General features: G+C 39.9%; 1 long non-coding RNA gene and 2 other non-coding genes across 3 annotated transcripts; 2 read left to right on the plus strand and 1 right to left on the minus strand.

Annotated features, from left to right (window-relative positions):
• Positions 1–18,076: 18,076 nt before the first annotated feature.
• Positions 18,077–84,947, minus strand: LOC116155417 (uncharacterized). The gene is made up of 3 exons (XR_004139364.2): positions 84,929–84,947; positions 81,592–81,652; positions 18,077–18,104 (listed from the first exon to the last, which is right to left on the minus strand). It is a non-coding gene; the product is annotated as an uncharacterized LOC116155417 (long non-coding RNA).
• Positions 50,637–50,710, plus strand: TRNAT-AGU (transfer RNA threonine (anticodon AGU)). Its single transcript has one exon. It is a non-coding gene; the product is annotated as a tRNA-Thr (tRNA).
• On the plus strand, positions 63,305–63,377 carry TRNAG-ACC (transfer RNA glycine (anticodon ACC)). Its single transcript has one exon. It is a non-coding gene; the product is annotated as a tRNA-Gly (tRNA).
• Positions 84,948–119,326: the final 34,379 nt, after the last annotated feature.

The raw sequence follows: 119,326 nt of genomic DNA on the forward strand, positions 1-119,326 counted from the left end.
GTATCAGAAACTCTGGAGGTAGGACCCAGTGGTCTGTGTTTTGACAAGCCCCCCAGGTGATTCTGATGCACATGAGGACCACTGCTCTGAGCCACTGTACATGGAGCTCAGCCCTTCTCAATAGCGGCCTTTTGCAAACATGTGGAGAAGCTTTCAGTTGTCACGATGCTTGATGATCGCTACTGGCAATTAGTGGGGCAGGAATGCTCAATGTCCCAAAATACTCACGTCCTAAACCTTCACCTCTCTCTACACCTATTGAAATTCTGCACAATTTCCAAAGATTGGCTCTCTCACGCTTTACCTTTCTGTATCTGTTTCAGCCCAGACCGTGATCTCTCTGAGGACATGACTATAGACATCGTGTATCTTTAACATTCCCTCATGTGTGCTATCCCTGAAGGAGAGATCATTTCTTACTCTTTCTGTAGAGAGGCAGCATTAGTTTAGTGGCCAGGATTAGAGATGAGGGAGCCAGAATGCCTGGATACAAATCCTAGCTCTGTGAGTTAGTATATAACTTTGCATCTTGTTATGTTTCCTTTCTCAGCCTCAGTTTTCCTCATCTGTAAAACAGGGTTACTAATAGTACATACATTAAAGAGTTGTGAGGATTAAGCCTTCAGAACAGCGCTTGGCACAAAGCAAGCTCTATACAAGTGCTGGCTATTATTCTGTCCCTTTGGCATCTATATAATGCCGGAACTTACTACGTGTCTCACACATTTCACTTTGGCCAGTGATTGGCCATAGAAACTCAGACTTTATTCCCAATTCAACTTCTAAACACTCATTAGAAGACTCAAGGGAGCCATGATTACCAATCTTAAATTCATAAAGTCCTGCCACTTAGAAAGAATTGGCTTATTCTTTATTGCTTTGGAACACAGGCCTTGGAAGTGAAGGTTTAGGGTAACAGAGTGCATTTGCTCTGTGTTCCTGCTGCCTCTCTTCCTCCTGCTCCTCAGACAGTAGAAGTCAAGGACTTGGGAATTTTGGATCCTAGCCATGTCTTTCAATTTCGTTCTACTTGAGAGACATAAATGAGGACACAATCATATTTCCAGAGCCTCTGAGATTCTTTCTATTTGATTCATGTTCTTCTTAATGGTTTTGCTCAAAAAGAGCCTTGTTTCCTGCCAATTTCTGATGGCTGTCCTCCATCACCTGCCCTTTTGTTTCCCAGAAGCCCACAGGCCATTAACCTAAGTACGCGTCACTGGCAGGGGCCCCACCTCTGGCAGCACTAAGCACAGCATGGGCTGATGAAATGCTCCTTGGAGCCTGCCCATCCAGACAGAGTGCAACCAAGGCTGGGGGTGATGACATCTTGGCCTGAGGCAGAAGAAGTACACAGGGTTCTGGACAGTTATGTAATAAAGGAAAGAGGAGAAGGTGGTACATGAATGTGGAAAGAGAGCCTCTCAGGGGAGGCTCTGGTTTCGAGAGGAAGCCTGAGAAAAAGGAAGGTGATTGAGGCTCTATTTTGCATGTGATGTCACAGCAGCAAAGGTGACCAAAAACCCCTGTGGAAGGAAAATTCAGCTTTTATCACTGGCATGAAGGAAAAGAATAGGTCTGTGACTTTGTCTGTTTGTCTGTGAGACGCCCTAAAATTAAACCCTTACTTCACTAAATAGTCATCTCAGGCAGCAATTTAATTCATAAAATAATCCAATAAATAGACATCCTGGAAAACATTTAGGGCAGCATCCACCGTGCATAAAATGATGGCATCAAATGAGAGAATGCTGTCTATAGTGGTCTGCCTGTTGATTCTGTAGTTAAAAGAAGGAGGATGAGAAAGAAGAAGAGGAGGAGGAAGGGAGGAAGGACTGCAGTGTGACTTTGGCCAAGACTAACCTTGGCAGGACTGTCAGACTCCCAGACCTATCCTTAGGTTGGCCAGTTGGTGATTTCCATCTGATCAATTTAACCAGAAGAGCTCTGACTGGTGAATGGGCTCACACCAATGAAGCACAGAACAGAGAGATGAGCACAACCAGACTATTTCTTTACTAGTTTAAGCTGAGAGATAAAAATTCTAAAGAGATTGATTATCACAGGAGCTGATGGTACATTTTTTCTACCCAATTGCAAAAAAAAAAAGAAAAGAAAAAAAAGAAAAAGACTTGACTATATTCTTCAGCAAAGGACGATGTGAAAATGGCCAATAACTGTATGAAAACACACTTAATCTTATTAATCATCTGGGAAATGCAAACTAAAACCACAATGCCATGAGACTACATATCTACCAGAATGGCTAAAATTACTTAATCATTGGCAATGATGTATCAAATGGGTTCTCAAGCATTGATGTTGGGAATAAAAATTGGTAGCCTCACCGTGGAAAACTTAGACAGTATCTACTAAAGCTGAACATACACATACCCAAATCCCAGCAAGTTCACTTTGAGGCATATACAGCAAAGAAATGTACCAAATGGTAAGGTTCACAGCAGCATTATTCATAGCAGCCAAAAACTGAAAACAAGTTGAATGTTTTTTTCAAAAGTTTAGAAGGCATAAATACATTGTTGTATGACCACAGTGGAATTACATTAAGCAATAAAAATAAACAAACCATTACAACATGCAGCACAGGGAGGAATCTTACATATCCAGGGAGTCTATAGTATGTGATTACATTTATGTAAGTCTAAAAACAGGCACGTTTAACCTATAGGAAAAGAAGTCTAAATAATGATAATCTATTGGTTGGGAAATAACTGAAAGGGGTTAAAAGGAGAGCTTCTTGGGTCTTAGTGGCATCCTTTTCTTGATCTGGATGGAAGTTACATGAATGTATTCACTTCGTAAAAATTAGTCAAGCTGTACACTTAGGGTCTACGCATATTTCTGTTTATGTGCTATTCATCAGTTGTTCTCAAATAGGGGTGATTTCTGCCTCCCAGGGACATCTGGCCATTTCTGGAGAAACTTTTGGCTGTCACAACTGGGAGGGTGTACTGGCATCTCGCCAGTAGAGACCAGGGATGCTGCTAAACATCCTATAATACAAAGCATGGTCTCCTACAGCAAAGGATTATCTATACACCAATCAAGTAAGTGTTCAAAGTAAAATACCAGCAAAATAGTAATAATAATAATTTGCATGGCTTACACAACACCAGTATTTCTTATTAAAGCTAAGGTGTCTCCTTGAACTGTACGAATCACACCATGACAACATGAGATGAGCCTACACCCAAGACTCAAATTTCTATGTAACTGTGGAGAAGCCACATGCTGAGTGAAGGAACAAAGGGTCAAAAATGGAAGAAAATGGAAAAATAAGTGCATTTACCTTCATGGTATCCCATTGAGTGCCTCTCACTTAGTGTCTGGGAGGGAAGCTACTGGACATTTTGTTTACTTCTGAAACTCCAATATGTTGGATAGTTACTGCATAGAATAAGCACTGTTTATTGAAATTACGAATGAACAGCTCTCCCTGAGGCTCTCCTAACCATGCGGATCATCCTCTAATGCAAAGGGCCCTCCTACCTTTTGTCTCTCCAATGTCTCAGGATCTGAATTTTTCCTTTATTTTCCCTCAACTCAAAATTTGTCTGGTTTACCTGCCCTTCATCCTACCAGGTAGCCATCTAATTTCTCTCATCCATTAATGCATGCCAAGGTTTTAATTGTGTCAGTAGAATGATGTGTCACCACGTTTTATAATTTAACTTTAAAAGAGCTGAAGAGACAGTTCCCTAACCCAAAGAAGTAACTGAAGTAACTGATGCTAGAAGTTCCTTGTGTTTGCGAGGCCTGGAAGGATAAAAATAAAGAAGGGCAAACAGATGTTTCGGTGACACCCAAATCAAACACTGAAAAGGGTTCCCTTTGGTAGGAAGGCACCTTACTGTGGTACATATTATAGTAAGAAGAGATGTCATGAGAGGTGATCACACATGTATGGGGTCTTCATACAACCAAAGACATCAATCCACATTTAGGGTAAAGAGTGTGGAAGCAGGAATACTCATGCTGATATTTTTAGAGACTGTTTTGACTTTCCATGTGTGGTAGACAGAACAGGGCTCCCCCCCATCCCAGAGAGGTGTCCCATCCTAATTTCTGGACCATGTGATTTATTAGGTTACATGACAAAGGGGAATTAAGATTGTAGATGGAGTTAAGGTTGCTAATCAGCTGATTTTTTAAAAGAAAGAAATTATCCTGAATTATTCTATTAGGCCCAATGTAATCACAAGGGTTTTTAAAAGGGGAGGAGGGAGGCACAAGACAACCAGGAAAATAGTGTTAGAAGGATTTAGCCTAACATTGGGGCTTTGAGGTTGGAGGAAGGAGGCTTTGAGACAAAGAATGTGGGCAGCTTCTAGAAGGTGGAAAAGTCAAGGAAACATTCTCCACTAGAGCTTTCAAAAGAAAGGCAGCCCTACTACCACCTTAATTTTAATTCAGCAAAAGCCATTTTGGATATCTAATGTTCAGAACTATCAGATAATAAATTTGTGTTATTTTAAGCGACTAAGTTTGCAGTAATTTGTTACAGCAGCAGTAGGAACTTATACACTATGCTAATGGGCTGAAGAAAAGTCATGGATCCCCAGACAACCAAGAATATAATTTATATTCATTTTTTTGAGTATAATGAAAGGGAACATACATAAACCCAACCCTCCCCTCCCTAACACACACACTTGCAATCATTAGTCATTTACATTTCTGCCCATGATAGTCCCCTTCTAATTTGATCTCAGTATCAGAATTCAAGGAGGAAGCTGGACAGCAAGGGGCTGGTTGCTGTTACCATGGCTTAATTGACAGACACCTCAGTGGCTGCACATGCACTGTCTATATTGCCTGGGAACAAATTGTGTAGATGGAGAGAGAAAACTTGTTTACTCTCTGGCAAAGAGGATATCTGCAAAAGAAAGTGGTCCTTTTGCTGACAAAGTTAGTGATTTGCAGATTTGCAAAACTAGGGCATAAAATACACAGGTGCAAATAGATGTCTATACATATAAAAGTGAAACAAGTAATTTGAGGTTTCTGGGAGAGAGCCAATTCATTGTTAACTCCATATCCAGGAATATTGCAAAGCCAGTCTATGATTCAGGTTGAAGAGCTAAACCCGGCACTGAGGGGGACCAAGGGGTGGCTTAGGGAAGCAAAAATACCCACAATCTTCCCCAGTGCCATCACCCAAATCACTCTAAAAAATATTTAACCCAAGTTAAAAACATGATTACTATGTAAACACAGCTTCAGCTACTGTCAAATAAATGGTTTCTACATGAAAGTAATGTGCATGTCCTCCAAAAGGCACTTCAGAGAAGTCCTCTTCCCCTGATTCCCATGAGATTACAGACCCCTTGACTTTCCTCTGTGGAAATTCTGGAGATGTCATAGCATGTGTCAAGGGTAGTTTTCTTTCCTTCAATGAGCACAGAGTAAAAGAAACAAGTGGTACATTGAAGCAACGGTGAGACGCCAAGAACTTGGAAATAAAATTAACAAGACTAGCTTCTGAGAGAAAAATAAAATCAACACACAGTGGCTCAAAGCTGACTTATACAAGGTTGCCTTAACAACAAAGACTTAGGCCAGCGAGCCCTGGTTAGAAGCAGATTTAGGTTATTAGTACATTTAAAGAAACAATGCATCAATCAGAAAAAAAAAAAGCAACCAAAAATGACAGAAGCAAATGCTGGCTGGGCTCCCTCAGCCACTGTGCAGGAGAGAGGGTCTATGAAGTTTGCATGCCAGGTCTACCTCCTGGGATGGAGATGGCTGCAGAAATCCATCCTACTCTCATCAGACCAGACAGATAATCCAGCTGATTCCCCTTGTTCTGATTATATGTCTATCAAGTAATCTTTTGATCATTGTTTTAGTTCTTTGGGCTACTGTAAGAAAGTATCACAGGCAGGGTGGCTTATAAACAACATTTATTGCTGACAGTTCTGGATGCTAGAAAGTCCAAGATCTGACACCAGGATGCTCCCATTCTGATAAAGGCCTCCCCTCTGGTTCATAGTTGGTGCCTTCTCACTGTGCCCTGGCATGGTGCATGGGAACAAGGGATGTCTGTGGGGTCTCTTTTATAAGAACATTAATCCATTCATGAGTGCTCTACCCTCATGACCTAAGCACCTCCCAGAGGCCCACTTCCTAATACTGTCATTTTTGGCGGTTAGGTATGAATTCAACAAGTGAGTTTGGGAGGGCCACAACCCTTCAGACCACAGTGATCATAATGTGACTATGGGTAGAGAATGCACTAGTCAGCAATCAGGAGCACTTTGCTTAAAATGGTTATGTTTACATCATAAATTCATATGATGTTTTTCTACTTTAATTTGAATTATGCACCATCTTTCAACCTAATTAACACTCACCCCTAAAATCTTTGTCTTAAAGAGAAGAATTTTACCAACTCTCAGTTGGGTGGGAGTGAGACAGGAGGGAAGGGGGCAGAGCACAATCATTAAAAGAATGACACAGCCATTGAGGAGATGACATAAATTGGTTAGAGCCAACTAGACCCAAGATGGTGGAAGATTCGACTCCCGGTAGACCTTGAGCTTTATTATATGCCCACTGTAATACAACAGCTGCTAAATGGCCCTCCAAAGGTGCCAGGACAGTTTCAAGGCTGACCATAACAGGTCAAATAGTGGGTGATGGCCCAAATTCCTGGGAATCCCAGCCGCCTCCCCAAAGTAGTTGGAATAATCTTCCCACTTGTCAGCATGTGAAGTTACCCAACCCATAAAAGCTAACAACCCCACAGCCTGTGGCCTCTCTCACTCTTTGCCACCTTCGGAGACAGCCCACACTGTCTATGGAGTGTGTATCTACTTTTACCTGAAATTAAATACCCTTATGCCTTGTGGCCTCTCTTGCCTTCTGAGACAGCCTGCAGTGTGCATCTCGATGAATAAATCTACCTTCACTCTACTATGGCTCGCTCTTGAATTCTTTCCTGTGCAAAGCCAAGGACCCTTACTTGGTGGGCACATCCCAGGGACTCAACCAAGACGTGGGACATGGCCCTCCTCTTGTGCACCCTTTTCCTGCAACAAGAGCGGTCATAATTCCCAATGCAGCACTAGTCTTGCCCACAGAAAGGCTGGGATGACTTCAAAGTCTTCTCAAGTTGTCTGGGATAGCATTCAACCCCCACTAGGGCTACGTTGATTTGTGCTAGCTACAAGCTAGCTGCCACTAAAGGCTTTTTCTCAGAGGGGACCCCAAACCCCAGTCTTCCAAAACATTCTCCTGTTTGCTGAGTATGCACAAGTAAGTAAACATTAAGGAAAGAGACTTATTCATGAAAGGTAAATTAAAACATTAAAAAAAAAAAACTGGCTAGAAATTGCAGAGGACACCCTAGAGGGTCTTGTCTCAGGAAGAAACACGGAGGCCAAGTCACATGAGCCCTTGATTCTATTCCAGCCTGACCACATGCAACAAACTTTGGGGCCTGGAGGAACCACTGGGGTCAGCTAGCTTGGATCAGATGTGATGTGTGTTTCCTGGCTAATAAAAACACTAGTACCCAGGGCTCTAACTTTTACTTTTAATTAATTATTTTTATGGGAATGCTATTTAATTACATGCAAACAGAAACCTAGGTATAAATTCCTTATGCTCACACAACTATGAATTTATAGAAGCAATATAATTCAAATTAAATCTATTAATTTAATGAGAGAGATGATGTTACTTTGCTGAAATAAAATCTCCCTTTACTCTGTGACTGTGGTGCTGGATGCCAGAGCACAGATTTTTAGGTTTGGCAGTCTGTGTTCCTGTGCGCGATGAGAGAACTTTGTGTTCCCAATACAGTTCTTTATTTAACCTCTGTGACACTTTCATTCAGCCTGCATCTTGATGGCTTTGGCCTCCACTAACAAATTACATTTTTTTTTCTAGTCTTTTCCTTTCTACTGGAGGCCAAAACTGTAAACACAAAAGCCAACTCCAACACAGAAATTTTGTGGTAGTACTCAGGTAGTCATCCGATGGTTCAGAATGAGTTCATGTTTATGTATTTAGATTATTTTCAAATCTAACACAATTAAAAAAAAATTACTATGGAGAGTCAAGCAAACTTGCACACTCTATTTTGAAGAAACTGGTGGAATCTGGTTCCTTGAGTGAGTACCATGTCAATTTCACTCCCGCTGCTTCCGAGGTGCGGGAAATATGTAAGACAGATAATCAGTGTTGCCTTTCTGCTCTCAGCTCACAAAACGGGTGAGGTTGCCTTGTGTCCTTCCCTTTGACTTTGCACTCTGCGTCCCCGAGCTGCTCTATAAGTAAGGTTATGTAAGCTGTCCGAGGGAATATTCACACCGCCAGACCCAGCCTCTTCTCAGGGAAAGGTAAAAGCTTGGGAAAGAGTGAGATGTGAGTCTTGCTTAGTGTTTATTCTTTTTCAGTTTTGTAAAAAAGCAACAGCCTTTCTTTAACAGAGCAGAACGGTGGGCAGGATTGAAAAACTCCCCAAACTGTTTCTTTGTTCTCTGATCACGCCTGCTAGAGCAGAATTAGCCCTGCTTTTGCCTTCTACTCCATATCTGCCTTCTCTTGGGAGGTGAAACCTACTTTTAGAATGGAAGGAAATAAACATTGAAGTTTTACAAATTTGAAACGTCGGTTACAAGAGCTTCTGGCATATCTGTATCAGTTCCGCATCTAATCATGTAATTTGGGAGTAAAGCTGAGGTCCTGACTGTGCTCCCGAAGGCCAGCAAGCCCTTTCCCCCAAATGCCCACTGATTTAAAACTCTGTCTTTGTCGTGCATAAATTTCCATATAAATGCAGGTCAACTGTTGAACTCCAGGCTGCCATGCTGATCTATCAGTCTATTCTCAGGAGCATCAAACTGTTTTAAAAACTATAAACAGATAATGAGCCCCTGCACCTTTGCTTTCTCATTTTTCTTTCATAATTTCATTTTTTTTTCTTTTTTCTCTTTTCTCTGCATTTTCAGCGATTTCATCATCTTCATCTTTTAGATCTATAATTTGGTTGAAAAACTTAGTAAGCATGATTATTATTTATAAGAACTATTTTAAATTTTTTTCTCCTTCATTGCAGCCTGCTCTTATTTTGAGTCTGAAATATTCCCCTAAATGTCATTAACAGTAATAGAGTAGAATGTTCCAAAGTTCTTTTTTGTTTCCTAAGTCAATGGTTCTGGTTTTTACCTCCATTTCTAGATTCTTTTTTTTTTTTTTTTTTTTTGCTGCTACTTTTCCTAAAATATCTACATATTCTTGATGGTCTTCATTAACCTGGTCCCATTTTCTTTCTAGCCTCTAAAAATTCTTCAAAATTCCTATTCTCTATAACAATCTTTTTACAGCCTCATTAAGAATTTACTGATTTTTACATATCTTTTCTCTAATTTCATTGAAAATTTGGGAAGAAAATTTAGTTCACCCTCTTGAATAATTTACTAAATTTTTCAAACAGAATCCAGGGCACTTCTTTAGGGAAAGAACTAAGCTATTTTGTGCTTCATGCAAGGGTACGTCTTCATCCAAATGCCCACTGATCTGAAATGTTATCTTTATCATACACTAAACTTCTTTATAAATATAGGCTTCTTTCTGAATGTCATGCTAGCTCATTGATCTACCGATCTATTCCTATGTCAGTAACACATGGTTTTCACACTGTTTGACATTTCATTTCCTCCTTGCAAACATTCTTGATTAACAGAAAAACAAATGATTGTATGAGATTTATAACATTTCCTCAGCATTTATAACAACTTGTACCTTGTTTCAAAGTGTATACAGTAAGTCCCCTCTTATCTGTGGGGGATACGTTCCAAGACCTCCAGTGGATGCCTTGGAATTGGCAACAGTACCAATCCCTATACAGAGAATGTTTTTTTCCTACTCTAACTACCTAGGTGGGTAAAGAATATATCATGGATACACTAGACAAAGGGATGATTCATGCCCCTCCTGGAGCAAGAAGTGTAAGATTTCATCACACTAGTCAGAACATCACGCAATCTAAAATGTATACATTGTTTATTTCTAGAGTTTTCTATTTAATACTTTGGAACTACGGTTGACCATGGGTTACTGAAACCATGAATAAGGGGGAACTACTGTAAAACATGTAATATCTCCCTGATACTAATTCGTATGGTATCCTCAAAAATAGTAATTAATGTCGCTAGTAATATCGCCACTTTACAGAAGAAGAAACTAAAGCCTGAGAACTTAAGAACTTACTCAAGGGTATGCAACCTGCAAGCAGTAGGACTTGAACTCAGACCTCGCTCCAGATCTCAGACTCTTAACTTCTACATCAGACAGGCCATTTTTCATTCATATGATGGAGGCTCTTTGTTTATTTGTTAGAATGTCCTTTACTACCTAGCTTGTCCTTCTGCTCCAAGTGACTTAGAAAACAAGTCCATTGCTGACTGTCTACTTGTGGAAGGCAGAACTGTGTCTGCCTGACCATGTGTTCAGAGCAAAGTAATTCAAACATTCTGGCACCCAGCATAGGGATGGACACAGCTTCCTGAAGGTCAGGCTTTGTTTCCCACACCAAAAGGTCACAACACCCCTCAAGCTTTAGATTGACAACTTTTGTCTACTCCTTACTACCCCTGCAAGATATGCTCACTTATCTATGCTGCAAAGCTCAAACAGAGATTTTTTAATGCAATTATGCAAAATATGTGTATATCAGAAGACAAAGACAGAAGGAAAATACAGAAATGAAAATGTTTATGTAAATGAAGTAGGCTTACAGACAGATTATTTCTTTTAAAATCTATGGTAGCATTATTGTCTTTACAGTTTTCGAAAGTAATTTTTATTTAAGTTTACTTAATGTAATCCAAAAATATCCTGGATTAAAGAATAATTAAAAGATTCTTCTCCAAAACGTATGTTGATTTGTCTTGAGAGTTTCTCTTCTTCCTTTGTCCTCCCTCTAACTAAGTCTAAGAATGTGTGAAATGGTCCAAAGGAGGAATTGGGATCAAAGAGCCTGGGTCATGACAACCAAAGAAACAGCTGGGGGATTGTAAAAGCAAACGAAAGAAAGGAAGCAGAGAAAGAGAGAAAAGAAAGCAGATCTGTTTAGCTTTCAGCCACTCCAAGAGGAAAGAGTCAGGGGAAAAAAAGGGAGGAAAAACTGCTCAAAATGAATTTTATAAAGACCCAGGAAGGGTAGGAAAGGAGGAGGGAAAGATTATCGAGAGAGATAAAGAATAAAGGGAAATGAAAGGACTTGAAAAAACAAACGGGAAATTCGTTTGAAGAGGACAGGGAGGAAAGGAAAACAGCTGAGGTTTAAGGAAAACGTTAGTCAGATACAAACGTAATTGTTTTACGCTTCCATGCAGTTAGCTGCTGCAAATGTGAAGGATGCCCCGTTTCTAAAGACCCAAGAAAAAAGAGGTTGCACCCCATGTGAAAATGAAAATTAAACTCGTTTCACTTCCAGGCTCCTATTTCTTTTCCCTTCCTTCTTTCTCAACGTCCTCAACACTTTCAAAGTCATTTATGGTGATTCAATTTGGTTACAAAAGCTCAGAGGGTGAGAAATTCTAGCTTGAGCACCAAAGCCCAGGTTCCCAGAAGGCCAAGGTCTTAGACAGGATGATGATTCATTGACCAAACCCAAAGCAAAAATAATTACCTAAAATTTGGAAATAAAGCAAAGAGATCACTGCCAGATCTTCCATGATCATGTCAGAGCATTTTCTGACAAGCCTGCTGTTGGGTCTCCGGATTCTCTAGGACTGTCTTTCAATTTGATTTAACATTATTAAATTGGGCTCAGTCTCTGTGTAAAGTAAGGTGTTAACTTACAGAAGATTGATAAGTTGGGAAGTATCTTTGTCCAGTGGAAATAAAAATAATAAAATTCCCAGTGAAAAAGATAACCTCAGAGTTTACAATCGTACTGGCCTCCTAGGACATTAACAGTTTTGCATGTAACTTAACCTTATTTCATCATGCTTTCTTTCACCAACTATACGTACTTCTTTTTTTTCTTTTTTAAATTTTTTTATTATTTAAAAAAAATGTTTGGGGAGGGAGGAGATAATTATGCTTATTTATTTATTTTTGATGGAGGTACTGGGAACTGAACCCAGGACCTCATGAATGCTGAGCATACACTCTTCCACTGAGCTCTACCCTCCCCCCACCACACTTTTTTTCTAAGTCTCTTTTACAATCCTGCTGCTTCCCTCATTGATGATTTAAACAGATCTTTGACAAGTGCTCATACATATTTCTACATGTTTTTAAATGTTCAAAATGTACTCTGACGATATTAACAACAGTAAGAATACATATTTAGCAATTTGTTATGATGGATGCTAAAAATTACTTATGTATCGGACATTGTGTTAAGTATTTGTGAGCCTTGCCTCATGACCACCCTGTGAGTTTGGGTAAACTGAGGCACAGCAAAGAAAAGTAGTTTTTTAAGGATCATCCACAAGCAGAGGAAGGATTAGAAGTATAGACGGATTCAGTTAGAATACTGCGTTCTTGCTATTGCGTTGTACTTTTCTGTTTAAGTACAATAACAGTGCCCATTGTGGACAAGGTTCTAGCAAGGACAGGAGATTCTAGAAAGACATTAAAGCTGGAAGTTGGGTGTTGGGGTGGGAGGCAGATCGTAGAGCAGGTGAAGCTGTTAGAGAACAAATATATGCTGATCTTGGGAAAATGGGGGGCACCATTATCTCCATTTAATAGATGAGGAAACTGAAATTCAGAAAGAACAGGTTACCTTTCCCAGGTCACCCCATGAATGAGAAGCTGAGCAAGGATGTGACAGCCCATCACCAGATCCCCAAGCCCCGGGTACTTTCTGAAGCTCCCCTTGCTTCGGAACAGATGGTGAGCAAGTCCAGCCTCATTTGTTCCACTTCTTAGTCCCAAACTATGGTTACAGCTGCCATTACTTCCCTTTTGTCCTGTACCTATTTGGCTTTGCGATTTCTATCTTCCTGCTTTTGTCTCTGATATAGTGATCAGGCAACACTTAATTTGGTCTCTGGTTCTCATTTATTTTTCTGGCACTGATCCCAGAGATCAACTCAAAGGAAAAACACAGTCATAAGATACCAGCGGCCTGATTTCTCTCAGGACTGTCTGACACTAGAGTTCATCATTCCTTTCCCAACCACCACCCGCCCACCCCGCAGAACAATATATGGACACAACTTTTGTAGATCTGCTACCCACTTGCCGGCAATACCAGTTTTACACCACAGAATTAGGCACAGTTGATGAGAAGGATTAAACAGATGGGCTGCTCAAAACAGTAAACACACAGCAAGAATTCTATCTGAAATCAAAGCTGGCTTGAACTTTTTTACACAAGGAGTCATGGTTTTTGGGAATGAGGAAAAGGCTAGAGTTGGTCCCAATACCTGCATTTTTGTAGGCCAATTTTGGCTCCATGAGTACCAGCTAACAGGACTCCCCATAAGACTGTATTTAAAAATACCAACTGATAGCAATTAATCCGAGAACCAACAAACCCATCAATTCAGTTACACTGAGCTACTTAACTATGTTCTTCCCAAAAGCACCTCACCAGTTTTCTTTAGGACCCTGGTCAAATCACTTTTCCCCTCTAGACCTCAATGCCTTCACCTACGGGGATTTGGAGTTTACAAGTCTCCTCCAATTCTGATTCTTTGTGATTCTGTGTTACTACTACGTTTATCTAAATTCATGCTTATGACCTAGAGAAGGCAACACTTTTTGCTACATCATCTGTTACTATAGATAGTAACAATGATGCACTCAGGAGTCTTCTAAGGGGGAAAGATAAAACTGAAACAAAGCAGCAGAAGGGGGAGTGGAGTGGCCAAAGAACAAAGAGAGAAGTTAACTTCCCTGGAGCATCTATTATGTTACAAGCATTGTGCTAGAGAATTTTAGATAGGTCGTCTCATTTCGTTGTCTTAACAACTCTAAGAAGTTCTTCACTCAGTGCAAAAACAAACAAAAACAAAAACCTGAGGCAAATAACCTACTCCATGTCACTCATCTAGTAAGTAGTAGTGACACTAAAATTTAAACCCAAATTTGTCTAGTGTCAAAGCTCATGCGCATTTCATTAAAACTTTCAGTGTCTTCACATCTTTTTAACTACTTTAAGTGCTGAGAGAGGTTTCCCTCAGAGCTAACTCACTTGACAAATCTAAAGGAAATTTAAATCTGTGTGGTGGATTTTCATTGGGCACCCACTATAAGCGGTTCTAGGCACCAGATATACGTTATTATTAAAAAGAGTCAATACCCCTCTCCTAGTTAGCGTTCTTGGTCTAGTGGGAAAGACCAGCTCTAAGTAAGAAACAACAAGTTGTATAAAAAGAAAGGAGCTCAAAGAGTACAGAGTAAGGGGATCAAGGTCTAGGTCTAGTGGTAGAAGAAAGCATTTGTTGAGAAAGTGGTATTTGAACTAATATCTGAAGAATAACGTGTTAACTAAACAAATATGTGCAATGTTATTTTAGGCACGGGGAACAGCACATGTAAAGGCTTGGCGGAAAGAGAGCGGTAAGTTCAAGCAACTCTCACGTCAATTGCTAATGCTCTTTGATAGTGGTCATTGAGAGGATATAAGAAAATACACAGACAAGTGTACACGGCTTGGGTGAAATGGATGGGAATAGGGGCATTAAAAATCTTAGAAATTTAATAAAAATTTCCATATTAAGATGAAAGGAAACTTTGCACTCCCAGTCAACACAGAGTAATAGGGACATGATTTACCCTTTCACGTGAAACAACTAAAAATTCTGACAAAATATAAATGTATATATTTTTAAGAAGGCACACAAGTACTTGACATTAGACAAATGTCAGTGATTCCAAAGACACAGCAAACAAATAAAAACCTACAACTGTCCAATCTTACTTCCCGGAGAACACTTCCAAGATGAGGAACAGAGAGGGCAAACCTAGGCACTGCCCAGTGGTCTCCCTTTGTTAAAGGGATGAAACTCAGCGTCTGAGGAAGACAAGGCAGTTACAGTCATCAGAGCAAAGTAAAGTAGAAGAAGAACTTCCCAGAATGGAACTGCAGATAGCTGCAGAGGGCCCCCTCTGTTATTCTGCAGCGTACTCACCAGGACACATGTGTTAGGAATCTAAGACTGAGGAAAGAATCATTAAAAAGGATTAGAGAAACTGCCTGGGAACTGTGCCTGTCCTCACCAGCAAGGCTGGAAAAACTCGTAATCCATGGGCTAGGAGGCAAAGTCCTCAGCAAAGTCTGGCCTTAGTTTGGGGAATAATTAGCTTTAGACTGATCCCGGCTCCTACCCACCTAACAAATCATAAAACAAGATCCAAAATTATCAAGTTCTTTACCACTAACTTAACCATAACTCAGAGTAAAACTCAAGAAGAATTATTAGAATATAAAAATATCCAGAACCCAATAAGGTAAAATTCACAAATTTGGCATCTAATCAAAGATCACCAGCCATACAAAGAGGTAGGAAAATGTGATCCGTGATGAAGAGAAAATTCAATCAATCAAACCAACCTAAAGTGATACAGATATTAGAATTATCAGAGAAGGACATTAAAGGAATTATTATTAACTATATTCCATATATTCAAAATTTAAGTAAACAGATAAAGGTGTTTAAAAGACCCAAAATCAACTTTTTTAAAACCAAAGACTAGTTTTAGGTTTACAGAAAACTTGAAGGGAGGTACAGAGCTTCTTCATGTATCCCCTGGACCCACACATATTTGGCCTCCCCCACTATCAATATCCTCCACCAGAATAGTACATTTGTTACAACTAATGAATCTACATTGACACTCCCTAACCATCCGAAGCCCACAGTTTACATTATGGTTCACTCTTGGTGTTGTATATGCTGTGATTTTGGGAAAATGTATAATAACATGTATCCATCATTATGATATCATACAAAGTATTTTCACAGCCTTAAAAATTATCTGTGTAACAATGTAGTGTAGGGTTTATGACATGTGTATTAGGAAAATGCAGAACAACAGCAGCCTAAAAGTCAAGAGGGAAAATAGAAGTACACTATTTGAAGGTTCCTATACAATATGTGAAGTGGAAATATTACTTGATGGTAAGCTGTGATACTTTGAAGATATATGCTATAAACCTTAAAGCAACAAAACAAAGAGTTACAGTTAATAAGCCAGCCAAAGAGAAAAACTGGAATCATACAAAAAAGATTAATTCAAAAGAAGGCAGAAAAACAGGAAAAGAGGGCCAAAGAACCTATCAGGTAAACAGAAAACAAACAGCAAGATGTTAGACTCACACTAACCATATCAATAATCACAATAAACACAAATGTTCCACACACCCCAAATAAAGAGAAAACATTAGATTAGCTTTTTTTAAGTAAGACCCAACTATATGCCACTTATGAAAAGTGTATCTTATATATAAAGATATAATAACTTAAGAGTAAAAGGATGGGAAAAGATTTATCATGCTAACACTAATCAAAAGATACTAGGAGTGGCTATATTAATATCATAAAAAGTAAACTTCAGAGCAAAGAATATCACTAGTGGTAAAAAAAAATAAAAGATCATTTCATAATGACAGTGATCAACTCATCAAAAGGATATAGCAATCCTAAATATTTTGATTTATGCTAATAAAAAATTTTAACATACATGAAGCAAAAATGATAAAATTAAAAGGGTAAACAGACAATCCACAATTATCAGAGATTTAAATTTTACTCTATCAATAATGGCAGAACAAGTAGACAGAAAATCAGCAAGGATGTGTACACTTGAACATCACTGTTAATCAACTTGACCTAGTTTTTGAAATAGACAAATGACATTGGTTGAAATGTCTTACTTGAAAGACACAAGCTACCAAAGCTTACTCTCAATAGTTGCCTCATATATTAAAGAAAGTTAATTTGGTGGTTAAAAACTCTCTCACAAAGAGAACTCTGGGCCATGATTACTTGATCAGTGAATTCTCCCAAGCACATAAGACAGAAACAATACCAATTCTATACATTTGTGTTTGTAGCAGTTTTATTTGTAATATCCAAAGAGTAGAAACAACCCAAATGTCCATCCACAGATGAGTGAATGAACAAATTGAAGTATTTCCATACCACAGAATACTGCTCAGAAATGAAAAGGCATGAACTATTGATCAATGCAACAATGCGGATGAACTTCTACATAATTATGCTGAATGAACAAAGCTGTGCAAAAAAACAGCACATACTTCATGATTCTACTAATATAAAATGCTAGAAAATGTAAACAAAAGTAACAGAAAGCAGATCAATGGTTGTCTGGTGATGGGAAGAAGGAAGGAGGAGGAAGAGGGATGATCAAAGGGCACAAGGAGTCTTTGGGGAGTAATGGGCATGTTCACTATCTTGATTGTGATCATGTTTTCATGCATTTAACGTGTCAACACGTATCAAGTTATACATTTTAAACATGAGCATTTGGTGCTAATTAATCTCAATAAAGTGGTTTAAAGGGGAAGATTAAAAGAAAACATTACAGTTTAGAGGAGTAGACTAGAGGAAGGTTTCCTATCAATGCTGTCCTGTAGTCTAGCCAGAATGTTTCCCTGCTGGTGACTTTAACATGTTTGCTTTACTGAAACTATTTGTAACTGGAGTGGATGAATTAGTGACCTTGTTTAAAATGGAAACAACTCTAAATGGTTAAAGTGTATTGGTCATTCTTATCTAAGTCAGGACAGCTTTAATAGAATCACTCTTTCTGATTCTTGGGAAATATTAAATGCACAGTAAGGAAAACGCTTCTATTCATGCATGAGCTCCTATTATTATGACAGCATTAATAATAGATAATAGTTACTGAGCATTTAGCACAGGCCAGACACTGCACTGTGCACTTCATGCAGAGCATCATATTTGATTCTCACAATGCTCTAAGTTAGGTAAATTACTAACCCCAAGTGAAATGGGAAGAAAGCAAACCTTAAAAGAAATATTAAGTAACATACCCGAAGTCAAATGGCTGGTAAGTTTCAGAGCAAGCCACTCAATCCACGTCCCATGTCTTTATTCATTCTTTTCAGCACTTTGCCCTAAATCCTGTAATGTAAAGGCCAGTCTTACTCAGAGTAAAAGCCAAAGATCTTACAGTCATGTGAAGGGTCTACAGGACATGCATGCTCCCCACCCCTATCACCTCACCTCACACTTCCTCTTGATCATACTCCCTCTGCTCCAACTCACAGGTCTCCTTGTATTTTTCAGGTGTGCCTTTCAAATTCATCAAGATCTTTATAGTGGCTATTCGCTCTAGCCCTACTGCATATGCTTGTGCAGTCTGGGCTCTGCAGGCTCTAATAGTTGCTCTTCTGAGCCCTCATTCCTGCGATGCTATTCTCTCAGATACGCACATAATTTGCTCCTTCACCTCCTCCAAGTCTTAGCTCCAATGCCTAAGTCTCAGTGAAGTTCACTTCCTCATGTCAGTCCCTCTTTCTTGCTTAACTTTTCTCCATAGCAATTAATGTCATTCTGAGTAAAGAAAAATTAAAAATTTAAATTACTAGCATATTTTTATTGTTCACACATATATTGTGCAAGGTCAGTTTTAAGTACAAAATAAGAGCTCTTAACTTTTATGCAGAATCAACAAAATTAAAGTCATAGCTCATGTTTTTACATATGTATTTCGTTCTTATCAGAATAGTGGGAAGGCTGTACAAAACCAACTCAACCGTTTCTACTTCACCTCTTGATACAGGCACATTCTACCAACGCTCTCTACCTTTAGTTTATTGATAACTGAAGAAGGATGGAAAACAAAAGGAACTATGAGCTGCCTTATCTTTCTCATTTCTTCAATGCCATCATTTTCAGTGTAAGTGGCTGGCTAACATGAAGTAATATGATTAAGAGAGGATATGATAGAGAGTTCTTTGGTATCTCATATTTCTCAGAATACCATTGCCTTCTTTTTGCCTTCAAAGCAAGTTCTGGGTCAAATGGAAAGATTGGTTCAAGCAGAAAGGTTTCTTGTCGGTGCCCCTGCTTATTCAGTCTTAGCTGTAACGTGCTTACCTTGCACTTGCTCCCCCTTTTGCTGAACTCCCACGCATTATGAGCCCACTAGAACTGTGTGCTCACGGGTGCTGCAAATTCTGTACACCAACGGGACAACAAGGAATGATGGGCACACATATTGCATGTATCTCCTTTGATCACGTACATTGCCCATTGTCCCATCAAACCTTCACTTATAAAACTCAAGTTCAAGGGTAACTTATTAAGAATTTCAAGATGGCAACAGCAGAGCTTCTACCCTAGTCCAAGTTACCATCATTCTCTTCCTGGGAAACTGCCAGAGCCTCCTAATTGGTCTTCCCGCTTCCACTTTTCCCAACCCCCAACCTTCATTCTAGTCCTCATGTGACTACTGGATTCTTTGAAAAAATAATAATAAATAGATCAGGCCATTCTTTTGCTCAGAATCCTCTGATATCTCCTCCTTAACTAAGCATCACACTGGCCCTCTTCCACAATGGAAAAAGTTCATTCCCACATCAGAACCTTGGAAATTGTTGTTCTCTCTGCCTTTAGTTTCGTCTGACTGCCTCCTTCTCACCATTTACATGCATTTACTTTACATTATTTACATTCTTGATGTAATCCTCACAACTATTTGATGGGTTGGGTACTATCATCAGCATCATTGTTGTTATTATTTTTTTTTTACAAAGCAACAAAGCAAGATATTCAAGGCTTAGATTATTTAGACAGTTCGCCCAAAGTTGCACAAGATACAAATTGCAGAACTGGAAGTGAACCTCTGCCTGTCCCTAAAATCTACACTGCATCATCTCTCCCCATTCCAACAGAGTGTTCTCGATTTTGGTTAGCACATATTTTCTCAAAAAATTGATACCAAATGGAGAAACCATACCAGATGATTAGGGTTATGAAACCCTAACTGTGGAGTATAGTCCCCAGATTTTGTTGTAGTCAAAAGAATATAGTCAAGCAAGAAAACAATTTCAAAATTATTTAAGATCTAAACTAGAATTTCTTGAATACCATAAATAAGACTTAGATTCTGAAGCTATAATTCTTTAACATTTTTTGGTTCTTGCATTCACTATTCTCATCCCTCTAGGATCACACTTCCCTTCTCCAAGATCGAGGCCCTTATTTCTTCCTCTCTCCCCTCTTCTTCTTGGTTTCCCATGAAAAGCCCAAAAGAACTCACCTTGGAGGGCTGGAGAGAGAAAGTAACCAAAGCCACAAACCTCTGGGTAGCCAGAAGGAGGTACAAGACTGGGAACACTCATTCATTCTATAAACTTTTTTCATCACATAAGATTGCAGTCACTACCATGTGGGAGTTTATGACATCTTGCATTACTAAAAAGCATAATTTTATTCAGAAATGCTGGGCAGCACAGAATACCTTCAGAACACTGTGTGTGGACTGTAAAGGGAAGATCAGTACAAGCTAGTAGACTGACTCCCAGAGAGAAGAGGTAGATCTTGGCAGTTGGGTGGCAGTTAGGATGACCACAGCATGAAACGAGAGCTTCTGAAAGAAGAGCAAAGGTGTCCATGTGGGAATGAGCAGACTTAGCAGATGGGCATGAACACGTGCTGGGTCACCTGCCTCATAGAATTTCTCCAAAAAGAAAAGACAGGTGATGGGGTTCATTCTTTGGCCACAGAGCTGAGGGGCTCCCTAAGTATTACCTTGGAAGAAAGGATAAACATGTATTTTCACATTTAGGTTTCTTCTAAATTTGTTCTCATTTTAGACAACTAAAATGGCTCCAAGCTCATTGATTTTTTTCACCTAGAAAAATAAAAAATGGATACTTACCCAGACTTTGAATTGTAGCTAAATAGCCAAATGAATAATGGATAGAGAAAATATTTAAGAAATAGCTGAAAAAGCTACCTTGGGGACTAATGAGCTTCCTTAAAATGAATGAGTAGTCCCTGGCTTTCTCTAACAGTAATTTTTTGACATAACTTTTTCCTCTTTTTTCCTTTTTTCACAGTAATTTCCAAGTCGACACCAATACAGTGAATAAACCACTCTTTGGGATTGTTTGAGAACTGCAGAAACCAACAGAAATACTCCTGTCTGACACCTGCCTTTGAATAGCCTCCTTTCAAAATATTTTTTTAAACTCACGTAATGCTCACAAGTTATCTCTAAGTATATAAAGTCTTCCTGGGTTGATATATGTATAATTCTTTTCCTAACAAATCCAAAACTGTTTTCACAAACTATAACCCTATCTCCTCTAAGTACAGTGGCCTCAAAGTCATTACTTTCTTTTTCTTTCACTTTCTATTCACTGAGCCAGTAATTCTCCCAACCCATCTTATATTTGAAGCTTCAGTATTTTTGATACTTTTTTAGTATTTATCTGTTTATTTTTCAAGATAGACTCTATTACATTTCTTGGTTGACATAACTTACTTTTTTTCTCATAATTTTTCCTCATTCCCTTATTCAGAAAAAGTTATCCCCAGTTTTCATTTTTGTCATGAATAGGTGGTTTCTTCTCTCACCTTAGATGAAGGCCTCTTCTTTTAGCTATAGACTTGAAATGAGGCCTTCTAGAAGAAACAGAGAAGGATCAGCTTAGAGTCTTAGAGCAAAGGGCTATGACAGGCAATCCTGACTACCAGCACTGCAAGGAAAGACTCACAACTACAGCCTTCCCGGGACGCGCTGACATCAGCGCCACAAGCAGCACTTCCCAAACCTTCCCAAAGGCCTGATTCAGGAGCGCCAGCACTGTTTTAATCCAGGAGGAGACAACTTTATGAAAGCAGACCTCGTTGACCCAAGATCCAACAGAATGTAAAAATAAGTCACATAGAACTGAACAAAATCAATAAGAAAAATCTACATGTGGTTGTTTTAAAATATGGTTGGTAGTTGGGTTTCTTTTAGTTGAAGTTTTAGGGTCAGTTACAATGTGTCAGTTTCTGGTGTACAGCGTAATGTTTCAGTCATGCACACACAGAGTGTTTTTAATATTCTGCTTTGTGATGATCATACAAGAGTTCCCTTTCTCTTCCCTCTTAGTTTATTTCTGATGCTCAGTTTAACAGGCCATACTTGTGAAAACCGAAAGGACACATTCTGAATGGTCTTTATTCCCACTGACCCCTCAGAATTAAGTGAAAATATCCTCTGGGAAATCTTAACATAAACTCATGAATCATCAAGGGAATCTAAGGATGATGATGAGTCTGGTTACTGGAATCCAAAAGACTCCTTTCACGTTCGGTTAAGCAAAAATTACAATTGACTTTTAACAAAAAGAGATAAAACACTACTCAGTTTACCTTTTACAAGTTCTAGTTATAATTCATGAATAAATAAGCAACCTCTACTTAAATGTTATTTCTGGCATAACCTACAAAGAGTCTATAGAAAATATGTAAGACACCAATTGCCTTGTTTACAAAATACTTAGAACAGTGAGCAGCTCTTACTACAACTACCTGAACAGAGACACTTCACCTTTAATGGCATTGATTATTTATGTAGGATTTTTAGGAATCAGTCCTTAAGCCAGGATATAACTGGTCGATCTAGGGTGTAACCAAAGCTATACGCATAATGCCATGTTGGGGAATAAATTCTATTTAATTATGTATGAAGGGCTCACCATTAAGGAGCAAACCTCTATCTGCCTGTCTCAAAAATCTATTCTTTATATGTGGAATCAATAACTAGGAAGCCTTCCTGGGAGGTCTCTGTCTTGCAGCTGGTAGTAAAGATCACTTCCTGGCAGGCTGGGAATCTCCTGAGTTAGGGAACCAGTCAGAAGGAGGAATTCATTCACAATTATGGTTACTACACGTGAAGCCTGAGAGAGATTACTTCCTTAGTTTCAGTTTCTTAGCTTCCATAATAGATAAACTAAGAGTAGTAGGGGAAAAAGAATCCCTGGAATGATAAAGGCTATTGAAAATGCAACCCTAGATTCCTCGCATAACCTCCAGACAGAAATTAATTAGGTGAGATTGTCTCTAGTTTTGCTGACAATACAATAAAAAGGCTTATGATACAATACTTCTTGCTGCACTTACGTAAATGAATCGGGCCAAACAGAACAGAATCTACACAACATGAAGACACAGTTTCTGAGAGTCCATTAATAGCTACCACATTGAGTTGGTATAATAATATAAATTCTTGTACCATTAGTGTATGAGTCACGGCTCTATATGTGTGCTATCTATCAAGCCTGTGTCTAATTTCAACTACCTTTAAAAACTGTAGAAGGCAGTTAACTAAGCAACAAGTTCAATTAATGATGTTAGCACAAAAATGAACGAGATCGTCTTTTATGTGACTGTGAGGACGTGCACGCAGGCATTAAATAGAATAATATTCAGTTTATTTGTGATGGCAGAGGCAGTATTCAGGAGAATGTATTCAGAACCTGAAAACAAGACAATGAGATGATTCTGTGATCCTTCGGTGTCATACTAAGGCCTGTCTGAGACTCATCTGAGTCTGTAGAGAAATGTAACTTTGACCAGCTGATGATTAGGGTCCAGATGTTTTTTATCTGACTTAGCTGTCATAGTTCACCATTCCTATTTCCACTGAGTGTATAAATCCCAGTTTCTCATACCCTCATTGAACTAGCTTTGTCATTCTGATGGTCTTTCCATTAATCATGGAAATGAAACTCTGACACAAGCCAAATATCTTTTTTTTTTCAACTCTGGTAAGAGCATTCAAGACGTAATCTGTCCTCACAAAATTTTAAGTGTACAGTACAATACTGTTAACTGTAGACACAATATTTTACAACAGATCTCTAGAATTTATTCATCTTGAAAAACTGAAACTTTATGCCAGTTGAATAGTCACTTCTCGTTTTTCCCTCCATAGTCACTTCTCATTTTCCCCTCCCTTCATGCCCAGGCACCCAGCACTCTACTCTCTGCTTCCACGAGTTTGACTACTTTGTGACTGGCTTATTTCACTTAACATAACTTTCTCCAGGTTCACTCATGTTGTCACATGTGGCAGGATTTCCTTCTTTTTTAAGGCTGAACAATATTCCATTGTATGTATATACCACATTTTCTTTATCCATTTATCTATTGATAGACATTTAGGCTCTTTCCACAGATTGGCTAATGTGAATAATGCTGTGATGAACATGGGAGTGCAAATATCTCTTCAAGATCCTGATTTCTCACACCAGTTAGAATGGCAATCATTCAAAAGTCCACAAATAAATGCTGGAGAGGGTGAGGAGAAAAACGGAACCCTCCTACAGTGTTGGTGAGAATGTAGTTTGGCACAGCTGTTATGGAAAACAGTATGGAGATTCCTCAAAAAACTAAAAATAGACATACCATGTGATCCAGCAATCCCACTTCTGGGAATATATCTGGAGTCTGAAATTTGAAAAGATGCATGCACCCCAATGTTCACAGTAGCACTATTCACAATAGCCAAGACATGCAAGCAATCTAAATGTCCATTGACAGATGACTGGATAAAGAAGCTGTGGTATATTTATACAATGGAATACTACTCAGCCATAAAAATGTATAAAATAATGCCATCTGCAGCAACATGGATGAACTTGGAGATCGTCATTGTAAGTGAAGCAAGCCAGAAAAAGAAAAAAAAATACCATATGATACCACTCATATGTGGAATCTAAAAAAAAAAAGACAAATGAACTTATTTACAAAACAGAAATAGACTCACAAACATAGAAAACAAACTTACAGTTACTAGGGTAGGGTGGTGGGTGGGAAGAGATAAATTTGGAGTTCAAGATTTGCAGATACTACTATATATAAAACAGATAAACAACAAGTTCATACTGTATAGCACAGGGAACTATATTCAATATCTTGTGGTAATTTATAATGAAAAACAATATATATATATATATATGTATGACTGAAACATTATGCTGTACACCAGAAATTGACATGACACTGTAAACTGACTATACTACAATTAAAAAAAGGAAAAAAAAATCTTGATTTCAGTTCTTTTGCATAAGTATCCAGAAGTGGGACTGCTGGATCATATGTTAATTCTGATTTTTAATTTCTTGACAAACCTCTGTTCTGTTTTCCATGGTGGCTGCACCATTTTACATTCCCAACAACAGTGCACAAGGTTTTCCAATTTCTCCACATCCTTTCCAACCCCTAGGTGTTCATCTAGAAGTTTTACAGCTTCAGGTCTTATGTTCAGGCTTTAATCCATTTTTAGTTGATTTTTGGAATGATAAATGTATGTCATAAGATAAGGGTCCAGTTTTGTGCTTTTACATACAGTTTTCTCAACTGTGCTTGTTGAAGGAATTGTTCTTTCTCCATTGTGTATTCTTTGCACCCTTGTTGAAGATCAGTTTACCATATATGTATGGATTTATTTCTGTTCCATTTCTCTGTAGGCCTGTCTTCATGTCAGTATCATATTGTTTTAATTATTGTTTCTAAGTAATATATTTTGAAATCAGGAATTGTGTGATACCTCCAACTCTGTTCATTTTCAGGATTGTTTTAGCTATTTAGGGCCCTCTGTGGCTCCATATGAATTTTAGAATTGTTTTTTCTATTTCTGTAAAATATACCATTGGGATTTTGATGGAGATTGTACTTATGACTGAATCAGCAGATTGATTTGGGTAGTTCGGTGTTTTTAACATATTAAGTCTTAAAAAGATAAACACAGGATGTCTTTCCACTTATTTGTGTAATCTTTAATTTCATCCATCAATCTTTTATAGTTTTCAATGTACAAGTCTTTAATCTCCTTGGTTAAGTTTTTTCCTAAGTGTTTTTATGCTATTATAAATGAAATTGTTTTATTTAATTTCCTTTTTGATAGTTTGTTGTTAGTGTATAGAAACACAGCTGATTTTTTGTTGATTTTGTATCTTACAACTTTGCTGAATTTATTTATTTGCTCTAACATCATTTTTGTTCAGTCTTTAGGGTTTTCTATATATATAGCATGATCTTCACATCATCTGCAAACAGAGATAACTTTACTTCCTCCTTTCTGATTTGAATGCCTTTTATTTCTTTTTCTTGCCTGATTGCTCTGGCTAGGGCTTCCATACTTTGTTGAATAGAAGTAGTTGGACTGGACATCCTTGCCTTGTTCCTGATATTAGAGGAAAAGCTCTCAGTTTTTCATCATTGAGTAAGATGTTAGCTGTGGGCTTCTTATATATGGCCTTGATTATATGGAGGTAATTTCCTTCTATTCCTAGTTTGGCACAAATTTTTATTATAAAAGGGTGTTCGATTTTGTCAAATGAATCTATTGAGATGATCATGGGATTAAAAAAGATAAAGACTCTCCCAGACAAACAAAAGCTGAGGGAGTCTATCACCACTAGAAATGCCTTGTAAGAAATGCTAAAAGGAATTCTTCAAGTTGAACCTAAAGGATGCTGAACAGAAATATGAAGCATACAAAGGTATAAAACTCACTGGTAAAGGTAAATATATATATATATTTATATACAAATACAAAATACTATAATACTGTAATGGAAGTATGTAAATCACTTTCAATTCTAGTATAAAAATTAAGAAAAAATTATTTAAAGTTAACAATAAGTATAAAAATATGTTAATGGATACACAATATGAAAAGATATCAATTGTGACATTAATAACATAAAGGAAGTAGGGGAATTGAAAGTGTACAGTTGTTTATGTCATTGAAGTTGTTATCAGCTTAAAACAGACTGCTATAGATAAGATGTTTCATGTAAGCTCCATGGTAATCCCAAAGAAAATATCTCTTTTTAAGAGAAGTTTGTATTTAATAATTTGAAAATTATGGTTTTCCATCTTTGATTTCATACACCATTTACTGTCTTATACATGCTTATGTACTTATAACTCGGCATTTAGAATATAGCACCTTTTACTCTTAGATCTCGTGTTTATTTCTTACTGACAGTCCATCTGCTCATTTACACCATAAGCTGCTTAAGAACAGGACAAGACAATGTCTTATATGTCTCTATACATCTTAGTGTCACATGAACTGTCTTAAGCCTTGTAACCACTTGCTTTAGTTAGACCCTTAGGTCAACGTTTTACCCAAAGCAAAGCTTAAGAGAATGAAGTTAACCATAGAAATACGTGTGTGTTGGTGCTGGACAACTGCTGATGTCTCACTACCAAACCTTTTCACACATTTTTTCAATAGTTTAAAGTATCTTTTACTATTGCTCTCTTCTCACCAGAATTACTTCTACTTGCCCAATAGGTCAGCCCTAATAAAACTTCAAATTGCCAGTTTCTCTGAAGTCTTTCTTCATCTGCCTGCAGTACCCAATATATTCTTTATCAGAGTACTTAGGACACCTTTTTTAAAGTAACAATTTGTTCAGTTATTGTCTCCATGAAATCAGAACTGTGTCTGTCTTCCTGTCGAATCCCTGGTGCTCAGCATTATACGACAGGCACTCAACTAACGTTCGCTGAGGTGGTATCGCTCGTGTTTTTACTTCCCTCTGCAACATGAACTATTCCTCTCTAGCTGTCAACTGACTTAGCCTTTTCATTCTTTCTGTGTACTTTTTACTGAACTCATGGAATCTACTACTTTATAACATCTACTTCCCCAGTATCCTCATTCTCATTCTTTTTCTTATAACTTTCACAGTTGCCATTGGCCCTGGTCCTCCTCGTGACTATCCTCTCCCTTTAATTCTCAGTTTTGGATACTAATTTTTATAATCTTCCAGGACAAACCCCAGAGAGAATTTCACTTGTTCACCTCCTCTTTTCATACCCAGCTGTATTATGATTTTTTTACATGCATAATTCTAAGCTGTGGCAGGGCAGTTACACAGCACAATATGGCTATCTAAACCCCTTCTTTATCAGGAAGTATTTTTCTTAGAAAGAAAGCATCATTAATTGTATAATTAATTATGAAAAGCAACTATATTATATTTTTTGTTAGTTGAGTTCTAAAAATGCATAATCTGAGAGATTAAAAAATCAGGTATTTTATTTTCACAATGTACCCTCTACAGGAGGCAAAACAAATACTGCCTTCCTTTCAGTGACTCAGGAAACTGGCACAGAGAATTTGATTGACTAGTTGAAGATCTCACAGTTAGTAAGAAACCCGTTTACCATGACAGTGGTCTTAATCCTTGAACCTGATCAACGGGGTCTCTCCCATATTCTCAGTCAAGTTCTTTTTCACATCTTAGTACCCAGCATAGCTATCCAAGTAAGCCTCAGAAGAGCTCCATTACCTTACCTTTTATGGAGTGGATAAGGAAGAAATTGGAAGAGTGGAGATTACTGATCGAGACTCTTAAAAATTTCTGTGGTTAGCCTCAAGTAATATAAGTCAATCCTTCCCACTCCCTCCTCTCTCAATAATAAATAACCAAGTCTATTAAGATTGAACAGAAATTTCTTTGCATTCATTTTTCTTTTGACCATGAAAAGTCTCATTGGGGTGTTGCCATGGAGACTATGACGTCATGAGCAACACAACGTACTGCACTGAAACCCCAGAGAATCAAAGACAGGATTTGATGGAAGCATTTTCTGGGCAAGTTTATTGCACTTAACAAGAAAATGGAAACTTGAGGGAGGAAAACATTTCTAAACATTGTACACTGCTGGGGGTCAGCTGATGTGGTCATTGAAACTTCACAAAAGAAAGTGTCTTTATAGTTTCAACACACTAAGAAGCCAGAGTAAAGGGAGTGAACAGAGTATGTGACCAAGCTGGCTGTACTTTGGACAGACTGTTCCCAAGCTGAGAGTGGTTAAATTTTTGGTAGCATAGCAAATATCTCTCTATTGGATTTTTCAGTCTTATTGAAAACTCATTGGGGAAGTAAGAAACTCTTAGACTAAATAAATTAGAGTGGGTGTTGCTTAACAGAGCTTTGTATGCACTCAAGACCACATGAGCTATGGTTTTCTTCAATGTCAAGTGTTGGACACTGTTCTGTGGGCTTTCCAAGTCCACTTCCCTTCATTTACACTGAGCCTTCACCACCCAAACCATTTTCTGGTTCATAAGAGGTCTTTTTTTTTTCCCCCTGCTTCAATCTTACAGACCACAAAGTTCCACAGAAGGAGAAAGAAAACCCACAATCCTAAAGGAAAAGAAAGAATGGCATAACAAAAGGAAACTGAGGTCAGACCACTGGGGCTGACAGAATTGAAAAGTCGCAGGTTTGATTATTGAAATAGGTGTTGCAAATGACAGATGTATATCATGAGCAGGCATGTGCATGTCAAAGAATCAGCATGTTCCTGGCCAGTTCTGAGATTCTCTCAGGTATATGGAGTGGTGCCAACTTTCGATTTAAGAGTTTCAACATCTTTTGAGCTCCTGAACTTCTACATGGCAAGGATTTAAAAACATATGGGATTATACTAAAGCAGATTTGCAGTAATAAAGAACTAATTTTGTGAAGACATGTTCATGTCTCATCATTTTTTTCCTTAGGTGCAATTCACATAATATAAAATATATCATTTTTAAATGAACAATTCAGTGGCATTTAGTACATTCACAGTGTTGTGCAAACACCACCTCTGCTTAGTTCCAAAACATTTTTATCATCCCGCAATAAAGCCTTGTACCCATTAAGCTGTTACTTCCCAAAGCTCCCTCTCTCCAGCCTCTGGCAATCACCAATCTGCTTTCTGTTTCTATGTATTTACTTTTTCTAGTTATTTCACATAAATGGAAACATAGAGTATGTGACCTTCGTGTCTGGATTCTTTTGCTTACCATAATGTTTCCAGATTCATCTTCATTGTAGCAGATATTAATACTTTATTCCTTTTGTGGCTGATAATATTCCACTGTATGTATAAGTCACAGTTCGCTTATCCATTCATCCATTGATGAACATTCCAGTTATTGCCACCTTTTGGCTATTGTGAATAATGCTTCTATGAACATTCATGTATAAATAATTGAGTATCTATATTCATTTCTAATGGGTATATGCCTAGGAGTAGATTTGCTGGGTCATATGATAACTCTTTTTAAATTTTTGAGTGATTAAACTACTTCACATTCCCATCAGCAATGTATAAGAATTCCAATTTCTCCACATCCTCACCAACATTTGCTATTTTCCATTTTTTATTGCCATCTAAGTGGGTGTGGAGTGGTAAGACATTGTAGTTTTGATTTGTATACCCCTAATGAATAATGATGTTCAACATATTTGCATATATTTGCTAGCCATTTGTATATCTTATTTGAAGAAATACCTACTCATATTTTTTGCTCATATTTAAATTTTTTTTGGCTTTTTGTCATTGTGTTTTAAGAGACTTTATATACCTTGGGTCCTAGGACCTTATCAGATATGCTATTTGAAAACATTTTCTCCTATTCTGTAGGCTGTCTTTTCACTTTCTTGATAATGTCCTTCAGGAAAGCTCTTTTATTTTGATGTCAAATTTATCTCTTTTTGACATTGATGAAATAAGCTGAAGATGACACAAATAGATGGAAAGATATACTGTGTTCTAGGATTGGAAGAATCAATATTGTTAAGATAACCATATTGCCCAAGGCAATCTACAGATTCAGTGCAATCCCCTGCAAATTACCAAGGGCATTTTTCACAGAACTAGAACAAAAAAATGTTAAATTTGTATGGAAACACAAAAGACCCCCAAAAGCCAAAACAATCTAGAAAAAGAAGAACAGCGCTGGAGGAATCATGCTCCTTGACTTCAGACTATACTACAGAGCTACGGTAATCAAAACAGTAGGGCACCAGCACGAAAACAGACACATAGATAAATGGAACAGGATAGAGAGCCTAGAAATAAACCTATGCACTTATGGTCAACTAATCTACAACAAAGGAGGCAAAAATATACAATGGAGAAAAGATGGTCTCTTCAATAAGTGGTGCTGGGAAAAACTGGACAGCTACATGTTGAAGAATGAAATTAGAACATTCTCTAACACTATATACAAAAGTTAACTCAAAATGAATAAAAGGCCTAAATGTAAGAACAGATACAGGGGTGAATATAGTTCAGTGGTAGAGCATATGCATAGCATTCATGATGTCCTGCTGAGTTCAATCCTCAGTACCACCATAAAAGAAAAAAAAGAAGAAGAACAGATACTATAAAACTCTTAGAGGAGAACATAGGCAGGACTCTGTGGCAGCAATTTTTTTAGATCCATCTCTTAGTGTAATGGAAACAAAAGGAAAAATAAACAAATGGAACCTAATTAAACTTAAAAGCTTTTACACAGCAGAAGAAACCATAAACAAAACGAAAACACAACCTACGGAATGGGAGAAAATATTTGCAAAGGATGTAACCAACAGGAATTAATTTCAAAAATATACAAACAACTCATCCAGCTCAATATCAAAAAAAACAAACAACCCAATCAAAAAATCAGCAGAAGACCTATATAGACATTTCTCCAAAGAAGACAAACAGATGGTCAACAGGCACATGAAAAGATGCTCAACATCACTAACTGTTAGAGAAATGCAAATCAAAACTACAATGAGGTATCACCTCACACCAGTCAGAAGAGCCACCCATTATCAAAAAGTCTACAGTTTTTAAATGCTACAGAGGGTGTGGAGAAAAGGGAACCCTCCTACACTGTTGGTGGGAGTGTAGTTTGGTGTAGCCATTGTGGAAAACAGTATGGAGATTCCTCAAAAAACTAAAAATGATCCAGCAATCCCACTCCTGGGCATATATCCAGAGAAAACTCTAATTTGAAAAGATACATGCACCCCAATGTTTGTACCAGGACTATTTACAATAGCCAAAACATGCAAGTAACCTAAATGTCCATCGACAGATGACTGGATAAAGAAGCTGTGGTATATAAACACAATGGACTATTACTCAGCCATAAGAAAGAATGAAATAATACCATTTGCAGCAACATGGATGGGCCTAGAGATCAGCATACTAAGTGAAGTAAGTCAGACAGGGAAAGACAAATATCATGCGATATCACTTACATGTAGAATTTTTAAAAAATGACACAAATGAAATTATTTACAAAACAGAGATAGACTCACAGACATAGAAAACAAACTTATGTTTACCAAAGGGGAAATGGCAGAGTGGGGGATAAATTAGGAATTTGGAATTAACAGATACACACTACTATATGAAAAACAGATTAACAACAGGGATCTACTGTATAGCACAGGGAACCATATTTAATATCTTGTAATACCTATAATGGAAAAGAACCTGAAAAAGAGTTTATATATAAATTATCTCTTTTTCACAGATTTTTTTAATTCTTATCTTTTATTGAATGTAGTAGATTGAAAAATGTTAGTTTCAGCTATACAGCAAAGCAATTCAGCCATACATATACAGACATCAATTTTTTTTTCAGATTATCTCTTTTTTTAATCTGGATACTTTTGGTGTCATATCTAAGAATCAACTGCCAAGTCCAAGGTCATGAAGACTTACTCAGAGTTTTATAATCCTTTGCTTCTTATTAATCTTCTGTCTAGAAGTATACTTTTATCTATTCATTTGTTCACTTATTATCAACAAGCACTTATTAAGATCTTATTAAGTTCCAGGCATTATTCTGGATGCTGTGGAAAACACAGCTGAACATATACCATAATCTGGAAGAGTTCACAACCTGAAAAATGACAAACATGTATAAGTAAATAATTATAATGCAATGAAATATATATGATAATGGAGATGTGCACAAAACACTTCGGAGAGAACAGCTACATGGGAGGGAGATCTAGGAAAATTAGACAGAGAATTAGACACACGTAACTAAGAGTTTTTCAGATTAAGAAGCAGGGAGTTACATTCCAGGCTGAAGCGCAGTGGTGTGAAAGTGCATCATTGGCGGGGAGGGGCATGAGGAAACAATCTAAAGTGACTTGAAAGCACGTGTAAAGCGATGAATGCTGGAAACCTAGGCTGAAGTCAGATAGTGACAGACCTTATATACCTTGTTGTGACCTTGAATTTCACCTTGTATGGATCAGGAATCAAGGAAGTAGCATGTCTAGATTTATATTCATGAAAACCATTAGTGGCAGTTGGGTGATGAGTCAGATGGGAAGATAAGAAACCCAGATATTAGCAGAAATTCCAATAGAACAGAAAAACTTCCACGCAACATCCACTTATCCTGTTGATGGGTCTAAGACCCAAACCAGACCAACCAGAACCGTCTGTCAGAATTTTTCAAATTATTGCTGGGAGACAGAAGCCTCTTTTGCCTTCTAGAGAGAAGTTTTGGGGACCTATGCTTAAAAAACTCAACAAATGTGAGCCTGAAACTGAGCAATCAAGTACCCGAAAAAATACAGCCAAGAAACAGAAACAAAGACGACATAGAAAAAGCCAGGAGATTCCGAAAGCATGTGAATTCTAGTTTGGAAAACCCAAAGTGAACTTGACCCTGTCTCTCACACAATTTGGTTATATGACCTGTTACACTCCCATTTTCTGCTCTAGACCATTCAAGTTGAGTTACTGCCACTTGCAAATTAAAGTATTTATTAACACAGAGATCCTTATATTGCAAATGTGAAAAGAAAGAGAAGAAAAGGCTAGCCAGCTCTTACAGTGATAAATAACCAGATCAGAATCTGAAGTTAGCATTTTCACACCTACTACTATAAAAAAGACAAATGACAGAAAGGTGGCTGGCTCTTCTGTGGCTAAAAGATATGTGGCTAAGATGGGCTGGATTTCTTTAATTCAATGCTAATATCCACAATTCTTTTGTATCTCTCTCATTAGCATAATCAAGGAGGGTTTTTTTTCAAAGACATATTACAATGATAAAGGTATAGGGGTGTTCTATGCCTACCTTATCCATATTAAAAGAAAGAAAAAAAAAAGAAACAAAAAGAAAAAAAAAAAACTCTATTAGATACCCAAAGTAAAAGATTTTCTTGTCATCTCCCAAAATTGCATGCTCTCCTTTTCCCATATCCCTTTAGCTTTATTCTTTAATAGTTAGATAATTGGTCTCAAACCACGCAAGGAACAGGATATGATCAGTGAAAGAATTCTTGGGCATTCCTGTGAAGAGGAAAGAAGGGAAGAAATGGCTCTACTACCCTCTCCTGCTTTGTGTTTCTGTACAAGTCATTCAAACCCCTTTTGCCCGGGCATCTTTCCTATTGCATGAGGTCCCCTAAACTCAGGTTTCAATTTCTACACCACTGATCTAACAAATCCTCTCATTGGACGGTGAGGTAATGGCAGCCGAAGAATCCAAGGTTACTTGCCCAAAAGTATACAACTGTTATCAGCTAACTAGGACTAGACTCCAGGCCTCCTAATTCCTCTGTGTTTTATTTGACTGCACATCTTCGCTCCACCCAGCGTCAGGAAGGAGCAGAGGGGATCCTTCACTGGGGAGTGTTGGTACAAAGTGAGGAGAACTCTAAACTGGAAATATCTCTCATGTCATTATTCTTCAAGAGTTACTGGCGAGGGGAGGGAGGTGACAGTGAGGATTAAACTGAATTTTTTGCAGTTTCATAAGTTTTCCACTGGAATGCTTTGATGAACACCAGCTGTTTCATCATCTGGGTGTGTTAAGTTTTTTTTTCTATTCAGTGTTTATTGTATTCCTACAACATTCAAGAGGATATTGCATTCTGCTGCCTCTCTGCCTTCCCTGGAGTTAAATGAACGATGTCTAATTATAAATACAGTGCCTGTGGGTGATACTCTCTGCTGGCAGGAACCTATAGCTAAAAACCATGGGCCAGGCCGTAGGGAAGCATTCAGACACGTGTTTTCCCTCTTTCCTGCACTGCAAAAGGCAAGACCACTAACTTGCCAAGGGGGCAAGGCCTCTGGGATTGTTGCCAGAGAGGCCCTTGTCCCCTCAGCTTCCCCTACGAGTAAGGGGTCAGAAAAGCACAGGCTTATGAGTCAGGTAAGCATCTGAATCTCTCTTGTACTGGTGACCAGGCACCTGACCTGCACAAGTCATCAGACTCTTGAGGTTCGCTTTTCCCGCCTGTGAAAGGGGAATAATAACACATATCATACCAACTTTTTGAAAACGAGATACTGTAAGTAAAATGTTTGTCATGAACTCTGCCTAGAACACAGTATTTGCTCATTTTACTCTCACTTCCTTTCATTTCAGCCCCTGCCTTCCTGACCAACCTGCGGGCCAGCACACCTGCACTTGAAGTACGTGATGTGAAGGACACACAAGGCGTAGCCCGGAGGGGTGGGGACACCTCCCACTCTAGACACCTGCCTGGTTTGACCCACTGGAGAGCAGCCCCCTCCCCAGCATGGCCTGAGCCCTGAGACAGCTACTTCCTGTTCTTCCGTGGCCATGACCCACCACCCAGACGACTAAGCCCACTTTTCTCTGCCCAGGCTCCCCTGGTTCAGAATCCAACTGGACTTGAGAACTGCCTTTCATTCCACGGGTGATAGAAAAACTGCTTTGTCCGGGTAAGTGAAAACCTTCCAATAACAAGGTTGGTAGGGTTTCCTTAACTGCATTGCATACTTTAGTATTTAACTCTAGATTTTTGCATGATTTTGTATCTTAACTTGAGAATTTTCATCGCATTGCATTAAATCAGACTGCAAAACCCTTAGAAGGAGGAGATACTTGAAATGTAAATATTTACATTTCAGTATTCTCACATGGTGCCTAGTACAGTGTATTCAAGAATCAGTTTTTTGCTTCACTGAGAGCCAGTTTAGGTAGAGCTCACATTTAACCCAAATTAAAAGAATTCGTCATCTAGTGGCAAAGATTTGGAGGTGAAGTTATAAGGACAGACTTGGCCCAGGCATCTTTGCTAGAATTGGATGGACTTTTACCTTGTGATGGTGGAAACGTCAAGGAGTTCAATGAGAAGAAATAGGAGCCTATTTTTGCCGAAATCTTGGCAACCCACATCTTTCCTCCACAGAACTCTCTAGCACTTCCTGTCTGTAGCTCTGACTTGGCATAAGCTCTGTCACTGGACTAGTTATCATCTTATTCATGTGCACCTCAGCCATAAGCTGTTGAAGACCAAGAACCATATCCTTTTGACCTTTGAACCCTGCATGTCTAGCTCAGCGCTGGCTACATTGTAAGCACTCAGTAAATGTGGTAGTTGATGGTGGTTGGGGTACTGGATCCTTGAAACTGACATGACTTTGAGATACCCACCAGAACTTGGAAATAAGGCTTCCCTCTGAAGGCTGAACTAGCAAATCAGTTCTTAATGGGACAGGATCTGTTATCTCCAGAAAACTCTTTATAAAATAAGATGTTCTATGAGCAAAAGATCAGGGACAAGAAAGCAAAAGACTGCATTCATGGGGAAAAGAAAAAATAAAAATAAAAAACATGATGCCTAATTAATGTTATTATTTTAATTTGTTTTCAGGAGGGAATATCTAGACCCAAACAAGATGGTGCAGATGGAGCCTAGAAAGAGGAGAGCCAGAGAGCTAAGAAATTGTCCATGGTCCGTTGGTCCAACCTTGCTCTGAGTGGAGGAACGGAATGAGCCCCTAGAATGTTCTCTGAAATAGTAGTGTCATGGTTCTCTGACCTGAACACTGAGCTGCCACAGGACCTGGATGAGTGTATCTCAGTTTTCATCACTGAGCTGTCAGCTCCATCAGGAAGAGGCTGTCTAGTTTATCCTGGTGTCCACAGCGTCTACCATGGTGCCTGGCATGTGACCATTACTCAAGTATTTACTGAATTAATAAATACTTCTTGTTTTTTAAACATTAAAACTTCTCTCTCCTTTAGGGTAGTTAGCAATTAAAACTAAATTATGGGACTAAAATCAAATCCAGATAATTAGAAATTGATTATGTGTTTTCAATACCATACACCCTGCCTCTTTCTCCTGGAAAGCTTCACTTGCCCTCCTTCCCAAATATCACTGCAGGTTCTTTTGGTTTGGGAAAAGCTGGTCTGATGGTCTACCTGCTTTCCTCTGAACCTCCGTTCATCGAAAAATCTCAGGATCATTACAGTAGTTTTTAATTTCTAAAAGATGATGTATATATTTCCACATTTTTATGTTTATAACATCTGGAAGCATCTTCAAATGAACACATTTAATATGGTACTGGTTTGTTTCGCCAAAAACAGTCATTAATCCTTGGCATCATCTAATCATCAGTAATATTTTATTTTTTAAAAATTTTTAATTGAAGTATAAGTTGATTTACAATGCTGTGTTAATTTCAGTTGTATAGCAAAGTGAGTCATATATATAATATATATATATGCATACACACACACACACACATATATATTCTTTTTCAGATTCTTTTCCATTATAGGTAACCACAAGATATTGAGTAAAGTTCCCTGTGCTGTACAGTGGGTCCTTGTTGTTTATCTATTTTATATATAGTACTTTGTATCTGCTAATCCCAGATTCCTAATTTATCCTTCCCCCTGCCTTTCCCCTTTGGTTAAACCTAAGTTTGTTTTCGAAATCTGTGAGTCTATTTCTGTTTTGTAAATAAGTTTATTTGTGCCTATTTTGTTTAGATTCCACATATACATGATATCATACGATATTTGTCTTTCTCTGACTTACTTCACTTAGTGTGATTAATTTTCAGTAACATTTTAAATCACAGAAAGAGAGTAGTAACTCAGCTTCTTATGTACTTTAATACCAGGAATAGGGGCATAAATGATAGTTCCAAAAAATTAAGACACTGGAAAGAACAGCTACTTTAGAAATGAATACTTCAAATTGCAATTTACATACCCAGCTCCTGTGTGTTCTACTGTCTTGCTTAAGCCCCCAAGAGCTGGTCCAGTCTGAGGCACTGAGAAAATTGAGTTCCTAGTGACACATACTCCGTTCCCCACACTGACCACTGAGTCCTCTCTGGGCACTCTAGCTTCTGTCTTCCTCCCTGAGTGTCACCCTTCTCTTATTAAAGCACAGTATGAGCCTGGCTCCCTTCCTGTGGAGGCAGCTTGGGTTGGCTGTCTCCCTCAATCAAGGGGGACGACTCCACTCAGGGTGTTTCTCTGCATGGGAGTCTCCCCTTCCAGCTACAGGCTCCTTCTCCTTCTCCTGCCCCTTCAGGCCGAGGATGTCAATGGCTCCACCCTTACCAGCCCTGGGCTTCTGACCAACCCCTTACAGTTTCTGTACATCCTGCCCTGACCAATGCAACTAACCCCCAAAGTGAGCCTTGCTCAGAGTGTCCTTGGATAGCGTGTCATTTTTTCCCCACTGGGACTCTGACTGATGGAGTATCTCTTCTCAGAGGGTTTAGGGTCTAGTGGAAGGGGATAGACAACAAACATATAACTGCAAGTTGTGATAAGATCCACGAAGGAAACACAATGGATGGTCTGAAGGAGAATAACCTGTTGGGATCAAATTTAGATAGAATGGAGATGGCATTTAAGCTAAGTCCTAGAGAACAGAAAGAAGTAAAAAGTGGATTCTAGGCAAAGGAGGAAGGATGTACAGAGGCTCTGAAATGAGAGTGGGTTAGATGTGTTCAAGAAATTTTAAAACGGAAGGAAGGGAAGAAAGGAAGGAAAAACAGTGTTGTTAAGTAACATGAGATAGCATTAAATTCAGCAGTCTGAGAGAGAGATTTAAAACCACTTGTTTCTGGTAAGTTTTTTAAAGGATTTTTCTCCTCACCAAAAATTGTATCCGGACTTTTATCCCTCCTTTCCTAATTTCTCAGCTATTAACATCTCAGTTTAGCTAATACTTAGTGACATTTTAAATTGCCATGTGAAACATGATTCTGGTAAAAATGAACAGGCATCTAAGGGAAAATCTCACTTTAGCCTGGGCCCAAAATACAGCTCACCGCTCTTCCAACTGAAGACACTGTTGTTAATTCAAATACTAATTAGCAAAAAACCCCATAATGGCTCACCTTCCATTGAGATAGGCCTGACTGTGCTGTATTGCCGCTGAGTGCCCAGCCTGAGAAAGTCATTTAAGAGTCCAAGGAATTCAGCATTTTTTGAAGAGCGTTGTAAAATTAGTTGCTTTAGATAATGACTCAGAAGACCTGATTTCTCCCAGTCCTTTCCTTGGACAGGCCCTTGGCTTGGGCCCCAGTCCTCTCACTCTCCATCTGTCTGCTATAGGGGCAGAACTAGTGAATGGTGGATTCTACTCCGGCTCTGAAGGTCTTTAAGGCTGGGTAGTAATCATCAGTCTTCCTGGGGAAGACTCGGCTTCTTTGAAATAAAATATCTTGTTGTAGACTGCTCTGAACCAAGCTTTCAGAATGAGAAGCCTCTCTCTGTTCAATTCACTGTCCACATATGTCTTCACTTCTTCTGGTTCCTTACTTGAAAACCACGTATCTCCATCCCTCAGGAGATACATCACTTGGTCTAGTTTCAAAGAGTCCTGTCATGCATCTATGACTAGCTGAATTGGTTAATTTTCTAAGTCAACATGGCTAGGCCACAGAACCCAAACATTAGGTCAAACATTTGTCTAGATGTTGCTGGGAGGAGTTTTTTAAATAAGATTAAAACATTTAAATCAGTAGACCTTGAGTAAAGCAGATTACTCTCTATAACATGGGTGGGCCTCATCCAATCAGTTGATGACCTCAAGAGAAAATGACAGAAGTCCCCCATGGAAAAGGAAATCTGCCTCCAGACTGCCTTAGGACTTGAGCTGCAACATAAACTCTTACATGAGTGTCCAGCATGCTAGCTTGAGTTTGAGCTTGCTAGCCTCTGCAATAATTTGACATACAACACTGTAAGTTTAAGATGTACAATGTGATAATTTGACTTACATACCCCATGAAATGATTATCACAGTTTAGTGAACATCCATAATCTCATACAGATACAAAATTAAAGTAGAAAAAAATTTATGTTTCCTGTGATGAGATCTCTCTTAGGATTTACTCTCCTAACAGCTTTCCTGTATAACATAAGCGTGTTAATTGTATTTATCATGCTGTACATTATATCTCTAGTACTTAATTTATCTTTTAACTGGAAGTTTGTACCTTTTGGTTCCTTCATTCAAGAGAATGAAGTTCATTCTAACTCCCACTTCATGTCTGGTAACCACAAATCTGACCTCTCTTATACAAGTTTGTTTGTTTTTGAAGTGTAATTGACCTACAACACTATGTTAGTCCCTGGTACACAACATAGTCATTTCATATTTCTATACATTTCAAAATGATCACTATGCTTAGTTATATGTCACCATACAAAGGAGTTACACAATCATTGACTATATTCCCCATGCTGTACATTTCATACCCTTGGCTCATTGATTCTGCAACTAGAAGTTTGTACCTTAACCTCACCTCATCTTTCTTACCTCCCTCCACCCACCTGCCCTTTGGCAACCACCTGTTTGTTCTCTGTTTGTCCATTTGTTTTGCTTTTTAGATTCCACATATAAGTAACATCATACAGTATTTGTCTTTCTGAGACATTTCCCTTAGCATAATACCATCCATGTTGTCGAAAATGCTAAGATTTCATTCTTTTTTTATGGCTGAGTAACATTCCACTGCATATGTATACCACATCTTCTTTTTCTGTTGATGGGCACTTGGGTTGCTTTTTCATCTTCGCTACTGTAAATAATGCTGCAGTAAACATAAGGGTGCATATATCTTTCCTACTTAGTGTTTTTGTTCTCTTTGGATAAATACCCAGGAGTAGAATAGCTTCATCATATGTTAGTTCTATTTTTAGTTTTTTGAGGAATCTCTATACTGTTTTCCATAGTGGCTGCACCAATTTGCACTTCTAGCAACGGTGCCCGAGGATTTCCTTTTCTCCACATCCTCGCCAACACTTGTTATTTGTTGTCTTTTTGATAATAGCCATCTGACAGGTGTGAGGTGATATCTTACTATGGTTTTGATTTGCATTTCCCTGATGATTAGTGATGGTGAGCCTGTTTCATGTGCCTATTCACCATCCCTACGTCTTCTTTGGCAAAATGTCTATTCTGGTCCTCTTCCCATTTCTCAGTCAGGTTGTTTGGTTTTTTTGATGTTGAGTTGTATGAGTCCATTGTATATTTTCTATGTTAATCCCTTACCAAATATTTTGTTTGCAAATATTTTCTCCCATTTAGTAAGTGGCTTTTTCAATGTGTTGATAGTTTCCTTTGCTCTGCAAAAGCCTTTTATTTTGATATAGCCCTATTTACTTTTGCTTTTGTTTCCCTTGCCTGAGGAGACATATCAAAAAAAAAAAAAACATTACTAAGACCAGTGTCAAAGCGAGCGCTACTTGTTTTCTTCTATAAGTTTTATGGTCTCGGGTCTTACATTTAAGTCTTTAATCCACTTCGAATTTATTTTTGTGCATCCAGTTTGATCCTTAAGAACATCAGTTTCTAACTGGTGTAAATGTTTCTCTGGTTAACTGATGAATGTAGAGGATCCTGTACTATGCACTGAGGGAGAAAAGTGAGAATAATAAACACTGATTTTTTTAAAAAATAAATTAGAGCTAGAGTTCACATTAATAAAATGAGATTAATAAACCTGGGTTCTTGGAAAAACAAATTATACAAGTATAACCCCTGTTGGGAATTATTTGGACAAACAATTATAAAGAAAGAAAGACAGAAGATGAAAGAAATCATGGTGGAAAGGAAGAAAGGATTCCCCAAAGACAGACACTAGCACCTACTGATAGACCTTAGATGGAGACAAAAAGAGAGTTTTCTATGGTCAAATAAGTTTGAGAAATAGTGAGTTAACAAAGGTAAACAAATTTCTTTACTACAGGATTTTCTATAAACTTTAAGATGCCAAAGTGCACAGTGAAGCAAAATGCAAGTATGCATTTTCTCAAATTTTCTCCTATTCTTCCCCCACTTTCCCAAAAGTTTTTGACAATAGAATTTCCCTCCACTTCACCATTATCTCATAGGATGAGCAAAACAGCCTGAGAAGCCTGAGTGTACTGAGGAAAGTCCAAGGGGTGCCTGTATCCATCCCTTACCCCAAACCTTCAGTGGCTCCCCATTGCTTACATAATCAAGCCCAAGTACCTTATCATGGCCTGCAAGGCCCTATTGCCGCACCCTCAGCCTCTTACCCACTGATCCTCCCTATGATTTGTGTTTTAGCAACCCCAACTCATTTGTAATTCCACCCCCCCCACACACACACACATTCTGTTGTAGAAGGAGAAAGAGCAGAGAGAGGAGTGCCACTGAAAACAGAAGGAAAGAGAACTTGAGATTGCAGAAGTGCTCAGCAGGGTCAAGAAATGCTTTTTTTTTTTTTTTTTTTTTTAATGCTTTGATTGTTGAGAGGCAACAATGGCCTCAAAGATCTTGAGCAGCCCGAGGAATAATGGCGGCAGAAGCTAGAATATAGGGCATGGGGGGATAAAACAGAAGTGGGGAATAGAGATGGCTCAGCAGACAACTCTATAAAGGAACTTGACCTTTGGAGGAAAAGAAGCAATACAGAGGTACAGAAGAGAAAGCCAAGATAGATGGTGAAAGGTTTTAGGAAGTTACATATTTTAGGGTAGTACTGATAGGTTGATAGGAAAAAAAACAAGAAAGAGAGACACTGACAATATAGGCAAGACATAGGACATCTTTATGACCAAGTTCATCCATGAGAAAGCCTTTGCAACCCTGCCACACACCTTCAAACTAGGTGGGGGGGGGGGGGCGCACTGCTTCTCCCATGGGACACTGTGCACACCCTTATCACAGCATCTGCCACTCTGAACGTCTCCTCATCTCATACACTGTAAGTCCCTTAAATGAGCTCACTGTCGCTGCCATTACAAATGATCATAAACTTAGTGGCTCAAAACAACAAAAATTTATTATCTTACAGATATGGACATCAGAAGCCCAAAACGGGTCTTATGGGCTAAAATTGAGATGTTGCCAAAATTGTGTTTTTTTCTGGAGGCTCTAGAGGAGAAACCCATGTCATTGACTTTTTCAGCTTCTAAAGGCTGCTCATGTTCCTTCACTACTGACCTCGATTTGTGGTCTTCACATCACTTGGACTTCTGCTTCCATCATCATGTTTCCTTCCTTCTGACTCTGATTCTACTGTACCAATCTTTCCATTATCATGACCCTTATGATTACATTAGCTCCACCAGATAATCTGGACAACTTTTCTATCTCAAGATTCTTAACTACATCCGCAAAATCTCTTTTGCCAGGTAAGGTAACGTATTCACAGACTGAGAGAATCAGGATGTGGAATTGGGGCAGGGAGAGCTTTTTCTGCCTACCACACCCTTCAGGGCAGGTCCCTGTCTTAATCATCTCTGTATCCCAAATGCTTGGATGGTATGTAGTACATGCTCAATGAATGTCAACCTTCCTTTCTGTCTACACTTTGTACGGTACTTTCACGTGTTCCCTTTCATTCAGTTTGCACAACTACCCTGTTGAGGGGGAAATATTGTTTTTTAGGGGGTAGTAAACTCAACTAGAAATAAGAAGTTGAGGTTCTTAGTTCCAGGTATCCCCATTTCCAAAGGGACAAACCAAGGTTCAGATAGTTAAGTAAGCTGTATTATACCCAGGTAGTAAAGCTAGGACTTGAAACCCTCTCTCTTTTCATGTTACTACACTAATCCATCAGCCTAGAAATAGAATGTTTTATTATAATAAGACCCTCTCAGCTTCTTACAGGAGTTAAGAGGGGTGGATGAAGGAGGTATTTGTAATAATCTTAAACTTCCTAGAGATTATGTGTATGGCTTTACTGAGTCAGGAACCCTAAAGAGGTTATGCCTTGTTCTTACTGAGTAATTTTCCTTTTACCTCATTTGATTTCCAACTGTTTATTTCCTAAGGAAAGAATAATCTATGAACTTTTGGACCTCACAGTGCCAAACATAGGCCACACTTCCCTGTATTGTCCTGTTTGTGTAATTCTTAACATTGGCACAAGCCTCTGTCCAGACGAGACTGCTTTATGTCCTCTCTGGAAATTTCCTCTGGTGTTCAGGCTGCCTGTGGCTGGCTATGTTGGTTCCCAGACAGGAATCCTGGCTGAGGTCACCACTGCACTTTGCTGCTCTTTAAAGTTCCGAAGGCATATCTGTATACCTTCCCAGATAAAACTCCCACCTCTGCTCCTTCTTTCTTTTCACTAAAAACCCTCTTTGCAGTTTGAGTCTTCTAGCGAATCCACCCAATGCCATTCTAAACCCACAAGGGGATGAAACTTAAACCACGTAACTGAGACCACTTGTTTTTCTATCCATAGACATTACTCTAGTTTCAAATCATTTCCAAACTTTAGTTTATCCTACTTTTAATTGTACATCCTGCTATTAACTACTCTACAATGTCTAAGAACTTCAAATATTTATCTACCGGTATTTTACGCTGTGTGATCATTGTTTTAATTTCACATCATCCTTATAAATTTGCCCTCTTCTCTCCTACATTTTTTGTAATAGTATTCTACTTTCCATCTACTTTCTCCCCAAAGTTGGAAATTTTTAATTACTTTCTTCATTCCTATAGTAAATGTCAGTTGTTTTGTCTGCTAAATATTCCTTTTTCCTTTTCCAGGTAACTATTTCTTTGGGGGGGTAATTGCTGCTACTTCCCTCAAGAAATAATGTGATTCTGGGCAAGGTGCCAATTACAATCCCCCTCTTACACACACACACACACACACACACACACACACCACCTGCCACAGGGCTAGGCAAGTGCTGGGGGCCAGGCTAGGTATAGCAGGTTATAGCCACATGATAAACTCACGATCTAAGTTGAGCCAATCAGAATCTTTCACTGTGATTTAGAGGCAATGAAGCAGTGGGGAGACAGGTCTACCTGTTCCTCCACGGTCACTGAGCTGGGAAGATTTTATCTAAGCCACGGGCCTGGAACAATGAATAAATCATGTGAGCCACCTCGGCCTTGTTGCATGAAAAGAAACCTGTCTGCCACAGGAGAGGGCACCACCAGGCGAAGGGGAGCAGAGACAGCAGAGATGCAGGGAGAGAATCCTGACATCCAGCCGACTCGAAGGCCAGCTCCACCCCGTTCTTTCCAGTTGCATGACCCAATAAATTCCGTTTCAAGTTCATTTTAGTCAGGTTTTTGAGGCTTGCAATCAAAAAGTGCCCAACTAATGCAGACCTTTCCTGCCCTTCCTTATTGTTTTCTCAGATTCTATCCATATTATATCATACACACTTTATTTCTCCTTTACAGCTAATTCCAAACCCAGAATCATTTTTAACCAACTCACAATTCCCCCAAAACTTATAATGAGTAGAATAGACCCACATCTTTCTGGGGCATCAACAACCCAGAGACATACCAAGCCTGAGATGGGCCTTTCTGGGAAATACAGCCTCTGATTTAATTCTGTACGAGTATGCAGCACACAGTGAATGTGGAGGAGCATCATGATAATCTACATACAGAAAAACCCTGGTTGCCTTAACAGAAGTCCTTAGGAGCCATTAGACTAATGAAACAGCCCCAGGTACAAACCTGCCTGAGAAACTTGAACAAAACAAAGCAAACAGCTCTCAGCAGTAGAGAAATATTTTCTGAGCACACCCAACATCCAATGAAGGGGACAAAGAATGCTGGGGAGTTGAATTCCTCCCCTAGTTATGAAATGGAAGAAAAAAACTCTCATTAGCTGGCAATATCTATATGTCTTATTATCGAAGATGCATGAATAAAATGATAGGAAATGTAAGAGGCTAGAAAGACGGAAAGCGGGGGAAAAGGAAGAGAGTGGCAAACAGAGATGGATTTTAGGGGCAGGGCCAGCAGTGGTGAGTGGCAGATTGGCCATGCGGAGAGGACACAGGGGCAGGACATAGGAGAACGTTACACACGCGGGGTGGGCAAAGAGGAGACGCAGGAGCCACCAGCCCTGCCCTGTGCCCCATACTTTGAAATACCCAGGGGCCTCATCAAAGGCATGACACCTGGTACAGAGTGTAGCAGGAAGTGGAAGTGTCACCTGTTCACTGCATCAAGGCAAAACTATATGGTAAAACTAAGCCTCACAAGTAACTTTGCTGGTACCGGATTAGCAACAAAAATTGGGCGTCTCAGTGAAGCCATCCCTTGACTTAAATGTCATTCTTTTGTAATGAAAGGCCAAGTGCACAAATCTAAAATGTATCTGATAATCTTAGAAGAGAAAATCGACTCGATGCTCCCAGTTGCTTTGACTAGTCCTGGACCTGCTCGTCTGGTTGTCTGCACAGCTGTGGGAGGAGGGGGAGGGAGGCACGGGCAAAGGCACTGTTGTGAGAAAGAAAGAACTCCTGAAGGCCTGTTGAGAAAGTTACCCAAGACGGGGCTTCCCCTCTGACAGGGCAAAGCACAGGAGGCGCCAGGAAAGCAAGATCTAGTGAAAAAGCTTAAACTTGCCTTCTCTCTCATCCCTTTGTATTTCCCAAGCCAACAGTCACTTTTGTTAACCATTAACAGCCCAGCCTCACCAGTGTTTTGGGGAATTAAGGAAGGGGCTTGTGTCTACACTGGGGACGAATCAGTGCAATGAAAGCAGTAGCCTTGAGAAGTTGGTTAGAAGCCAGCAAGAGATGCCCAGGGCATTCAGAAGTCATCTGGAACAGAATGACCAGCTGAAGGGACAGGCCACAGCCAGGATAGATTTGTGGAGCATGTGAGCATTCCTGGAGGGGATATGAGAAAACACTGCATTTTCTGTGCACATGGAAAGGATTCTTACATTCTCCCTCCTCCTCCTCCCTCTCTTCCTCCTCTAATTATTATTATCATTATTCAGAGTAAGGGAGCCTTAAAGGCAATAGAACTTGAGGACATGAAGTTCACACTGAAAAGCAAAGGGGAAAATGTGAGTCAATTTGGATAAAATTACTTATCCACTCTCTGTAATATCGATGATCAGGCTTCATCTAAGCCTGTAGAGACAGAGCAACGATGCGTCTTCCATAAAGTGAAGAATTTACGCTACTTTCTTTAGTTTTCAGCCATACAACCTCATAATTAGCCCTATTTCTGGCTCAATGGCAAATCATACTTTTTCATGAATAATTGAAGCTGCCTGAATCATGTACATTTTTATAAGGGCTAATTTTGATGTTTTGAAACCAAAATATGGCATCAGAAGGCTAAATATATTTAGAGAAAGAGAATCATGACATCACACCTCATAAGAAAACCTGCAAGTGGAAGAAAAGCATTTTGAAGGTGTTTTCACCCTCAGTGATGCAGAAATCAGAGGGAAAAAAATTAATTGTACTCACCCAAGAAAACATCTCATTATACCCCATTAAAGTACGTGAAATTTTCCTATCATGTGGATATCATTATTGTATTAAAATAAGACATACGTGACTATGAGGTCTGTAAAAGTGGCTGGTCACACTTGAGGTGCATGATGTCATTCCTCCTGAAAACTATGATGTCACTCCTAAACTTAGTCCCACAGGGAAGAGGTGAGTCTGGAAATACGGAATCCAGAACAACTCTGGAGACTTTTGGAACAAAAGGGTGGTGGAGATTCTGCCTTTTCTATTGAACTATTACAGAACCCACTGATTTTAGCTGGGCTGGTGGGGTCCTGGAATGAAGATGACATCTCCTCGTCACGCTTGCAGCAAGGTGCCACCATACGCCCAAGTTCTGGCCAATGGAATGGAAATGGAAATGATGTGCATGGTTCTGGTAAGTATCCTACGAGGAGGCAGACTGGATTTTTTCCTTTCTTTTATCCTTTCTGGCTGACGTGGCAGACAACTGGGCTTCAACAGGTATCTTGGAAAACACTCAGTGCCCCTGAGAGATGGCAGAGAAGAAAACTGGAGGATGCCAGGTTCCTAACAAACTCATGCCAACCTCGGGTGCCGACCTCTAGAGTTTTCACAGGAGATAATGAAATGCTCTGAGTTGAGCTACCATATTTAGGTTTTCCACCGTTAAGACACTGAACCCAGTTCTAACAAATGCAAGAGGAAAAGTAAGCTATTGTCTTTTCTGCCCTGGCCTTTGGAGCAATATAGATTTCCAAGAAGGTGTTTGTTGAGTGACACATTTAAAAGCTGATAATGAACTCAGGGAGTTATCAGTCTTTAGAAAGTCAGAGACTTGGGTCAGTCATTTCTTTATCTCTAGCCACAATAAGGATTGAGACAGAATCTGCAAGACCCTGCAGGAATTATATCTTACAGGCCTGATTGGCTAGACTTCCCTTTACTTTGAGTCCTTCCGACTCTCCATATTTATTTCCCTGCCTTTCTCCTTTGCCAGGTATCAAAGTTTTGTTTTGTTTTGTTTTGTTTCTTTTTATTCAAGACTTTGTCAGGCTTGGGGGGAACTGACGGAAGTGTCTTTATCCGTGCTTGGGGCAAAACTGAAAGAAGGACCTCCTGACACTTCCACTCCTGGGTGGAGACAGCAGTCAACATAAGTAAGAAACATTTCCATGAGTGTTTCCCAACCCTGCCAAACCAGCAGCATCCTTCTAGGACAACTCTACTGTAGACCTCCCTTTGCTACCCTAAAATAGAATTCAGAGATCATATAACTGATCAGCACATATAAAGAAATCAATGTAAGTCCTCAAACTATAATGTAAAAGAAAAATAAAATGGTAATATTTTTTCCCATGTAAGTGCACAAGTATGATCACACAGGAAGACAAAATGGGCCCCTACATTTTCAAAATGTTCCCCAGGGAACTGTTGCTGCAGAAGGTGATGAAACTCTGGGGCCAGAATGATGTCCCTGCCTTCCTTACAGGAACTTCTCTTCCCAGGGACAACCCTGAAGGTCTTGGGAGCTTTATTTTACTAATAAATGTAGCATTTTCCTAGGCAGTATTCCTTCAAACATGTTCTGTAGCAAGCAAATCTCCTGTTAATGGGTGTTACATTAAAAAAATAATAGTATGAATAGTTTGATAAATACCAGTTTAAACAAATTTGATTTTTTTTTCTTTCTTTCTCTAGGACATTTCAGAGTCCTGAAGAGATCACTGTGCCTGTGAATTTCATTCCCAAATGTCTTTCACCATAGAACCCATTTTCACTGGGACATCTCATGGGTCCAGTTTCTTATGGAAGGCATTAGAAAAGGATACAGGGTGTTTAATATCTTTTAAGAGTATGTTTCACAAGTGGTATTCAAAATACTGATCACTTCTGAAGTTCCCATCCTGGATAAGGACGTTGTGATCATCACTGCTTCATTTTATCCACACAACACATCCATGAGCAATCGTTAAGTTTCATCTTACAGATAAAGAGCCTGCTGACGTCACAGAAATTTTTAGTCACAGAGCTTGGACACAGCCCAAGACTATCCTGCTTTCCTAAAGCCCATGTGTTTTCCATTGCCTCCCTTAATTAAGGGAAAATTTTAGAATGTTTCCCATTTTTTAAAAAAATCAGTTACCATGATTACAAGTTAATCATGAGCTACCAGGAAAAGAGCCGGCCATGAGTGCCCAGGATCACTTGCTCCTTGAGGGTGACCGAGTCCATGATTTAGTGCACATATTTTAATGGATGATCCTACACTGAACTGCTAAAAAGTGATAAGGTCTAAAAGATTGTCATGTTTTTCTTCCTCCCTCTGTGTCACCTGGTTTAAACTTCAAGGTGTGTTCTTTGAAAACCACTTGTTTCCAATGACTCATTTTGAAATCACTGATTTCATCTTCCTGGTTCTTTGCAAAGCCAGGAAGGGAGATCAACACCACATTGTTTTCACCTTCAAACACACTTACCCTGTAACCGGAAGAATTCAGAACTGTTATTGTTAATTCGTTGAATAATATGTTCTTGTTTCATCTTTCACCAGGGCAGAAATCCATTCTGAAAACTGGGTGCCCTGCTTGCCATCTGTTCCATCCACCAGCATTTTCAAAGGATTTTTGTACAGGCTTGTAAAGGATTCACGTATACAATCAACACGAATTTACTGAACCCCCACTTTGTACCAGACATTGTTCTGCATGCTGGGAATGCAGGAATTAGACAGACTAGGTCTTACCTCCTTGGAGTTGGTACTCTAATGATAAATATATAGATAAAAATGACCCTTTTAGATAGTGAAAAGATCTGTGAAGAGGATGCTATACCACAGAATGAGTGAATGGAAGAGTTCTTTAGATTTAGATAGACTTTCTAAGGACATGACATGTGAGCTGAAATCAGAATAACAATAAGGAGATAGTGATACATGATTTGGAGGCCGGGTGGAAAGGAATAGAAAGAAGGCAGGTGGAACTGGAAAGTGGTGAGAGAAGAGAAAATAGTAGATGAGATCAGAAATGTTGAAAGGTCCAGAGCCCATGCTAGAAAACTTAGATTTTACCCCAAGTGCAGTGAACAGACATCGAAGGATTTCAAGGCTGCTGTTAGGAGAATTGATTCTAGGCTGGCAAAAATGGAGCTGAAAGACCTTTTAGAGCCAATTGCAATAGTTCAGACGAGAACCAGTAATAATTGAACTGGGTGGTCCAGTGAAGATGAGAGGATGTAAATGGCTTTCAGGATAGAACTGCCAGAATTTGCTGGTAGATTGCACAAAGGAAATGGGGGAAATGTCTGGAATTTTACCTAAACAACTGGATAGATGCTAAAGACATTTTCCAAGGTGGGGAGGGTATAGCTCAAGTGGTAGAGCACATGCTTAGTATGCATGAGGTCCTGGGTTCAATCCCCAGTACCTCCTCTAAAAATAAATAAATAAACCTAATTATCTCCCTCCACCAAAAAAAAAAAAAAAGACATTTTATGAACTGGAGAAGAATAGGAGAGACATAGATTTGGCGGAGAGGTGGGAAATCCAGAGTGCAGTATTGGACATGTCAACTTTGTGATTCCTTTCAGTTATCTAAGTAGAGAGGTCACATAGGTAGCTGCATATACAAGAGGTCAGAGGAGGAGGTCATAGTTGGAGATATGAAGTGTCTCATAAGGTCCCTGAGGGCTGAACCCTTTGCCAAGTGCAACCCCGGCTTTCCAACACAGTCACTCCCAATTCTCCATGTACAACTGATTTGCTCTGAAAAATAAGTCTCCGTGGAAATGTCTAATTTCAGTCTGATTTCCTACTCACTGAGCCCTTCCTGGGCTCTGTTCCTGTGTCATCAGCGTCTTCTTGAAATACCAGCAAACAGAATTAACACTCACCTAAACCAAACTAAATGGAATTGCAAATCTTCTTCAGTAAGGGTACTTGCATTTCAAAACAATCTAGACGACTTTTGTGGGATTCTTAGGAAGAATGGCTTCTGACCACCAGTCTGACCTTTGGACACTGCAGGACCTAGATTTCAACCCATTGCCAACTGATCAACCCTTGGATGTCTAATGGCTTACGCACCTCCAGGTACATTGCTTTTTACTTGGCAGATTGAAGAAAGAAAAGATCTTGAGGAACAAATAAATGCTCTCAGGTGGTAGGAATTCAGACAGAATTCCTCCAATCTTAGTACACAGATTGTGCCTTTCCTATGGCCTGCTCAGTCCATTGTTTTCTCCTATTTTCCATCTTAAAAATTTCCTTCCCCATGAAATTCTGACACATGCTATAACATGGATGAGCTTTGAGGACATTGTGCTTAAGAGAACTAAATCAGCCACCAAAAGGCAAATATTGTATGATTCCACTAATATGAGGTATCTAGAATAGTCAAATTCATAGAAACAAAAAGTAGAATGGTGGTTCCCATGGCCTGAGGAGAAGGAGAAATGGAGAGTTTCTGTTTAATTGGTTCAGTTTCAGTTTTGCAGGATGAAAAGTTCTGGAAATAGGTTGCAAATATGAATATACTTAACATTACTGAATTGTACACTTAAAAATGCCTACAATGATAAATTTTATATTATGCGTATTTTGCCACAATTACACATTTTTTTAAGTTTAAACTAGCAGAAAAAAAAAAGTCAGAGAGATTTAAAGCATGAAAAGGATTCAACTCACCATGGCTTTGAAGATGGAGGATACCACATAATGAGGAATTCAGGCAGCCTCTATAGGATGGACTCAGACAGAAAATAGGAACCTAAGTCCTATAACCATAAGGAATTGAATTCTGCCAACAACCTGAAAGAACTTGAAAGTGGATTCTTCCCCAGATCTTCCTTATTAGAGTCAGCCTAACTGACACTTTGAGTTGTTTTTGGAGACCCCAGAGAACTCCACTGAGTCATGCCAGACTTCTCATATACAAATCTTGAATACAATGAATGAATGGTTTAAGCCATAAAAAAAAAATCCTTTATTAACTTCAAGCCCTCCTTTCCATATGCTCCCATCCCCCTCTCTTCATTCCTTTACAGCCATACTCTGTGGTACTGTCTACTTCAGCTCTTCCAATGACTCTTCCTTCCCCCCAAATTATCAGTGACTTCCGACATTCCTAAAGTTTTCTCTTATTTGATCTTCGTAGCTTTTGATGCTCCTGACTACTTCATCTTTTATGAAACCATTTCCTCCTGTGGATTCTATAATCCAGTTCTCACTGGTTTCCCCCTCTTACTGCTTTTCTCCAATCTCCTTTGCAGAATCTACTTTCTCTAATTAAATCTTGAATTTGTTGGCCCCTAGGGCTCTGTTATTACCCTAGCCTTTCTACTCTATGTACCCTCCTTGGAGATCATCACCTCTTACTTACGTATGTGTTATTGACTCCAAACGTATTTCTCTGGCTTGTAACTCTTAGTTAAACTTGAGATCTTTGTATCCAACTGCTATGGGGCAGCTACTCTTTGAAATCTCAAAAGTCTTCAAGTTCATTATGTCTAATCATTCTTTCCCTACCAACGCTGTAGCTTTTCTCACAGTTGCCATCTAGATTAATACCAATCTAACTCAGTCATGCAAAGTAGAAGAAAACTGGTGTTGTCTCTACTCTCTTTCATCCCTCACCAGCCCTGCCAGAATTCAAATACTTAACCAACCCTAACAGACTCTACCTCCTAAATATCTCTTATCTGCCTCCAATACACAACTTTCTCTATACGTACTGTTATTCCTTAGTGTGTGTTCTAATCACTTCACACTTGATTACAGCAGTAACTTCCTAATTGTTTTCCTATTTCCTAGCTGGGCACCCTATTTTCAGTTTGTCCCAGTACAATTCATTATCCACCCCAGAGTGATTGTAAAAAGCAAAGCTGATAATATTGCTTCCCTTGATTAAACTCTTTTAACAGCCCGTCATTTTTTCATGATAAAGCCCAAGTTCCTTTTCTTAGCATGTAGCACCCTACAAGATCTGCACTTGCCTATCTCAATGCCCCAACTCATCTTCTCTCTAAGTACCTTTCACTTTGGAACATTCTAAATTACTGTAAATTCAGTAATGCAGCAAGCTGTTTCAAATCTCCATTCCTTTTGTACATTTGTACATGCTGTTCCTTCTGTCCACAATTCACCGACTCATTCTTCAAATCTTAGCTCACATACAACCCTCTTGAAAAACTGTTCTAATGCCACACTTGCATTTAGGTGTCTTCCTTTTACCCATTAACATCACACCCTGTGTAAACTGGTAGTACTACATTTCCACAGCTCCCACTGACAGTGGTCATTGGTCTTCTCTGGCTCCACCATTAGCACATACACTCCTTGAGGACAGAGGACAGGACCTTGTACACTTAGTGTCTAATGCAACGTCAGGCACACAGCAGTACAACAAGTATATTTAAAACATCCACGTAAATGTGAATGAATTGCCCCTTATTCACTGCTTATTAAGAGCTGACCCCATTTGATAAACGATAACAGCACAAAAATACTATTTTTGCCAGCCTGGTAGTAATAATAATAGCTAACACTTATTACATGCAGGGCACTATGCCAGTTTACCTTTGTGATTTCATTTGCTCTTAGAACATCTTTAAGAGATGTAAATAGTATAGTTAGCCCATATTTTAGGCGAGGAAAGTGAGACATAAGGAAGTCAGGCAATTAGCTTAAAATATATGAAATCAGAATTTAAAACCAGATCTTTCTGACCTTACCACACTAAACTGCCAACCATATAATGAGCTGTATGGAGGGCCTAGATTTTGAAATACTCTTTCCCGTTGTCAGATAATGTACCAAACCCAGATTTTACTTCAGAAAACTCAAGTCACTATATCTGTATATGGTGAATATATGAAAATGAAGTCATAATAAAAGATGAAGTCAATATTTTTTCTTTCTTTTTTTTCCCACAAAAATTGACGTGCATACCTAGTCAAGCAGGCAAAGCAAGTATTCTAACACGTGTGTGGGGGTTCAAATAACTTACCATAAAGCAAGTTTCAGACTGACTATATGTATTTTGAAAAGTAGCCCTTTCTTTTAATCACATTTGGATTTACACAATCTTGTAGCAGAATGTATCAAAGTTCCTGGTACATAGAAGGGGCACAATGAATTTGTCAGGTGCTTGACCAGAGCTCCATGTATTCCTCTGGAATGCCAACACAGGTGAAGAGGGGTGGGGAGGGACGCTGAAGATTGATGATCTCGTTGGAAGCTTTGTAGCTTCACTTTGATTTTTCTTACTTATTGGACTCCCTTGTAAGACTTTATTTGGAAAAAAAAGTTTCACTTTAAATAAAGTTTGAAAGACATTTAGACGCTGAAAGCAAATTTTCTGTGACTCTGGGCTGGTGGATTTTCCCAGGAAATGTTCCTTTGGGGGGGGATTTCCTTTTGGATACTTTTGACACATCAGCCACCCGAAACAAGTCTTCCTCTTTTTGGTCAACAGATTCTCCTCTAAATTTGCTGAAGTCTATAAGCCTGACATATAGGCTCATTCAGTCTGATTGTACTACAGCAGTTTGAATTTAGGCACAAATGTTAATATTTGAAATGTATGAATACGAGTCTCAGGTGTAATTCTCAGTTACACTCCCTGGGTTCACATTCTTAGTTCTGCTACTTTCTAGTTATATGCCCTCAGACAAATCACCTCACGTCCCTGCACATCCATTTCCTTATCTGTAAAATGAAATTAATAATGGAAGCCACTTTATTTTCCTATGATAAGGAATGAATGAATCAACATATGTACGGCTCCTCAAAGAGCCTGGTATATAGCGCGAGCTATTCAGATTACCTGTGCACTTGTACCCCAGCCCTCAAGTGCTCCATCGTTCTCCATGAGGGCCAGCACTAAGCTGGGCCAGCTCCACAATAACAAGGACACTACCATCTTCTGTTTCAGGGAGCCAAAAACAACACTGCATGTATCTAGTTTTTCCCCTATGAAGACCCATGGACAAGATTGCAAATTCTTGTCTAACCAATCAACATAGGACCCACCCCAGAAGCCCTCAGAATGACACTTGTCCATCTTCTCTACCATATGTGTGCCACTCCCTGCTTGTGGGTGTGAAATCTTAATACTTTATTTTCCTTTGAGATCCTTCCCTGTCTTCCCCACTGGACCAGGGATGGCTGGGAGGTGGCCCTAAACCTTGCTTTTGTTTTATTGATATTAAGAGGCAAAGGTGAATAAGACACAGCTCCCATGCAAGACTTTTAGTAGAGAAGGAAAGACAGGCCAGTGAACCTGTGATTACAATGTAATACAGGCATTTGTGTAGCAGCAGATAATATTTTATAATATATTAATGGCTTCCTTTTTCACTCTTCCTTGCATGAGCCTGTCCTCTACTAAGCCAGATGCATTGTTACCTCTGGGAAGATTCTGTTGCTATAACCAGAATGCAAAGAAAGAGCCACTGTTCAGCTTTTGATCTGTAAGAGAGGATTTTGAAGCCCACGGCAAAACTGTGGTAATGTAAGCCAGAGTTTGCTGAAAAATAAAGGTATTTCTAAAGTTCAGGAGCAAAAATTGGAAGTGCCCAACATATAATTTTATTATAAGCTCTAGACAGAAATTTGGGGCTCTAACAAAGGAAGTTACATCCACCTAAAGATTAGGAAGGGAATGGAAAAAAAATTCTGACTTGAGGGACAGTGTTCGGTCAGGGAGACTTACAGGAGTCAGAGGATGGAGAGGATGAGCATGAGTCCCTGAGTACTTCCCCAGAACTGGGGCCACATATGTGTGGAGACAGGAGGATTTTGCGGCAAGAGAGCTTGCCACAAAAATCCCCAGATGCATGGAGGGAGAAATTAAGAGCATCCACACTAGTGCTCGGCTTTCTCAGGTTACCTAAGCTGGCCTTGGAGCAGCAAAACAACAAAGAGTGGAGGAGGTGTCTGCAGGGACAGGCCTGGTAGGATGCACCTGGCTCTCCCTTGGTGCTTACATGATATAGAAGGAATCCAAAAGCTCCTGGCTGCCTTATGGAATGTGGACCAGGCCTGCTGGCTGTAAACTTGCTAGAGGCAAAGACAGGCCAAGGAGGAGATGACATGGAGTTACTGGGAATCTGAAGCACCAGCAAGAACTGATGTGGTGCTGATCGGCAGGAGGTGATGGTTGAGCTCTTTGGGAGCAATTACCATGCATCTCCCATTGTGAAGGAACAGCCCCTGAGCTGAAACAGTCAGCTGCTCAGTAGCAGCTTTAACGTGCATGCAGGCTGCCTCCTGAACCACAGGTGAGATGAGATTAACCAGAGGACCAGAAGGAGGCAAAGGAGGACAACAGAGAAAACATTCACCTCTTCCGGGACACATTAGTCCATGCAAACATTCCCCTGCTCAGACCCACCTCCCTTGAGAGTGGGGGTTAGAACATTTGCAGTGTCTGTTTATCCAAAAGAGACAGAATTACTTCGCAATAAGCAAGTTTAAGGTTCTCCAACTTTCCAGAAATGAGAACTCCAGGGTAAGAAAAAGTCAGTTACCACAAAATTCCAAAGTGTATACTTTGGTCCATCAGAGTTGTGGGTTATCATATCCGACCCCTCTGTGCTATAACTGAGTATGCATAGTGCTGTGGGAACCTAAAAGATCAGTTTTTTTCAGGCTGTGGAATTAGAAAGAGCTTTCCAGAAGAGTAACATTTAAGGTGAACTTTGAAGGGCAAGCAGGAATTACCCAGCTATGAGGAAGTAAAAGTGCATTTCAGGAAATGCAAAAACTAAGAGTCAGGGTACTCTGGTAAAATCAAGCACAGCATATTCAAGGAAAGCAAAGTTGTCTGAGCTTCGGAGCAAAGGGAAATTAGGTTGAACAGGTAGACTGCCGGGCTCTGCCAATGATTGTGGAAGTTAAGATCTGCAAAGACCTTGAAGTGGTTGGGAGTTAAAAAACCACCTGTGCCCTGCTCTCCAAGGGCACTGTGTACCCTACAGCAGAGGGCGTGCCCCCTGAGGATGCGACCACCCTTTACAGGGTGTTCACACAAAGGCTTGCTTCTCTCTGTAAGCCTGCATCACCAGGCTTTCTCTGCCTCCAGGAGGTGCCTTCTCGGTTTTCCATGAAGGCATCACGTCAGTGAGCAGGGATCCTTTCAATATGGTCAGATTCTGGAAGTCCATGCAAGCTACTTTAAAGAATTTGGGCTTTAAAGAAGAGCAGGGAGGAGCCTGTGAAGGTTTCTGGACAGCGGTGTGATATGACAAAAGAAATTATTCCACAGCAGCTGCAGGCAGGGTAGATTGGAGCCAAGAGACTCAGGAAGTTACTGCAGTTGTCCAGGCATGAAGCGAAAAGGGAGATTCGATGGTATCCATAGTAACAGAAAGGGAAAGTTATGGAAATTATTTTGAAGGCAGAAACAACAGGACTTGATTACTGATTGGATACGGCGGCAATAATAAATGACTCAGGGGTTTTGAGCTTGGGAAGCTAAGAGAATAAATCTGAAATCGGGATGCTAATCAGGAGGGCTGCTTTGAGAGGCAAGATGGAGAGTTTGGTTTAAGGCACGGCTGCCTTTCACATAATGATGGACTGCGGAAGTGGAAATGTTCTCCATACATTTAAAAGGGCAAGACTAAGGCATACTTCTTTTTTTTTTTAAGTTCTTTTTTTTTTTTTTTTTTTAATTTTAACTATTTTCTTTACTCTCCATGATTCTGAGGCTTTCTGAAGGCTTCCGGAAATAACTTTACCACTTTTCTGACTTTCAGTAAACTGTGAAGAAGTTTGTCATCAGTATCATCACCAACGCTGTCTTCAAGTTAACACAAAGTGTTAATTCAACACCTGTTTGTGTTTGTCACTTTTGTAGACACAGTTCCCAATAACGGATTCCATGCCCTTGAGAGACTTCCACTCTATGACAGCCAATGTGTAAAGGATCAAGACATAGAGAACACACAGAGCAGAGTAATAATCATCGAACGATACCTATATAAGATGAAAAATACTATTTACACTCTATAGGACAAGCTAAGGGAAGAGAGAGGGAACTGTGCTAAATAAGACCAGTAGTGGGAACCTGGTAGGGAGGTAAAAAAGAACCTGGTAGGGAGGCTAGAATTTCTTTTCTGGATAAGGTTAAGGTGAGTCATCATCTCCTTAGGAGAGAAAGGTGGATTTAGGATGCTGCTTAGATGATAGTAATTATTATTTTTACTCATCTGGGATTTAACACTTTATAACCATTGTCTCCTCCTCTCCATGGATTCCAGGACTTGAGCAAGAGTATGTAGCTCTTCTACAGGAAGCTGAGCCTCAAACTCAACAAATTCCATCCAGTACAGCAGGTCGAACCACTTTAATGACGATGAGAAAGACTGCAATGTTCCATGAGGAAATTCAGCTACCTTCTAAAAAAAATTAGAACGTAAGAACCCAAACACATTGCTGTTTAGGGCAGCTTCCTTGGCAAGTTCTCCTTCTCTGCCTTTTACAAACTGAAGCCCTTCTGCATGACGGATCTGAAGAGTGGGCCGCTCTGATCTCTGCCCATCGGAACAGCACATCCCTTTACTCATACGTCTGTTTCCCTCTGCGGCTGTCCCTTGCGTGAAGCATTTCCGTCGGTCAGCAGGAAAAGAGCCACCTGCCATATTGTCTCCACTCTCTTAGGGAGGAGGGTCAACTCTGAGCAAAAAGAAAGAGGAAGAAATGGCCCGTTTTCTCCCTTGTGTTTCTACTTTATTAGTTTTCATTCCAATTTAACATTGTGGGTCAAAATCTGGGCTTGGAATCAGGCGACTCAGTTCATGTTTTTGGTCCACTAACGGGGCAAACTGTTTAACTTTTGTACCAGTGTTTCCTCTGCTGTTAAAGAGATTTAGCGAAGCCTTGGGTGGCCGTTGAGAAGATTCAGGCACAGGCACAGGCACCCTTCACAGCCAAAGGCTGCTGGTGCTGGTGGAGTCACATTCCCACCCTGAGAGAACTCTGGATTCGTGTAAGTTTCTCTGTGAACTGCAGCCATCAAACATTCACTTTTTACTTACATAACATGTTTTCTTCAAGTTTCCCTTAAATTGTTCACTCTACTAAATAGGGGGACTTTTTTTAAAAAGTATCTTTATCTTTTGCAGCTAGTTCAATTTATGAAAGCTTGATTTCTTTGCTACCCACACAGTTTCCTCTGGGGCCTTAGCCTTACCAGCATTCTGTGACTCACTGCTTTACTCTTCATAAATAGATGCTAAATACTGTCTCTGATTCTATTGGAAATGACAGATAAAAATACTCAAGGAAAAATCCTAACTAATGCAGTTAGATTTCAACCATGCAATAGATTTTGCCCCCTCTCCTTTTTTTCTCTCCTTCTCTTTCACTTATGTTTTTTGTTTTGTTTTGTTTTTTTGCAGGGAGGTAACTAGGTTTATTTATCTGTGTATTATTTTTAATGGAGGTACTGGGGCTTGAACCCAGGACCTCGTGCATGCTAAGCATGTGCTCTACCACTGAGCTATTCTCCCCTGCACTGTATTCTCTCTTCTATTTATTCTCCCCTCCTCCCCACGTCTCCTTCAAGCAGGTGTCAGCACTGGCCCCAGAAAAAGTTACTCCCTCCTGGCAGAGACCTAGTTGATTTGTCATCTCCCTTGATTGCAAAGATCTCTGGGAATCCTCAACTGTTCAGAGTCAGGGGAAATAAAAATACCCAGCATAATTCCAAGCCTGGTTTGACAGCAGAAACTGAAGACAGTGAGAACCACCACATGCCAAGTAAGATGGTGGCCTAAAGATGGTGGCTTAAAGATAGCAGTGGGAAAGGGATGGAGAACCCACATGGGGCATGGATACCACATTCTTTCAAGGCAGTTTCTCCATGGGACTCTCATGCTTCTGCACATCTCATGAGCAGAGGCACTGACTTTGTTTTGGACTAGCTTTTTCAAGGATGTTTGTACAGAAAGCAGCTTGGAAGATAGAGCATTTCCCTCAGGAGCAAAGGCAGGCATACTCATTGATCACTATAATGTACTTGGGTTCCCCAAGCTCAGGGTTCCTCTCCTATCATGTAACCCACTGCACGTGCAGGTGTCACCTGGAACTCTCTGCATCACCCTGTGGGAACTGGAGCTCAAGGAGCTTCCACAAGAGAATTCTGATACTCTGTCTACTGCCATTTCTCAAAGTAATAAGGTCTTTTGTCTCTGACCCAGGAGTCTTGTGTGTTCTGCCAGTATCTCTGAAACCGTAGCAGGCTAATGTATTAGATTACAAGTAGGGTAAAATCTCAGCCCTTTACAGTTTCTAACAATTTCCAGACATTATAATACTTCAGGCTGTTGGTAAGAATATTAAGCAGATAAAAATTTAGAAGCTAAATTTTTTTCTCCATCAATATCTTGAAATAGTTAAATAGACCTCCCCCTCCTCTACATCTCCCACCACCATCTAGTCTAATGTACCTTCTTAACTTTGATAATGATGGACCATCATGGCCTCCATATAATGATGGGCTCTAATGGACCATTTATTCAGTAGAGTGGATTTCTAAAAGCCATTTCCAGATTACAGTTTGTGTGACAGGATTACATTTGTTCTCATTAATAGAGAAAGGAGTCGAGCAGCAGATTAGAGTGGACTTTGCAATCACTTAGTCACCAAATGCATCCTGAGTACCTTCTTACCACTGTGTTAAGTGCTGCACAAAACAGCCTCAGTTCTCCAAGTATGTTAACTTCCTTCAGTCCAATAAAGAGAAACTTCCCCATAAAAAAAAAATTCAGATGTTTAAGCCACTCATTCAGGCAGTAACCAGGAGAAGCACTTTTCTAAGAGGGTTTTAAAAGTATTCTCCCTTGTCTATCTTGCTCCCAAACAGAAAAGCAATTTGACGACTCAGGCTCAATACCCTTCTGATTTTTAAGAACCTCTGACCTTCAGGGAGCTCAGACTAGACTAAAGAGTCCAGATCTATCAAGCCTACATCTTTCTGGTACTTCTGATTTGTAGTAGTAATAAAATCAAACATTGCTATCTGTCATTTCCAGTTAATTCAATCCGTAATGATGATTATTTGTTGGGGGAAAGAAAGCAGTGAGTCATGGTGAGGCTTTAAGAGCTGGGAGAGGAGCCATGTGAATACACACGCACGCACACTCACTCACAGTTTCCACATTAGCTTAAATAGTGGCATTTTCTAAATGGTGCTCAAATGATCAATGCATTTTACAATTCAACAAAAAATGAAAGTCTGTCACCTGGCCTCCATCCTTCTGCATCTCTGTGATCCCCAGTTTAGCCTAGAATTTAACCTCCAAACCAACACAGTACTGACCACTTAGGTTTCTGCCACTGTCTTGAGAGAGAGAGTGTAAGAACATAGGGTGCAGCCTGGTTACTGAAAGCTCACTGGGTTCCACCAACAGTAACTAGCCATCAAGGTGGTGAAGGGTTTATAATGGACAGGGTAGCCTCAGGACTTGTACTCTTTCTGTGGGAGGGGAGGAGCCCCAGAGCCATTCTCCTTCCTGGGAGCTGCCCCACCACTCACAGCTTGCTGCTTTCAGTAACACTGCTTGTTTCTTCTGTGCGGGTTTCCCATTAGAAGAAGGTGGCAGACATTCAGCAGAGTGTGCGGTAGGCTGCACTGCTTACTGTCTTGGCCTCAAGACAAGGGCAAGGATGAGAACTCAAGTTCAAAACCTTTCTAGGTTTTCACAACTGAATGGCAAAAAATCCTTAAAGAAGTCCACATATACCAAATTGATGAGGGAAGAAGCCTAAAGTTAATGTCCCTTTTCTAACGGTCAAGACTTTTAGATAGTTGTTGGCTTGGAAGTTGCTTTCTTCTCAATTAATAGCCAGTTATTTCTACAGCTACTCACCCTGCCTCCACTGAATGAAGGGGCTGAAAAACAAAAGTGAAGTGAGGTAGTGGAGAGAGTTAAGGCATTTCCAGGTGACTAGCACTGTCTGTTGATGGGAAAAAAGGAAAACTCTCCAGAAGGTCCAGTATTACACAGACCCATGCAGTAGTATGCTGGAAGAGGAGTACTTAGAGCTAAAGAAGCACGGCTGATAGAAACTCATCTCAAAGTGTAGCTTCTGTGCTGGCAGAGAGCCTGAGAATTCTAAAGTATACAAAAGCTCTGATTCAAGAAGTAGCCATTCCAACAGAGACCCAGGAGGGATAAGGAACAGCGTGGCACATGGAAGATAACAAAATCTCATCCTAGAATTAGATGAGAAGGGGGAGGGGAGGTGAAGACCTATGCATGGCCCGGGCATAGACATTTCCCATAGGCAGTCCTGACCAGACCTTTCACCAGTCCTCTAACGAGTCGAGATAGGAAATCTCGCGATTGCTCGGGTGTACGTGAATGGGGCTCTCACGTGTGCGTGTGTGTGTGTGTGTGTGTGTGTGTGTGTGTGTGTGTGTGTGTGTGTCTGCTTGTTGGCTATTCAGTCACTTGCACCTCGTACGTTCTTGGGTATGGATTTAATTATCCTCATTTAATCCTCTTTGTGTTCCTCATAAGACCCAATGTGAAACTCCCCAGCAAATACCACGATGCGTAATTTCCAGGACTGGATGTGCCCAGTGGACAGTTGTAACCAGATTCTGGTGCTCAGAGCAAGCAAACATTAGCCAGAACCTTTCCAGAATGTTGTTCCAGCAGGATCATTCCTACCTGGATATGCCTTCCCACATCCTGGCAGGGCACAGGGCTGCAGAAGAAAGGTCCCAAGAGATTCTGTGTGAGATACATAACTCTCTCACAGAGGGTCTGATTTGACAGAACTTAGTGACCTGCCTACCCCCAAACCATCTCCTTCATCAGCCTGGTGCCTGAAATTCTTCGCTCCCTTTATGAAAGCAGACATGAGGTTAACATGCCTCAGAGGGAACGGGGAGACTGACAATCTTAGTTTCTCCTCAGGCACTGATAAGGCCATTTCTGTAGACTAACTAACAAGGAGTCTTGAATACAGTGAGCATATTTTACAAATCTAAAACTGGGTCAAGTGGGTAGCGGAGGGTATAGCTCAGTGGTAGAGTGTGTGCTTACCATGCACGAGGTCCTGGGTTCAATCCCTGGTACCTCCATTAAATAAGTAAATACCTAATTACACCCCCCCAAAATAAATAAATAAATAAATAAATAAATAAATAAATAAATAAATACCTAATCCCCCCCAATAAATAAATAAATAAATACCTAATTACCCCCAAAAAATAAATAAATAAAATAAAACTGGGTCAAGTGGTCACAAAAGTGAAAATGTAATTCTGAACTTTAAAATTTTTTTAAATCACAATAGTACTAGAAGGACTGAGCTATTAAGTTATCATGGGCATGAAACAGGGTCATTTTAATGGAGGAAGAGAAGAGCAGGGCAATAAATCCAGGTGGAGCGGAAGAGTGTGGGGCCATCAGCACCAGAGAGCATCAGAGGACCACAGGAGAAACGGGAAGATAGGAAAGGAGCAGGAATCAGCTGGTTCCAAGAAACAAAATGTCACCAGGCTGCCCTGGGTAGCCCTAATGGTTCCATTTAGCCATCAAAATTTTTGCTGTAGTCTTTAGGGAATAAATAAGGAAAGGAATGGTGGACAAAGATAAAATATCCCACTTTTCTGAACATAAAATATGGATAGAGTAGGTGCTCAGTTCACTTTTTCTGAGACCCTCCTCTGGGCCAAGCCCTGATCCCAGGGCCCTCCTTCCACTGGGCCAAGGACCACGGTGGAGAGCCCATGTTCCCACAGCAACACGCAGTGAAGGCACGTCCATGCCCCACTTAGACTGAGCCTTCTATTCTAAATATCCCCAAGGTTTATCTCAAACAGAAATAGATGTTTCTTCACACTCCGGAGAAAGGGCTGTAATTATGGATTATTTATTTATTTATTGCCATAAAGCTTAGCAACAGCATACAGAAGCTAAGCACTAGGAAAGAAATAAAATAGACCCTCAGTGAGCACACCAGTTGTTTTAGTTTAAAAGACCATCATCTACCTGACATCTGGACAGAATATCAACGGCTCTTAATGGAACTCTCAATTCCGTCTGCCAAAATGAGTTTTACTAATGCCTTTAAGAAATAAACCTCCCAGCTCCCCACCACCCCTTCAAAATGTCATGAAGGAGCTAAATAGTTAAAATTAAAGTGGAGAGGGACACACTAAGCAAGGCATGGGGGTTCCTTTACTGAGCTGGGAAGCGACTCACAAGGAAGGGCCTGCCTGGCTTGGCTTAGTCAGTGTGGGCTCTTCCTGCCTTGGTGAGAGGGCGCCACCTGCTGTATCTGCCCCACCACTCTTCTCACAAAGTCCCTTGGTCAGCTAGCTCCCAGCATCCCAAATGCCCAAGGCTTCAAAAACCCAAGGACAATTCTAATATTTATAAGCATCAATTAGGCAAATGTGTCTTGGACTATGGAGTAAAGAAAGAAGAAAGAAGGGCCAGCTTTGAAGATTGGAAAGAGGAGTATATTGGAGATTTGGAAGGAGGATTTTGGATTTCTTCTTACCACTCAGACACTTGGTCTGACGCACTCTACCCCGGCCCACTTTCTCAGCCTTGGCTGCCACCGGTCCTTGGTACCAAGTCTGCACCAAACTGGACTCTTCATCATCCCTATATTGTTTTTCGTTGTTTTGTTTATTCCATTCCCATTGCCTCAGCCTCACCACTGAGTCAAAACCTGCGTAGCTGTCAAGTATTAGTTAAGAATGTTTTCTTCTCTCCACGTGAGCTTCCTTTCCAGTCCTTCTAATTCTTCGTAACACACACTGGCAACAGCAATTATTTATCGATTAAGCTGCCTAGTGGCATCTCTTGTAGTCTTCATTATTTAATCTTGCCTGGTTCTCTAAGTAGTCGTGTGCTCTGGGTTAACATCCCGCAGGTTTTTAAGCTCCTGGAAGACAGCAGTGACGTGAGATACTCACTCATATCACAAAACACTCAGAACAGGGCCTTGGACCTGGCAGGCACTTTCTTTTGATCTCATCATTTCTTCTTCCAAACTTCTTTCATTGTGCCCTGTGTAACTCCTCATAGGAGCTTATCTCTGTGAGAGAGCTTGGAATTCAGTTGTTAACCATGTACCCTGTACTCTCGTGTTTTCGTAATACAGCAGACAGGAGGATAGGGTGAGAAAAGGCAAAAGTGGAAAGAAATACCAGCAAAGCTAAGAGTAAACAATTTTCCCTTTGCTTCTAGAGTGCCTCATGACCTGCAAAGCCAGTGAGCTTAGTTTTAATCACCTAGCCATGCAATCGAAATTCTTGAAGTCCTTGTTTCCATCAATGTTTCAAAACAGGTTAATGCATATAGCCAGCTAGAATGCACAGTGACTAAGATCATAAACTTTACAGAAAGAGTAAACGGAGTTCAATTTCCAGCTCTATCAATTGTATCCCATGTAACCTTGGAAGCTTTTCCTGACATCACTGAACTTGCTCCCCCATATGTAGCAGAAGATAATATTCATCCAATGGGATTTTTGTGAGAATTAAATGAGTAATATGTACAAAGCACTTATCACAGTACCTGAAAGTAAGTGGTGGTGGTGGTGATGTTTACTTTCACAAGGCCTAGCAGAAGCCTGGCCCACAGGAAGAACACACACACACACACACACACACACACACACACACATTAAAGTAGAACAGAATAGACCAGAATAGATCCATCCCGTTCCAGACCTGACCACACCCTGGATGGTAAGACTATGTGAAGATTCACTCTCAGTCCCATTGTCGGCGTCCAACACTTGTTCAAACAGTTCACTTACCACAGTCTGCCCTTTCTGCTCTCAGTCTCTCTGACTCAGAACTCCCCTCCCAATTTCTACTTCCGGCCCCTTCTGTGCTGATGACCCACTGGGCCATCCCCCTGCCGTCTGACCCATCCCCCTGCCGTCTGACCCGTGTGCTCTTAGACCCAGCTGTGCAGTCATAGCCTGGGTCCACGTACTCTCCACTCGGTAAAGGTTGTTTCCATTTCCCATCCTGTCCAGGGAATCCCTTCTGATCTCACCAAGGGAGGGAGATGAGCCACAGTTACCCAAATGAGTAACTAAGAAAAGTAAAAATATTAGTCATCTACTTGAGAGATGAATATACTCTCAATGTTGTGATCGTAGTTTGACTGGTTGCAGGAAAATAGTGTGGTACACATTTTAACATTCCACTTAGCCTGTCCACAGTTAGAGACATGCTTACTAAGTGTTAATTTTTCCAAAACCTATAAATATATGTCCTGAAAATGTGACATGCCGAAACCTCTTACAATGGGATGATTATTACACACATATGGGAGGACCAAAAAAGTGTGAACTTGTCAAAATTTGTCCTTGGTTGTTTTAGCACCATTTCTTGGCAAACTGTTTGTGAGAGTCACTGTTTTTCCTATTATTTTGCTTTCAGCTAGTTGTCAAAATGAGTAACCCTCAGGTGTGGATTGACATTGCCTGAAGGTGTTTAAGTGCAAAAAAGTATAAGGCTTAAAAGACAGTACGTTCCAATGGTATTTTACACTTTCATATGAAACTCTTGAAGACAGTCCCAAAAGAAAGACTCTCCCAGGTGAGATTTCAGATATCTCGACAAAGGTTGAAAATTACATCCACTCCTGAAATGACATCATTTGTGGGCAGGCCCAGCCACTTCTTCGTCCACTAGTGTTAGAGCCCGGACAGAGCAGACAGGAAGCAATAAAAACACAGAGGAGAATATGTAAAACACACACTCTCTTCTTTCCTTTGATTTCTGAGGTTAGGAGCAGAGTCATGGTGCTCACAGCTGCTCCAGGAAGGGCTTTAGGACCATCAAGGGCAGCTGTGAGAAATCCTCTCCTGGTGTGGCTCCTGACAGACAACAGCTTCTGAATGGAAAGTCACAGCTCCTTTCCCCCAGGTAAAGCCTGAAATGGCTGTGCTGTCTGTGAAATCCGAACTGGCCAGAGATTTGGAAAGAATATCATTTTGAAACCTGAAACCACCAACACAGCGAGAAAGTAGAAGTGTTCTTTTCAGCAGGCAGTATGAGTCACAAAGCTGGACATAAAGCGATGTAATTCAGTCTGCTCAGCATTATTTCCAGAGGGCTCAGGGCACCTAAACTCAGTGAGCTGCATGACCCTAACCCTCTAATGTTGTGTTGCCTCTAGGCCCAGCTCAACATCACAAAACTCACCACTTCATTTTGCTAATAAATTGGAAAAAAAAAAGTAATATTGGGAGGAAACTGTGAAGGAAGCCCAAAGCAACCAGTAAAATATGCGACAGGTTATTAAGCATGGATGTAACCTGGCCAACGTTCCAGAGTGCCACAGAGGAAGGGAGGGGTGGTGGGCGGTGCTGTGCGGGGCTGCGGTGGGTGAGCCTCAGAGGAGTCTTGAGATGACTGTGGCCATGAAAGGAAGGGCCTGTGCCTAGGGGATAGTGAAAGCAAGTAAGCCCTGCTCCTGGAAGCATGTTGGGGAGCATTTGAGCTGTGTGTGTCAGAGCGAGCTTAGATAGAATGATTCCTATTACAGTAAGCTGTCATAAGCAAGGTCAAATACTCTCACTAGATGAGAAATACTAAGATGTGACATGGGGGAGAGTTCCAGCTTCATACAGTAACCTCTGCAATGATGCTTTATCCTAATTAAACCTTAACATAACTGTGTGGTACGAGTTTTTTTGCCCCATCGACCCCCAGATTTCCTTCTGGGAGAAGGAAATAGGCTAACCCAGAAATATTCCATGAAACTAATTGCCTGGGAAGTTTGTGCAAAAAAAAAATTAATGCGGAGTTATTAAACAGGAAGTCGGGAAGAAGTTCAAACTTAAAGTCAATAGACAAATCAAACCATCCTGGTACAGAGTGTGGGACAGTGCAGGGCATGTCAGTCAGGGTGCACGCTAGCAGAGTAGAGCTGTCTCTGGCATCTTTTCCAGATTACACAGATTCACCCACACAGATTCTGGGGGGACCCCCAGGGAAAACCCCACCTCCCCACCACCACCCTGTAGCAAGCACTGCTCTTGATGGGCAGGAATCACCAGGGTTGTTGGCTGACAAAAAAGTGGAGAGTCATTGGCAAAATGGGAAAAACAACTGACGTACCCACCGTTGGGTGGAACAGGAATTGAATCGGGTTCCCACGCACACTGAATACCTGTTTGGAGTTATTATTTACCTTCTCCCTGCACCCATTTCCTTGTCTTCACAAAAGACAGGTGGGGGACAGTCAGAGGCACCTCACAAGTTTAATGTAAACATTAAGTAAGGTAATATATGTGATTGTGATATTAAAGAAGTGTTGTGGACTCTGAATTATATTGTGCCATTCATAACCGCCTATGCTATTTTATCAAACAAATGTCAGGCTCTACCCTCTGTTTTCATTTTCCCTTATTTCCATTTATATCAATTCTCCCTGGTTTGTACTAAAAGGATTTCCTGGATTGTATCTTTTTAATCAGTTTGTGGGAAACGAAGTTCTCAAAGGAAAGACTCTTTGCTCTATATCTGATGAAATCATTGGCATAATATTTAGAAAGTTAAGAATTTTTGCAGTTTGTGGAAATTTTCTTCAGTGTGGATTTCTCTTTGCTGATATCACTGGCACAAAGTAAAAGTGCCGAATATAAAGCTATGAATCTAGTGTTTGTGGTACAAAGCTATGAAAATCTACCAACTAACCTAAATTGTATTCTCATTGGTGTTATCAATGAACTTGAAGCTGGACAAATCATTCTCCCACATTACAAGCTGGTCTCCCCACAAGTCTAAGTAATGCCATCTACCTATTGAAATAAAAAAATTAATATAGCAGAACTCCCTGGTAGAACAGCACCACAGAGTAGGCTTCTGTAAGTCTGCACACTCAGGGATATCATCTTATTTCCCTCTTTTTATTTATGTATCACTAATCTTCATGTATCATGGATACGTATCTCAGTTAACACTGGTGTATATACTGGGAACTCCCCAAGATTTACAGTTTGGTGGATCAGATGAGAAGATTATGCTAAGACTGACATGCTCTTTTCTCCACCTAGTGGTGTGTTCACCTAACTGAAGGTTACTGTGCTCTTTGGGAATCCACAGGGGCCCTCAGTGAAACTGACAAAACAATTCATTTCCTTAGAATTTTATGATGAAGTCAATATTCCGGCTGGAAACCTCAGCATCCCAGAAAAGAGTCAAGCATAGAAAGAAACTCTAAAGAGGGTTTAAGACCACCCCCCCACACCAAGGAATTTTCCCCTTCCCCCCCAATCACATACCTCCCTCCTCAGTCACCTAAAATTCTGAGAAATCAATAGTTAAATGAATGCATGTGTGAGTTTATCATGGTCTCTCTAAGTAGAACTGTGCCCAGGCTTTACCAGCTGCCTTTCTGCAGCCCGATGCTGTCATCAGCTGCAGTTTGCTTTAGCTGAGGTTGAGAATGTTGGGCAGAGTCAAGGTGAGCATCTAGCAAAGAGCTCTGGAAACACTCCAGGGAGAAAGCTGAAGCCATTAGTCAGTGGAACAACAAACAAAATGGACTTGTTCTAGAGTTTGCTTCTTCGCCTCCTTCCCCCACCTCCACTTTCACTTTGGGAACCAGTATTAAATACTGGGTCTGTGCTGTTTGTGAAATAATACTGAAGGGGACAGAAACTCAACATTTAACTTCCGTGCATTTAAAATCTAATCAAGAAAACATGACAAAGTTTCTAAAACTTCCCCCAAAAGATGTTTTTAAATGTAACTAAATAAAACTTATGAGCATTTTTAAAAATCAGATTATTAATAAAAAAAATCATTCTTAGGCCCAGAAATTGTGCCTAAAAGAACTTCCTTCTCTGGAGTTCTGACAGAGCAGAGGAAATAAATGCCCACCATAAATATTCAACTGCAAAGGGGCCTTTGTAAAACGATCATTTTACACGAATTTAAACAAAGATTCAGGAAGTGCAAATGATTTGCCCCGTCATGGACCTAGTTAACTGGCGAGCAAGTTGTTTCCTATGCTTATTTTTTGTTAATCATTTATACACCGTTCCTGAGTACCTATCATATCCGCAGTGCTGTCTAAGGGCTGTGCTGGATACAAACCCCAACAAGTCATGGTTCTTGCTCTCAAATATAATTAGATACTTGATACGGAGCAAAGTGATAATCACCATTTATCAAATATTCATCGTTTGAGAGTCAGGGACACAGACATTTCCCTCTTGATCTGAATGTTATTTTCCTCAGTTTACAGATAGAAAACCAGGCTACAAAATGGTCATGCAATGGTCTCACAGCACACAATTCAGCTGAAACAGGGGTCATATTGCAACCAAGATCTATCTGAGTCCAAGAACTTGGCTCTTGGGATCCAGAATGGCTGAATGCTTAAGGCCTCAGACTTAAGATCCAGTGAGTTTCTATCCTCTGTGGGTTCAAATCCCACTTCTGGTATTAAGAACTTGGCTCTTAACTACATGGTAGGCTATGCTACAACTGAAACTTAGCACTTGTCCTCAGAGGCAACAGGAGGTACTTGAGCTAAATGTAAAAAGCATTTTTAAAAACAAGCTTTATTGACTCTGGAATAATTTATCAGAGGAACCTACAGAATTTCATCCTCCTTAAGTGACTTAAAAGTGAGAGGATACTGAATTAAAAGTTTCATTTAAAAGCATGAAAGAAAAGAATATGAAAATGAATATATGTGTGTATATATATGACTGAAGCATTATGCTGTACACCAGAAATTGACACAACATTGTAAACTGACTGTACTTCAATTAAAAAGAAAAAAAAAAAAAAAAAAGAGTGGGCCTACGTGACTGCCCAATAGGAAATGAAACCAAATGACATCCCAGGCTTTCTTCCATCCTATGACTCTGAAGAAATACAATGACAACCAGAAAACAAAAACAGTACAATAATAGTGTCTTTCTCTTGTGTTTCCCCTTGCATTCAAGTGAGCTGAAAAGTGATAAATACACTGCAAATGAAACAGCTGGGCAAAGCCCCTGGGGGAAGATGCATGGACTGTGAAGACTTAAGATGGTTTCAAGGAGCTTCTGCAGAGTCTTTCATAGAAAAGCCTGGAACTGAAGTTTGGGCAAAGGTGTGTGTCTGTGTGCAGTGACGAAGCCTGGGGGGGGAGGAGGCAAACATTGCCAATGGCTGAAAAAGATGCTAATGCTGGAAGGCCCATGTGATGGTTGGCATCCTGAAAGAGAGACAGATGTTTCCTCGATAGAAGAATTTTAGTGGGGAGTGGGTATAGCTCAGCGGTAGAGCGCATACTTAGCATGCACAAGGTCCTGTACCTCCATTAAAAAACAAATATAAATAAATAAATAAATTTAATTACCTACCTCCCCCTCCAAAAATTTAAAAGTAAAAAAAAAAATTAAATTAGAAAATATTTTTTAAACAAAAGAAGAATTTTAGAACAAATGGCTTGCTGTCCTATTCAGGCTTGGTTCTTCAGCTGCATACATGTCGGAACAATCGCGACAGCTATGTTCCTCCCCCATGATCCTAAGAAAGAGACAGAGCACCAGGAAGAGCCAGCTTGTGAAGCACAAGGACTTGGATAACAGTACCTTTCGTCTGAAACATGTTTCATGGTTTTCCAGATATTTTCATGTCCTAACACTTGCTTTAGAAACTATGCCTCTGTTCACATGCTGTGGCCCCCTGCAGTGCTTCCAGGACACTCTGTGCCTTCTGTGTTATAAAAAACCAGCCCTCTAGTATTCACTTTTTAATACAATATCTTCTCTGCTAAGCTCTATGCTCATTTTATGGCAGGAGCACGACTGCCCTGTTAAAAGTAAAATCCCAAGGGCCCAACACAAAGCCAGATACATAGTAGGCGCTCAGACACTTTTTCTCAGTACTCCTGTGAATATCTTTAGATGTTCTCAGATATTCCAGACAGGCAGAGCCTAGACTGGCTCTTTCATTAGGCTGCTTGGACAAGGTCATTTGCTTGTTCATTCATTCATTCATTTATTCAACAAATAGTTTTGAGTTCACACTGCGTGTCAGCCACTGCTCTGACTGACTGGGATTCTACAATGAAAAGAAGGAATGAGACAAAGACTTCATCCTCATGGAACCTGCATGTCAGCATAATCATATACGGAAAAGAAATTTAAAATTCCAGCTACTTGACTACAAAATCCTTTAGTTTGCAGGTTATGTAATATGACTAAAGATGTTACAAATTTTCATTCTTGATCAGGTCAGAATACATCTCATAAAACCAGTAGAATTTTAGGGGGTGGGCATGGCTCAGTGGTAGAGCTCATGCTTAGCACGCATGAGGTCCTGGGTTCAATCCCCAGTCCCTCTGCAACAAATACATAAACCTAATCACCCCCCTAAAACAAACAAACAAGCCAAAAAGGATGTAAAAAAATAAGAGTTTTAACTTGAGAAGCATAACTTAAAGGTGTAGGAATCTATTATAATGGGTGTCAAAGCCAGCTGAGTACCACTCCGTGACCACCCTTCCACATGTGACATTAGAAGCACAAACACATGTGTCCTATTCTTTCTTGCCACCTATCAGGGTTCTGAGTAATGGGCACTAGGTTCTGATGGGAATAGAAACTTGCGGAGTGTGGGAATTTTCACCCAGAGAAGGAAGGTGGAACCAACATGTAATGAGCTGTTTGCAAGTGCTAAGTTATGAACGGCATTTTCACACACTACATTATCTCATTTGATCTTGACAATAAACAAACAATAAATTAAATCATATGCCTCCTTTTTATTTCCTATCAAATGAGGAAATAAGGTCAGAAGTAGAGGCGTGCCTTTACATATCAATAGAGAGATTACGGCTTTTGCAGTGGCCAGTGCACCGAAATCACTAATTAACTTCCTAACTAACAGATCTATGGACTTGCTTAAAGAATGAATACATGAGTGGTCTCACCAGATACTAAGAAAGCTTGTTGTTCCTGACCTTGTGCCAAAAAACAAATTGGAAATCATCAGCCCAGAGAGAATGGTCGTGTCCTTTCTATTCAGCCAGGGGAGACTCTGTAGAAAAGACGGAAGCTGGCTAGAGTTGATGCCATTTAAAGGAATCCTGCCTTTTAACATTCTCCACTCCTTTTCTTAATAGTTTTTTTTTTTCCTGTCCTTAAGGTCACAAGCTTTTCTCCAGCCGAAAACACAGCTGTCTCACAGAAACATTGCATAAGAAAATTAATAACAAGAAAACCCAGAGGAATCGGGGAAGTAGTGATAAGGCTGCTTGATGCTTTTCCTTTATTCAACTGCAAACTTCCTTTGGGCCTCACTTGCTGAGTGCTGAGAGGCCAGGGGAGAACGCTGGGCATATGGAGAGAGAAAGGAAGGTGGGAGGAGCCAACAGAAGAGGCAGCAAAGGGAATTTTACAAAGGAGAAAATCTCCAGCTGGGGCTGGTCCAAGGAACAATCAAAGGTCAGCAGAGGGGCTTTAATACAATCCTCTCCATCTCTCTCTCTCTCTCTCTCCTCTGCTGTGTTCTCATCACCTTCAGGTCCCATTCCCTTCCCAGCTGCTCTGCTTCCCAGCCCCTCAACCACCTGAAACAACAAATGCTCCAAATAAGTTTAACTCATATTCTGGCTTTCAAACCTAGACTGGCAACTAATTATTTTTCATCTTCAACCACAAACAAATCTATTAGCATGGAGTAAGGCGATCGTGGCTCAGTAGTAAAAACCAGAATAGAATGCACCCCACGGGCCAGCTTTAGAACGCACACTTATCTCCCATTCTCCTCCAGAGATTTAATAGGTACTTCAAAGGTAGAATGTTGCGAAGGACCAGATATCAGAATATGTGCCTTCTTTTTATTCCATCCTTGGTCTGCATCAATGGTAATCAAACGTCAACATGCATAAGAATGACTGAAGAGCAAACTACCTCCAAGCCACTTAGACTATACTTCATAGATTATTTTAGGGCTTTTCTATTATTTTTTTTTAAATCTTGATTTCTTTCTTTTTTTTTTTCTTCTTTTAATTGAAGTACAGTCAGTTACAGTGTGTCAGTTTCTGGTGTACAGCACAACGTCCCAGTCATGCAGCTACATACATACATTCATTTTCATATTCTTTTTCATTAAAGGTTATTACAAGATATTTAAGGGCTTTTCAAGCAAAATTTTGTCTTTAGTTTTGACTTTCAAACACACACAGCTGCAAAAGTGACTTCCACTGTATGTATTTTTCCCCCCCTGGGGAGAAGGTCTATAGCGTTTGAAATACTACTCTCTAAGGAGTCCATAACCACCCAAGGTAAGAATCACAGCTCTTCCAGTACCAAATCCCACCTGTCTCACATCCTGCTCCCTCTGGAACATCCTATTCCCTTGCAAAACTACTGTGGCTTAGCTGATACATTAATCTGAGTTCAATTGTTCATGGTTCCTGCACCTAAACAGCACCTGTACCTTACAAAAGACTTTTGCGTCCAAACCCAACGGAGTAGATAACTCTGGGAAATTCCAAGAACTTTGGCAGAATCAGGAAGGGAAATGCTTGAGTAAAGGAGTCATAAAGGGCTTTTAATATGAAAACAAATATATGTATGCATATGCATGACTGGGACATGGTGCTGTACACCAGAAATTGACACATTGTAACTGACTGTACTTCAATTTTTAAAAAGGGGAGGGGCATTTTAGAGCCTCTTAGACCACACCTTATAAGTAAGTACTTCCTCCTGCTTCAGGAACTTTCTTCTTGGCGCTCTCTACCAATTCTGTCTCCAGCTCTCACACCACTGCTGGTGTGTGGCAATATCAGTGTGACTCTAAGTTGCCTGGGTCTGAGGATCTTTAAGGGACTAAAAGAGAAAGGTAAACTGAAGAGAAAGGACCTGAGAAGAATGAAACAGAGTGAGGTCTCTGGAGGAGAGCCCTTGAGGTCGCCACGACCCCAAAACTCCCTTTGTTGAAAGAGAGAATAAAATCAGAAAATCTTGTAGCCAAGCTTCTGCAATCTCACATCTTCAGGTCAGAGAAGTACACAGAAATTACAGATCCCAAAGTGATTCTGCAGAGTTGACATACTTTGTCCCTAGGAAGTGTTGTCCTTAGGAGGCAGGCATGCAGGGTCATCCCCACCCCCCAACAATTTGGCGTAGAGAGAAATGACACCTCCAGCCCCCATCCCAACTGCTGCATTAGAAAATTACTAATGTCCACTTGATCAATCTAAAGAATCCACAAGTTCTGTGCCTTGAGGAACATTTTCAGGTCATCTCTACTGGAGCAGCAGCTCTCTTCCCCTCACAAAATACAAATCCCTCTGCTGGTCATCATGGAGGCATAGATCAGAACACGCACGTGCAGAGCGATATGGAGCGCTGAATCCAGTGCCTGGCAGAGCTTTGATTGTAGCCAAGCAATTACATGAAAGAGATGGCTAGAGATAATAAACACCATTGTACTTAAAACATTGCATCTGAACTTTGGGCAACTGCAAACAGAAATACAGATAATTCTATGCAATCAGTTGTGAAGCCCATGAAGGAAGTAACCTATCTGCACAGAGAATCTGGGACATAACAGTATGAGGCACAGCAGAATAGTAAGGGACACCCTGCATAAAGAACTAAAACAAAGATTTTCCTTGTCCACATCTGGCAGATGTGGGATGGAGGAATCAGAATTACTACCAGAACAGGAGTTTTAGTTCATTAAATACTTTAATTTTGCTCATATTAATTGTAAAGTTTATACAGTTTTCATTTCATAAAATAGACTCACTCACTATCCATTATTTTATTTTCTTAATAAAATCCAAAATAAAGAATTTTTTTATACAACAAAACCCCACACTGATGGGAGTATGTCAAAGGCATATAGGAGCCAACTGAAAGGAGCTCTTGATGACAAAAGTTGGAATAATTTCAGCAAACAAAATAATGTAGCACTGGATTCTAATTCAGAGAACAAAGTAAATATCCATGAGTTCACATTAATGTAAACGACTGAATAAATTAATGCAAGAGAAGAAACAAATTTCCTGTGCAGAAGAATTCCAAATCATTTATGTGGATACTCCACCCTGTAGAAGATGGAACATAACCCCACTACTTACGCATGGGCTGCACCCAGTGACTTTCTTCCAAAGTACAATATAAAGGGAGGGGGAAAAAGAGAGTAACTTTACAGTGGAGAAACCTGGCAAACACTGCCTCAAGCCAGGTGATCAAAGTTAACGTCAATAGTGATAAGGCATATTGATAGTACATGGCATGAAATGACGTGGTGAGAATGACACTCTACCTCTGTGGTCATTCTTCCCAAAACACACTACCCAATCTAACCATGAGAAAAAAATATCAGACAAATCTCAGCCAAGGGGCATCCTACAAAATGTATGGCTAATGCTTCACAAAACTCTCAGGGTCCATAAAACAGGGATATCTGAGAAATGGTTACAGCCAAAAAGAAACATGACTACTAAATGTAATGTTGTATCCTAAGCGGGATTCTGGAAATGAAAAAGGATACTAGGTAAGAAAAAAAAAAAAAACTAAAGAGTTTACAGGAAATCTGAATAAAGTATGGAGTTTAGGTAGTAATGATGTATCAATATTGGTTCACTAATTGTGACAGATGGTCCACACCAATGTAAGACATTAATGACAGGGGAAACGGACTATGCAGTATATGAGGAGACTGTACTACCTTTATAATAATTCTGTACGTCTAAAACTGTTCTTAAAGTTTATTTTTTTTATTTCTATTATTTTTTTAATGGAGGTACTGAGGATTGAACCCGGGACCTCATGCATGCTAAGCATACACTCTACCACTGAGCTCTACCATCCCCTGAAAGTTTATTTTTAAAATTATCCATTATTAAATAATTTTTAAAATATCCAAATGTTTCTCTGCTCTGGCATTGGAGTGGACTGGACTGCACATAAAGCAGTGAGCAAAACAAACCTGGTGCATGTCTTCAGAAAGCTTCTGATCTAATCTGAAGCAGTGACATTCAGCAAATAGTCAGAGAGAGAGAGACTGCGCTCTGAGGATTTTATAAGTCTAATGACGGCAGAGTCTGTAGAACGTCCTGAGACAGATTCCAAAGGGAGAAGCATCATATCCTTTACCCGCCCCAAAGCCACAGGTTGACTTTTAACCCAGCCATCAAGCACTTCCTGTTGATGACAAAGAGGACCCTATGGAAGGCGGGGGTAGGCAGCAGGTGAATGGAGCTCTTAGAATCAAAATTCTTGGGATCAAATTCCATATCCTGTCCCTTATTCGTCGTTTCATTTCCCTGAGCTACAATTTCTTCACCAGTAAAATTTAGATAATAATCCCTACCCTTCAGAGCTGGTGTGAAGGTGAAGTGTGATTATATAAGCCTTTGAGCACGCTTGAAGTCTGCTTTCAGTGTCTTAGCTAAAACCTCACACAGTCTGACCCCTTACTCCACGCACGTTCTATTCCCACACACTGTCTTCCTTTTTCTCCGGGAGATCACAAACCACAGGCTTGCTTGGTATGGTTTCCCCTCTCTTTCCCAATATATCTCTTTCTCCTTGAGGACTCTTGTCCCTCCACACCTGACTTCTTTATCTGTAAAAGCCTGCTGTGCAATGACGCTATAACTCAACAGAGCTGCCCAAAATGGAAAAAAAATTATTTTTCTAGTTGCTTTGCTTTCACACAAGGAAACTCAATTTATCTTGCAGAGGGCAAAAGGAAGCTTCATCCAATTTATTTTCGGAAGCAGGGAATATGCGTTGGAGAAAGAAAAAACTGGTGAGCACAACTGAACATAAAATCTAGAAGACACTATCTCATTAATTTGTATCCCATTAATCCAGAATATTTGATAATTTGGAAGAATCCATGTAGTTCTACTGAATAAAAATAAAGGCTGGCAGCTACAGTGCAATATGTTCAGTAGTGTATTCTATTTAAATTAATTGACTTGATAGAAACAAATCCATGTTAAATTATATTAAGTGTACAGGAGCACTCTTTTTTAGTATTTTTTTAATGTACTAGATAATTTAGTCACAGTCACTCTGGATATGTGATGCTGTATTGTGTTAGTATTACCAAGAATGCTGAAACTGAACCAAAGGGCTCAGCAAACATACAATAGCGTCTGTAAAATAACACTGGAAAAGATGCTGTTAGGACAGGAGTGAAAGGAGAAAGCAATACTCAGAACTTTGAATAAGAGGATGTTCTTGGGTAAAAAAATCATCAGAAGTCATACAAATATATTCAAGTCCCAAATCCATTGCCTGGTTAATCTTGATTTTAATCTAACTCAGGTGATGAGGTCTAGCACCCACTGAAGAAGTGGGTATATTAATATCTTCACCAGCCCTGAAGCAAACACAGGATTAAACTTTATCCCTGCCTCTCCTCTCCCCAGCCTAAAATTTGAATGAGTTAGCGACTGTTTAGCTAGGTTGATGGTTGTATACCTAAAGAAGATACCACCTGCATCAGTCACTCAAAAGACTACAAAGAAGGTTCTGACAGACATACATTTTTTATCTCATTCTTATAAAACCATAAATATATATTGTACATTACCAAAAATATTCATTCAAATATATCATTGTTCCTCTACCAATTTTAGCTTGAATACTATTTGAAATATTTCATAGAGCACTTACAAAACGTATTATGAAAAACATTCAAATAAGAAAATGTTACACACTTACCTTCAATAGAGGAACTGAGATAATCACTCTCCATGCCTTTTTGTTTACTATTTTTATTATTATTACCCTACACTTTGCCTTTTCATAACATTATGTCATCAGTCTGTTTTAAAGGTGATAAAATAATTTCAGAGATACTAAATGCCTGAATTAAAGTCTTAAAGCAAATAAGTGATTGAACCTGGAAACAAATTGCAGGTCTCCTGGTGTATAGGACTTGATAAGACCTTTGTTAAATCCATAATATTTGCAATACAGCTGCACTGAGAGTTGTTTATGAAAAGAATATTTTTTCAATTTAAGTGTTTATAAAACATAAATACATTAGTGAGACCGAGAATGTTAAACTTTGCAATATCAGAGGAAAATGAAATTACCCAACACTCTGTTCCATTAATTGATGCTGACAACAAATCTCAACAGGAAAAAATGAGTTAAGCCCTCAACATTCATGAATCTGAGATAGCCTCCCTCTGCTGGATATAACTAATTATTCGACTTTCGGATAATCTTGGGAATTCTGAAGAACTAGAATGATTCAGAACTAAAAAATAACTATGTTCAGAAACGAACAGACCACTCCTTCCTTCCACACTTGTTTCAGTCAAGATTCTTTTGTTGAAAGTGACAGACACTAACTTAGGGCTGCTTAAGAAAACATGGGAAGTTTTATTACAGGGACACAGTGCTGCCTCAGAATCCAAGATCTTATGTCTGGGGCTCCTGATCCCAAAGGCTCTATTTTAAAAGCATTCTTTTCATGGAGGGAAGAACTGGAAAAGCAAATCTACAGACGACTCAGTGGGTAGAAAAATCTGAACAGAGCTGTTTCTGTGTGCGCAGAGATGCTCTCTAATTCCCGCACTTAAGAGATTCAGGCAAGGGTGGGGATTAGTAAATTACTGCAGTTCAATAAGTTAGAGCAAAAGGAGCAAGCAAATTCTGGGCATTATGCTAACATAGCTTCATTGCTACCTGAAGATGGGAGAAGCCTGAAAACGAGTTACACATAAACCAGGAGAGTGATACAAAAGAGGGAGAGAGGGATTCTCCACAGACCAGTGGAGAACACAACATGAGATTTCTGCACCAAAGCTGTCCCCATCGGTGGCTTTGGCACAATAAAATAGCTTTAGTACTGAGAAAATCTGGGATCAGGAGGAAGCAGGGAGACAACGCAGGCGCCCTGGGCAGTAGCACCTGCTCTTTGGCATTGGGAAAGTTGGCAGCAGACCCTACCCTAGGAAAAAAGTAAAATGATGGTGTTTGAGTCGGTCACGGTGAAACATTCTCTAAGGATAACTCAGAAGTAGTCAGTAACAGCTTCAAAGAAGTGGAGTGAATCAGGCAGAGCCAAAGAAATAACACATTTGTACTGCTATTCTGACCCTCTTGTTTTTACCTCTTATGTAGTGTGGCTTAGGAAACACGGTGTATACATCACTAGAAATACATGAATATACCACTGAATATTCTACAGTGGTCTCTGTATCTATAGGAATATCTGATTGTTGCCTCTGATCCACACTATTTCCTGGGACTTGATGGTAGAGAAGTTGTTTTGTATGTTTGCCTGCCCCTGACACACTGTAGAGACCCTTAAGAAACCTTTACAGTTTATGACAATCCTGATGCCTCTCGTACATGGGATCCTTTCAGTGTCATTTCCATTCTCAACAAAAGATTGTACCCATGACATTAGTCAAGACGTCAGAAAGTAATATACATGCAATACAGCAACAAAGATTTTTTGAAACCCAGAACATACCTGTTACATTCATTTTAAAGGACATGTCTCATAGTATGTAATACTTTCATTCCTGAAACCCCTATGCAGTGAATTGCATATAAAAGCAAATGGTATTTTAAATACTGAAAAAAAAATCTACAGTCATTTGTAAAGGAAATAATCACCTCTTATTTCTTTTGTAGATTTGGGTTGCCTCTTTAGTAGGTTTGCAGAAAGGGGAGGGTACAGCAAAGTTAAAAGAGCATGGGATTAAACTCAAATAGACTAAAAATTAATCTTATCTGTCATTAACTAGCTGCATGACTTTAAACAAGTTTCTTAGATTTGCTGAGCCTCAGTTTTTTTCATCTGTAAGTAAAGCTATTATTGATCTCATAACTTCCAGGAGGAAATTGTATATAGTAGATGCTCATATATTTATAAGTGGCATGTTTTATATTTCTCTCTCTGTCTCTCTGTCTCTATATATATATATAAAATATATAAATACATATAATACAAAATATATTATATAGAAATCTATATATGTATAAAATGTAATACAAAATATATTATATATATATATAAATCTATACATATATAAAATCTGTAGTACTTACATTGTTTTGTTTCCAAAGAAAATAGCATTTCTAGAATTTTTAAAATATATATATAGAAATAAAGTTTAAAAAACTATGCAAGACAGGCCAACCATCACAACTTCTCAATATTCTAGATAAGAATTATTAAATTTATACTTTTTAATGATTTCTAATTTTACTGAAATTAGCATCTTAGCCTACTATTTTATTACTACTTAGACAAAATTGAAAACTTCACCTCAGTTCCTACCAAATGAAAAAAATAAATGACTGGGATGTACCTTCTCTGTGTGGGATCCCTCCATCTCTGTGAAAATCCCCGTACAAGCCATCAGTCAGTACCTGCCAAGATCAGATAAGGTCTTATTAAGCACCTTTTTTCCCATTGAAATGGTACAACCAGCTTCCCCAAAATTTTATTTTTGATCATTTTATTGATCCTCTAAGTTTTCAAAAAACTTTGCTCAAAATAGCAATGAATTCCAAGAGTCAATGTCAGATGGCTTTTCTTCTTTTACAACATAGTCACCCAGATGCTGTGACCATCAGTTGCTATTTAAGTTTCAATATTTGTATATTTGCAGTTGCAAAACTGGCCTCAACTATGCTCAAAAACCAATGTGTTTCCATTGTAAGGTTTTTCCCAAGAGGAAAATTAGAATAAATTTTGTATAGTAAAATCACTGATTTGCATTCTACAACCTAAGCTGATTTCTACGCTAATGTGGAAGAATTACAGGAATCATTTCTGGAACACATCCATCATTAAGTTTGCTAGAAGATAGCTGTTTGAGGGCTTAAAGACGCCCAAACATAGTTGGAAGGATATGTTCCTCAATGTTGGGAACTCTTTGTTTCACACACATCTGTCAGTGCGTTTATCTCCACATAGGACATTAGTTCTTATTTTCAGATTCTCATTAAAACCAGTAGAGGAAGTGTCTGCATAAACTGGAATTTCACTGATACACTTACTATGCACATGGGTAGAAATTACACTGCTCCTTATTATCAGTAATGGTTGCCTTAAAAACAGAATCTTAAAAGTATTTTAATAACTGGGTTCAAAAGGCTCTTTTAGCTTCACTCTTACTCAAGTGGTCAAATCCTGTTATCACAAATGTAGTTCCAAGGGAAAAAAAATCACTGTTTAGCAAAATGTTGGCTTCACACCAGCCAGTGTGCTATCACTGCTCTCAGGTGCTTCAGATCACGTGATGGAATTTGAGATTTGGAAATGACCTTGAATAATATGCTATTGTCCAGCCTACTTCTTTTACAGGTGAGCAGATTAAAGCTCTCACTGTCTCTCCTAGATCTCACAGCATCAGACACTGACATGCCCCAGTTTTGCGAGTCGTCTCTCACAGGTTGTAAACGTTAAAGGGTTTTTTTCCCCCTAATAAGTGACACTAATTGTGTTCTCACCCCACAGTATTTTCCAGCCCATCCGATCTTCCAGGCTGGGGAGCAGCCTCCCTCCAGTATGTCATTCTGGTCCATAACTCTGTAGCCCCTTTTAGTTATTAAAACAGTCACATTTTGGCCCTTTGAAACGGAGTGCTGTTCATTTGACTTCATTCTCAAATTTGATCCCAAGTCCTCTTTCTCTCTGCCCTGGCACAAGCTGAAAATCACGACTCTAGAAGCTTGGAGGAGGGTGAGGAGCAGAGTGGATGACTTCGCCCCTCTTCACTCCTCCTCTTCTGCTTCCTGTCCTCCTCTGCTGTTGAGGCAGGGAGCAGGGAAAAGGACCAGAGACCATGGCTCCACTTCTGATCCTGCCCATCATGAGGTTTCATCTCCGTCTCGTTGGTGGCTTCACCTTTCCTGCCTTACATGGGCAGGCCCATAATCCCTTCCATAGGGCTGACATCCAAATACACTTGGACCCCTCCTATGTGTTTACACTTGCTTCCCTGGTGATCTCGCCTGTCTGGTAGCTTTTCATAACTCCTCTACACTAAAAACTCCCCACAACCAGCTGCCCAATCTCCATCTTTACTTGAACGCATAGTAGACATCTCAAACTGAACATGTTCACAAGGCCTGCTCACCTGCCAACTCCCCATTTCAGCTCACAACAACTCCATCTTTCTTGTTGCACAAGCCAAAATTTGGAGGCACTTTTACTCCTTTCTTCCTCTTAGCCCACATTGAGTCTTTCCACAAATTCCATCATCTCTACCTTCAAAATTATACCCAGAATCCAAACTCTTCTTATCACTCTCGCTCGTATTATTGCCCTGGATATGGATTATTATCATGGGTCTGCCTTACTTCCTACAGTCCTTCTCAGCACAGCAACCAGAGTTGTCCTGTTAAAGCCTGTGCCAGATCATTTCACACTTCTGTTCAAAATCCTGCAAAGGGTTTCTATTTCATCAGGAGTAAAATCCAGAGACTTTACAGCAGGCTACCTGTACTTTCATAATTCACTCCATCCTCTAGCATCCCTTTGGACTCATAGTCAGCTACACTCCTCCTTGCTCACTCCACACCTGCCTGTCCTCAACAAACATTCCAGGTACATTTTTTTTTTAATTGAATGGATGAATAAATAAAGAAGATGTGGTATCCAGAAAAGATGAAAACTCTAATTCGTAAAGATACCCCAATGGTCATAGCAGTACTATTTACAATAGCCAAGATACGGACACAACCCAAATGCCCATCAACAGATAACTGGTCTAAGAAGATGCGGTAGAAGGGCCAAGATGGCGGAGCAGAAGGGCGCTGGTAGCTCACCCTTCCCCACAAATGCACCAAGACTCACATCCACGGAGCCACCCAGCCAACCAGAGCACCTGCTGAACTCCAACAGAACATCGCCCTCTTCAAAAGACAAAGATGCCACGAATATGGTACGAGAAAAGGGAAAAAGAAAGAAGGAAAAGCAAAACTGTGCGGGACCGGTCCCGGGGGAGGGAGCGGCAAAGGAGGGCTGGCGCTCGCTTGCCGGGGTCTCCCCTCTCCAACGGAGAAGCCAGCGGGACGGAGGGGGAGCCGCCGAGGCTCGGATCTGCATGGAGCAGCCTTTGACCAACAGAACTAAGGTAAAGGGGCACAGAGGGTCCCCGCGACACCCAGCCCGGGACGCGGGCCGGCAGCTGCGGGCAGGGCAAGGCTGCCCGAGCCGGGTGGAGGACGGGGCGGCTGCACTGAGGCAGCCCCGGGGGACTGCAGGGGGCTGCGCGCTGTGGCTGGGAGGGGATACAGAGCAGAACAGCCTGGGCCGCCCATAAATTACAGGGAACAAAAAAACAGCAAAGCAACGCTGCTGGTGTGCCCTGGGGGGAAGGGCGCCGAGCCTTTGTCTCCTCAGGCCCGCGGCGCCATTACCGGCGCGTCCTCGGGAGCAGCACAGTGGGGCGCAGCCACAGCCGCCACATCCTCCTGTCTGCAGCGCCCGGGTGGGGGCGGGGTCGTAACCTGAACCCACACCTGGGGGCCCCGCAACCTCTTAGGCGGGCCTGAGACTTGTTTACAGCCCCAGGCAGGTAGGAACATTCTGCCCCAGTGCCTCAGAGAACTCGCGCCTCTAAGACACGGAGCAAGGAGCAGAGTGCAGGCACAGAGCAGGGCTGAGGGCTGAGTGGCCGTTTTCATGGAGCTCACCTGTGGAGCGCCGACCCAGTGCGGAGCGGGGAACTGCACTGGGCAGGGAAGCGACCTGCCACCGACCGTGCACTAGTGCGGCGCCTGATGGCGGCGTCAGCGTCTGGAGGGGGCGCTCACCGCCTGCCTACTGTGCGCAAGCGCGGCGCGGCACTGTACAGCCTGGAGGGGGCGCGACCCGCCCGCCCACCGGCAAGGGGAGCCGCGCAGACCAGGGGCGCGACCAGAGAGCCCCTGGAGCCAGTGAGCAGAGCTCGCCCAGCAGGGTGAGGGCAGGAACAGTGACAACCACAAAACAAAAAGGAGGCCTGTTCCATAGTCAGGGCAGGCTCTGGCCACCAGGTCAGCAGCCACACCTCTAACCACAGGGTAGCAGGCAAAAGGCGCGGAAAGACGACTTGACAACCACCCACACTTCAGAAGACCTCTGCACAAAATTATTAAGAGCACACAGTCTCCACGGGAACACATTCACTTTTTTTTTCTTTACTTTTATTTTTTCTTTTACTTTTTCAATTTTTACTTTTTAAAAATTCTTTGTTTCTACTTTTAATCCCTTTTAAATTTTTCTTTTAAAATATTTTTATTATTTTTTAATTTGTCTCAATTTCATTTTTATTTCTCTTTGTTTTGTTCTTGCTGTTGTTTATTATTACTGTTCTCAAATATTTTTTCTTCTTTTAAGTTTTTAAAAATTTGTCTCAACTCAATTTTTATTTCTGTTCGATTTGTTCTTCTGTTATTGATTATATTCTATTTTCAAATCTTTTTTCTTTTAAATTTCTTTTTTTTTATTTTGTGTCTGCATCTGCTTTAAATAAACAAACAAACAAACAAACAAACCCCTTCAGGACCACAGTAGGTAACTGATACTCCACAAGCCATAGTGCCAGAGATATAAGTAAAACGAAGAAGCAGAGGAACTTCTCCCAATCAAAAGAACAAGAGAAATCCCCTGAAGGAACGATCAATGAAATAGACCTTGATAGTCTACTAGATCAAGATTTCAAAAAAGCAGTAATCAAAGTATTAAAGGAACTAAAGGAGATTGTGTATAGAGACAGAGAATATGTCAAAAAGGAAATTGAAACTATAAAGAGAAGCCAATTAAAATTGGAAAACTCATTTGCTGAGGTGAGAGCTGAGCTAAAAGCTGTAAAAAGTAGGTTAGATAATGCAGAGAAACAAATAAGTGACTTAGAAGACAGGACAACAGAAATTACCTAATCAGAACAGCTGAGAGGAAAACAAATAAAACCAATGAAAACAGTATAAGGGACCTATGGGATAATATAAAGCATGCCAACATATGCATAATAAGGGTCCCAGAAGGAGAAGAAAAAGCAAAGGGGATTTAAAAGGTATTTGAAGAAATAATGACTGAAAACTTCCCAAACCTAAAGAAGGAATCAGATATCCAAGGACAGGAAGCACAGAGGGTCCCAAACAAGAACCCAAACAGACCCACACCAAGACATACTATAATCAGGATGGCCAGGGTTAAGGATAAATAATGATTCTAAAGGCAGTAAGAGAAAAACAAAGAGTTAGTTACAAGGGAACCCCCATAAGGCTTTTAGGTGATTTTTCTACACAAACACTACAGGCCAGAAGGGAGTGGCAAGATATAATCAAAGTCCTGAATGAAAAAAAGCTGCAACCTAGGACACTTTATCCAGCAAGGCTATCCTTTAGGATAGAAGGAGAGATAAAGAACTTCACAGACAAGCGAAAACAAAAAGAATTTAGCAACACTAAATCTATGCTAAAAGAAATATTGAAAGTTCTACTCTAAATAGAAAAGAAGCAGGATGCTACAGAATGGAGAAAACCATAATTGGAAAGGTGATAACTACCATGAATTAAAATAGAATAAACATGAAATTGTAAAGGAAGACATCTAAATCATTAAGGGTGGGAGAGGGGAGCAAGAAAATATAGTTTCTTTTCTTTTCTTTTCTTTCTTGTTTGTTGTTGTTCTTGGTAATATGGGTTTGAGCTTATATTACTATCTGTTTAAAACAAACAGCTATAGTAATGGATTAATATATGTACAAAACAGGGTAACCACAAGCCAAAAACTTACAATAGAGTCACAAAAACTAAAAAGAAGCCAAGATAATACAAAGGAAGATTATCAAACCACAAAAAGAAAAGAAAATGAAACAAAGAGGAAATACCAAGTCAACTGCAAAATTAAGTTCAAAATGGCCATAAACATCTATCAATAATTACTGTAAATGTCAGTGGACCAAATGCTCCAATCAAAAGACATACAGTCGCAGACTGGATAATAAAACAAGAACCTACAATATGCTACATACAAAAGACCCACTTTAGGGAGAAGGACACACATAGATTGAGAGTGAGAAGATGGAAAAAGATACTCCACAAAAATGGAAATGACAAGAAAGCAGGAGTAGCAATTCTGATTTCAAACAAAATAGACTTTAAAACAAAGGCCACAAAGAAGGACACTTTATAATGATTAACGGAGCAATACAAGATGAGGATATTACATGGAATGGGAGAAAATATCTGCAAAAAATGAAACTGACAAGGGCTTGGTTTCCAGAATATATAAACAGCTCATATGACTTAATAAGAAAATAACAAACAACCCAGTCCAAAACTGGGCAGAAGACCTAAAGGAGCAATTCTCCAATGAAGACATATGAATGACCCATAGGCACATGAAAAAAATGTTCAGTATCACTAATTATCAGAGAAATGCAAATCAAAACTACAATGAGGTATCACCTTACACCAGTCAGAATGGCCATCATACAAAAGTCCACAAATGACAAATGCTGGAGAGGGTGTGGAGAAAAGGGAAGCCTCCAACACTATTGGTGGGAATGCATTTTGGTGCAGCCACTGTGGAAAACAGTAAGGAGAGTCTTCAAAAGACTAAAAATAGACTTATCATATGACCCAGCATTCCCATTCTTGGGCATATATCCAGAAGGAACTCTAATTCTAAAAGACACCTGCACCCTGATGTTCATAGCTGCACTATTGCAATAGCCAAGATATGGAAACAACCTAAATGTCCATTGACAGATGACTAGATAAAGAAGCTGTGGTATCTTTATGTCATGGAATACTACTCAGCCATAAAAAATGACAACATAATGCCATTTGCAGCAACACGGATGTTCCTGGAGAATGTCATTCTAAGTGAAGTGAGCCAGAAAGAGAAAGAAAAATACCATATGGTATCACTCATATGTGGAATCTAAAAAAAAAAAAGAAGACAAATGAACTTATATATGAAACAGAAACAGACTCACAGACACAGAATACAGACTAGTGGTTGCCAGGGGGGAGAGGGGTGGGAAGGGATAAACTGGGCATTCGAGATTTGCAGATACTGACTGGTATATATAAAATAGATAAACAAGTTTATACTGTATAGCACAGGGAAATATATTCAATATCTTGTAGTAGCTCATGGTGAAAAAGAATATGAAAATGAATACATGTATATTTATGAGTGAAGAATTGTGCTGTACACCAGAAATTGACACAACATTGTAAACTGACTATAACTCAATAAAAAAAAAGTATTTCTGCAAAAAAAAAGATGTGGTGTATATATATATGTGTGTGTGTGTATATATATATCACTCAGCCATAAAAAAGAATGAAATATTGCCATTTGCAACAATATGGATGGACCTAGAGATTATCATACTAAGTAAAGTAAGTCAGAGAAAGACAAATATTAGATGTTATCACTTATTTGTGGAATCTAAAAAATAATACAAATGAATCTATATACAAAACAGAAACAGGCTCAGACATAGAAAACAAATTTATGGTCACCAAAGGGGAAAGGAAAGAAGAGAGGGACAAATTAGGAATATGGGATTAATAGATACAAACTGCTACATGTAAAATAGATAAGCAACAAGGATTTACTGTATAGCATAAGGAAAAATATTCAATATCTTGTAATAATCTATAATGGAAAATAATGTGATATATATATAATCATATATATATATAAACTGAATCACTTCACTGTACACTTGAAATTAACACAATATTGTAAATCAACTGCTTTCAATTAAAAGGAAAAAAAAGATGTATATATATGCAGTGTAATACTACTCAGCCATATAAAAGAATGCAGTCTGGCCATTTGTGACAATATGGATGGACCTTGAGGGTATTATGCTAACAAAAGTAAGCCACACAGAGAAAGACAGATACCATATGATTTAACTCATATGTAGAATCTTAAAAAAAGCAATAATAAAAAATAAACAAAACATATGAACAAAGAGAACAAAACAAAAACAAACTCATAGATACTGTGGACAGATTGGTGGCTATCAGAAGGAAGGAAGCAAAATGAGTGAAAGGGATCAATCTTACGATGATGGATGAAAACTAGACTGGTGGTGATAATTTTGTGATGTACAAAGATGCCAATTATGATGTTATACACCTGAAACTTACATAATGATATATACCAATTTTACCTCCATTAAAAAAACATAGATGCAAGCTTCTGAATTACAAATTCTTATTGAATGTTGAACGAATTTTTTAAATGACTTATTTATTATATTTATTGACTGTTTTCTTTGTAAGGCAAGGGGGTTTTTCTGGTCTGTTTTATCTATGTGTCACATAAATAGAACAGTGCCTAAACACTGATAAGTAATCGTTATGGAAGGAAGGAAGACGATGTCAGAAGCAAGGAGACAATGTCTAAAATGTCTCTCAAGATGCCAGGTCACCTCTACTCCATGCGACTGCTCAGGTCTCCCAAGCTGTGAAGGCTGTGCCCCATTGGTCCCAGGGAATTTGGGTCATGGGGCTTCTACCCCATCTGGACTTCATGGACTTCCCAATCTTTCATGGACTTCCCAATCTTTCTCTTCAGCACATGTCAGGTGTCCTCTTATGCAAAATGCCTCTCTCTACATCTCGTGATGGAGTTGCTAACATGTTTCACTCATCAAGAGTTAACCTGCTTGGCTTCTCCCTTGCTGTGTCTCCATGTATCTATATTGTCTCCGTCCTCATGCCCCGCCCCCAGCACCCACCACCTAACTGTGAAGGGAGTCTCCGACTGCCCTCCCTTCTCCCTCAGCCCCACCTCCTTCTCCATTCCCTCCAACCCAGAGGGCATTCTTATATTCCATTTCCAGAATTCCTTCAGCTGAAGAGATTCATGGCTTGTATTTCTCATCAGAGCATTCACTACATCCGAGTAGCTATTATGTGCTACATTACTGGGTGAAATTCTAGAAAGCTGCATTTGTTTTGCCCTCTTAATATTAGTCCTCACAAATAAAACAAGAAGACTAGGATTGCTATTTATTTAGTATGTCTTCTTCATTTGAGAAAATAAAAAAGAAGTGACTGGCATGTGTTGGGGTGGGGGTAAGGGGAACTTATTCTACTTCCTGCTCAATTTTGCTATGAACCTAAAACTTCTCAAAAAAATAAAGTATATCAATTTGGGGGAAAAAAGAGAAATGATAGCTCATCCTTACAAATAACAGTGGATTTACATGAAAATCACTGGTCATTCGTTTCCCTATTAGTCCAGTAAAGTGAATGTGAACTCATGCAGACTTTAAACAAATTCCCTCATCCAAGAGGTCAACGTTTACTGCTACTGCAGTGTAATGCAGTTGCTTATCTCAGTAATCTTCAAGTGATTATCAATGTCTATTCTGGTCAGGGTGTAACCAGAAAAACACATTTTACTTCAAGAAATTACAGCAGAGGATACATAATGTAGAAAGTTGGTTACCCAGGTGATAAGATGCTGAGAAGCCAGATGGATGGTGAGAGGGAATCCGGATATTAGCAACATCAGGGAACCACAACCATCCCCGGGCTGGAAAGATAAAGGGAGGAAGCAGAGTGACCAGGTGGCAGGGTCACTCAGCAGAGGCTGGTTTCATGGCAAGCTAGTGCCATGGAAAATATATAGCCCTGCTTGGGGTACCCACCAGAAATTGATGAACAAAGAGAAATACCCTGACATCTGCATTACTCTCACCATCCTATCTCCTGCAGGGCTTCCCTGCCACCACACTGAGCCCGAAGCCAGCTGACATATGGACCTGGGAAACAGCCTAAAGGAAACAGTCCTCTCTAGCAGGGGCAGGCAGGGATTAGATCTGATTAGATCTGAGGGCAGCCATCGGCATTGCACCAGAGCTAGAATAAGCACATCCAGCAGAATTTAGAAAACATTCAATAATTTCTCTCAGAGTAGTTGACTCTCTGTGTGGTGCTATTTCAAAACATTTCAAAAGGCATGTTTTAACATCAGCAAGAGTAAATGGCTTATGCTCCCTTAGTTTCAAAAAAAAAAGAAAGTAGAACAGAAGAAAGGAAAGGAAGGAAAAACTACCTAATGGTAAAACATTATTGGAAAAAATACTCAAGCAGAGCTTGAAAAGGGGTTCTTGTTGGATTTCATCCCACAATAATCCTATTCTCTTGGCCTTTGTGGCACAAGGGGCTGGTGGTAGTGAGGTGAAAAAAGGTTAGAAGTTTCCATGTTATTTCTAGCTACGCCAGTTGCAGCATAGGAAAAAAAATGACTGGTTCAGGTCTTATCTTGTTATTAATCTCAAAGGTTTGTGTATACTTTTAGAGAAATGAAACTAGTAAATAAAACTGGGAGAGAGAGTTTCTGTTTCTTCTTTTTGGCATTGGAAATTTATTTCAACAATAAAAAAAAAATTAGTCTGAAAAGGGTTGTGCCCTAAAGTTCAAGGGTTCATGTACTTCTTAAGTCTCTAATTAACTAGGCAGAAAGTTATGACAAGACTAACAATCAGGCCATTGTTGCGTAAGGACTGGGATAACTTTTGAGCAGTAAAGAGTGCCCAGGAGTTTGAGTTCCGACCCATGGGTCTGAGTATCACCTGAAGTACCTTCCTGGCTGTGCATCTTTAGACAAAGAACTTGACAACTCTGAGCCTCAGCTCATTTCAAATAACAGCATAGACACGGCACCACCTCTCCGCAGGGTCATGGTGATGATTTCCTGAAATAAAGTTGGTGGCCCCTGCTGCACAAACGCCTGCTATTGCTGTGCTCCTTTTTACTGCAGGGATCCAAGAATGAGCTTCCATTTACCGCATGAAAAAACATGGACACGAACATTATGTAGTCAGAAGCAACCGAAAATAGCCACTATGTCATTAACCCAGTCTCCAGAAGAGAAGACAATCACAGGATTAGAGAAGGAGAGCACAGACAGTTTTCTGTGCCTCCTCAGCTGCGGCGGCTGAATGAAGACCGCAAGCCCCCTGATGGTCGCTCCCCATCCTGCAGCCCTAACTGGCCCAGATGCGTAGGGCTCCCTTGGGTCCGGTAAGCCATGGCACGGCTGACCAATGCCTTCCCCCACAACAGCGGACTAAATAACCTGAAGAAGGAGTCAAGATCCCCTGGACATTTTTATCTTAAAATAATGCACACAGCGGGTAGGAGAGAAAAATTGTTTGGTAAGTCCAAGTCTCTTGCAGCCATTTTAGTTAAATACCTCCTGGGAAGCTGTTTGCTTAACCAAATCACCAAATGGCTTTCAGCTTCACTGTTTTGTCTTTCTAATTCAGACCCTGAGAATAATCTATTACAATCCACTCACTATTCTTTTCAAAGGATCCTTTTTTTCCCCTATACAACTACTTTTTCTTTTTCTTTTTTTTCATATAATTACCTCCAATTCAGTCCCTTGGAGGAATTTGGCAAAGAATTCATCACGCAATGGGTAGTTCAAGACCTACGGTTGCCATGCATTCATTTAGGCGCTTGGGAAGCATTAAGGAATAAACAAAGATCCACGTCCTTGTGGGGCTTATATTCTAGTGGGGGAGGCAGACAATAAATAAGAAATACAATAAAGAGGGAAAGTATATAACGTGTTGGGTGATGAGTACTATGAACAGTAGAGCAGAGTCGACAAGATCAGGACTGCTGAGTTGGGTTTGGGGAGAGGGGCAGAAAGTTCTCCCCTGTCCTCTCAACAGTCCACATTTAAAGAGCAAGGAGTCTGGAAAGACACACACATGCCTCCTCTGGAACAGTGTTTCAGACTGGCAAGTAACAGCCTCGTTCCCTTTCCATGCAAGCCAGTAATGGAATTTTACATCGTCGTTTTTACTCTTTTAATTTCCGGATCTGGTTTTGTGGAATGACATACTAGGATATCCTCATTTTTACCTCCATTGTATTTCAACAGGGCTCATTTAGCATCTCTGTCTCCAAGTCCTCAATCTTTCCATCTTCCCTTCACAAATAGGATAATTACAAGTTTGTCTCCTTTGACGTCAGAATAGTCTAATCAGTGTTTTACCAGTTCAGTTCTAAGACTTTCCCTGGACCTCATCTGAACTTCCATGAGTACAAGCCTATCTTAATGAAAGACATGCTTTTATTATGTAGCAAAATTGGGAGCAAGTCAAGACCGGGAAGGAGGCCTTCTGCAGCTCACTTCTGAGGCTCTTCACCCATTTATTGCTGTATTTTCTTTCTTCCCCACCTTCCAAAGTGTGGTGCTCTGATGGTGGCGCTGCCCTGTACTGTGTATCTCCCCCACCCAAAGCTGACCCACGGTGTGGCCCTACCTTGAGAACTTTCCATATAACCTGTGAACCAATTGTTGGTAATAAATTAATTCAGTTACTTAATCTAAGTAAAGTATAAAAAAAATTTTTTTTTTAAATGGACGCACTAGGGATTGAACCCAGGACCTCATGCATGTTAAGCATGCATTGAGCTATATCCTTCCCACAGTCAAAAAAATCTTTAAAGGCAGGGACTTGGTTCTAGCCTCATCTTATTTGGCATTGCATCTACAGGGCTCAATACATGTTGGTATTCAATATGTGTTTGATGAATGAATGAATGATTAGCTCTAATACATGAAAATGTAATCCTGTCAGAGGGAAGGAAACAATGTGAATTTTGTTTAAGTGATTGATATCAGGACCATAGCTCTCCTATAATTTTCTCCTTTATCCCCTACTCATGCATACTTTTATTTCACAGTGTTTCATTGTTTGTCTGCCTGTCTCTTCCACTGGACTCCGAGCTCCTTGAGAAATTCTATATGTTTCACTGTTTGATCTCCTGCTGGTAACAGCCAAGGTGGGAGAACGATTAATGTCCCCACTACTGGTTTCCAGCCAAAGAGGAGCAGGAATGTCTATTCTCCTTTTCAGAACAGAAAAACACAGGGGAACATTCTAATGTCCCTCTTAGCCCTCCCTCACTGCACTCCAGGCTGCTTCCCTCATCAGGAAATATGGGAGAAGAAGTCACACATGCTTAACTCAGCTCCATGTACCTCTCCTTTCTGGCTGGCCTGCCCTCAGAATTCTGATGTTCCGTGTTACTGCCGAGGGCAAGGCATATCAGGTAGGCTAAAGACTGAGGGGGTTGTCCTGTTCTCCCAGGCCTGGGCCCATAAGTCTGCCTACTCCAGGAACAAAGTCTTAGATGGCCCTATGGGGACGCCATTTCTAAACCACAGTCTTTAATCAGCCTTACCAACAAAGCCAGTGTTACATCTCTGTCAAAGTCTTACAACAGTGCCTGAATCCTCTGAATGCCGCGGCTAGCCCAGGGCCTAGTTTGTTATGTGCACTCAGAAATCAGAGAGCTTAATGAAATAATGTTTTCAGGGTCTTTGTGATGCTTTGGGAAAGTAAAGGATGGAGTAGGTAAGTACAAGGCAACTCCAACGATCAGGAAAATGGAGAGTCAGCTCCAATTCCAAAGTCCAGGAGTCAGCATTTACTTGGCACGTAGGGAAATGGAGCAGGATAGAGTGCACTGAAAAATGTCTAACCTTGGCTCTGTGTTTCCTAATTATTACATCATTATATCATTAATAAGCTAAGCCTGAGCTGGGGCACACCCTACCGATAACTGACATCCGTGTGCTGAGAATGCCCTTCTCAAAGCGTGTTCTGTGGGATTCTGCTTGAGCAAGATATGAAAAGGGTTTTCAAGTCATTTTCTCTGTTTCTGTTAGACAATTGCTCACTCAATGAGTCAGTTAATAAATTTTTACTGAGCTACCACCACTCTCTAGGATCTATTCTGGGTGATAGAGATTCAATAATGAACAAAAAGAATCTCTAACCTCAAGAAAATAAATCCACAGGATCATTTCAGATCTTTGGCAAAATCAAAAAGGAAGAAAACAGAGCGTTGTGGTCAAGAGCATGGGTTCTGCTGCCAAACTGCTTGGGTTCAAATCGTAGTAAAGCCACTTGCTCATAACGACCTTGGCAAAGTTCTAGAAGCATTCCAGGCCTCAGGGCCATCATTCCAAAAAATAAAGATGTGTCACAGAATAGTTACAGGGCTTAAATGAGGTAACCTATGTAAAGCACTTACTGTAGTAAATAGTACACAGATGCTCTATAAATGCTGGCTTCCTTGGATAACTTTATCACCTCCTCTCTTAGAGATTCACACTCAGGGCTCTGAAATGCCCCACAATATGCATTGACTTCTTAAATGCATTTCACCATTTTTGTGGGCAAGAAGTTCTTGTCTTGTTGCAGAAAGAATTCAGAAACAAGAAACGGAGGTCAAGAAAGCAAAGCAAGGATTTATTAAGGGATAGATGGTACGCTCTCCAGGAAAGAGCGGGCAGACCCAGGTGGGTGGCTGCCCCGAGTTTCCTTGGCAAGCTTGTTATATGGGTGTGAAAATGAATGGGCAGAATATTCACTGGCAGGGAAGGGGTTTGAGGTCATCTTTCCTGATCCTCATCCCAGCTCCACCTTTCCAGTTGGGGAGGAAGGATTTTTATCCTCATTTAGTCTTGATCGGGAGGTTGGATGAGGTCATAATGAACAAAAGATTACATTCTGATGCGGGTATCATAAGCAAAAGTTTACATTTGGATGGAGGTCATGATGATCAAAAGGTTACATTCAGAATGTGGGGATTCCCGTCTTGTCCCACCCTTCTGCCTCCAGGACACTTATCAACCCAGAAGGTATGGTTTTCAATCAGTCTGAAGGATCCTGCTTTTCTTGGTCTGTCCAAGGAGCCCCATTGTTCACAAGATGTATGGTTTTCTGCTATTTGGCTCATGTCCCCCTTTCTCTGCTCAGATCTAGCTACCTGCCTGCTCTAATACCATGAACGCTTTTGTTGTGGGCTTAAAAATTTTCCTCAACATCCATGCAAAAATTTTAGGCAACACTACCATCAGATTGTGACGATAGCTAAGGACCACAAACACCCCTAGTGGCCATCAAAACCTGACAAAAGGAGACATAATTCCAAACGTACTCACATTTGGCTGGTGAGGCATCTCTGAAGTCTAACAGAACAGCCTCCCCCACCATCTGCCTTCTCATGGCCAGTGCCACACACAGGCCTCCGCTAATTGAACATGCAAAGTGCCGCCCGCAGGCAACAATCTCACTGTCTATTCTGACACATCATCCGACGAAATCAGAGATGAAAGTCACATCTAATGGCTGCGAATACATAAATAGCCATTTCCATTCACTTTCAATTATCCTGCAGAGGAATCTGGTCACAGATGAGCTCAGTAAATTCACAATATGTTATCCTCAATAGCCACGCTGAGCAAAATCACCCAATTTGTTAGAACATTAATCCTCTAAAAGCATGCCAACCCTAATCATTTTATGGCTTCAGATTGCTTAATGGTGAAGCTGAGAGGACCCCCAGGGATGTCCAGGTGTGACCTTCAGTCAGTCAAGTGCAGACAGTCCCCTGGTAACGTGAATGCAAGTTGTGCTGCCTCGATACCTGGTTTACCCTAGTGTGACAGGCGTTCCAAATGCTCATTTGCACTATCCGTCTCTCACCAAGTCATCTTGGAGGAATGTCCAGTTCTTTGTAAGCCAAGATTCCATCTTATTTATTTTTGAATCTGCAGTGGTGAGCATAATATCAGGCACATAGAAGTTACAGGACACATATTTGTTAAATGAAAAATCAGATAAGTGGCAGGAATTTACCCTCAGGAAACAGGAACAGGGAGGAAAGAAGGAAAGGAGGGAGAAAGAAAGAGAAAGAAAGAAGGGGAAGGGAGGGAGGGAAGGAAGAGAGAATGGCATTTTTTAATACTTCTCAGTCTCCAGGTAAAGGTGAAGGCTCTCTTCTCTTGATTCTACCTGTGAATCTGAAGTTCTGAGGTGCTGATAACTTCCGAGTACAACTAGCAGAATAAGGTAACAACTGAAAGTAGACCCTGCACCATACTATGTGGGTTTAAATTTTGGGTGCCTCTTAGCAGCTGTGTGACTTTGGGCAAGTTATTTAGCCTCTCTGTGTCTTAGTTTCTAAACTATCGGATAGGGGTGATAATGAGGGTTAGCATGAGGAGTAAAAACAGTTCACACAGTAACTATACCTATCTGCGTATTTATATCTACATATTGACCTATCTGTATATGGAATGTCTGATACCCAGTAACACTATGCAAGCCTGGAGGGCTAGAAGCAGAGCAGTAATGAGTTTAAGAACCCTTGTTCCCACGTCAATTGCCCTCTTTTTTTTTAATTATTTATTTTTATTGAAGTATAGTGGCTTTACAATGTTGTGTTAGTGTCTGGTGTACAGCTCAGTGATTCAGTTATACGTATTTTTTTATTATAGGTTATTACATGATATTGAATGTAGTCCCCTGTGCTATACAGTGGGACCTTGTTATTTATCTGTTTTATATGTAGTAGTGTGTATCTGCTAATCCCAAACTCCTAATTTATCCCTCCTGCTCCTTTCCCCTTTGGTAACTGCAAATTTGTTTTCTATATCTGTGAGTCTCTTTCCATTTTGCGAATACGTTCATTTGTATTCAGTTGGCCTCTCTTAACCCTCTTAACGCACTGTTCCCTTTTCTGCATCTCTTAGAATTCACTTCTCACAAGGCGGAGGCAGCATGAGGGGCCAGGAGCCTAGCAAGGAATAGCATGTGTATGTTTGTCTGGCCTTGTCCTCTGCTCAGATCTCTCTGGGACCCAGTAGAGTAGTGTCTGGTCACGTGGCAGACCTTGCCCATTGGCCTTCCCTTTTCTCTATCCTGGGAGTCTCTCATTCATATCTTCCACCACCCTGAGACCATGATAAACTCCAGCCATGCAAACCCCCCGCAGCCTCACCAGGGAAGCCACATTCACATCACAGCTTGGATATTAAGTCAGTGTAAGATGAATTCACACTAGTAGGATGACTGCTGCTGGCTGATCAGTGGCCATCTTGGGGACTCATGTTTCACAGTGGCCTTCCCTTCTCCCATTGAAAAGTGTCTTTTTAAAAACCAACTTAGTTGAACTATAAATTATATATAATAAAATGCTCCCATTTTAAGTGTTCAGTTTAATGAGATTTGACAAACGTATACATTTGTATAATTGAGACAGAAGGGAAAGGGGCAGAACACATCATCAAATTTTGAAGTAGAAATCAAACGTTGTGTTTTGATTGCTATTATACTTTGGCAAAATCGTTTTCTGATTTAAGTAAAATTCACAGTAATCTACAAAAGACATAACCTTCCCCTTCAAAGACCACAGTAATCCCTTTTCACCATTGAACAGATTGGAGGAGGAGCAAAGAATAAATGGTCAAAGTGATCCCGAAATGGTTATGTTGTCAAGATTTCCATTTTAAAGAAGTATGTACCCGCTTAACAACAACCCACTGCCTCACCATCCTTCCTCATTTGGTTCTGGAGTCCCCATGTAGCACACCATACTCCCCACTTTTTCCAAAATGTCTCTCAACAGAATCTCCTGCCTAATTATCCATCTGTTCAGAGTCCAACTCCCCATACAGGGACCATACACGTGGGCCACACTTCGGCAGTGGTGGGAGACCAACTCAGGGTTTATTGCCTTTGACCAAGGTAACATCTGTTGTTATCCACAGACACCTTCTGGAGACAACAGCTCTGCCTTTGTTGTTTAACTGGAAAGAGTACATCTAATCAATCCAGGCAGGAGAAAAGACCTCTTGGCCAGTCATTGGAAGTGACTTTAATTAGATCAGGCCTTTAAATGTCTCCAGGTGGGTAGTTAATAAAACAAGAGGATTTTTAATGACCTTTAACCAAAATATATTTCTCTCCTTCCAGTCTCCAGATGAGCAATAGAAGGAAGCATTCAAAACAATTCCTATTTAATTGACCTCCAAGGGATGATAAAATTATACCTGAATTTTTGTTGCTTTGTTTTGCTTTTACTATTTTAAGTAATTTGTTAAACGGTATGTCTGTTTATTAATTCAGAAACAGATATTTCACTCTTACTCTGTGTCGTGCCTTGTGCTAGCCATTCCCCAGTGATGGCTGGAGCTGGTGGCTGTACCTACGTTGTCCACAGTCTCCTAAAGGAGCAAGATGTGGAAGTGGATCGGCACAATATAGCGAAGTCACGTTACAGAGACACGATCAGAGAGCTCCAGGAGCCCAGAACAAAGAGTAATTCTCCATGCCATGGGAAAAGCTACCCAGAGCAGGTGCCATTTCAGTAGTCGATTGTGGTCCATATATGTGAACATCTCAGAACTGAGACAAATTTAACTGGACACACTGTAAGATATACAAGGGGGAGTAAACATTGCAAAACAAAATGGCTTTCTGTGGGGCCCATGAGGAAAGGCTGATTTAAGGTTTAGTGAGAATAACCGTGTGCCCAATACATGGGAGATTATCAGAGGAGAGAAATCAGGAGAGCAGGTCTGATGTGGTTAATTGGATGAGGGAGGAAGCCAGAAATCTGTTAGAAGGCTGAGTACATACAGAAAGTAAAGGAGAAATATAACTCACGAACCAGCATGTTCTTCACAGAGCAGTAATGCCTGGCCTGAGAGCCACGCTTGGACTTTGGATGCAAACCTCACCATCCTTGAAACTGTCTTCATGATTTTGGATGTGTACACATATGCATTTTTCTGGAAATAGGTTCCTTAGATTTGATCAGGTTGTCAGAGTATCGCATAACTCCTAATTGTTAAGAACCACCATGCGTAGTAAATTATCATGTAATGGCAACAAGTCATGAAGCCAAAGACCCAGGTGTGAGACGCGTGCCCTCCATATACTGACGGGCTGTGTGTCCTTGAACGTGTCCCTTTATCCCCCTAGCCTAACTCAGTCAGTCATCTGTCTGCCTTGTGGAATTGTTGTGAAAGTCAAAGGGTTTCATAAAACTTAAAGTGCTACACTATCGTTATCTATGAAAGTAAAAAAATTAAATGCAAATTTAATTTATTAAAAGTTTCTCCTTGCTCTTTTAAATATGACAAATCCACTCTAGAGGTTCATTCCTATCTATACATGTATGTGTGTGTAAACTTTTTAACTTTTTTCAGTGTGAAACTTTTCAAACAGACACAAAAGGAGAGAAAATAATATAGCAACCCCTCGTGTACTAATTTCCCTAATTATCAACATACAGCCAATCTTGTTTCACCTCTATCCCCAACTTCTTGCTGGATTATTTTAAGGTAAATACAGTACATCATATTATTCTGTGTATACTTTAGCATGTTTCTTAAAAAAAACAAGATTCTTTTTAAAAACAAAATATTTCCAGTCAACAAAAAAATGGCATTACCATTTATAACATAACAACGGTATCATATGACACCCCAAAATCCCAGTATATCCTTAGTATCCTCAGTGTTCAAATTTCCCTGAGTCAGAGTTCAAACGAGGTCCATCCTGAGCCTCTGTGTTGAGAGGGCCCCAGAGGTTCACTGCACACATGTTGACCTTCCCGGATGCTCCTCGCCAGGGCCCTGGACGCTGTCCCTCTGCAGCCCCCGAGCCCGAGCTTGTCAGGCCAGGACTGTAGCAGCAAAGTTAACCAGCAGCAAGTGGATTGGGAAATTGCCTTTTTCAACCACAGCCGAGCCCGAGTTTCCTTTGTGCTTCTGCTTTATTTCCCTGATGAGTTTCTGACCATTTGACTCCTACCCTCAAAACTCTGTGGTGGTTTAAAAACCTAGCTACCAATTCTGTGACACCCCTTCTGTTGAGAAATGATGTCCATACCTCACTGTATCTGTATCTTCTTCTTTTTTTTTTTTTTTTTTTTTTTGAGGGGGGAGGTAATTAGGTTTATTTATTTATTTTTAGAGGAGGTATTGGGTGGGAATTGAACCCAGGACCTTGTGCATGCACTCTACCACTTGAGCTATACCCTCCTCCCCTACCTCAATTGAATCTAGAAGAGTTTTGACTACCTTGATCAATAGAATAGAGCAGAAGTAACTCGCTGTAATTTACAAGGCTGGGTCATAAATGGACAGGGAGGTCCTGTCTTTTTTGCTGGACCAGTCCCCCGTGCTGTGGGGAGTGCCCACAGGTGGGCACTTCATTTGACAATCCCAGCTGAGCCCAGTCTTTATAGCCCCCACCAGGCACCTCACCTGTGGCTGAAGAACTTTCTAGATGATTTCAGCCCCTATTATTTGAGTGACTCTAAAAGTCTGAGACTTCCCAGCTGAGACTCGAGCTATTATAAAGAAGAGACAAGCCATCCCCACTTAATTCTTATTAGAAAGTGCCCCGTCTGAAATCCTTACCCACAGAATCCATTAGCATCATAAAATGGCTTATGTTTTATGCCGCTGAGTTTCGCAGTGGTTTGTGACATACAACATCAATAACCACTCTAGTCCTTGTCATGCCTATTTTCTTAAAGCACAAAATCCTTGAAACTTCTACCTCAGTGGAATACAGTGACTGTCCCTGATTTGGGAGACCAGCTAAAGAAATGGACTGAGAGACCTTACCGTTCACTCTGCAGAATTTGACATAATCCCATTTCCAGTGAAGTGACTCACTCTGACCCTAGAGTGCATCTGTCTTCAGTAAGTCCAGAGTGTCTTGGTTCCGTTTTTTCTAAAGAATAAATCTCCAGACACCTGGCTTTACGGGGGTGGGAGAAGGGTTTAAATAGTCTGAATTTCAATCAGTCTTCCTGCATGAAGCCCATCTTCATCCTGCCTCCAGTCCTTCAGTCTTTCCTGTGTCCCGCAGAGTCAAGCTACGTTGTTGGCATCCTCTTTGTAGGCACTTCAAGTTTGTGCTGTTTTCACTCGGCTACCTTGGAATCCACCAGCTTTCTCTCCTACGGTATTTATTGGCATATCGTATCTGCTGCAGTTTCCCACCTCCTTTTCTCTATCATTGCATGTTTGTATCTTGTTTTATTCATTCTCAAGCTTCTGATCTCCTGGGAGCAGAGAGGGAAAGTGGCCTTGTTTTCCAGGTGTGTACTCTCACTCAGCCCCTGCTTTCTGGCCTGACTCTCATCCTAGCCATTCACGATGCCCGATATTGCTGAGTTCCAGGCTCAAGCTCTCTTTTGTTTGCTGCACAATCTCAGTCTTCTTATTTTCAGCCCTGTGCTTCATTCTCAACTTCCACAGTGTGCGACACCTCCAGTTCTGAGCCTCGAAATGTCTCTGGGATGGACCAGCTCACCGCGTACGTTCCCCCTTTTTCAGACTCTACTCAGCTACAATCAGTCATCACTTCTCCATCCACTTTCTGTCTCCCTTCTGTGTCAAACTCCTGTATCCACTGAGCTACGACTTTCTCCTGAGTCTATACCTTTTAAACTTCTCTAGTTTTAACAAGGTCCCAGAAGGAAGAGGATATAAATCTGTGATCAGTACACTAGCTTACCCCCTTCCCCCACTGGTAACCATAAGTTTGTTTTCTATGTCTGTGAGTCTGTTCTTCTTTTGTAAACAAGTTTGCTTGTCTTTTTTTTTCAGACTCCACATATGAGTGATATTACATGATATTTTTCTCTGTTTCTGGCTTACGTCACTTTGACAATCTCCAGGTCCATCCATGTTGCTGCAAATGGGGGAAAGGGGGTGGGAAGGGATAAATTAATAGTTCTAGATTTGCAGATACTAACTGAAATATATACGTAAAATAGATAAACAAGTTCATGCTGTATAGCACAGTGAACTATATTCAGTATCTTGTAGTAAATCATGGTGAAAAAAATATGAAAACTAATATATATATGTTCATGTATGACAGAAGCATTATGCTGTACACAAGAAATTGACACATTGTAAACTGACTATAATTCAATAAAAAAATACAAAAATATTTTTTCAATGTAATGCTTCATATTCTTAAGCATTAATTGTATTTTTTGAAATACACTAAGCTCAATAAATTGAAAATAACTGATCCAGAAGCTTGAAAGGGGAAATGTCAGAAATCTTTTCATTTTAAGTTGACATACTAACAATCTCTTACATTGTTCACATTTTGTGATTGATAAGCATTGACTCTGGAGTGAGTTGGTGGGATAATTTTTTGAGCAGCACATAATTGGGAACATTCTGAGATATCTAACAATGTCTTTTAAAATCTCAGAAAGATCTCTGTTCAAAACTATAAGTGGAGCACGCACCCTCCTCCCCGTCTTCTTGAAGACCCATTGGAATGACAATAATCAAAGAAGAGGAGAAATTCCTACAAGGAGTGGGGATTGGGGAGGGGGACATCAGTGTAATTTACCAAAAGTCATTGGTGAATTTATGAGACACAATCTAGACGAGGTGGTTCCCACGGAGGAGTGGGAGCAGATAGAGCCCTAGTTCTGAGCATGTCCCAGTGTGGCTGAGGCAGAGGGGAGACACCCAGCAGAGTCAGGAGTTGATATTTATCATAACTGAGTTTTACTGAGCACCTACTACGTGCCAAGCAATGTTTTAAGCACCTTACGAGGTGTTGCCCTTTTTACTCCTCACAACAACCTTATAAAATCAATAGCACAGAACCTTATAAAATTAAGCACAGAAAAGTTAAGTAATATTCTCAAGGTTCCTCAGCTAATAGGTGATAAAGCTACATGTGGAATTTGGGCAAGTTAACTTCAGAATCTTGTAACTGCTTTCCTAGACTGAGGCTGTTTTCAAATGGCTATCTTCATTTTGTTTTTCACATGGAATTTAAACTTAAAGGTTCACGTTCTTTTCAATTTTTAAAAATACTTTAAGGTTCACTTTTATTGTTCATATTTTATCTGTATTTGTAAGCTGGAAATTATTATTTTTAAAAGTCAGACAGAAAGCACAAATTCACAAATGCTAAAATTGTCATGTAATTGGATCACAACATGTGATCACATTCACATATTTCTGAAAACTGGCTATTTCTCCATGAAAATGCCATGCATCCAGTGGAAATATTTAAGTGTTGCTTAACCTTTCATTGAGCACAGCATACGTGGGTTGTGGTCATGTACTTTTCTGTACGACTTTATATGAGGCACATGCAGCAAGCTATATTCAAAAAATGCTGGGTAGGATGGCCAATCTCCGATATAACGTATTTTTTTAAGTACAAATACAAAAGCTGTTGGAAAAATTTTACCCCAAAGTGTGCACCAAAGCAAGTTAAACTAGGTCTCCGAAGTCAACACCTAGGTTGTGGTCCCTGTAGGAGACGGCACAGAGGTGTCCCAGCGCCGGCACACGCACCTGGCAGCCACATTGATGCTGCATGACTCTGAATCCTTGGGAACATTGATTAGACCTGCAGGTGACACCTAGCTCAGGTTAGCCAGCTGGAGTCTCTCTCCTGAGCATCTGGAATTGGTACTGAAAGTTGAGTCCGTAACTGTACATATACAGACACAGAGGGTGTGTAGTGGCGTTATTTTTGGCTACCAAGACTCAGAGGCCAGAAGGCAGGTCTGGAGAGAAAAGAATGAAGAAACACACAGAAATGAGAAACAGTCCTCTTGACCTCTGATACCTGGTTTCAGCTCCTTCTCGAGACCTGGCTGCCTTCCAGCCCTTGGTCTGTGACAAAGTCCTGAGTCCTTCAAATAAAATTCTCCATTTTTGCTCAAGCTAGTTAGGGTGGGTTTCTTTCACTTTAAATCATAATCCTAACTTACAGGGTCCCCCGTGTGTGAAAATGTATTATCATGAGTCCACGTGTGTGCTTCTTCTTTTTGATCAGTTTTTGAAGGTTTCCAAATGTCTTAAATAAATTATTCTTGAGTTTGCAGACTCTGGCAGCTTCCCTGGAGCGCACAGCATGAGAAGCTCTCCTCTAAAGCTGCTGGAGGGATCTGCGCCAGGAATGAAGAGTTTGGCCAGCTCGAAGTACAAGCACCTCTGCGCTGGCGAGGTGTAAAAACCAAGCTGCCACTCGCTCAGATTAGTAAGTCCAGTCTTGCTAGAGATGTGTTCTTGGATCTGCCGGGTTATCTCTTGTTGCTTTGGGCCCAGTGCAACCCAAACAGGAGGCACGGAGACTCAAAAGGCCCTCCCTGCTGCCCCGAGGCTGAAGCCTCTGCACCTTGTCGTTGTATTTGCTCCTGCCTCCGCTGGGGGAGTGGAATCAGTTGTTTGTTTGCATTGGTCTCTCCTTATCTGTTGTTTTTGTTGCTGGTGCGCTTAATTCTGCTCCAGGCCCCCTGCTCCCCAAAGACCAGGCCCAACTGACTTAGAGCCTCAGAGAGGAGACAAGACTCTCCCTCCTCTAGACCGTGGTCCACACTTACGCCAGGTCATGACGGTGGGACCATTCATTCCCTTCCGGGGAAATCCTTTCCCCACTACAGGGTGTCATGTGGTCCATGGCCTCAGCAAAATAATGTGGAACAGAATGGATCTTCCCAAATCTGAAATTTTCAATTATATCCCTGATCATCTTGTCTCACGATGCTACATTTATTGAGTTGGATCTGTTGGCTGGCCAGTTGGGATAGTAAAAGTGCAAAGAGCACTTTCTTTGGTCTCTGATTGCCAGGAAAGTCAAGCAATTCATCAGCTTAGCAAAATTAAAACAAAACGAAATACATGTAAGAAAGCAAAGATAACAAAATAAAGAACACTACGGAGAAAGAACAAAAAAGGGAGGAAACTGAAATCCCAAAGTCAGAGAGCAGCAAATGCTGGTGATCAAAGAAAACAGCTATCTCTGTACCATCCTGGGAACTTGCGGTCTAGAGGGACATTCAGGGAAAGGACATCTAACTTGTTAACGGCGGTGGCAGCTCCGTAGAGCACAGCAGTATTCGGACCATGCCCAGTTTAAGGTACCTCAGTGAGATCAGCTCAGTTCAGCTGCCAAGGAAGCATTTGCTCCATGGTCTTTGGTAACCACATTTCTGGTAATTTATGGAACCTATAGGAATTTTCATAATTACAATCTTATGTGATCCTCACAGCCCTGAGACTTGATAGTTACAACAGTAATATTGCAACACTTTCAAAGTGAGGAAACTAAGATGTGAAAAAGAAAAACTTATTTTCTCAAAGTCTCCTGACTCCCCATCTCACATTTCTCTCTACACGTCACAGCAGACTTTAAGTCAATAATTAATTGAATAGAAACTCAGCTCTGGAAGTTACGCAGTGGCTGAGATTTCACTTCTTTTTATTCAAAAGGCAATAGTAATTAAAAAGTAGGTATCAAGGACTTTCTTGAAGAGCACAAGTTCCAGTGTCCTCTCCTATTCAGTCCAACTTTTGCCTTTATAGGAAATAATAATAATAGTCTATTTACTGAGCACTTCATGGGATTAGCATCTTAAAAGATGTGTTTTAAATTGACAACAATCATGTGATTGACTTCCATTTTAGTGATGATAAAACTGAGGCTCAGAGAGGTTAAGCAGCTCACCTAGTGTTGCACAGCCAGATAATGACAGTCTGAGTTTGAACCAGGATCGAACTCTAAAGCCTTGGATCTTAACCACCACAACTTGCGGCCTCTGAATACCACACTGGGCTAAATCCCACGTGAGGTGTCTTGTCTTTGAGTTAAGGGAAATATAAATTCTTTCCAGCAATCACCACCTAAGAATGCCTAAGATTTTATATATGCATATAAAATCCACCTAAGGGATCGGGGGGTGGGGGGAGCAAAAGCTAGTTTCCATTTTTTGACTTAAGCATTAATGGTCAGGAGAAAGTACTTTCCTGAATTACCGTTTTCCTTGCAGTTCAAGACACATAGTTATTATTCTGCTTTTACTCTGCATGTCCTTGCTAAAGTTTATCTTTATTATTGTTACTATTTTGATTGCACTATTACCTTTATTGACATAAAGCAGAAAATTTTTTTCCTAGAAATAAAAATCTCTTGACTTCCAAGGGTAGGTTATAAAAGGCATCACACTTCGGTTGCTCTCTTTCTTTGGGACCGTGTACTCTGCAGGCAGCCAGCTGCCATGTCAGGAGGACACTCGAGCAGCCCCATGGAGAAGCTCACGGAGCAAGGACCTGAGCCCTGTATCCCACAGTCTTGCCAGTGCTCTGGGAAGCAGATCCTCCAGCCCCAGTCAAGCCAGCAGGTGACTGCAGCCCCAGTCCGCCTCCAGACTGCAGCCTCGTTAGAGATCCCAAATGCTCTCCTCTTCCATGTGACTCCCTTTCAGAGCCACCCAGCTAAGCTGACCCACAAACAGGCAAGATAATGAAGATGTGTTGTTTAAGCCAAAAAAAAAAAAAAATCTCTTGAGCAGTAGATCATTTTTAAAAATACATACCCACCTAACTTTTTGCACATGAATAAATGTGATTATATTCATGCCAGATTCTTTCAGCACTGTCCCTTTTCTTTGTGGCTTCTTCATCTCTCCAGCCATCCCACCTCACTTGCCACTTCTCCCTTCCTGTAGTTATCTTTTTAATGATGTTTCCTTTTTGCCTTTTCATTATTTTTACTGGTGTGACCAAGCTGCTTTCAGTCCGGTTTTCCCCAATATCCTGTAAGGTCTACCTCCCTTTCGTTTCATTAATGGCCGCCTTCCCTCTCCTGTGCTCACGGTCACACTCGTGTTTTCCTCTTCTACTTGAAGAAAAAATACTAGTGGTTTCTTCCACCCCAGGAGCTCTATTTTTCCATTTTCTCCTGATCCTAATAAGATCAAACCTTTCAAATATGCTCATTCCGCCTTCTCTTGCTGTCCTCTGTTGCCTGCCTTTCTCACCACGAAATGTTGGGGATGGAATTATTTAGTTCTTTTTCCTACCTTCAACTTTTAGATTTTGCTGAGATAGTTATAATCAATGGTTTGTCTTTTCTTTTCAAGAGTTTACTTTTTTTATTGAAGTATAGTTGATTTATAATGTTGTGTTAATTTCTGTTGTACAGCATAGTGATTCATATATATATAAATTTTTTTTATATTCTTTTTCATTATAGGCCATTACAAGGTATTGAAAATAGTTCCCTATGCTATACAGAAGAAACTCGTTTATCTACTTTATATGTAGTAGTTTGTATATGCAGATCTAGAGCTCCCAATTTATCCCTTCCCACCCCTCTCCCCCGGTAACCATAAGTTTGTTTTCTATGTCTGTGAGTCTATTTCTGTTATGTAAATAAGTTCATTTGTGTCCTTTTTGTGTGTGATATCAAATGGTATTTTTCTTTCTTCTTCTGGCTTACTTCACATAGTGTAGGATTCCTAGGTTGCAGGCTTTTTTTTTCTAAGTAGTTCATGGGATGTTAGTTCATGGGCGTTAGTTCACGGTAGCCTCTAGTGTTACAGACAAGAAGACTGATTCCTTGTCCTTTGCAGGAAATCTGTTTTTTATTTCTGTCTGGAAGTTTACAAGATTTTTCTCTTTAGCCTTAGAATACAGAACTTTTACCAGGACATGGCTTTTTAAAAAAAAAATCAGTACTCCTAGAAATTCATTGATTCCTTCCAATATGCAGACTCGAGTCTTTCATATTTTGGGGAAGATTTCTACTATAATTTATGTTCTACTCTTCCTGTTTCTTTTATATTTTTTCTTCTAGAACTTCTTTTAAAATTATTACTACTTTGCATGTCAGGACTTCTAAATCTATCCTACCAAAAAAAAAAAAAAAAAAAAAAAGATCTTTCTCATCATTTCTACTTTGCAATTTGGCTGTATTTCTTGTCATTATTCTTCCAGGCCACTAATCCAGTCTTAGCAAACGTTTGGTTGGGAAATCATCTTTTTTAGGTGGAGGAAGTCTCTTTCCCTGAAACATGCTTGCTGCTCAAGTGTTTAATATTTTTCTGTTCAAATGTTATCTCCATCCACCTGCAGCTCTATTTCATTGTGCCGAATTGTTTGTTCTGGCTGATCCTCCCCATCTAAGTGCAGGGCCCTGCTAACCGGGAGCAAGTCCTTTGGAAGCTCCCGGGAGCACAGCTGGGTTGTGGGAGGACCCTAAGCAGTGGCTGTCTCACTGAATCCTCTCCAAATCCGTTGTTGTAAGAGTCCTGTCCCAAGGTGTGGGGTGTGGGAGGAAAAACAGGAGAAGTTAGCGATGAAAAGAAATTTAAGAGGCACAGTAAGTGTGATGTATGGACCTGATGTAGATCTTAATTTTAATCCTCTACAGATCCTATTTTGATCTATCAGGAAAATTTTGAACAGAGATCATTGATAAAATTAAGAAATCATAACTTTCAAACAAGATAGTAGAATTAAAGATTATGCTTTTAGACTCTTTTTCGTCTAGAGACACATGTTAAAATATTTCTGGGTGAAATTATGTGATGACTAGGATTTGCTTCAAGATAACTGGCGGGGGGAGGGGAGCTCCTTTTCCTCCCTATCTGGGCTCAGACTTCTCTCCACTTGGCCTTTCCACCCGGTCTCTTTAGCAGCACAGCTGGCCTCCTGACATGAATGACCCCAAGAGCACAAAAAGTTGCCAGAACTTCCTAAAGCCTTAGGCCCAGAATTGGCGCAACATCACTTCTTTTGCATGATGTCCGTTAAAGGGAGACACAGGGCCTTCCCAGAATCATTGTAGGAGGGGCCACACAAGGGTGTGCATACTGGAAAGTGGCTAATTTTTGGAGACAGCTATTACACCCAAGTATTAATTAAAACTTCAGAATTGTAGAGTTGAGATGTCTGCCCTTCTCCAGCGAGGACTGCTGTGGACCAGCCATTTGCCCTGGGTGGAGATGTCCTGGGCCTTCTGTCCCCCACTCAGCACTCGTCCTCTTCCACCAGTTGCCAGTGTCTCCGGCCCAGCCAGTATCAAAGCAGGAAGATGCAAGGAAACAGAGTGGGAGTGAAGAGAGCAGGAGCTTTTACTTTAATGCAGCTTTGATAAGATGGCTTCACTGAATTTGACAAATGCTTAGAGCTGATTTCTTCTCTTGCGGCGGAAGCAGTGTCTGTGGCAGAGCCGGCGCTTTCCTAAGCTCTTCTGAGATCTCCCTCCAGGCCACAGGCACCTTTGCATGGTACTTCCGACAACACGGGCAAGACACGCTCCTGTGTGTACCATGAAGCCCAGGTCCATCTTCTGACTGTTGGAAGACTCTTTGCTGGGAGTCCCTCTTTGCTCATCTCCTGCCTGCCCAAAGCAGTCCTCTTAGAGAAAATTGAGACCCACTCCAAGCTGACTAAACCTCATTTTCCAATTAGAAACACTACCCACATGTCCCTGACCCAGTGATATCTGGGAATGGAAGTCAATGTCGATGCAGCAAAAAGTCCTAGTTGGTACCATCAGAGAAGATAGCCCAGCCAGCCATGTCTACCAGATTTAAGATTTTCCTGGAAAATTTCACTTTGTCCCCCCAGTAGCAGGGAACATTATCAGGCTCCTCGAGTGAATTTCCTGAAGATCCTCTCTTTTCATGGGGTTCTCACCCCAAACCTACCTCCTTGGGTGGAGAGGAAGGGCTTACAGCTCAGCTGTCTCCAAACACATCTTCTAAATACCACTTTCAACCTTTTAGACCTTCAGTGTTAGGATGGGTTTAAGAACTGTGTCCTGAGGGGGAGGGTATAGCTCAAGTGGTAGAGTGTATTTTTTGCATGCACGAGGTCCTGGGTTCAATTCCCAGTACCTCCTCTAAAAATAAATAAATAAACCTAATTACCTCCCCCCCCCCAAATAAAATAAAAATAAAGAGAAGAAACAAAGTATCTTAAAAAAAAAAGAAGAAGAATTGCATCCTGGGTCTTTGGTATCTTGGCCTCTCAATCATGACTTTCATCTCATTTCCTAATACAGATGCTCTGCACGCACAAGCTAAATCCGTGGCCCGATTCCTAATTCAAGTGTTTGTTTTGCACTTCTTTACAAATGCTCCCAAAAGGTTTTTTTCCTCCTTGAGACAATTAACTGAGAACACAGTTATTCAGAGAGCACAGAGAACGGCTGGTGCTTCGTGTTTTAAAAATAATTCCTATCACAGCATCCCCAAACTTCTTTACCCAAAGGAGAGACTCAGTACTGACACAAGCCCTTTCCTCCCTCTGCTCTGTCCAGCTGCGCAGATATTCATAGTCCGGGAACCAGGCCACTTCACCGACACCGGCGACCGGGAATCGTGGGCTCATCCTGGTAACCATGGAAGCAGGCAGCCGATGACATCAGAAGCCTGCATCGTGGCTTCTGCTTGCAGTGCTGCCGTGCTGAAGGAAAGCACAAGGTGATGCGAGGAAAACCGTATATTAAAACCCTTTCACTCCTTTTGAGAGGTGCGTGGGAATGAGTTCTAAAAGAAGTCTCCGAATCTCTGCAGCCATTTTCAAACCCTCAGCTAGGATTAATAAAATTTACATTAGAAAAAAACTTGACAATTTGAAAATGATGTAAAGTAATAAAAATGCAGGTTCAAATACACCTATTTTTAAAATTTTATATGAAGTGTTTTATATATATAAAACCAATTATCAGTTTTGGCTTTAGTTTGGCTCTAAAGTCACCCAGCTGTAGGGTATTTACACCATAACCCCAGACTAAGTCAGGCTTGGATGAAGTCATTTTAATATAAATAAGAGTTAGATGTAGTAATTATGTCTGTTGATTTCTACCTGAACCCTTGTTCTCCTAATGTTCCACTATTCTGCCAGCTACACTCTAGGCTTCTCAGATTACCCCTCACATCTATTCCACCCCATCATTATTTCCAGGTCCATTCATTCATTTGCAGGAACTCTCTAAAACCGTACCCTGAAATAACTCACCACATGCCAGGTTTATTATTCAGAATGCAAATACATGGCATCTATTTGGTCTTGATCCTCAACAATGTTGGCTATTTACTAAAAAAAAAAAAAAAAAGGTTAGTGATTTTAGCCAACTAAGAAAATTCACAAGCTTCATCCCAGTTAGAAGGAGCCAGCAGTTTAGTTGGTTGGTATACAGACAGGGGAGAAATTATTTTTCTAGCTGCATCGACAATTAAGATTATTAAAAAGAGGGGCTTTTCAATAGAAGCTGAATGGCCCAGTCCATGTGAGTTCCTGATATCCTGGCTGACCCATCCCATTACTAATGAATGAGGGAGTCTTAATAATCCTCTCAAAGAAAAATCCATGTCACATGAAATGTGCAAAAATCTGCAAACAAATGTCATTTAGGCGCTATGCGATACATTCATAGCTGACTCAAAGCATACAATTCCTGCCCTGTGGGTACACCCAGTCGCAGGCCATCATCCATAGCTGCACAAGCTGTGGGTTATACACCCCAGGACTCCAGGGGTACTTTTGACATAGACCAGCCCAGCCATGCAGTGGCCACGTCAAGCCTCTCTGGGAGACATAGCTTAGATGGAGATGGAGGGCCTCTGACTTAGGACTATTCATTGCCTGACCAATTATGTTGCCCCTGGGTGTCCTGGGTACAGGAACAAATGTCCCTAGTGCATCAGCAGCAAGACTGGCTTTAGAGAGAAAGATAAAACTTCAAGAGAGACATCTTTAAACCAGCGCTTCTTCAAATAGCACTTCTGAGGTCAAAAATAATTCATCCAAAGACAAATATATTTTGAACTCATTTTTTTGTGAGCTAATCAGTTGACCAAAGTGAAAAGTTGTACTCTGGAATTGTGCAAAGCCAATTGCCTCTGCAAATGGGTTATCCCATTTATAACAGTATATATCCTACATATAAGAAAACTTTGTTACCAAGAGTAGCTGTGAGAATGTTTGCTCCGTCCACAGTGAAACCCACAGCTGCGCAGCAAAGGAAGCCTGCATGATATTATTTAGTAGTGAAGCGCTCCCCCTGGTGGAAATAAGTAGGAATTAAAAAAACCAGTAAAACCTTTAAAATATATTTTATTCCTCTTTAATGTTTTAATTATGGAATTAAAAATGAAAAGGGGGCAATAGCTGCTTCACTGATGGGCCATATGAACTGTAGTGTGGTAGAAAGGATCATGTTAAAGTCAAAGCCATTGTAAGTGTTGTGCTGTAAAGCCCTCTTAAGGTTTTGAGTGGGGCAGGGTCTGTCAGTCTTGGCACTATTGACATTTTGGGCTTGACAATTCTCTGTTGTGCAAGGCTGTTCTGTGCATTGTAGGATGTTTGAGCAGCATCCCTGGCCTCTACTAAGTTGATGCCTGTGACACCACGCCGCATACACACGCACACATGCAAACATACACACTCATTGCCAAATATCCTGGGGGCACAAAATAACCCTCAGTTGAGAGCCACCGGAGTAGAGAGATGACATGATATGATATTATTTAATAAGATCGCTCTTTGCTTTTGTGTTGAGAATAGCCAGCCGGCAACAGAGACACCCGTTAGGAGTAGAGACGGTGAAAAGCAGTCAAATCCTGGGTATATTTTGAAGTTAGAGCTGATGGAAATTTTGAAAGGACACATATGGAGTGAGAAAGGAAAAGAAGAGTCAAGGATGCCACCAAAGATTTTGGCCTGAACAACTCAAGTTGAGTTGCCATTAACTGAGAAAACAGAACGAGGAGCTGGCTTGGGACTTGTTTGTATTCAAGGGTCCAGATCAGGAGCACACAGTTTGGATGTTAGGTTTGAGAGGAATTCTAGACACCTAAATGGAGATGATATACAATCTGGAAATCAAGAGAGAGGTCCAGACTGTTGCTATAAGTTTGGAATTTATTAGCTTATAGGTAATATTATAGATAATATTTAATGAGCTTATCTAGGAAATGAAAAAATATATATATACTTTACATATATGAAAAATTATATATATGTGAAAAAATTATATATATGAACTTTATATATGAAATATTTAATGAGCATATCTAGGAAATGGAAAAACATACAGACTTTATATATATGAAATAACATATTTTTATACATATGAAAAAAGATATTATAGATAATATTCAGTAGGCTTATCTAGGAATTAATTATGTATACTTTTTATATATGAAATTATACATACATAAAATTATATATATAAACTTTATATATATGAAATATTTAATGAACTTATCAAGAAATTTAAAAATTATATATATACTTTATATATAAAAAAGATGATATAGATAATATTTAATGAGATTATCTAGGAAATGAAAAATTATATGTACTTTATTGTATAATTGCAGATACTCTATATTTCATATATATGAAAAAATTTATATATACTTTATACATATAATTTTATATATATATATATATAAGTATACACATATATATAAAAAGAATGATACAAGAACTGAGCTCTGAGCAACTCCAACCATTCGACGTAAGGGTACCAGCAAAAAAAACAGCAAAAGAAACAAAAGCAACAAGAAGAGTTGAACAGGCAAGTTTGATGTTCTGTAAGTCATCAGTCTTTGTGTATAGTTTTTTCTTTTTTAAAAAAAAAGGTTTCATCTTAGAAACTCCCTTCTTAATGTTATCATTCATGAATATCTGTCAGTTATCAGACTTTCTGCAAATAACTTATTTAGCTGGCTGTCTCTTCTAGATTGTGAGCTCCTGAGAATGAAAATCTATCTTTGCATCTTTGTAGCAACTGGCGCAGTGACTGGAATATAGTACATAACAGATGCTCAGTTAAGACTGAAACTTAACACATTTAATAGGAAATTCACTCCTCTGAAATGAAAATACCCGTACAATAAGATAACAGTCATTGAGATTCTTAGTTAATTCAAAATTAGCAATAACTTAGACAAAATTCAAATAACTAAGATACTTAGATTATGTGGCATTATCAAGGATTCTAAGCCACCAACATTTGTTGTACTGAATCCTTCACTGAAAAGGATACCATCTTTAAAGTGTCTCAGCTTTAATTTGTTTTATATATTGGGATTCCTGATGAGATTTTACTTGATAAAAAAAAAATGAGTTCCATGGGTAAAAACTGTAAAGCCACTAATCAACCTTAATATTTCTCTTGTATCAGACTCATCAAGAAACATGCTCAAAAACTGAAAAGGCACAGTTAGCCTTCATGTCATCTTTAAAGATTTTTAATTGATTAAGTAAACAATTGACTAATCCCATTTTAAGTATACTATGTGCCAGAGATATTGTAAAGTGCTTTGTGTATTCATATTTTGTCTTATTTAACAGTTGGTAACAACCCTATAAATTGTTAATGACACAGATGAGGAAACCGAGACTCAGAGATATTAATAAATATACCCCCAAAACATCATTAACAAATGGCAGAGCTGGCTTTGAAACCAGATTTGACTCCAAAAATAGTGGTCTTAAATACTAGGCTCTTCTGCCTTACAAGTATAGCTATGAAATTACGAAAAAAAATTATTTTTTTTTTTTGTAATTTAAGATTTGCTTTTGTTATGGCGGTGAGGAGAGAGGAAGAATGAAAACAGGAATCAAAGTTATACTGTAACACGATCATAGCCCTTACTCACAGATAATGCTGGAAGAAAATGTGTGAAACAAACATTGTACTTCCCCAGGTGGTAGAATTGTGGATGGCTTTTTTTCCTTATTTCTCCTTTTCTCTGTATTGTCCCTATTTTTTTTTTCTTTCAGTAAAAGTTCATTGTTTCAGCTGAGCCACCATTCAGCAGGGTTGATGGTGGTAGTAGTGCAGGTATTTTTTATTAAAAAAAAATATTTAAACTTACACAAAAGTTGAACTGAATAGTGTAATAAACCGCCGTATACAAATTACCCAATTCCAATAATTAACAACTACAGTCAATCCTGTTTCATCTATATTCCCATCCACCTCCCTCCCTATATTATTTTGAATCAAATACGAAACATTGTATCATTTTACTATATTTTAGTAGGTGTCTTAAACATAGCTGCAATAAAGCCATTATCACACAGAGAAAGTTAACAGTAATTCCTTACTGTTATTAAATAATCAGTCAGTATTCAAATTTTTAGTGGTGTCATAAATGCTCTTTTTTTTTTAATTTTAAAGTTTTTTTTTTGATTCAAGATCCAAATCAGGTCCACACATTGTGATAGGTTGATACTGTCTTAATACTTCTCACTCCATATTTCCTCTACAACTCCCCTCCATCACTTTTTTTCCCCTTGCAACTTATTGAAGAAACAATTGTGCCAATTGCATCCCTTCGGTGTCATTCAACGTGATATTTTATTTCCTGTAAATTGGCAGATGTTTGATCAGATTCAGATTCGATTCTCTTCGGCAAAACTGCTCTATGGGTAGTAATGTGCTCCTCCTTCAGAAAGCACGTGATGTTAAGAATGAGTCTGTGTACTTCCAGCAGCTGACCAAGAGCATGACCAATTTTTTTTTTTTTAAAGAAAAAGTATCCCTCATTTACTACTTGGTACAGTTTGTATGGAGACTGTAGGAAATACTGAATTGTTTTCTGTTTACTTACCAGTTTTCAAAATAATGAGTTGGCTTGCTAGCATCCTGCAGTGGTGAGCAATTAGTGCTTTGGTTTTTGTATGGTGTGTTTGTCTTTATTTAGTATCATTTTGAACTCATGTATTTAAACATACTCAGTGTTTCCACCCACTGCAGATACTATTTTCTCTAATGATGTTCAAATAGTGCTGTCTTCCAACTGGCTCCTGAGTCTTTTGAGAGCACATTAAATCATCCTTGATAGCTTCCTTGTGATCTGGTCTGAGAAGATGTTGCAGGCTCGTCTTAAAGATTTTATGACTGAATTTGTCTATTTCTTCTTAAAGTATCTTGAGTTTATGCTGATAATTCTAATTAAAAACAGGACTATATAGATTTTGCTAAACTTATCTCCTTTCTCTTTAGCCAAGAATCCTTGTCCTAAGCAATGAATGGAATGATAGAATATCACATGATTATTCACTTGCCTTAGTCCACAATATTTTATCCCACACAATAATCTCAGAATGCTAACACTGTCATCAACAGTATGATTGTCAACAGTGTAAGATGATTTTTGTAGTTCTTTTTTACTTTAGGACATATCCCACTAGGGAGGTGCAAATTACTACACTTTATAGCAATTAGAATATTTCTCTGTGTGGTTGTGGCACCAACTGGCTATGCATTTAGATATGTTTGTTTCCTTTCTTTTCTGTTTTTGATTGTTTTATTTTATAACTTTGTGAAAACATTAAATGACTCTGAAGTTGAATCAACAAAACATGGTATATTCAAAGAACTCTAGCTTCCAACATTTTCCCTTCCAACCTATCCCCTCCCTGCCCCTTAGTAACCATTTTTTAAAATTATGATTAAGACTTCAATTTTTACAAAATATAAGTAGATACTTATGTGTGTGTTTGTAAATGGCCCATGCTGTAACACACGTTCTTCTAGTTTGCTTTTCTCAATTAACAGTGTATCCTAGAGTAACAGCCGAGTTATTTTTACAACTACATAGTGTCCATTATATAGACATAACAGTTTTTTAGCCAATCCCTTGATCTTGTTTTTCTGTTTTTGTTATTGCAAATAATTTTGAGATATATATACATAAATATTATTTATATATTATATATATATTTTCATTTTTTTAAGTGTGTGTTTGGGATAGATTTTTAGAAATTGGATTGCTAGGTCAAAGCACAGTTGCATATGTAATTTTGCTAGTTATTAAAATTTACCTCCATAGGGACTGTTTTGCAATGACTGACAGGAATCTCGGAGAGGGTTTCCCTACAACTTTGTCAACAAAATATGTTGTCAGATTTGGACTATTGCAAACCTTTAGGTGAGAAATGGTTAACTCCATATACTTTTTAAGTTTCATTTTTCTCATGAGTTGAGTTTGAGCATCTTTTCACATGGTTAAGAACCATATGCGTTTTTCCTATGGATTGTCTATTCATTTCTCTGGCCGAGTTTTCTCTATTTAGAAACAAGTCCATCATTTTGGTCAAAATAGTTTCCAACCCTCTAATCATACAACTTTTCAGATTATGTTTTCCTTGAAAAGTGGTGACTAGTACTACATACTCTAAACATAGTCATATCACATTAAACATGAGAGAAAATACCCTGGGATTAAATAGTCTACCATCTCCTTGTCAGTTAAAACATTCTGTGTCTTCTATGTCAAGGCATTGTTCAGAATGGAGACTTCTCTGCCCATAAGCTTTTTGCATCCAATTGACTTTTCTCATTATCTCAACATCTTAGCTATGTTTGATATGACGACTATACACATTCCTCCTTAAAACTGATTTTCATTTTGTGGCAGATTGGCTAGGTACAAGTCACTTAAATCCAGCTACCTCAAATTCTTTTTAGAAAATGTCAGGACATTAATAAAAGTCAACATTTAAGTCGTTTGCCCTTTCCTATTGTTTCTTTGGCTATAAAATAAAGCAGTTGGAGAAAATGATTCCTACAGTCTTCTTAAAGTGTCAAATTATCTGGTCTTACATCACTTCCTTTTCAAAAATCTAGTTTAGTGGAGACTACCCAAACTGCTTTTAAAATGCATTCCCAAAACCTCTTCCAAGTTTATTCTTCAACACTTCCCAAAATGTTTTCTACTCATTGTTCCTTAAACCTTCTCATGACATTTTTTTAATACCACTGGTTCTCAGAATTTGGCCCAGACACATCAGCATTACCTGGGAATTTGAAACACCCAAGTTTGGGGGCCCCACCCCAGAGCTATGGACTCAGGAAACTGGGGCTGAGGCCCAGCGACACATGCTTAGCAAGCCCCACCACCCTGTTCCCTGACAAACGCATGCTCTGAGAAAGCCAACTAACCTTTCCCATGATTCTGGAAATGCCCTTGCTAAAAACTATTAGTTTATTTATTATACTTTACAGCACTAAAGTACCAGACTTTTTTTCATGTATATTGTCTCCTCGACTAGGCTCCAAGTTTAAAAACCATGTCTTCATGTCTCATCCCATCAATCTAGCATGGTTCTAGTCGTGTGCCAACGTTTGCAAAAGCCTCTTCACACATAGCTTCATTGGCTTTATTGTGGCTTGAAACAGCTCAGTAAAACTTTATGTAATTTCTTTTCAGGAAAATATCTATTTCATGAAAGCAGTTTTAACAGAAAAGTTAAACTCCTGTTTGGCCTGAGTCAATTCTCTCAAATCCACTGTTTAAGAGCCTTATACTGGGGAAAATGCTAGGCCAAGCTTATGGTAGGCTCAGTATTGGCACCTCAAGACGGAAACACTTTGTTACTCTTATGACAAAAGGGAGTATGCAGATACAGTTAGGGACTTGAGATAG

This window comes from Camelus dromedarius, chromosome 12 (assembly GCF_036321535.1).
Source record: "Camelus dromedarius isolate mCamDro1 chromosome 12, mCamDro1.pat, whole genome shotgun sequence".
NCBI classification, from domain to species: domain Eukaryota; kingdom Metazoa; phylum Chordata; class Mammalia; order Artiodactyla; family Camelidae; genus Camelus; species Camelus dromedarius.